The sequence below is a fragment of the Pan paniscus genome, chromosome X (assembly GCF_029289425.2).
Source record: "Pan paniscus chromosome X, NHGRI_mPanPan1-v2.0_pri, whole genome shotgun sequence".
Classification (NCBI taxonomy): domain Eukaryota; kingdom Metazoa; phylum Chordata; class Mammalia; order Primates; family Hominidae; genus Pan; species Pan paniscus.
In genome coordinates, this window is record NC_073272.2 from 159,006,315 (window position 1) to 159,150,493 (window position 144,179).

A 144,179-nucleotide genomic window follows, 5' to 3' on the forward strand; every position below is an offset into this window, starting at 1 on the left:
TTTCCATGTGTATATAGATGGCGGTGTAGGTATTTCCTTGTTTATACAGATAGCGGTGTAGATATTTTTATGTTTATAGAGGTAGCGGTGTAGATATTCCCAGGTTCATACAGATAGCGGTGTAGGTATTTCCATGTTTATAGACATAGAGGTGTAGATATTACCATGTTTATACAGATAGCGGTGTAGATATTTCCATGTATATACAGGTAGCGGTGTAGATATTTCCACGTTTATACAGATAGTGGTGTAGATATTTCCACGTTTATAGAGATAGCGGTGTAGATGTTTCCACATCTATACACATAGCGGTGTAGATATTTCCACATTTATACACATAGTGGTGTAGAAATTTCCTCGGATATAGAGATAGCGGTGTAGATATTTCAACGTTTGTTGACATAGCGGTGTAGATATTTCCACGTTTATACAGATAGCGGTTTAGATATTTCCATGTTTATAGAGACCGCGGTGTAGATATTTCCACGTTTATAGAGATAGCCGTGTAGATATTTCCATGTTTATGGAGGTAGCGTTGTAGATATTCCTATGTTCATACAAATAGCAGCGTATATGTATCCATGTTTATAGAGATAGCAGTGTAGATATTTCCATGTTTATAGAGACAGCGTTGTAGATATTTCCACGTTTATAGAGATAGTGGTTTAGGTATTTCCACATTTATACAGAAAGTGGTGTAGATATTTCCACGTTTACAGAGATAGCGGTGTAGGTATTTCCACGTTTATACAGATAGCGGTGCAGATTCTTCCACGTTTTTACAGATACCCGTGTAGATATTTCCACCTTTATAGAGATAGCAGTGTAGATATTTCCATGTTTATAGAGACAGCATTGTAGATATTTCCACATTTATACTGAAAGTGGTGTAGATATTTCCACGTTTATACAGACATCTGTGTAGATATTTCCACGTTCATAGAGATAGCGGTGTAGTTATTTCCATGCTTATAGAGACAGTGGTGTAGATATTTCCACGTTTACAGAGATAGCAGTGTAGATATTTCCATGTTTATAGAGACAGCGATGTAGTTATTTCCATGTTTATGCAGATTGCTTTGAAGATATTACCATGTTTATAGAAGCAGCGGTGTAGATATTTCCATGTTTATACGGATAGCGGTGTAGATATTTCAATGTTTATATAGATAGCGGTGTAGATATTTCCATGTTTATATAGGTCGCGGTGTAGTTATTTCCATGTTTATAGAGATGACTGTGTATATATTTCCAAGTTTACACAGATTACGGTGGAGATATTTCCATGTTTATACAGATGGCGGTGTAGATATTACCATGTTTATACAGATAGCGGTTTAGATTTTTCCAAGTTTTTACAGAGAGTGGTGTAGATGTTTCCATATTGATACAGATAGCGGTGTAGGTATTTCCATATTTATATAGATACCGGTGTAGACCTTTCCATGTTTATACAGTTAGCGGTGTAGATATTTCCATGTTTATAGAGATAGCATTGTAGTTATTTCCATATTTATACATACAGCGGTGTAGATATTTCCATGTTTATACAGAGAGCGGTGTAGATATTTCTATGTTTATACAGACAGTGGTGTAGGTATTTCCATGTTTATAGAGATAGCGGTGTAGATATTTCCATGTTTACAAAGATAGCGGTGTAGATATTTTCATGTGTATACAGTTGGCAGTGAAGATATTTCCATGTTTATACAGATGGAGGTGTAGATATTTCCATGTTTATACAGATGGAGGTGTAGTTATTTCCATGTTTATACAGATGACTGTGTAGGTATTTGCATGTTTTTACAGCTGGCGGTGTAGATCCTTCCATATTTATACATATAGAGGTGTAGATATTTCCATGTTTATACAGATAGCGGTGTAGATATTTCTATCTTTATACAGATAGTGGTGTAGGTATTTCCATATTTTAGAGATAGCGGTATAGATATTTCCATGTTTATACACATGGCTGTTTAAATATTTCCATGTGTATACGGATGGCAGTGAAGATATTTCCATGTTTATACAGATGGAGTTGTAGATATTTCCAAGTTTATACAGATGACTGTGTAGATATTTCCATGTTTATACAGATGGTGGTGTAGATATTTCCATGTTTATGCAGAGGTCGGTGTAGATATTTCCATGTTTATGCAGATGGCGGTGTAGATATTCCCAAGTTTACAGAGATGGCGGTGCAGATATTTACATGTTTATACAGATACCGGTGTAGGTACTTCCATGTTTATACAGATAACGGTGTTGATATTTCCATGTTTATCGGGATAGCGGTGTAATTATTTCCATGTTTATAGAGATAGCGGTGTAGATATTTCCATGTTTATACAGAAGGCTCTGTAAATATTTCCGTGTTTATACAGATGGTGGTGTAGATATTTCCATATTTATTCAGATGACTGTGTAGGTATTTCCATCTGTATACAGATGGCAGTGTAGATATTTCCATGTTTATAGAGATGGCGTTGTAGATATGTCCATGTTTATACAGATAGCAGTGTAGACATTTCCGTGTTTATAGAGATAGCAGTGCAGATATTTCCTTGTTTATACAGATAGCAGGTGTAGATATTTCGATGTTTACAGAGATATCGTTATAGTTATTTCAATGTTTATACAGATAACGGTGTAGGTATTTGCATGTTTACACAGATAGCGGTGTAGATATTTCCATGTGTATATAGATGGCGGTGTAGGTATTTCCTTGTTTATACAGATAGCGGTGTAGATATTTTTATGTTTATAGAGGTAGCGGTGTAGATATTCCCAGGTTCATACAGATAGCGGTGTAGGTATTTCCATGTTTATAGACATAGAGGTGTAGATATTACCATGTTTATACAGATAGCGGTGTAGATATTTCCATGTATATACAGGTAGCGGTGTAGATATTTCCACGTTTATACAGATAGTGGTGTAGATATTTCCACGTTTATAGAGATAGCGGTGTAGATGTTTCCACATCTATACACATAGCGGTGTAGATATTTCCACATTTATACACATAGTGGTGTAGAAATTTCCTCGGATATAGAGATAGCGGTGTAGATATTTCAACGTTTGTTGACATAGCGGTGTAGATATTTCCACGTTTATACAGATAGCGGTTTAGATATTTCCATGTTTATAGAGACCGCGGTGTAGATATTTCCACGTTTATAGAGATAGCCGTGTAGATATTTCCATGTTTATGGAGGTAGCGTTGTAGATATTCCTATGTTCATACAAATAGCAGCGTATATGTATCCATGTTTATAGAGATAGCAGTGTAGATATTTCCATGTTTATAGAGACAGCGTTGTAGATATTTCCACGTTTATAGAGATAGTGGTTTAGGTATTTCCACATTTATACAGAAAGTGGTGTAGATATTTCCACGTTTACAGAGATAGCGGTGTAGGTATTTCCACGTTTATACAGATAGCGGTGCAGATACTTCCACGTTTTTACAGATACCGGTGTAGATATTTCCACCTTTATAGAGATAGCAGTGTAGATATGTCCATGTTTATAGAGACAGCATTGTAGATATTTCCACATTTATACTGAAAGTGGTGTAGATATTTCCACGTTTATACAGACATCTGTGTAGATATTTCCACGTTCATAGAGATAGCGGTGTAGTTATTTCCATGTTTATAGAGAGAGTGGTGTAGATATTTCCACGTTTACAGAGATAGCGGTGTAGATATTTCCATGTTTATAGAGACAGCGATGTAGTTATTTCCATGTTTATGCAGATTGCTTTGAAGATATTACCATGTTTATAGAAGCAGCGGTGTAGATATTTCCATGTTTATACGGATAGCGGTGTAGATATTTCAATGTTTATATAGATAGCGGTGTAGATATTTCCATGTTTATATAGGTCGCGGTGTAGTTATTTCCATGTTTATAGAGATGACTGTGTATATATTTCCAAGTTTACACAGATTACGGTGGAGATATTTCCATGTTTATACAGATGGCGGTGTAGATATTACCATGTTTATACAGATAGCGGTTTAGATTTTTCCAAGTTTTTACAGAGAGTGGTGTAGATGTTTCCATATTGATACAGATAGCGGTGTAGGTATTTCCATATTTATATAGATACCGGTGTAGACCTTTCCGTGTTTACACAGTTAGCGGTGTAGATATTTCCATGTTTATAGAGATAGCATTGTAGTTATTTCCATATTTATACATACAGCGGTGTAGGTATTTCCATGTTTATGCAGATAGCGGTGTAGATATTTCTATGTTTATACAGACAGTGATGTAGGTATTTCCATGTTTATAGAGATAGCGGTGTAGATATTTCCATGTTTACAAAGATAGCGGTGTAGATATTTTCATGTGTATACAGTTGGCAGTGAAGATATTTCCATGTTTATACAGATGGAGGTGTAGATATTTCCATGTTTATACAGATGGAGGTGTAGTTATTTCCATGTTTATACAGATGACTGTGTAGGTATTTGCATGTTTTTACAGCTGGCGGTGTAGATCCTTCCATATTTATACATATAGAGGTGTAGATATTTCCATGTTTATACAGATAGCGGTGTAGATATTTCTATCTTTATACAGATAGTGGTGTAGGTATTTCCATATTTTAGAGATAGCGGTATAGATATTTCCATGTTTATACACATGGCTGTTTAAATATTTCCATGTGTATACGGATGGCAGTGAAGATATTTCCATGTTTATACAGATGGAGTTGTAGATATTTCCAAGTTTATACAGATGACTGTGTAGATATTTCCATGTTTATACAGATGGCGGTGTAGATATTTCCATGTTTATACAGATGGCAGTGTAGATATTTAAATGTTCATACAGATGGTGGTGTAGATATTTCAATGTTTATACGGATGGCGGTGTAGATATTTCCATGTTTATGCAGAGGTCGGTGTAGATATTTCCATGTTTATGCAGATGGCGGTGTAGATATTCCCAAGTTTACAGAGATGGCGGTGCAGATATTTACATGTTTATACAGATACCGGTGTAGGTACTTCCATGTTTATACAGATAACGGTGTTGATATTTCCATGTTTATCGGGATAGCGGTGTAATTATTTCCATGTTTATAGAGATAGCGGTGTAGATATTTCCATGTTTATACAGAAGGCTCTGTAAATATTTCCGTGTTTATACAGATGGTGGTGTAGATATTTCCATATTTATTCAGATGACTGTGTAGGTATTTCCATCTGTATACAGATGGCAGTGTAGATATTTCCATGTTTATAGAGATGGCGTTGTAGATATGTCCATGTTTATACAGATAGCAGTGTAGACATTTCCGTGTTTATAGAGATAGCAGTGCAGATATTTCCTTGTTTATACAGATAGCAGGTGTAGATATTTCGATGTTTACAGAGATATCGTTATAGTTATTTCAATGTTTATACAGATAACGGTGTAGGTATTTGCATGTTTACACAGATAGCGGTGTAGATATTTCCATGTGTATATAGATGGCGGTGTAGGTATTTCCTTGTTTATACAGATAGCGGTGTAGATATTTTTATGTTTATAGAGGTAGCGGTGTAGATATTCCCAGGTTCATACAGATAGCGGTGTAGGTATTTCCATGTTTATAGACATAGAGGTGTAGATATTACCATGTTTATACAGATAGCGGTGTAGATATTTCCATGTATATACAGGTAGCGGTGTAGATATTTCCACGTTTATACAGATAGTGGTGTAGATATTTCCACGTTTATAGAGATAGCGGTGTAGATGTTTCCACATCTATACACATAGCGGTGTAGATATTTCCACATTTATACACATAGTGGTGTAGAAATTTCCTCGGATATAGAGATAGCGGTGTAGATATTTCAACGTTTGTTGACATAGCGGTGTAGATATTTCCACGTTTATACAGATAGCGGTTTAGATATTTCCATGTTTATAGAGACCGCGGTGTAGATATTTCCACGTTTATAGAGATAGCCGTGTAGATATTTCCATGTTTATGGAGGTAGCGTTGTAGATATTCCTATGTTCATACAAATAGCAGCGTATATGTATCCATGTTTATAGAGATAGCAGTGTAGATATTTCCATGTTTATAGAGACAGCGTTGTAGATATTTCCACGTTTATAGAGATAGTGGTTTAGGTATTTCCACATTTATACAGAAAGTGGTGTAGATATTTCCACGTTTACAGAGATAGCGGTGTAGGTATTTCCACGTTTATACAGATAGCGGTGCAGATTCTTCCACGTTTTTACAGATACCCGTGTAGATATTTCCACCTTTATAGAGATAGCAGTGTAGATATTTCCATGTTTATAGAGACAGCATTGTAGATATTTCCACATTTATACTGAAAGTGGTGTAGATATTTCCACGTTTATACAGACATCTGTGTAGATATTTCCACGTTCATAGAGATAGCGGTGTAGTTATTTCCATGCTTATAGAGACAGTGGTGTAGATATTTCCACGTTTACAGAGATAGCAGTGTAGATATTTCCATGTTTATAGAGACAGCGATGTAGTTATTTCCATGTTTATGCAGATTGCTTTGAAGATATTACCATGTTTATAGAAGCAGCGGTGTAGATATTTCCATGTTTATACGGATAGCGGTGTAGATATTTCAATGTTTATATAGATAGCGGTGTAGATATTTCCATGTTTATATAGGTCGCGGTGTAGTTATTTCCATGTTTATAGAGATGACTGTGTATATATTTCCAAGTTTACACAGATTACGGTGGAGATATTTCCATGTTTATACAGATGGCGGTGTAGATATTACCATGTTTATACAGATAGCGGTTTAGATTTTTCCAAGTTTTTACAGAGAGTGGTGTAGATGTTTCCATATTGATACAGATAGCGGTGTAGGTATTTCCATATTTATATAGATACCGGTGTAGACCTTTCCATGTTTATACAGTTAGCGGTGTAGATATTTCCATGTTTATAGAGATAGCATTGTAGTTATTTCCATATTTATACATACAGCGGTGTAGATATTTCCATGTTTATACAGATAGCGGTGTAGATATTTCTATGTTTATACAGACAGTGGTGTAGGTATTTCCATGTTTATAGAGATAGCGGTGTAGATATTTCCATGTTTACAAAGATAGCGGTGTAGATATTTTCATGTGTATACAGTTGGCAGTGAAGATATTTCCATGTTTATACAGATGGAGGTGTAGATATTTCCATGTTTATACAGATGGAGGTGTAGTTATTTCCATGTTTATACAGATGACTGTGTAGGTATTTGCATGTTTTTACAGCTGGCGGTGTAGATCCTTCCATATTTATACATATAGAGGTGTAGATATTTCCATGTTTATACAGATAGCGGTGTAGATATTTCTATCTTTATACAGATAGTGGTGTAGGTATTTCCATATTTTAGAGATAGCGGTATAGATATTTCCATGTTTATACACATGGCTGTTTAAATATTTCCATGTGTATACGGATGGCAGTGAAGATATTTCCATGTTTATACAGATGGAGTTGTAGATATTTCCAAGTTTATACAGATGACTGTGTAGATATTTCCATGTTTATACAGATGGTGGTGTAGATATTTCCATGTTTATGCAGAGGTCGGTGTAGATATTTCCATGTTTATGCAGATGGCGGTGTAGATATTCCCAAGTTTACAGAGATGGCGGTGCAGATATTTACATGTTTATACAGATACCGGTGTAGGTACTTCCATGTTTATACAGATAACGGTGTTGATATTTCCATGTTTATCGGGATAGCGGTGTAATTATTTCCATGTTTATAGAGATAGCGGTGTAGATATTTCCATGTTTATACAGAAGGCTCTGTAAATATTTCCGTGTTTATACAGATGGTGGTGTAGATATTTCCATATTTATTCAGATGACTGTGTAGGTATTTCCATCTGTATACAGATGGCAGTGTAGATATTTCCATGTTTATAGAGATGGCGTTGTAGATATGTCCATGTTTATACAGATAGCAGTGTAGACATTTCCGTGTTTATAGAGATAGCAGTGCAGATATTTCCTTGTTTATACAGATAGCAGGTGTAGATATTTCGATGTTTACAGAGATATCGTTATAGTTATTTCAATGTTTATACAGATAACGGTGTAGGTATTTGCATGTTTACACAGATAGCGGTGTAGATATTTCCATGTGTATATAGATGGCGGTGTAGGTATTTCCTTGTTTATACAGATAGCGGTGTAGATATTTTTATGTTTATAGAGGTAGCGGTGTAGATATTCCCAGGTTCATACAGATAGCGGTGTAGGTATTTCCATGTTTATAGACATAGAGGTGTAGATATTACCATGTTTATACAGATAGCGGTGTAGATATTTCCATGTATATACAGGTAGCGGTGTAGATATTTCCACGTTTATACAGATAGTGGTGTAGATATTTCCACGTTTATAGAGATAGCGGTGTAGATGTTTCCACATCTATACACATAGCGGTGTAGATATTTCCACATTTATACACATAGTGGTGTAGAAATTTCCTCGGATATAGAGATAGCGGTGTAGATATTTCAACGTTTGTTGACATAGCGGTGTAGATATTTCCACGTTTATACAGATAGCGGTTTAGATATTTCCATGTTTATAGAGACCGCGGTGTAGATATTTCCACGTTTATAGAGATAGCCGTGTAGATATTTCCATGTTTATGGAGGTAGCGTTGTAGATATTCCTATGTTCATACAAATAGCAGCGTATATGTATCCATGTTTATAGAGATAGCAGTGTAGATATTTCCATGTTTATAGAGACAGCGTTGTAGATATTTCCACGTTTATAGAGATAGTGGTTTAGGTATTTCCACATTTATACAGAAAGTGGTGTAGATATTTCCACGTTTACAGAGATAGCGGTGTAGGTATTTCCACGTTTATACAGATAGCGGTGCAGATACTTCCACGTTTTTACAGATACCGGTGTAGATATTTCCACCTTTATAGAGATAGCAGTGTAGATATGTCCATGTTTATAGAGACAGCATTGTAGATATTTCCACATTTATACTGAAAGTGGTGTAGATATTTCCACGTTTATACAGACATCTGTGTAGATATTTCCACGTTCATAGAGATAGCGGTGTAGTTATTTCCATGTTTATAGAGAGAGTGGTGTAGATATTTCCACGTTTACAGAGATAGCGGTGTAGATATTTCCATGTTTATAGAGACAGCGATGTAGTTATTTCCATGTTTATGCAGATTGCTTTGAAGATATTACCATGTTTATAGAAGCAGCGGTGTAGATATTTCCATGTTTATACGGATAGCGGTGTAGATATTTCAATGTTTATATAGATAGCGGTGTAGATATTTCCATGTATATATAGGTCGCGGTGTAGTTATTTCCATGTTTATAGAGATGACTGTGTATATATTTCCAAGTTTACACAGATTACGGTGGAGATATTTCCATGTTTATACAGATGGCGGTGTAGATATTACCATGTTTATACAGATAGCGGTTTAGATTTTTCCAAGTTTTTACAGAGAGTGGTGTAGATGTTTCCATATTGATACAGATAGCGGTGTAGGTATTTCCATATTTATATAGATACCGGTGTAGACCTTTCCGTATTTACACAGTTAGCGGTGTAGATATTTCCATGTTTATAGAGATAGCATTGTAGTTATTTCCATATTTATACATACAGCGGTGTAGGTATTTCCATGTTTATGCAGATAGCGGTGTAGATATTTCTATGTTTATACAGACAGTGATGTAGGTATTTCCATGTTTATAGAGATAGCGGTGTAGATATTTCCATGTTTACAAAGATAGCGGTGTAGATATTTTCATGTGTATACAGTTGGCAGTGAAGATATTTCCATGTTTATACAGATGGAGGTGTAGATATTTCCATGTTTATACAGATGGAGGTGTAGTTATTTCCATGTTTATACAGATGACTGTGTAGGTATTTGCATGTTTTTACAGCTGGCGGTGTAGATCCTTCCATATTTATACATATAGAGGTGTAGATATTTCCATGTTTATACAGATAGCGGTGTAGATATTTCTATCTTTATACAGATAGTGGTGTAGGTATTTCCATATTTTAGAGATAGCGGTATAGATATTTCCATGTTTATACACATGGCTGTTTAAATATTTCCATGTGTATACGGATGGCAGTGAAGATATTTCCATGTTTATACAGATGGAGTTGTAGATATTTCCAAGTTTATACAGATGACTGTGTAGATATTTCCATGTTTATACAGATGGCGGTGTAGATATTTCCATGTTTATACAGATGGCAGTGTAGATATTTAAATGTTCATACAGATGGTGGTGTAGATATTTCAATGTTTATACGGATGGCGGTGTAGATATTTCCATGTTTATGCAGAGGTCGGTGTAGATATTTCCATGTTTATGCAGATGGCGGTGTAGATATTCCCAAGTTTACAGAGATGGCGGTGCAGATATTTACATGTTTATACAGATACCGGTGTAGGTACTTCCATGTTTATACAGATAACGGTGTTGATATTTCCATGTTTATCGGGATAGCGGTGTAATTATTTCCATGTTTATAGAGATAGCGGTGTAGATATTTCCATGTTTATACAGAAGGCTCTGTAAATATTTCCGTGTTTATACAGATGGTGGTGTAGATATTTCCATATTTATTCAGATGACTGTGTAGGTATTTCCATCTGTATACAGATGGCAGTGTAGATATTTCCATGTTTATAGAGATGGCGTTGTAGATATGTCCATGTTTATACAGATAGCAGTGTAGACATTTCCGTGTTTATAGAGATAGCAGTGCAGATATTTCCTTGTTTATACAGATAGCAGGTGTAGATATTTCGATGTTTACAGAGATATCGTTATAGTTATTTCAATGTTTATACAGATAACGGTGTAGGTATTTGCATGTTTACACAGATAGCGGTGTAGATATTTCCATGTGTATATAGATGGCGGTGTAGGTATTTCCTTGTTTATACAGATAGCGGTGTAGATATTTTTATGTTTATAGAGGTAGCGGTGTAGATATTCCCAGGTTCATACAGATAGCGGTGTAGGTATTTCCATGTTTATAGACATAGAGGTGTAGATATTACCATGTTTATACAGATAGCGGTGTAGATATTTCCATGTATATACAGGTAGCGGTGTAGATATTTCCACGTTTATACAGATAGTGGTGTAGATATTTCCACGTTTATAGAGATAGCGGTGTAGATGTTTCCACATCTATACACATAGCGGTGTAGATATTTCCACATTTATACACATAGTGGTGTAGAAATTTCCTCGGATATAGAGATAGCGGTGTAGATATTTCAACGTTTGTTGACATAGCGGTGTAGATATTTCCACGTTTATACAGATAGCGGTTTAGATATTTCCATGTTTATAGAGACCGCGGTGTAGATATTTCCACGTTTATAGAGATAGCCGTGTAGATATTTCCATGTTTATGGAGGTAGCGTTGTAGATATTCCTATGTTCATACAAATAGCAGCGTATATGTATCCATGTTTATAGAGATAGCAGTGTAGATATTTCCATGTTTATAGAGACAGCGTTGTAGATATTTCCACGTTTATAGAGATAGTGGTTTAGGTATTTCCACATTTATACAGAAAGTGGTGTAGATATTTCCACGTTTACAGAGATAGCGGTGTAGGTATTTCCACGTTTATACAGATAGCGGTGCAGATTCTTCCACGTTTTTACAGATACCCGTGTAGATATTTCCACCTTTATAGAGATAGCAGTGTAGATATTTCCATGTTTATAGAGACAGCATTGTAGATATTTCCACATTTATACTGAAAGTGGTGTAGATATTTCCACGTTTATACAGACATCTGTGTAGATATTTCCACGTTCATAGAGATAGCGGTGTAGTTATTTCCATGCTTATAGAGACAGTGGTGTAGATATTTCCACGTTTACAGAGATAGCAGTGTAGATATTTCCATGTTTATAGAGACAGCGATGTAGTTATTTCCATGTTTATGCAGATTGCTTTGAAGATATTACCATGTTTATAGAAGCAGCGGTGTAGATATTTCCATGTTTATACGGATAGCGGTGTAGATATTTCAATGTTTATATAGATAGCGGTGTAGATATTTCCATGTTTATATAGGTCGCGGTGTAGTTATTTCCATGTTTATAGAGATGACTGTGTATATATTTCCAAGTTTACACAGATTACGGTGGAGATATTTCCATGTTTATACAGATGGCGGTGTAGATATTACCATGTTTATACAGATAGCGGTTTAGATTTTTCCAAGTTTTTACAGAGAGTGGTGTAGATGTTTCCATATTGATACAGATAGCGGTGTAGGTATTTCCATATTTATATAGATACCGGTGTAGACCTTTCCATGTTTATACAGTTAGCGGTGTAGATATTTCCATGTTTATAGAGATAGCATTGTAGTTATTTCCATATTTATACATACAGCGGTGTAGATATTTCCATGTTTATACAGAGAGCGGTGTAGATATTTCTATGTTTATACAGACAGTGGTGTAGGTATTTCCATGTTTATAGAGATAGCGGTGTAGATATTTCCATGTTTACAAAGATAGCGGTGTAGATATTTTCATGTGTATACAGTTGGCAGTGAAGATATTTCCATGTTTATACAGATGGAGGTGTAGATATTTCCATGTTTATACAGATGGAGGTGTAGTTATTTCCATGTTTATACAGATGACTGTGTAGGTATTTGCATGTTTTTACAGCTGGCGGTGTAGATCCTTCCATATTTATACATATAGAGGTGTAGATATTTCCATGTTTATACAGATAGCGGTGTAGATATTTCTATCTTTATACAGATAGTGGTGTAGGTATTTCCATATTTTAGAGATAGCGGTATAGATATTTCCATGTTTATACACATGGCTGTTTAAATATTTCCATGTGTATACGGATGGCAGTGAAGATATTTCCATGTTTATACAGATGGAGTTGTAGATATTTCCAAGTTTATACAGATGACTGTGTAGATATTTCCATGTTTATACAGATGGTGGTGTAGATATTTCCATGTTTATGCAGAGGTCGGTGTAGATATTTCCATGTTTATGCAGATGGCGGTGTAGATATTCCCAAGTTTACAGAGATGGCGGTGCAGATATTTACATGTTTATACAGATACCGGTGTAGGTACTTCCATGTTTATACAGATAACGGTGTTGATATTTCCATGTTTATCGGGATAGCGGTGTAATTATTTCCATGTTTATAGAGATAGCGGTGTAGATATTTCCATGTTTATACAGAAGGCTCTGTAAATATTTCCGTGTTTATACAGATGGTGGTGTAGATATTTCCATATTTATTCAGATGACTGTGTAGGTATTTCCATCTGTATACAGATGGCAGTGTAGATATTTCCATGTTTATAGAGATGGCGTTGTAGATATGTCCATGTTTATACAGATAGCAGTGTAGACATTTCCGTGTTTATAGAGATAGCAGTGCAGATATTTCCTTGTTTATACAGATAGCAGGTGTAGATATTTCGATGTTTACAGAGATATCGTTATAGTTATTTCAATGTTTATACAGATAACGGTGTAGGTATTTGCATGTTTACACAGATAGCGGTGTAGATATTTCCATGTGTATATAGATGGCGGTGTAGGTATTTCCTTGTTTATACAGATAGCGGTGTAGATATTTTTATGTTTATAGAGGTAGCGGTGTAGATATTCCCAGGTTCATACAGATAGCGGTGTAGGTATTTCCATGTTTATAGACATAGAGGTGTAGATATTACCATGTTTATACAGATAGCGGTGTAGATATTTCCATGTATATACAGGTAGCGGTGTAGATATTTCCACGTTTATACAGATAGTGGTGTAGATATTTCCACGTTTATAGAGATAGCGGTGTAGATGTTTCCACATCTATACACATAGCGGTGTAGATATTTCCACATTTATACACATAGTGGTGTAGAAATTTCCTCGGATATAGAGATAGCGGTGTAGATATTTCAACGTTTGTTGACATAGCGGTGTAGATATTTCCACGTTTATACAGATAGCGGTTTAGATATTTCCATGTTTATAGAGACCGCGGTGTAGATATTTCCACGTTTATAGAGATAGCCGTGTAGATATTTCCATGTTTATGGAGGTAGCGTTGTAGATATTCCTATGTTCATACAAATAGCAGCGTATATGTATCCATGTTTATAGAGATAGCAGTGTAGATATTTCCATGTTTATAGAGACAGCGTTGTAGATATTTCCACGTTTATAGAGATAGTGGTTTAGGTATTTCCACATTTATACAGAAAGTGGTGTAGATATTTCCACGTTTACAGAGATAGCGGTGTAGGTATTTCCACGTTTATACAGATAGCGGTGCAGATACTTCCACGTTTTTACAGATACCGGTGTAGATATTTCCACCTTTATAGAGATAGCAGTGTAGATATGTCCATGTTTATAGAGACAGCATTGTAGATATTTCCACATTTATACTGAAAGTGGTGTAGATATTTCCACGTTTATACAGACATCTGTGTAGATATTTCCACGTTCATAGAGATAGCGGTGTAGTTATTTCCATGTTTATAGAGAGAGTGGTGTAGATATTTCCACGTTTACAGAGATAGCGGTGTAGATATTTCCATGTTTATAGAGACAGCGATGTAGTTATTTCCATGTTTATGCAGATTGCTTTGAAGATATTACCATGTTTATAGAAGCAGCGGTGTAGATATTTCCATGTTTATACGGATAGCGGTGTAGATATTTCAATGTTTATATAGATAGCGGTGTAGATATTTCCATGTATATATAGGTCGCGGTGTAGTTATTTCCATGTTTATAGAGATGACTGTGTATATATTTCCAAGTTTACACAGATTACGGTGGAGATATTTCCATGTTTATACAGATGGCGGTGTAGATATTACCATGTTTATACAGATAGCGGTTTAGATTTTTCCAAGTTTTTACAGAGAGTGGTGTAGATGTTTCCATATTGATACAGATAGCGGTGTAGGTATTTCCATATTTATATAGATACCGGTGTAGACCTTTCCGTGTTTACACAGTTAGCGGTGTAGATATTTCCATGTTTATAGAGATAGCATTGTAGTTATTTCCATATTTATACATACAGCGGTGTAGGTATTTCCATGTTTATGCAGATAGCGGTGTAGATATTTCTATGTTTATACAGACAGTGATGTAGGTATTTCCATGTTTATAGAGATAGCGGTGTAGATATTTCCATGTTTACAAAGATAGCGGTGTAGATATTTTCATGTGTATACAGTTGGCAGTGAAGATATTTCCATGTTTATACAGATGGAGGTGTAGATATTTCCATGTTTATACAGATGGAGGTGTAGTTATTTCCATGTTTATACAGATGACTGTGTAGGTATTTGCATGTTTTTACAGCTGGCGGTGTAGATCCTTCCATATTTATACATATAGAGGTGTAGATATTTCCATGTTTATACAGATAGCGGTGTAGATATTTCTATCTTTATACAGATAGTGGTGTAGGTATTTCCATATTTTAGAGATAGCGGTATAGATATTTCCATGTTTATACACATGGCTGTTTAAATATTTCCATGTGTATACGGATGGCAGTGAAGATATTTCCAGGTTTATACAGATGGAGTTGTAGATATTTCCAAGTTTATACAGATGACTGTGTAGATATTTCCATGTTTATACAGATGGCGGTGTAGATATTTCCATGTTTATACAGATGGCAGTGTAGATATTTAAATGTTCATACAGATGGTGGTGTAGATATTTCAATGTTTATACGGATGGCGGTGTAGATATTTCCATGTTTATGCAGAGGTCGGTGTAGATATTTCCATGTTTATGCAGATGGCGGTGTAGATATTCCCAAGTTTACAGAGATGGCGGTGCAGATATTTACATGTTTATACAGATACCGGTGTAGGTACTTCCATGTTTATACAGATAACGGTGTTGATATTTCCATGTTTATCGGGATAGCGGTGTAATTATTTCCATGTTTATAGAGATAGCGGTGTAGATATTTCCATGTTTATACAGAAGGCTCTGTAAATATTTCCGTGTTTATACAGATGGTGGTGTAGATATTTCCATATTTATTCAGATGACTGTGTAGGTATTTCCATCTGTATACAGATGGCAGTGTAGATATTTCCATGTTTATAGAGATGGCGTTGTAGATATGTCCATGTTTATACAGATAGCAGTGTAGACATTTCCGTGTTTATAGAGATAGCAGTGCAGATATTTCCTTGTTTATACAGATAGCAGGTGTAGATATTTCGATGTTTACAGAGATATCGTTATAGTTATTTCAATGTTTATACAGATAACGGTGTAGGTATTTGCATGTTTACACAGATAGCGGTGTAGATATTTCCATGTGTATATAGATGGCGGTGTAGGTATTTCCTTGTTTATACAGATAGCGGTGTAGATATTTTTATGTTTATAGAGGTAGCGGTGTAGATATTCCCAGGTTCATACAGATAGCGGTGTAGGTATTTCCATGTTTATAGACATAGAGGTGTAGATATTACCATGTTTATACAGATAGCGGTGTAGATATTTCCATGTATATACAGGTAGCGGTGTAGATATTTCCACGTTTATACAGATAGTGGTGTAGATATTTCCACGTTTATAGAGATAGCGGTGTAGATGTTTCCACATCTATACACATAGCGGTGTAGATATTTCCACATTTATACACATAGTGGTGTAGAAATTTCCTCGGATATAGAGATAGCGGTGTAGATATTTCAACGTTTGTTGACATAGCGGTGTAGATATTTCCACGTTTATACAGATAGCGGTTTAGATATTTCCATGTTTATAGAGACCGCGGTGTAGATATTTCCACGTTTATAGAGATAGCCGTGTAGATATTTCCATGTTTATGGAGGTAGCGTTGTAGATATTCCTATGTTCATACAAATAGCAGCGTATATGTATCCATGTTTATAGAGATAGCAGTGTAGATATTTCCATGTTTATAGAGACAGCGTTGTAGATATTTCCACGTTTATAGAGATAGTGGTTTAGGTATTTCCACATTTATACAGAAAGTGGTGTAGATATTTCCACGTTTACAGAGATAGCGGTGTAGGTATTTCCACGTTTATACAGATAGCGGTGCAGATTCTTCCACGTTTTTACAGATACCCGTGTAGATATTTCCACCTTTATAGAGATAGCAGTGTAGATATTTCCATGTTTATAGAGACAGCATTGTAGATATTTCCACATTTATACTGAAAGTGGTGTAGATATTTCCACGTTTATACAGACATCTGTGTAGATATTTCCACGTTCATAGAGATAGCGGTGTAGTTATTTCCATGCTTATAGAGACAGTGGTGTAGATATTTCCACGTTTACAGAGATAGCAGTGTAGATATTTCCATGTTTATAGAGACAGCGATGTAGTTATTTCCATGTTTATGCAGATTGCTTTGAAGATATTACCATGTTTATAGAAGCAGCGGTGTAGATATTTCCATGTTTATACGGATAGCGGTGTAGATATTTCAATGTTTATATAGATAGCGGTGTAGATATTTCCATGTTTATATAGGTCGCGGTGTAGTTATTTCCATGTTTATAGAGATGACTGTGTATATATTTCCAAGTTTACACAGATTACGGTGGAGATATTTCCATGTTTATACAGATGGCGGTGTAGATATTACCATGTTTATACAGATAGCGGTTTAGATTTTTCCAAGTTTTTACAGAGAGTGGTGTAGATGTTTCCATATTGATACAGATAGCGGTGTAGGTATTTCCATATTTATATAGATACCGGTGTAGACCTTTCCATGTTTATACAGTTAGCGGTGTAGATATTTCCATGTTTATAGAGATAGCATTGTAGTTATTTCCATATTTATACATACAGCGGTGTAGATATTTCCATGTTTATACAGAGAGCGGTGTAGATATTTCTATGTTTATACAGACAGTGGTGTAGGTATTTCCATGTTTATAGAGATAGCGGTGTAGATATTTCCATGTTTACAAAGATAGCGGTGTAGATATTTTCATGTGTATACAGTTGGCAGTGAAGATATTTCCATGTTTATACAGATGGAGGTGTAGATATTTCCATGTTTATACAGATGGAGGTGTAGTTATTTCCATGTTTATACAGATGACTGTGTAGGTATTTGCATGTTTTTACAGCTGGCGGTGTAGATCCTTCCATATTTATACATATAGAGGTGTAGATATTTCCATGTTTATACAGATAGCGGTGTAGATATTTCTATCTTTATACAGATAGTGGTGTAGGTATTTCCATATTTTAGAGATAGCGGTATAGATATTTCCATGTTTATACACATGGCTGTTTAAATATTTCCATGTGTATACGGATGGCAGTGAAGATATTTCCATGTTTATACAGATGGAGTTGTAGATATTTCCAAGTTTATACAGATGACTGTGTAGATATTTCCATGTTTATACAGATGGTGGTGTAGATATTTCCATGTTTATGCAGAGGTCGGTGTAGATATTTCCATGTTTATGCAGATGGCGGTGTAGATATTCCCAAGTTTACAGAGATGGCGGTGCAGATATTTACATGTTTATACAGATACCGGTGTAGGTACTTCCATGTTTATACAGATAACGGTGTTGATATTTCCATGTTTATCGGGATAGCGGTGTAATTATTTCCATGTTTATAGAGATAGCGGTGTAGATATTTCCATGTTTATACAGAAGGCTCTGTAAATATTTCCGTGTTTATACAGATGGTGGTGTAGATATTTCCATATTTATTCAGATGACTGTGTAGGTATTTCCATCTGTATACAGATGGCAGTGTAGATATTTCCATGTTTATAGAGATGGCGTTGTAGATATGTCCATGTTTATACAGATAGCAGTGTAGACATTTCCGTGTTTATAGAGATAGCAGTGCAGATATTTCCTTGTTTATACAGATAGCAGGTGTAGATATTTCGATGTTTACAGAGATATCGTTATAGTTATTTCAATGTTTATACAGATAACGGTGTAGGTATTTGCATGTTTACACAGATAGCGGTGTAGATATTTCCATGTGTATATAGATGGCGGTGTAGGTATTTCCTTGTTTATACAGATAGCGGTGTAGATATTTTTATGTTTATAGAGGTAGCGGTGTAGATATTCCCAGGTTCATACAGATAGCGGTGTAGGTATTTCCATGTTTATAGACATAGAGGTGTAGATATTACCATGTTTATACAGATAGCGGTGTAGATATTTCCATGTATATACAGGTAGCGGTGTAGATATTTCCACGTTTATACAGATAGTGGTGTAGATATTTCCACGTTTATAGAGATAGCGGTGTAGATGTTTCCACATCTATACACATAGCGGTGTAGATATTTCCACATTTATACACATAGTGGTGTAGAAATTTCCTCGGATATAGAGATAGCGGTGTAGATATTTCAACGTTTGTTGACATAGCGGTGTAGATATTTCCACGTTTATACAGATAGCGGTTTAGATATTTCCATGTTTATAGAGACCGCGGTGTAGATATTTCCACGTTTATAGAGATAGCCGTGTAGATATTTCCATGTTTATGGAGGTAGCGTTGTAGATATTCCTATGTTCATACAAATAGCAGCGTATATGTATCCATGTTTATAGAGATAGCAGTGTAGATATTTCCATGTTTATAGAGACAGCGTTGTAGATATTTCCACGTTTATAGAGATAGTGGTTTAGGTATTTCCACATTTATACAGAAAGTGGTGTAGATATTTCCACGTTTACAGAGATAGCGGTGTAGGTATTTCCACGTTTATACAGATAGCGGTGCAGATACTTCCACGTTTTTACAGATACCGGTGTAGATATTTCCACCTTTATAGAGATAGCAGTGTAGATATGTCCATGTTTATAGAGACAGCATTGTAGATATTTCCACATTTATACTGAAAGTGGTGTAGATATTTCCACGTTTATACAGACATCTGTGTAGATATTTCCACGTTCATAGAGATAGCGGTGTAGTTATTTCCATGTTTATAGAGAGAGTGGTGTAGATATTTCCACGTTTACAGAGATAGCGGTGTAGATATTTCCATGTTTATAGAGACAGCGATGTAGTTATTTCCATGTTTATGCAGATTGCTTTGAAGATATTACCATGTTTATAGAAGCAGCGGTGTAGATATTTCCATGTTTATACGGATAGCGGTGTAGATATTTCAATGTTTATATAGATAGCGGTGTAGATATTTCCATGTATATATAGGTCGCGGTGTAGTTATTTCCATGTTTATAGAGATGACTGTGTATATATTTCCAAGTTTACACAGATTACGGTGGAGATATTTCCATGTTTATACAGATGGCGGTGTAGATATTACCATGTTTATACAGATAGCGGTTTAGATTTTTCCAAGTTTTTACAGAGAGTGGTGTAGATGTTTCCATATTGATACAGATAGCGGTGTAGGTATTTCCATATTTATATAGATACCGGTGTAGACCTTTCCGTGTTTACACAGTTAGCGGTGTAGATATTTCCATGTTTATAGAGATAGCATTGTAGTTATTTCCATATTTATACATACAGCGGTGTAGGTATTTCCATGTTTATGCAGATAGCGGTGTAGATATTTCTATGTTTATACAGACAGTGATGTAGGTATTTCCATGTTTATAGAGATAGCGGTGTAGATATTTCCATGTTTACAAAGATAGCGGTGTAGATATTTTCATGTGTATACAGTTGGCAGTGAAGATATTTCCATGTTTATACAGATGGAGGTGTAGATATTTCCATGTTTATACAGATGGAGGTGTAGTTATTTCCATGTTTATACAGATGACTGTGTAGGTATTTGCATGTTTTTACAGCTGGCGGTGTAGATCCTTCCATATTTATACATATAGAGGTGTAGATATTTCCATGTTTATACAGATAGCGGTGTAGATATTTCTATCTTTATACAGATAGTGGTGTAGGTATTTCCATATTTTAGAGATAGCGGTATAGATATTTCCATGTTTATACACATGGCTGTTTAAATATTTCCATGTGTATACGGATGGCAGTGAAGATATTTCCATGTTTATACAGATGGAGTTGTAGATATTTCCAAGTTTATACAGATGACTGTGTAGATATTTCCATGTTTATACAGATGGCGGTGTAGATATTTCCATGTTTATACAGATGGCAGTGTAGATATTTAAATGTTCATACAGATGGTGGTGTAGATATTTCAATGTTTATACGGATGGCGGTGTAGATATTTCCATGTTTATGCAGAGGTCGGTGTAGATATTTCCATGTTTATGCAGATGGCGGTGTAGATATTCCCAAGTTTACAGAGATGGCGGTGCAGATATTTACATGTTTATACAGATACCGGTGTAGGTACTTCCATGTTTATACAGATAACGGTGTTGATATTTCCATGTTTATCGGGATAGCGGTGTAATTATTTCCATGTTTATAGAGATAGCGGTGTAGATATTTCCATGTTTATACAGAAGGCTCTGTAAATATTTCCGTGTTTATACAGATGGTGGTGTAGATATTTCCATATTTATTCAGATGACTGTGTAGGTATTTCCATCTGTATACAGATGGCAGTGTAGATATTTCCATGTTTATAGAGATGGCGTTGTAGATATGTCCATGTTTATACAGATAGCAGTGTAGACATTTCCGTGTTTATAGAGATAGCAGTGCAGATATTTCCTTGTTTATACAGATAGCAGGTGTAGATATTTCGATGTTTACAGAGATATCGTTATAGTTATTTCAATGTTTATACAGATAACGGTGTAGGTATTTGCATGTTTACACAGATAGCGGTGTAGATATTTCCATGTGTATATAGATGGCGGTGTAGGTATTTCCTTGTTTATACAGATAGCGGTGTAGATATTTTTATGTTTATAGAGGTAGCGGTGTAGATATTCCCAGGTTCATACAGATAGCGGTGTAGGTATTTCCATGTTTATAGACATAGAGGTGTAGATATTACCATGTTTATACAGATAGCGGTGTAGATATTTCCATGTATATACAGGTAGCGGTGTAGATATTTCCACGTTTATACAGATAGTGGTGTAGATATTTCCACGTTTATAGAGATAGCGGTGTAGATGTTTCCACATCTATACACATAGCGGTGTAGATATTTCCACATTTATACACATAGTGGTGTAGAAATTTCCTCGGATATAGAGATAGCGGTGTAGATATTTCAACGTTTGTTGACATAGCGGTGTAGATATTTCCACGTTTATACAGATAGCGGTTTAGATATTTCCATGTTTATAGAGACCGCGGTGTAGATATTTCCACGTTTATAGAGATAGCCGTGTAGATATTTCCATGTTTATGGAGGTAGCGTTGTAGATATTCCTATGTTCATACAAATAGCAGCGTATATGTATCCATGTTTATAGAGATAGCAGTGTAGATATTTCCATGTTTATAGAGACAGCGTTGTAGATATTTCCACGTTTATAGAGATAGTGGTTTAGGTATTTCCACATTTATACAGAAAGTGGTGTAGATATTTCCACGTTTACAGAGATAGCGGTGTAGGTATTTCCACGTTTATACAGATAGCGGTGCAGATTCTTCCACGTTTTTACAGATACCCGTGTAGATATTTCCACCTTTATAGAGATAGCAGTGTAGATATTTCCATGTTTATAGAGACAGCATTGTAGATATTTCCACATTTATACTGAAAGTGGTGTAGATATTTCCACGTTTATACAGACATCTGTGTAGATATTTCCACGTTCATAGAGATAGCGGTGTAGTTATTTCCATGCTTATAGAGACAGTGGTGTAGATATTTCCACGTTTACAGAGATAGCAGTGTAGATATTTCCATGTTTATAGAGACAGCGATGTAGTTATTTCCATGTTTATGCAGATTGCTTTGAAGATATTACCATGTTTATAGAAGCAGCGGTGTAGATATTTCCATGTTTATACGGATAGCGGTGTAGATATTTCAATGTTTATATAGATAGCGGTGTAGATATTTCCATGTTTATATAGGTCGCGGTGTAGTTATTTCCATGTTTATAGAGATGACTGTGTATATATTTCCAAGTTTACACAGATTACGGTGGAGATATTTCCATGTTTATACAGATGGCGGTGTAGATATTACCATGTTTATACAGATAGCGGTTTAGATTTTTCCAAGTTTTTACAGAGAGTGGTGTAGATGTTTCCATATTGATACAGATAGCGGTGTAGGTATTTCCATATTTATATAGATACCGGTGTAGACCTTTCCATGTTTATACAGTTAGCGGTGTAGATATTTCCATGTTTATAGAGATAGCATTGTAGTTATTTCCATATTTATACATACAGCGGTGTAGATATTTCCATGTTTATACAGAGAGCGGTGTAGATATTTCTATGTTTATACAGACAGTGGTGTAGGTATTTCCATGTTTATAGAGATAGCGGTGTAGATATTTCCATGTTTACAAAGATAGCGGTGTAGATATTTTCATGTGTATACAGTTGGCAGTGAAGATATTTCCATGTTTATACAGATGGAGGTGTAGATATTTCCATGTTTATACAGATGGAGGTGTAGTTATTTCCATGTTTATACAGATGACTGTGTAGGTATTTGCATGTTTTTACAGCTGGCGGTGTAGATCCTTCCATATTTATACATATAGAGGTGTAGATATTTCCATGTTTATACAGATAGCGGTGTAGATATTTCTATCTTTATACAGATAGTGGTGTAGGTATTTCCATATTTTAGAGATAGCGGTATAGATATTTCCATGTTTATACACATGGCTGTTTAAATATTTCCATGTGTATACGGATGGCAGTGAAGATATTTCCATGTTTATACAGATGGAGTTGTAGATATTTCCAAGTTTATACAGATGACTGTGTAGATATTTCCATGTTTATACAGATGGTGGTGTAGATATTTCCATGTTTATGCAGAGGTCGGTGTAGATATTTCCATGTTTATGCAGATGGCGGTGTAGATATTCCCAAGTTTACAGAGATGGCGGTGCAGATATTTACATGTTTATACAGATACCGGTGTAGGTACTTCCATGTTTATACAGATAACGGTGTTGATATTTCCATGTTTATCGGGATAGCGGTGTAATTATTTCCATGTTTATAGAGATAGCGGTGTAGATATTTCCATGTTTATACAGAAGGCTCTGTAAATATTTCCGTGTTTATACAGATGGTGGTGTAGATATTTCCATATTTATTCAGATGACTGTGTAGGTATTTCCATCTGTATACAGATGGCAGTGTAGATATTTCCATGTTTATAGAGATGGCGTTGTAGATATGTCCATGTTTATACAGATAGCAGTGTAGACATTTCCGTGTTTATAGAGATAGCAGTGCAGATATTTCCTTGTTTATACAGATAGCAGGTGTAGATATTTCGATGTTTACAGAGATATCGTTATAGTTATTTCAATGTTTATACAGATAACGGTGTAGGTATTTGCATGTTTACACAGATAGCGGTGTAGATATTTCCATGTGTATATAGATGGCGGTGTAGGTATTTCCTTGTTTATACAGATAGCGGTGTAGATATTTTTATGTTTATAGAGGTAGCGGTGTAGATATTCCCAGGTTCATACAGATAGCGGTGTAGGTATTTCCATGTTTATAGACATAGAGGTGTAGATATTACCATGTTTATACAGATAGCGGTGTAGATATTTCCATGTATATACAGGTAGCGGTGTAGATATTTCCACGTTTATACAGATAGTGGTGTAGATATTTCCACGTTTATAGAGATAGCGGTGTAGATGTTTCCACATCTATACACATAGCGGTGTAGATATTTCCACATTTATACACATAGTGGTGTAGAAATTTCCTCGGATATAGAGATAGCGGTGTAGATATTTCAACGTTTGTTGACATAGCGGTGTAGATATTTCCACGTTTATACAGATAGCGGTTTAGATATTTCCATGTTTATAGAGACCGCGGTGTAGATATTTCCACGTTTATAGAGATAGCCGTGTAGATATTTCCATGTTTATGGAGGTAGCGTTGTAGATATTCCTATGTTCATACAAATAGCAGCGTATATGTATCCATGTTTATAGAGATAGCAGTGTAGATATTTCCATGTTTATAGAGACAGCGTTGTAGATATTTCCACGTTTATAGAGATAGTGGTTTAGGTATTTCCACATTTATACAGAAAGTGGTGTAGATATTTCCACGTTTACAGAGATAGCGGTGTAGGTATTTCCACGTTTATACAGATAGCGGTGCAGATACTTCCACGTTTTTACAGATACCGGTGTAGATATTTCCACCTTTATAGAGATAGCAGTGTAGATATGTCCATGTTTATAGAGACAGCATTGTAGATATTTCCACATTTATACTGAAAGTGGTGTAGATATTTCCACGTTTATACAGACATCTGTGTAGATATTTCCACGTTCATAGAGATAGCGGTGTAGTTATTTCCATGTTTATAGAGAGAGTGGTGTAGATATTTCCACGTTTACAGAGATAGCGGTGTAGATATTTCCATGTTTATAGAGACAGCGATGTAGTTATTTCCATGTTTATGCAGATTGCTTTGAAGATATTACCATGTTTATAGAAGCAGCGGTGTAGATATTTCCATGTTTATACGGATAGCGGTGTAGATATTTCAATGTTTATATAGATAGCGGTGTAGATATTTCCATGTATATATAGGTCGCGGTGTAGTTATTTCCATGTTTATAGAGATGACTGTGTATATATTTCCAAGTTTACACAGATTACGGTGGAGATATTTCCATGTTTATACAGATGGCGGTGTAGATATTACCATGTTTATACAGATAGCGGTTTAGATTTTTCCAAGTTTTTACAGAGAGTGGTGTAGATGTTTCCATATTGATACAGATAGCGGTGTAGGTATTTCCATATTTATATAGATACCGGTGTAGACCTTTCCGTGTTTACACAGTTAGCGGTGTAGATATTTCCATGTTTATAGAGATAGCATTGTAGTTATTTCCATATTTATACATACAGCGGTGTAGGTATTTCCATGTTTATGCAGATAGCGGTGTAGATATTTCTATGTTTATACAGACAGTGATGTAGGTATTTCCATGTTTATAGAGATAGCGGTGTAGATATTTCCATGTTTACAAAGATAGCGGTGTAGATATTTTCATGTGTATACAGTTGGCAGTGAAGATATTTCCATGTTTATACAGATGGAGGTGTAGATATTTCCATGTTTATACAGATGGAGGTGTAGTTATTTCCATGTTTATACAGATGACTGTGTAGGTATTTGCATGTTTTTACAGCTGGCGGTGTAGATCCTTCCATATTTATACATATAGAGGTGTAGATATTTCCATGTTTATACAGATAGCGGTGTAGATATTTCTATCTTTATACAGATAGTGGTGTAGGTATTTCCATATTTTAGAGATAGCGGTATAGATATTTCCATGTTTATACACATGGCTGTTTAAATATTTCCATGTGTATACGGATGGCAGTGAAGATATTTCCATGTTTATACAGATGGAGTTGTAGATATTTCCAAGTTTATACAGATGACTGTGTAGATATTTCCATGTTTATACAGATGGCGGTGTAGATATTTCCATGTTTATACAGATGGCAGTGTAGATATTTAAATGTTCATACAGATGGTGGTGTAGATATTTCAATGTTTATACGGATGGCGGTGTAGATATTTCCATGTTTATGCAGAGGTCGGTGTAGATATTTCCATGTTTATGCAGATGGCGGTGTAGATATTCCCAAGTTTACAGAGATGGCGGTGCAGATATTTACATGTTTATACAGATACCGGTGTAGGTACTTCCATGTTTATACAGATAACGGTGTTGATATTTCCATGTTTATCGGGATAGCGGTGTAATTATTTCCATGTTTATAGAGATAGCGGTGTAGATATTTCCATGTTTATACAGAAGGCTCTGTAAATATTTCCGTGTTTATACAGATGGTGGTGTAGATATTTCCATATTTATTCAGATGACTGTGTAGGTATTTCCATCTGTATACAGATGGCAGTGTAGATATTTCCATGTTTATAGAGATGGCATTGTAGATATGTCCATGTTTATACAGATAGCAGTGTAGACATTTCCGTGTTTATAGAGATAGCAGTGCAGATATTTCCTTGTTTATACAGATAGCAGGTGTAGATATTTCGATGTTTACAGAGATATCGTTATAGTTATTTCAATGTTTATACAGATAACGGTGTAGGTATTTGCATGTTTACACAGATAGCGGTGTAGATATTTCCATGTGTATATAGATGGCGGTGTAGGTATTTCCTTGTTTATACAGATAGCGGTGTAGATATTTTTATGTTTATAGAGGTAGCGGTGTAGATATTCCCAGGTTCATACAGATAGCGGTGTAGGTATTTCCATGTTTATAGACATAGAGGTGTAGATATTACCATGTTTATACAGATAGCGGTGTAGATATTTCCATGTATATACAGGTAGCGGTGTAGATATTTCCACGTTTATACAGATAGTGGTGTAGATATTTCCACGTTTATAGAGATAGCGGTGTAGATGTTTCCACATCTATACACATAGCGGTGTAGATATTTCCACATTTATACACATAGTGGTGTAGAAATTTCCTCGGATATAGAGATAGCGGTGTAGATATTTCAACGTTTGTTGACATAGCGGTGTAGATATTTCCACGTTTATACAGATAGCGGTTTAGATATTTCCATGTTTATAGAGACCGCGGTGTAGATATTTCCACGTTTATAGAGATAGCCGTGTAGATATTTCCATGTTTATGGAGGTAGCGTTGTAGATATTCCTATGTTCATACAAATAGCAGCGTATATGTATCCATGTTTATAGAGATAGCAGTGTAGATATTTCCATGTTTATAGAGACAGCGTTGTAGATATTTCCACGTTTATAGAGATAGTGGTTTAGGTATTTCCACATTTATACAGAAAGTGGTGTAGATATTTCCACGTTTACAGAGATAGCGGTGTAGGTATTTCCACGTTTATACAGATAGCGGTGCAGATTCTTCCACGTTTTTACAGATACCCGTGTAGATATTTCCACCTTTATAGAGATAGCAGTGTAGATATTTCCATGTTTATAGAGACAGCATTGTAGATATTTCCACATTTATACTGAAAGTGGTGTAGATATTTCCACGTTTATACAGACATCTGTGTAGATATTTCCACGTTCATAGAGATAGCGGTGTAGTTATTTCCATGCTTATAGAGACAGTGGTGTAGATATTTCCACGTTTACAGAGATAGCAGTGTAGATATTTCCATGTTTATAGAGACAGCGATGTAGTTATTTCCATGTTTATGCAGATTGCTTTGAAGATATTACCATGTTTATAGAAGCAGCGGTGTAGATATTTCCATGTTTATACGGATAGCGGTGTAGATATTTCAATGTTTATATAGATAGCGGTGTAGATATTTCCATGTTTATATAGGTCGCGGTGTAGTTATTTCCATGTTTATAGAGATGACTGTGTATATATTTCCAAGTTTACACAGATTACGGTGGAGATATTTCCATGTTTATACAGATGGCGGTGTAGATATTACCATGTTTATACAGATAGCGGTTTAGATTTTTCCAAGTTTTTACAGAGAGTGGTGTAGATGTTTCCATATTGATACAGATAGCGGTGTAGGTATTTCCATATTTATATAGATACCGGTGTAGACCTTTCCATGTTTATACAGTTAGCGGTGTAGATATTTCCATGTTTATAGAGATAGCATTGTAGTTATTTCCATATTTATACATACAGCGGTGTAGATATTTCCATGTTTATACAGAGAGCGGTGTAGATATTTCTATGTTTATACAGACAGTGGTGTAGGTATTTCCATGTTTATAGAGATAGCGGTGTAGATATTTCCATGTTTACAAAGATAGCGGTGTAGATATTTTCATGTGTATACAGTTGGCAGTGAAGATATTTCCATGTTTATACAGATGGAGGTGTAGATATTTCCATGTTTATACAGATGGAGGTGTAGTTATTTCCATGTTTATACAGATGACTGTGTAGGTATTTGCATGTTTTTACAGCTGGCGGTGTAGATCCTTCCATATTTATACATATAGAGGTGTAGATATTTCCATGTTTATACAGATAGCGGTGTAGATATTTCTATCTTTATACAGATAGTGGTGTAGGTATTTCCATATTTTAGAGATAGCGGTATAGATATTTCCATGTTTATACACATGGCTGTTTAAATATTTCCATGTGTATACGGATGGCAGTGAAGATATTTCCATGTTTATACAGATGGAGTTGTAGATATTTCCAAGTTTATACAGATGACTGTGTAGATATTTCCATGTTTATACAGATGGCGGTGTAGATATTTCCATGTTTATACAGATGGCGGTGTAGATATTTAAATGTTCATACAGATGGTGGTGTAGATATTTCAATGTTTATACGGATGGCGGTGTAGATATTTCCATGTTTATGCAGAGGTCGGTGTAGATATTTCCATGTTTATGCAGATGGCGGTGTAGATATTCCCAAGTTTACAGAGATGGCGGTGCAGATATTTACATGTTTATACAGATACCGGTGTAGGTACTTCCATGTTTATACAGATAACGGTGTTGATATTTCCATGTTTATCGGGATAGCGGTGTAATTATTTCCATGTTTATAGAGATAGCGGTGTAGATATTTCCATGTTTATACAGAAGGCTCTGTAAATATTTCCGTGTTTATACAGATGGTGGTGTAGATATTTCCATATTTATTCAGATGACTGTGTAGGTATTTCCATCTGTATACAGATGGCAGTGTAGATATTTCCATGTTTATAGAGATGGCGTTGTAGATATGTCCATGTTTATACAGATAGCAGTGTAGACATTTCCGTGTTTATAGAGATAGCAGTGCAGATATTTCCTTGTTTATACAGATAGCAGGTGTAGATATTTCGATGTTTACAGAGATATCGTTATAGTTATTTCAATGTTTATACAGATAACGGTGTAGGTATTTGCATGTTTACACAGATAGCGGTGTAGATATTTCCATGTGTATATAGATGGCGGTGTAGGTATTTCCTTGTTTATACAGATAGCGGTGTAGATATTTTTATGTTTATAGAGGTAGCGGTGTAGATATTCCCAGGTTCATACAGATAGCGGTGTAGGTATTTCCATGTTTATAGACATAGAGGTGTAGATATTACCATGTTTATACAGATAGCGGTGCAGATATTTCCATGTATATACAGGTAGCGGTGTAGATATTTCCACGTTTATACAGATAGTGGTGTAGATATTTCCACGTTTATAGAGATAGCGGTGTAGATGTTTCCACATCTATACACATAGCGGTGTAGATATTTCCACATTTATACACATAGTGGTGTAGAAATTTCCTCGGATATAGAGATAGCGGTGTAGATATTTCAATGTTTGTTGACATAGCGGTGTAGATATTTCCACGTTTATACAGATAGCGGTTTAGATATTTCCATGTTTATAGAGACCGCGGTGTAGATATTTCCACGTTTATAGAGATAGCCGTGTAGATATTTCCATGTTTATGGAGGTAGCGTTGTAGATATTCCTATGTTCATACAAATAGCAGCGTATATGTATCCATGTTTATAGAGATAGCAGTGTAGATATTTCCATGTTTATAGAGACAGCGTTGTAGATATTTCCACGTTTATAGAGATAGTGGTTTAGGTATTTCCACATTTATACAGAAAGTGGTGTAGATATTTCCACGTTTACAGAGATAGCGGTGTAGGTATTTCCACGTTTATACAGATAGCGGTGCAGATACTTCCACGTTTTTACAGATACCGGTGTAGATATTTCCACCTTTATAGAGATAGCAGTGTAGATATGTCCATGTTTATAGAGACAGCATTGTAGATATTTCCACATTTATACTGAAAGTGGTGTAGATATTTCCACGTTTATACAGACATCTGTGTAGATATTTCCACGTTCATAGAGATAGCGGTGTAGTTATTTCCATGTTTATAGAGACAGTGGTGTAGATATTTCCACGTTTACAGAGATAGCGGTGTAGATATTTCCATGTTTATAGAGACAGCGATGTAGTTATTTCCATGTTTATGCAGATTGCTTTGAAGATATTACCATGTTTATAGAAGCAGCGGTGTAGATATTTCCATGTTTATACGGATAGCGGTGTAGATATTTCAATGTTTATATAGATAGCGGTGTAGATATTTCCATGTTTATATAGGTCGCGGTGTAGTTATTTCCATGTTTATAGAGATGACTGTGTATATATTTCCAAGTTTACACAGATTACGGTGGAGATATTTCCATGTTTATACAGATGGCGGTGTAGATATTACCATGTTTATACAGATAGCGGTTTAGATTTTTCCAAGTTTTTACAGAGAGTGGTGTAGATGTTTCCATATTGATACAGATAGCGGTGTAGGTATTTCCATATTTATATAGATACCGGTGTAGACCTTTCCATGTTTATACAGTTAGCGGTGTAGATATTTCCATGTTTATAGAGATAGCATTGTAGTTATTTCCATATTTATACATACAGCGGTGTAGGTATTTCCATGTTTATGCAGATAGCGGTGTAGATATTTCTATGTTTATACAGACAGTGGTGTAGGTATTTCCATGTTTACAGAGATAGCGGTGTAGATATTTCCATGTTTACAAAGATAGCGGTGTAGATATTTTCATGTGTATACAGTTGGCAGTGAAGATATTTCCATGTTTATACAGATGGAGGTGTAGATATTTCCATGTTTATACAGATGGAGGTGTAGTTATTTCCATGTTTATACAGATGACTGTGTAGGTATTTGCATGTTTTTACAGCTGGCGGTGTAGATCCTTCCATATTTATACATATAGAGGTGTAGATATTTCCATGTTTATACAGATAGCGGTGTAGATATTTCTATCTTTATACAGATAGTGGTGTAGGTATTTCCATATTTTAGAGATAGCGGTATAGATATTTCCATGTTTATACACATGGCTGTTTAAATATTTCCATGTGTATACGGATGGCAGTGAAGATATTTCCATGTTTATACAGATGGAGTTGTAGATATTTCCAAGTTTATACAGATGACTGTGTAGATATTTCCATGTTTATACAGATGGCGGTGTAGATATTTCCATGTTTATACAGATGGCGGTGTAGATATTTAAATGTTCATACAGATGGTGGTGTAGATATTTCAATGTTTATACGGATGGCGGTGTAGATATTTCCATGTTTATGCAGAGGTCGGTGTAGATATTTCCATGTTTATGCAGATGGCGGTGTAGATATTCCCAAGTTTACAGAGATGGCGGTGCAGATATTTACATGTTTATACAGATACCGGTGTAGGTACTTCCATGTTTATACAGATAACGGTGTTGATATTTCCATGTTTATCGGGATAGCGGTGTAATTATTTCCATGTTTATAGAGATAGCGGTGTAGATATTTCCATGTTTATACAGAAGGCTCTGTAAATATTTCCGTGTTTATACAGATGGTGGTGTAGATATTTCCATATTTATTCAGATGACTGTGTAGGTATTTCCATCTGTATACAGATGGCAGTGTAGATATTTCCATGTTTATAGAGATGGCGTTGTAGATATGTCCATGTTTATACAGATAGCAGTGTAGACATTTCCGTGTTTATAGAGATAGCAGTGCAGATATTTCCTTGTTTATACAGATAGCAGGTGTAGATATTTCGATGTTTACAGAGATATCGTTATAGTTATTTCAATGTTTATACAGATAACGGTGTAGGTATTTGCATGTTTACACAGATAGCGGTGTAGATATTTCCATGTGTATATAGATGGCGGTGTAGGTATTTCCTTGTTTATACAGATAGCGGTGTAGATATTTTTATGTTTATAGAGGTAGCGGTGTAGATATTCCCAGGTTCATACAGATAGCGGTGTAGGTATTTCCATGTTTATAGACATAGAGGTGTAGATATTACCATGTTTATACAGATAGCGGTGTAGATATTTCCATGTATATACAGGTAGCGGTGTAGATATTTCCACGTTTATACAGATAGTGGTGTAGATATTTCCACGTTTATAGAGATAGCGGTGTAGATGTTTCCACATCTATACACATAGCGGTGTAGATATTTCCACATTTATACACATAGTGGTGTAGAAATTTCCTCGGATATAGAGATAGCGGTGTAGATATTTCAATGTTTGTTGACATAGCGGTGTAGATATTTCCACGTTTATACAGATAGCGGTTTAGATATTTCCATGTTTATAGAGACCGCGGTGTAGATATTTCCACGTTTATAGAGATAGCCGTGTAGATATTTCCATGTTTATGGAGGTAGCGTTGTAGATATTCCTATGTTCATACAAATAGCAGCGTATATGTATCCATGTTTATAGAGATAGCAGTGTAGATATTTCCATGTTTATAGAGACAGCGTTGTAGATATTTCCACGTTTATAGAGATAGTGGTTTAGGTATTTCCACATTTATACAGAAAGTGGTGTAGATATTTCCACGTTTACAGAGATAGCGGTGTAGGTATTTCCACGTTTATACAGATAGCGGTGCAGATACTTCCACGTTTTTACAGATACCGGTGTAGATATTTCCACCTTTATAGAGATAGCAGTGTAGATATGTCCATGTTTATAGAGACAGCATTGTAGATATTTCCACATTTATACTGAAAGTGGTGTAGATATTTCCACGTTTATACAGACATCTGTGTAGATATTTCCACGTTCATAGAGATAGCGGTGTAGTTATTTCCATGTTTATAGAGACAGTGGTGTAGATATTTCCACGTTTACAGAGATAGCGGTGTAGATATTTCCATGTTTATAGAGACAGCGATGTAGTTATTTCCATGTTTATGCAGATTGCTTTGAAGATATTACCATGTTTATAGAAGCAGCGGTGTAGATATTTCCATGTTTATACGGATAGCGGTGTAGATATTTCAATGTTTATATAGATAGCGGTGTAGATATTTCCATGTTTATATAGGTCGCGGTGTAGTTATTTCCATGTTTATAGAGATGACTGTGTATATATTTCCAAGTTTACACAGATTACGGTGGAGATATTTCCATGTTTATACAGATGGCGGTGTAGATATTACCATGTTTATACAGATAGCGGTTTAGATTTTTCCAAGTTTTTACAGAGAGTGGTGTAGATGTTTCCATATTGATACAGATAGCGGTGTAGGTATTTCCATATTTATATAGATACCGGTGTAGACCTTTCCATGTTTATACAGTTAGCGGTGTAGATATTTCCATGTTTATAGAGATAGCATTGTAGTTATTTCCATATTTATACATACAGCGGTGTAGGTATTTCCATGTTTATGCAGATAGCGGTGTAGATATTTCTATGTTTATACAGACAGTGGTGTAGGTATTTCCATGTTTACAGAGATAGCGGTGTAGATATTTCCATGTTTACAAAGATAGCGGTGTAGATATTTTCATGTGTATACAGTTGGCAGTGAAGATATTTCCATGTTTATACAGATGGAGGTGTAGATATTTCCATGTTTATACAGATGGAGGTGTAGTTATTTCCATGTTTATACAGATGACTGTGTAGGTATTTGCATGTTTTTACAGCTGGCGGTGTAGATCCTTCCATATGTATACATATAGAGGTGTAGATATTTCCATGTTTATACAGATAGCGGTGTAGATATTTCTATCTTTATACAGATAGTGGTGTAGGTATTTCCATATTTTAGAGATAGCGGTATAGATATTTCCATGTTTATACACATGGCTGTTTAAATATTTCCATGTGTATACGGATGGCAGTGAAGATATTTCCATGTTTATACAGATGGAGTTGTAGATATTTCCAAGTTTATACAGATGACTGTGTAGATATTTCCATGTTTATACAGATGGCGGTGTAGATATTTCCATGTTTATACAGATGGCGGTGTAGATATTTAAATGTTCATACAGATGGTGGTGTAGATATTTCAATGTTTATACGGATGGCGGTGTAGATATTTCCATGTTTATGCAGAGGTCGGTGTAGATATTTCCATGTTTATGCAGATGGCGGTGTAGATATTCCCAAGTTTACAGAGATGGCGGTGCAGATATTTACATGTTTATACAGATACCGGTGTAGGTACTTCCATGTTTATACAGATAACGGTGTTGATATTTCCATGTTTATCGGGATAGCGGTGTAATTATTTCCATGTTTATAGAGATAGCGGTGTAGATATTTCCATGTTTATACAGAAGGCTCTGTAAATATTTCCGTGTTTATACAGATGGTGGTGTAGATATTTCCATATTTATTCAGATGACTGTGTAGGTATTTCCATCTGTATACAGATGGCAGTGTAGATATTTCCATGTTTATAGAGATGGCGTTGTAGATATGTCCATGTTTATACAGATAGCAGTGTAGACATTTCCGTGTTTATAGAGATAGCAGTGCAGATATTTCCTTGTTTATACAGATAGCAGGTGTAGATATTTCGATGTTTACAGAGATATCGTTATAGTTATTTCAATGTTTATACAGATAACGGTGTAGGTATTTGCATGTTTACACAGATAGCGGTGTAGATATTTCCATGTGTATATAGATGGCGGTGTAGGTATTTCCTTGTTTATACAGATAGCGGTGTAGATATTTTTATGTTTATAGAGGTAGCGGTGTAGATATTCCCAGGTTCATACAGATAGCGGTGTAGGTATTTCCATGTTTATAGACATAGAGGTGTAGATATTACCATGTTTATACAGATAGCGGTGTAGATATTTCCATGTATATACAGGTAGCGGTGTAGATATTTCCACGTTTATACAGATAGTGGTGTAGATATTTCCACGTTTATAGAGATAGCGGTGTAGATGTTTCCACATCTATACACATAGCGGTGTAGATATTTCCACATTTATACACATAGTGGTGTAGAAATTTCCTCGGATATAGAGATAGCGGTGTAGATATTTCAACGTTTGTTGACATAGCGGTGTAGATATTTCCACGTTTATACAGATAGCGGTTTAGATATTTCCATGTTTATAGAGACCGCGGTGTAGATATTTCCACGTTTATAGAGATAGCCGTGTAGATATTTCCATGTTTATGGAGGTAGCGTTGTAGATATTCCTATGTTCATACAAATAGCAGCGTATATGTATCCATGTTTATAGAGATAGCAGTGTAGATATTTCCATGTTTATAGAGACAGCGTTGTAGATATTTCCACGTTTATAGAGATAGTGGTTTAGGTATTTCCACATTTATACAGAAAGTGGTGTAGATATTTCCACGTTTACAGAGATAGCGGTGTAGGTATTTCCACGTTTATACAGATAGCGGTGCAGATACTTCCACGTTTTTACAGATACCGGTGTAGATATTTCCACCTTTATAGAGATAGCAGTGTAGATATGTCCATGTTTATAGAGACAGCATTGTAGATATTTCCACATTTATACTGAAAGTGGTGTAGATATTTCCACGTTTATACAGACATCTGTGTAGATATTTCCACGTTCATAGAGATAGCGGTGTAGTTATTTCCATGTTTATAGAGACAGTGGTGTAGATATTTCCACGTTTACAGAGATAGCGGTGTAGATATTTCCATGTTTATAGAGACAGCGATGTAGTTATTTCCATGTTTATGCAGATTGCTTTGAAGATATTACCATGTTTATAGAAGCAGCGGTGTAGATATTTCCATGTTTATACGGATAGCGGTGTAGATATTTCAATGTTTATATAGATAGCGGTGTAGATATTTCCATGTTTATATAGGTCGCGGTGTAGTTATTTCCATGTTTATAGAGATGACTGTGTATATATTTCCAAGTTTACACAGATTACGGTGGAGATATTTCCATGTTTATACAGATGGCGGTGTAGATATTACCATGTTTATACAGATAGCGGTTTAGATTTTTCCAAGTTTTTACAGAGAGTGGTGTAGATGTTTCCATATTGATACAGATAGCGGTGTAGGTATTTCCATATTTATATAGATACCGGTGTAGACCTTTCCATGTTTATACAGTTAGCGGTGTAGATATTTCCATGTTTATAGAGATAGCATTGTAGTTATTTCCATATTTATACATACAGCGGTGTAGGTATTTCCATGTTTATGCAGATAGCGGTGTAGATATTTCTATGTTTATACAGACAGTGGTGTAGGTATTTCCATGTTTACAGAGATAGCGGTGTAGATATTTCCATGTTTACAAAGATAGCGGTGTAGATATTTTCATGTGTATACAGTTGGCAGTGAAGATATTTCCATGTTTATACAGATGGAGGTGTAGATATTTCCATGTTTATACAGATGGAGGTGTAGTTATTTCCATGTTTATACAGATGACTGTGTAGGTATTTGCATGTTTTTACAGCTGGCGGTGTAGATCCTTCCATATTTATACATATAGAGGTGTAGATATTTCCATGTTTATACAGATAGCGGTGTAGATATTTCTATCTTTATACAGATAGTGGTGTAGGTATTTCCATATTTTAGAGATAGCGGTATAGATATTTCCATGTTTATACACATGGCTGTTTAAATATTTCCATGTGTATACGGATGGCAGTGAAGATATTTCCATGTTTATACAGATGGAGTTGTAGATATTTCCAAGTTTATACAGATGACTGTGTAGATATTTCCATGTTTATACAGATGGCGGTGTAGATATTTCCATGTTTATACAGATGGCGGTGTAGATATTTAAATGTTCATACAGATGGTGGTGTAGATATTTCAATGTTTATACGGATGGCGGTGTAGATATTTCCATGTTTATGCAGAGGTCGGTGTAGATATTTCCATGTTTATGCAGATGGCGGTGTAGATATTCCCAAGTTTACAGAGATGGCGGTGCAGATATTTACATGTTTATACAGATACCGGTGTAGGTACTTCCATGTTTATACAGATAACGGTGTTGATATTTCCATGTTTATCGGGATAGCGGTGTAATTATTTCCATGTTTATAGAGATAGCGGTGTAGATATTTCCATGTTTATACAGAAGGCTCTGTAAATATTTCCGTGTTTATACAGATGGTGGTGTAGATATTTCCATATTTATTCAGATGACTGTGTAGGTATTTCCATCTGTATACAGATGGCAGTGTAGATATTTCCATGTTTATAGAGATGGCGTTGTAGATATGTCCATGTTTATACAGATAGCAGTGTAGACATTTCCGTGTTTATAGAGATAGCAGTGCAGATATTTCCTTGTTTATACAGATAGCAGGTGTAGATATTTCGATGTTTACAGAGATATCGTTATAGTTATTTCAATGTTTATAGAGATAACGGTGTAGGTATTTGCATGTTTACACAGATAGCGGTGTAGATATTTCCATGTGTATATAGATGGCGGTGTAGGTATTTCCTTGTTTATACAGATAGCGGTGTAGATATTTTTATGTTTATAGAGGTAGCGGTGTAGATATTCCCAGGTTCATACAGATAGCGGTGTAGGTATTTCCATGTTTATAGACATAGAGGTGTAGATATTACCATGTTTATACAGATAGCGGTGTAGATATTTCCATGTATATACAGGTAGCGGTGTAGATATTTCCACGTTTATACAGATAGTGGTGTAGATATTTCCACGTTTATAGAGATAGCGGTGTAGATGTTTCCACATCTATACACATAGCGGTGTAGATATTTCCACATTTATACACATAGTGGTGTAGAAATTTCCTCGGATATAGAGATAGCGGTGTAGATATTTCAACGTTTGTTGACATAGCGGTGTAGATATTTCCACGTTTATACAGATAGCGGTTTAGATATTTCCATGTTTATAGAGACCGCGGTGTAGATATTTCCACGTTTATAGAGATAGCCGTGTAGATATTTCCATGTTTATGGAGGTAGCGTTGTAGATATTCCTATGTTCATACAAATAGCAGCGTATATGTATCCATGTTTATAGAGATAGCAGTGTAGATATTTCCATGTTTATAGAGACAGCGTTGTAGATATTTCCACGTTTATAGAGATAGTGGTTTAGGTATTTCCACATTTATACAGAAAGTGGTGTAGATATTTCCACGTTTACAGAGATAGCGGTGTAGGTATTTCCACGTTTATACAGATAGCGGTGCAGATACTTCCACGTTTTTACAGATACCGGTGTAGATATTTCCACCTTTATAGAGATAGCAGTGTAGATATGTCCATGTTTATAGAGACAGCATTGTAGATATTTCCACATTTATACTGAAAGTGGTGTAGATATTTCCACGTTTATACAGACATCTGTGTAGATATTTCCACGTTCATAGAGATAGCGGTGTAGTTATTTCCATGTTTATAGAGACAGTGGTGTAGATATTTCCACGTTTACAGAGATAGCGGTGTAGATATTTCCATGTTTATAGAGACAGCGATGTAGTTATTTCCATGTTTATGCAGATTGCTTTGAAGATATTACCATGTTTATAGAAGCAGCGGTGTAGATATTTCCATGTTTATACGGATAGCGGTGTAGATATTTCAATGTTTATATAGATAGCGGTGTAGATATCTCCATGTTTATATAGGTCGCGGTGTAGTTATTTCCATGTTTATAGAGATGACTGTGTATATATTTCCAAGTTTACACAGATTACGGTGGAGATATTTCCATGTTTATACAGATGGCGGTGTAGATATTACCATGTTTATACAGATAGCGGTTTAGATTTTTCCAAGTTTTTACAGAGAGTGGTGTAGATGTTTCCATATTGATACAGATAGCGGTGTAGGTATTTCCATATTTATATAGATACCGGTGTAGACCTTTCCATGTTTATACAGTTAGCGGTGTAGATATTTCCATGTTTATAGAGATAGCATTGTAGTTATTTCCATATTTATACATACAGCGGTGTAGATATTTCCATGTTTATACAGAGAGCGGTGTAGATATTTCTATGTTTATACAGACAGTGGTGTAGGTATTTCCATGTTTATAGAGATAGCGGTGTAGATATTTCCATGTTTACAAAGATAGCGGTGTAGCTATTTTCATGTGTATACAGTTGGCAGTGAAGATATTTCCATGTTTATACAGATGGAGGTGTAGATATTTCCATGTTTATACAGATGGAGGTGTAGTTATTTCCATGTTTATACAGATGACTGTGTAGGTATTTGCATGTTTTTACAGCTGGCGGTGTAGATCCTTCCATATTTATACATATAGAGGTGTAGATATTTCCATGTTTATACAGATAGCGGTGTAGATATTTCTATCTTTATACAGATAGTGGTGTAGGTATTTCCATATTTTAGAGATAGCGGTATAGATATTTCCATGTTTATACACATGGCTGTTTAAATATTTCCATGTGTATACGGATGGCAGTGAAGATATTTCCATGTTTATACAGATGGAGTTGTAGATATTTCCAAGTTTATACAGATGACTGTGTAGATATTTCCATGTTTATACAGATGGCGGTGTAGATATTTCCATGTTTATACAGATGGCGGTGTAGATATTTAAATGTTCATACAGATGGTGGTGTAGATATTTCAATGTTTATACGGATGGCGGTGTAGATATTTCCATGTTTATGCAGAGGTCGGTGTAGATATTTCCATGTTTATGCAGATGGCGGTGTAGATATTCCCAAGTTTACAGAGATGGCGGTGCAGATATTTACATGTTTATACAGATACCGGTGTAGGTACTTCCATGTTTATACAGATAACGGTGTTGATATTTCCATGTTTATCGGGATAGCGGTGTAATTATTTCCATGTTTATAGAGATAGCGGTGTAGATATTTCCATGTTTATACAGAAGGCTCTGTAAATATTTCCGTGTTTATACAGATGGTGGTGTAGATATTTCCATATTTATTCAGATGACTGTGTAGGTATTTCCATCTGTATACAGATGGCAGTGTAGATATTTCCATGTTTATAGAGATGGCGTTGTAGATATGTCCATGTTTATACAGATAGCAGTGTAGACATTTCCGTGTTTATAGAGATAGCAGTGCAGATATTTCCTTGTTTATACAGATAGCAGGTGTAGATATTTCGATGTTTACAGAGATATCGTTATAGTTATTTCAATGTTTATACAGATAACGGTGTAGGTATTTGCATGTTTACACAGATAGCGGTGTAGATATTTCCATGTGTATATAGATGGCGGTGTAGGTATTTCCTTGTTTATACAGATAGCGGTGTAGATATTTTTATGTTTATAGAGGTAGCGGTGTAGATATTCCCAGGTTCATACAGATAGCGGTGTAGGTATTTCCATGTTTATAGACATAGAGGTGTAGATATTACCATGTTTATACAGATAGCGGTGTAGATATTTCCATGTATATACAGGTAGCGGTGTAGATATTTCCACGTTTATACAGATAGTGGTGTAGATATTTCCACGTTTATAGAGATAGCGGTGTAGATGTTTCCACATCTATACACATAGCGGTGTAGATATTTCCACATTTATACACATAGTGGTGTAGAAATTTCCTCGGATATAGAGATAGCGGTGTAGATATTTCAACGTTTGTTGACATAGCGGTGTAGATATTTCCACGTTTATACAGATAGCGGTTTAGATATTTCCATGTTTATAGAGACCGCGGTGTAGATATTTCCACGTTTATAGAGATAGCCGTGTAGATATTTCCATGTTTATGGAGGTAGCGTTGTAGATATTCCTATGTTCATACAAATAGCAGCGTATATGTATCCATGTTTATAGAGATAGCAGTGTAGATATTTCCATGTTTATAGAGACAGCGTTGTAGATATTTCCACGTTTATAGAGATAGTGGTTTAGGTATTTCCACATTTATACAGAAAGTGGTGTAGATATTTCCACGTTTACAGAGATAGCGGTGTAGGTATTTCCACGTTTATACAGATAGCGGTGCAGATACTTCCACGTTTTTACAGATACCGGTGTAGATATTTCCACCTTTATAGAGATAGCAGTGTAGATATGTCCATGTTTATAGAGACAGCATTGTAGATATTTCCACATTTATACTGAAAGTGGTGTAGATATTTCCACGTTTATACAGACATCTGTGTAGATATTTCCACGTTCATAGAGATAGCGGTGTAGTTATTTCCATGTTTATAGAGACAGTGGTGTAGATATTTCCACGTTTACAGAGATAGCGGTGTAGATATTTCCATGTTTATAGAGACAGCGATGTAGTTATTTCCATGTTTATGCAGATTGCTTTGAAGATATTACCATGTTTATAGAAGCAGCGGTGTAGATATTTCCATGTTTATACGGATAGCGGTGTAGATATTTCAATGTTTATATAGATAGCGGTGTAGATATCTCCATGTTTATATAGGTCGCGGTGTAGTTATTTCCATGTTTATAGAGATGACTGTGTATATATTTCCAAGTTTACACAGATTACGGTGGAGATATTTCCATGTTTATACAGATGGCGGTGTAGATATTACCATGTTTATACAGATAGCGGTTTAGATTTTTCCAAGTTTTTACAGAGAGTGGTGTAGATGTTTCCATATTGATACAGATAGCGGTGTAGGTATTTCCATATTTATATAGATACCGGTGTAGACCTTTCCATGTTTATACAGTTAGTGGTGTAGATATTTCCATGTTTATAGAGATAGCATTGTAGTTATTTCCATATTTATACATACAGCGGTGTAGATATTTCCATGTTTATACAGAGAGCGGTGTAGATATTTCTATGTTTATACAGACAGTGGTGTAGGTATTTCCATGTTTATAGAGATAGCGGTGTAGATATTTCCATGTTTACAAAGATAGCGGTGTAGCTATTTTCATGTGTATACAGTTGGCAGTGAAGATATTTCCATGTTTATACAGATGGAGGTGTAGATATTTCCATGTTTATACAGATGGAGGTGTAGTTATTTCCATGTTTATACAGATGACTGTGTAGGTATTTGCATGTTTTTACAGCTGGCGGTGTAGATCCTTCCATATTTATACATATAGAGGTGTAGATATTTCCATGTTTATACAGATAGCGGTGTAGATATTTCTATCTTTATACAGATAGTGGTGTAGGTATTTCCATATTTTAGAGATAGCGGTATAGATATTTCCATGTTTATACACATGGCTGTTTAAATATTTCCATGTGTATACGGATGGCAGTGAAGATATTTCCATGTTTATACAGATGGAGTTGTAGATATTTCCAAGTTTATACAGATGACTGTGTAGATATTTCCATGTTTATACAGATGGCGGTGTAGATATTTCCATGTTTATACAGATGGCGGTGTAGATATTTAAATGTTCATACAGATGGTGGTGTAGATATTTCAATGTTTATACGGATGGCGGTGTAGATATTTCCATGTTTATGCAGAGGTCGGTGTAGATATTTCCATGTTTATGCAGATGGCGGTGTAGATATTCCCAAGTTTACAGAGATGGCGGTGCAGATATTTACATGTTTATACAGATACCGGTGTAGGTACTTCCATGTTTATACAGATAACGGTGTTGATATTTCCATGTTTATCGGGATAGCGGTGTAATTATTTCCATGTTTATAGAGATAGCGGTGTAGATATTTCCATGTTTATACAGAAGGCTCTGTAAATATTTCCGTGTTTATACAGATGGTGGTGTAGATATTTCCATATTTATTCAGATGACTGTGTAGGTATTTCCATCTGTATACAGATGGCAGTGTAGATATTTCCATGTTTATAGAGATGGCGTTGTAGATATGTCCATGTTTATACAGATAGCAGTGTAGACATTTCCGTGTTTATAGAGATAGCAGTGCAGATATTTCCTTGTTTATACAGATAGCAGGTGTAGATATTTCGATGTTTACAGAGATATCGTTATAGTTATTTCAATGTTTATACAGATAACGGTGTAGGTATTTGCATGTTTACACAGATAGCGGTGTAGATATTTCCATGTGTATATAGATGGCGGTGTAGGTATTTCCTTGTTTATACAGATAGCGGTGTAGATATTTTTATGTTTATAGAGGTAGCGGTGTAGATATTCCCAGGTTCATACAGATAGCGGTGTAGGTATTTCCATGTTTATAGACATAGAGGTGTAGATATTACCATGTTTATACAGATAGCGGTGTAGATATTTCCATGTATATACAGGTAGCGGTGTAGATATTTCCACGTTTATACAGATAGTGGTGTAGATATTTCCACGTTTATAGAGATAGCGGTGTAGATGTTTCCACATCTATACACATAGCGGTGTAGGTATTTCCACATTTATACACATAGTGGTGTAGAAATTTCCTCGGATATAGAGATAGCGGTGTAGATATTTCAACGTTTGTTGACATAGCGGTGTAGATATTTCCACGTTTATACAGATAGCGGTTTAGATATTTCCATGTTTATAGAGACCGCGGTGTAGATATTTCCACGTTTATAGAGATAGCCGTGTAGATATTTCCATGTTTATGGAGGTAGCGTTGTAGATATTCCTATGTTCATACAAATAGCAGCGTATATGTATCCATGTTTATAGAGATAGCAGTGTAGATATTTCCATGTTTATAGAGACAGCGTTGTAGATATTTCCACGTTTATAGAGATAGTGGTTTAGGTATTTCCACATTTATACAGAAAGTGGTGTAGATATTTCCACGTTTACAGAGATAGCGGTGTAGGTATTTCCACGTTTATACAGATAGCGGTGCAGATACTTCCACGTTTTTACAGATACCGGTGTAGATATTTCCACCTTTATAGAGATAGCAGTGTAGATATGTCCATGTTTATAGAGACAGCATTGTAGATATTTCCACATTTATACTGAAAGTGGTGTAGATATTTCCACGTTTATACAGACATCTGTGTAGATATTTCCACGTTCATAGAGATAGCGGTGTAGTTATTTCCATGTTTATAGAGACAGTGGTGTAGATATTTCCACGTTTACAGAGATAGCGGTGTAGATATTTCCATGTTTATAGAGACAGCGATGTAGTTATTTCCATGTTTATGCAGATTGCTTTGAAGATATTACCATGTTTATAGAAGCAGCGGTGTAGATATTTCCATGTTTATACGGATAGCGGTGTAGATATTTCAATGTTTATATAGATAGCGGTGTAGATATCTCCATGTTTATATAGGTCGCGGTGTAGTTATTTCCATGTTTATAGAGATGACTGTGTATATATTTCCAAGTTTACACAGATTACGGTGGAGATATTTCCATGTTTATACAGATGGCGGTGTAGATATTACCATGTTTATACAGATAGCGGTTTAGATTTTTCCAAGTTTTTACAGAGAGTGGTGTAGATGTTTCCATATTGATACAGATAGCGGTGTAGGTATTTCCATATTTATATAGATACCGGTGTAGACCTTTCCATGTTTATACAGTTAGCGGTGTAGATATTTCCATGTTTATAGAGATAGCATTGTAGTTATTTCCATATTTATACATACAGCGGTGTAGATATTTCCATGTTTATACAGAGAGCGGTGTAGATATTTCTATGTTTATACAGACAGTGGTGTAGGTATTTCCATGTTTATAGAGATAGCGGTGTAGATATTTCCATGTTTACAAAGATAGCGGTGTAGCTATTTTCATGTGTATACAGTTGGCAGTGAAGATATTTCCATGTTTATACAGATGGAGGTGTAGATATTTCCATGTTTATACAGATGGAGGTGTAGTTATTTCCATGTTTATACAGATGACTGTGTAGGTATTTGCATGTTTTTACAGCTGGCGGTGTAGATCCTTCCATATTTATACATATAGAGGTGTAGATATTTCCATGTTTATACAGATAGCGGTGTAGATATTTCTATCTTTATACAGATAGTGGTGTAGGTATTTCCATATTTTAGAGATAGCGGTATAGATATTTCCATGTTTATACACATGGCTGTTTAAATATTTCCATGTGTATACGGATGGCAGTGAAGATATTTCCATGTTTATACAGATGGAGTTGTAGATATTTCCAAGTTTATACAGATGACTGTGTAGATATTTCCATGTTTATACAGATGGCGGTGTAGATATTTCCATGTTTATACAGATGGCGGTGTAGATATTTAAATGTTCATACAGATGGTGGTGTAGATATTTCAATGTTTATACGGATGGCGGTGTAGATATTTCCATGTTTATGCAGAGGTCGGTGTAGATATTTCCATGTTTATGCAGATGGCGGTGTAGATATTCCCAAGTTTACAGAGATGGCGGTGCAGATATTTACATGTTTATACAGATACCGGTGTAGGTACTTCCATGTTTATACAGATAACGGTGTTGATATTTCCATGTTTATCGGGATAGCGGTGTAATTATTTCCATGTTTATAGAGATAGCGGTGTAGATATTTCCATGTTTATACAGAAGGCTCTGTAAATATTTCCGTGTTTATACAGATGGTGGTGTAGATATTTCCATATTTATTCAGATGACTGTGTAGGTATTTCCATCTGTATACAGATGGCAGTGTAGATATTTCCATGTTTATAGAGATGGCGTTGTAGATATGTCCATGTTTATACAGATAGCAGTGTAGACATTTCCGTGTTTATAGAGATAGCAGTGCAGATATTTCCTTGTTTATACAGATAGCAGGTGTAGATATTTCGATGTTTACAGAGATATCGTTATAGTTATTTCAATGTTTATACAGATAACGGTGTAGGTATTTGCATGTTTACACAGATAGCGGTGTAGATATTTCCATGTGTATATAGATGGCGGTGTAGGTATTTCCTTGTTTATACAGATAGCGGTGTAGATATTTTTATGTTTATAGAGGTAGCGGTGTAGATATTCCCAGGTTCATACAGATAGCGGTGTAGGTATTTCCATGTTTATAGACATAGAGGTGTAGATATTACCATGTTTATACAGATAGCGGTGTAGATATTTCCATGTATATACAGGTAGTGGTGTAGATATTTCCACGTTTATACAGATAGTGGTGTAGATATTTCCACGTTTATAGAGATAGCGGTGTAGATGTTTCCACATCTATACACATAGCGGTGTAGATATTTCCACATTTATACACATAGTGGTGTAGAAATTTCCTCGGATATAGAGATAGCGGTGTAGATATTTCAACGTTTGTTGACATAGCGGTGTAGATATTTCCACGTTTATACAGATAGCGGTTTAGATATTTCCATGTTTATAGAGACCGCGGTGTAGATATTTCCACGTTTATAGAGATAGCCGTGTAGATATTTCCATGTTTATGGAGGTAGCGTTGTAGATATTCCTATGTTCATACAAATAGCAGCGTATATGTATCCATGTTTATAGAGATAGCAGTGTAGATATTTCCATGTTTATAGAGACAGCGTTGTAGATATTTCCACGTTTATAGAGATAGTGGTTTAGGTATTTCCACATTTATACAGAAAGTGGTGTAGATATTTCCACGTTTACAGAGATAGCGGTGTAGGTATTTCCACGTTTATACAGATAGCGGTGCAGATACTTCCACGTTTTTACAGATACCGGTGTAGATATTTCCACCTTTATAGAGATAGCAGTGTAGATATGTCCATGTTTATAGAGACAGCATTGTAGATATTTCCACATTTATACTGAAAGTGGTGTAGATATTTCCACGTTTATACAGACATCTGTGTAGATATTTCCACGTTCATAGAGATAGCGGTGTAGTTATTTCCATGTTTATAGAGACAGTGGTGTAGATATTTCCACGTTTACAGAGATAGCGGTGTAGATATTTCCATGTTTATAGAGACAGCGATGTAGTTATTTCCATGTTTATGCAGATTGCTTTGAAGATATTACCATGTTTATAGAAGCAGCGGTGTAGATATTTCCATGTTTATACGGATAGCGGTGTAGATATTTCAATGTTTATATAGATAGCGGTGTAGATATCTCCATGTTTATATAGGTCGCGGTGTAGTTATTTCCATGTTTATAGAGATGACTGTGTATATATTTCCAAGTTTACACAGATTACGGTGGAGATATTTCCATGTTTATACAGATGGCGGTGTAGATATTACCATGTTTATACAGATAGCGGTTTAGATTTTTCCAAGTTTTTACAGAGAGTGGTGTAGATGTTTCCATATTGATACAGATAGCGGTGTAGGTATTTCCATATTTATATAGATACCGGTGTAGACCTTTCCATGTTTATACAGTTAGCGGTGTAGATATTTCCATGTTTATAGAGATAGCATTGTAGTTATTTCCATATTTATACATACAGCGGTGTAGATATTTCCATGTTTATACAGAGAGCGGTGTAGATATTTCTATGTTTATACAGACAGTGGTGTAGGTATTTCCATGTTTATAGAGATAGCGGTGTAGATATTTCCATGTTTACAAAGATAGCGGTGTAGCTATTTTCATGTGTATACAGTTGGCAGTGAAGATATTTCCATGTTTATACAGATGGAGGTGTAGATATTTCCATGTTTATACAGATGGAGGTGTAGTTATTTCCATGTTTATACAGATGACTGTGTAGGTATTTGCATGTTTTTACAGCTGGCGGTGTAGATCCTTCCATATTTATACATATAGAGGTGTAGATATTTCCATGTTTATACAGATAGCGGTGTAGATATTTCTATCTTTATACAGATAGTGGTGTAGGTATTTCCATATTTTAGAGATAGCGGTATAGATATTTCCATGTTTATACACATGGCTGTTTAAATATTTCCATGTGTATACGGATGGCAGTGAAGATATTTCCATGTTTATACAGATGGAGTTGTAGATATTTCCAAGTTTATACAGATGACTGTGTAGATATTTCCATGTTTATACAGATGGCGGTGTAGATATTTCCATGTTTATACAGATGGCGGTGTAGATATTTAAATGTTCATACAGATGGTGGTGTAGATATTTCAATGTTTATACGGATGGCGGTGTAGATATTTCCATGTTTATGCAGAGGTCGGTGTAGATATTTCCATGTTTATGCAGATGGCGGTGTAGATATTCCCAAGTTTACAGAGATGGCGGTGCAGATATTTACATGTTTATACAGATACCGGTGTAGGTACTTCCATGTTTATACAGATAACGGTGTTGATATTTCCATGTTTATCGGGATAGCGGTGTAATTATTTCCATGTTTATAGAGATAGCGGTGTAGATATTTCCATGTTTATACAGAAGGCTCTGTAAATATTTCCGTGTTTATACAGATGGTGGTGTAGATATTTCCATATTTATTCAGATGACTGTGTAGGTATTTCCATCTGTATACAGATGGCAGTGTAGATATTTCCATGTTTATAGAGATGGCGTTGTAGATATGTCCATGTTTATACAGATAGCAGTGTAGACATTTCCGTGTTTATAGAGATAGCAGTGCAGATATTTCCTTGTTTATACAGATAGCAGGTGTAGATATTTCGATGTTTACAGAGATATCGTTATAGTTATTTCAATGTTTATACAGATAACGGTGTAGGTATTTGCATGTTTACACAGATAGCGGTGTAGGTATTTCCATGTGTATATAGATGGCGGTGTAGGTATTTCCTTGTTTATACAGATAGCGGTGTAGATATTTTTATGTTTATAGAGGTAGCGGTGTAGATATTCCCAGGTTCATACAGATAGCGGTGTAGGTATTTCCATGTTTATAGACATAGAGGTGTAGATATTACCATGTTTATACAGATAGCGGTGTAGATATTTCCATGTATATACAGGTAGCGGTGTAGATATTTCCACGTTTATACAGATAGTGGTGTAGATATTTCCACGTTTATAGAGATAGCGGTGTAGATGTTTCCACATCTATACACATAGCGGTGTAGATATTTCCACATTTATACACATAGTGGTGTAGAAATTTCCTCGGATATAGAGATAGCGGTGTAGATATTTCAACGTTTGTTGACATAGCGGTGTAGATATTTCCACGTTTATACAGATAGCGGTTTAGATATTTCCATGTTTATAGAGACCGCGGTGTAGATATTTCCACGTTTATAGAGATAGCCGTGTAGATATTTCCATGTTTATGGAGGTAGCGTTGTAGATATTCCTATGTTCATACAAATAGCAGCGTATATGTATCCATGTTTATAGAGATAGCAGTGTAGATATTTCCATGTTTATAGAGACAGCGTTGTAGATATTTCCACGTTTATACAGATAGTGGTTTAGGTATTTCCACATTTATACAGAAAGTGGTGTAGATATTTCCACGTTTACAGAGATAGCGGTGTAGGTATTTCCACGTTTATACAGATAGCGGTGCAGATACTTCCACGTTTTTACAGATACCGGTGTAGATATTTCCACCTTTATAGAGATAGCAGTGTAGATATGTCCATGTTTATAGAGACAGCATTGTAGATATTTCCACATTTATACTGAAAGTGGTGTAGATATTTCCACGTTTATACAGACATCTGTGTAGATATTTCCACGTTCATAGAGATAGCGGTGTAGTTATTTCCATGTTTATAGAGACAGTGGTGTAGATATTTCCACGTTTACAGAGATAGCGGTGTAGATATTTCCATGTTTATAGAGACAGCGATGTAGTTATTTCCATGTTTATGCAGATTGCTTTGAAGATATTACCATGTTTATAGAAGCAGCGGTGTAGATATTTCCATGTTTATACGGATAGCGGTGTAGATATTTCAATGTTTATATAGATAGCGGTGTAGATATCTCCATGTTTACATAGGTCGCGGTGTAGTTATTTCCATGTTTATAGAGATGACTGTGTATATATTTCCAAGTTTACACAGATTACGGTGGAGATATTTCCATGTTTATACAGATGGCGGTGTAGATATTACCATGTTTATACAGATAGCGGTTTAGATTTTTCCAAGTTTTTACAGAGAGTGGTGTAGATGTTTCCATATTGATACAGATAGCGGTGTAGGTATTTCCATATTTATATAGATACCGGTGTAGACCTTTCCATGTTTATACAGTTAGCGGTGTAGATATTTCCATGTTTATAGAGATAGCATTGTAGTTATTTCCATATTTATACATACAGCGGTGTAGATATTTCCATGTTTATACAGAGAGCGGTGTAGATATTTCTATGTTTATACAGACAGTGGTGTAGGTATTTCCATGTTTATAGAGATAGCGGTGTAGATATTTCCATGTTTACAAAGATAGCGGTGTAGCTATTTTCATGTGTATACAGTTGGCAGTGAAGATATTTCCATGTTTATACAGATGGAGGTGTAGATATTTCCATGTTTATACAGATGGAGGTGTAGTTATTTCCATGTTTATACAGATGACTGTGTAGGTATTTGCATGTTTTTACAGCTTGCGGTGTAGATCCTTCCATATTTATACATATAGAGGTGTAGATATTTCCATGTTTATACAGATAGCGGTGTAGATATTTCTATCTTTATACAGATAGTGGTGTAGGTATTTCCATATTTTAGAGATAGCGGTATAGATATTTCCATGTTTATACACATGGCTGTTTAAATATTTCCATGTGTATACGGATGGCAGTGAAGATATTTCCATGTTTATACAGATGGAGTTGTAGATATTTCCAAGTTTATACAGATGACTGTGTAGATATTTCCATGTTTATACAGATGGCGGTGTAGATATTTCCATGTTTATACAGATGGCGGTGTAGATATTTAAATGTTCATACAGATGGTGGTGTAGATATTTCAATGTTTATACGGATGGCGGTGTAGATATTTCCATGTTTATGCAGAGGTCGGTGTAGATATTTCCATGTTTATGCAGATGGCGGTGTAGATATTCCCAAGTTTACAGAGATGGCGGTGCAGATATTTACATGTTTATACAGATACCGGTGTAGGTACTTCCATGTTTATACAGATAACGGTGTTGATATTTCCATGTTTATCGGGATAGCGGTGTAATTATTTCCATGTTTATAGAGATAGCGGTGTAGATATTTCCATGTTTATACAGAAGGCTCTGTAAATATTTCCGTGTTTATACAGATGGTGGTGTAGATATTTCCATATTTATTCAGATGACTGTGTAGGTATTTCCATCTGTATACAGATGGCAGTGTAGATATTTCCATGTTTATAGAGATGGCGTTGTAGATATGTCCATGTTTATACAGATAGCAGTGTAGACATTTCCGTGTTTATAGAGATAGCAGTGCAGATATTTCCTTGTTTATACAGATAGCAGGTGTAGATATTTCGATGTTTACAGAGATATCGTTATAGTTATTTCAATGTTTATACAGATAACGGTGTAGGTATTTGCATGTTTACACAGATAGCGGTGTAGATATTTCCATGTGTATATAGATGGCGGTGTAGGTATTTCCTTGTTTATACAGATAGCGGTGTAGATATTTTTATGTTTATAGAGGTAGCGGTGTAGATATTCCCAGGTTCATACAGATAGCGGTGTAGGTATTTCCATGTTTATAGACATAGAGGTGTAGATATTACCATGTTTATACAGATAGCGGTGTAGATATTTCCATGTATATACAGGTAGCGGTGTAGATATTTCCACGTTTATACAGATAGTGGTGTAGATATTTCCACGTTTATAGAGATAGCGGTGTAGATGTTTCCACATCTATACACATAGCGGTGTAGATATTTCCACATTTATACACATAGTGGTGTAGAAATTTCCTCGGATATAGAGATAGCGGTGTAGATATTTCAACGTTTGTTGACATAGCGGTGTAGATATTTCCACGTTTATACAGATAGCGGTTTAGATATTTCCATGTTTATAGAGACCGCGGTGTAGATATTTCCACGTTTATAGAGATAGCCGTGTAGATATTTCCATGTTTATGGAGGTAGCGTTGTAGATATTCCTATGTTCATACAAATAGCAGCGTATATGTATCCATGTTTATAGAGATAGCAGTGTAGATATTTCCATGTTTATAGAGACAGCGTTGTAGATATTTCCACGTTTATAGAGATAGTGGTTTAGGTATTTCCACATTTATACAGAAAGTGGTGTAGATATTTCCACGTTTACAGAGATAGCGGTGTAGGTATTTCCACGTTTATACAGATAGCGGTGCAGATACTTCCACGTTTTTACAGATACCGGTGTAGATATTTCCACCTTTATAGAGATAGCAGTGTAGATATGTCCATGTTTATAGAGACAGCATTGTAGATATTTCCACATTTATACTGAAAGTGGTGTAGATATTTCCACGTTTATACAGACATCTGTGTAGATATTTCCACGTTCATAGAGATAGCGGTGTAGTTATTTCCATGTTTATAGAGACAGTGGTGTAGATATTTCCACGTTTACAGAGATAGCGGTGTAGATATTTCCATGTTTATAGAGACAGCGATGTAGTTATTTCCATGTTTATGCAGATTGCTTTGAAGATATTACCATGTTTATAGAAGCAGCGGTGTAGATATTTCCATGTTTATACGGATAGCGGTGTAGATATTTCAATGTTTATATAGATAGCGGTGTAGATATCTCCATGTTTACATAGGTCGCGGTGTAGTTATTTCCATGTTTATAGAGATGACTGTGTATATATTTCCAAGTTTACACAGATTACGGTGGAGATATTTCCATGTTTATACAGATGGCGGTGTAGATATTACCATGTTTATACAGATAGCGGTTTAGATTTTTCCAAGTTTTTACAGAGAGTGGTGTAGATGTTTCCATATTGATACAGATAGCGGTGTAGGTATTTCCATATTTATATAGATACCGGTGTAGACCTTTCCATGTTTATACAGTTAGCGGTGTAGATATTTCCATGTTTATAGAGATAGCATTGTAGTTATTTCCATATTTATACATACAGCGGTGTAGATATTTCCATGTTTATACAGAGAGCGGTGTAGATATTTCTATGTTTATACAGACAGTGGTGTAGGTATTTCCATGTTTATAGAGATAGCGGTGTAGATATTTCCATGTTTACAAAGATAGCGGTGTAGCTATTTTCATGTGTATACAGTTGGCAGTGAAGATATTTCCATGTTTATACAGATGGAGGTGTAGATATTTCCATGTTTATACAGATGGAGGTGTAGTTATTTCCATGTTTATACAGATGACTGTGTAGGTATTTGCATGTTTTTACAGCTTGCGGTGTAGATCCTTCCATATTTATACATATAGAGGTGTAGATATTTCCATGTTTATACAGATAGCGGTGTAGATATTTCTATCTTTATACAGATAGTGGTGTAGGTATTTCCATATTTTAGAGATAGCGGTATAGATATTTCCATGTTTATACACATGGCTGTTTAAATATTTCCATGTGTATACGGATGGCAGTGAAGATATTTCCATGTTTATACAGATGGAGTTGTAGATATTTCCAAGTTTATACAGATGACTGTGTAGATATTTCCATGTTTATACAGATGGCGGTGTAGATATTTCCATGTTTATACAGATGGCGGTGTAGATATTTAAATGTTCATACAGATGGTGGTGTAGATATTTCAATGTTTATACGGATGGCGGTGTAGATATTTCCATGTTTATGCAGAGGTCGGTGTAGATATTTCCATGTTTATGCAGATGGCGGTGTAGATATTCCCAAGTTTACAGAGATGGCGGTGCAGATATTTACATGTTTATACAGATACCGGTGTAGGTACTTCCATGTTTATACAGATAACGGTGTTGATATTTCCATGTTTATCGGGATAGCGGTGTAATTATTTCCATGTTTATAGAGATAGCGGTGTAGATATTTCCATGTTTATACAGAAGGCTCTGTAAATATTTCCGTGTTTATACAGATGGTGGTGTAGATATTTCCATATTTATTCAGATGACTGTGTAGGTATTTCCATCTGTATACAGATGGCAGTGTAGATATTTCCATGTTTATAGAGATGGCGTTGTAGATATGTCCATGTTTATACAGATAGCAGTGTAGACATTTCCGTGTTTATAGAGATAGCAGTGCAGATATTTCCTTGTTTATACAGATAGCAGGTGTAGATATTTCGATGTTTACAGAGATATCGTTATAGTTATTTCAATGTTTATACAGATAACGGTGTAGGTATTTGCATGTTTACACAGATAGCGGTGTAGATATTTCCATGTGTATATAGATGGCGGTGTAGGTATTTCCTTGTTTATACAGATAGCGGTGTAGATATTTTTATGTTTATAGAGGTAGCGGTGTAGATATTCCCAGGTTCATACAGATAGCGGTGTAGGTATTTCCATGTTTATAGACATAGAGGTGTAGATATTACCATGTTTATACAGATAGCGGTGTAGATATTTCCATGTATATACAGGTAGCGGTGTAGATATTTCCACGTTTATACAGATAGTGGTGTAGATATTTCCACGTTTATAGAGATAGCGGTGTAGATGTTTCCACATCTATACACATAGCGGTGTAGATATTTCCACATTTATACACATAGTGGTGTAGAAATTTCCTCGGATATAGAGATAGCGGTGTAGATATTTCAACGTTTGTTGACATAGCGGTGTAGATATTTCCACGTTTATACAGATAGCGGTTTAGATATTTCCATGTTTATAGAGACCGCGGTGTAGATATTTCCACGTTTATAGAGATAGCCGTGTAGATATTTCCATGTTTATGGAGGTAGCGTTGTAGATATTCCTATGTTCATACAAATAGCAGCGTATATGTATCCATGTTTATAGAGATAGCAGTGTAGATATTTCCATGTTTATAGAGACAGCGTTGTAGATATTTCCACGTTTATAGAGATAGTGGTTTAGGTATTTCCACATTTATACAGAAAGTGGTGTAGATATTTCCACGTTTACAGAGATAGCGGTGTAGGTATTTCCACGTTTATACAGATAGCGGTGCAGATACTTCCACGTTTTTACAGATACCGGTGTAGATATTTCCACCTTTATAGAGATAGCAGTGTAGATATGTCCATGTTTATAGAGACAGCATTGTAGATATTTCCACATTTATACTGAAAGTGGTGTAGATATTTCCACGTTTATACAGACATCTGTGTAGATATTTCCACGTTCATAGAGATAGCGGTGTAGTTATTTCCATGTTTATAGAGACAGTGGTGTAGATATTTCCACGTTTACAGAGATAGCGGTGTAGATATTTCCATGTTTATAGAGACAGCGATGTAGTTATTTCCATGTTTATGCAGATTGCTTTGAAGATATTACCATGTTTATAGAAGCAGCGGTGTAGATATTTCCATGTTTATACGGATAGCGGTGTAGATATTTCAATGTTTATATAGATAGCGGTGTAGATATCTCCATGTTTACATAGGTCGCGGTGTAGTTATTTCCATGTTTATAGAGATGACTGTGTATATATTTCCAAGTTTACACAGATTACGGTGGAGATATTTCCATGTTTATACAGATGGCGGTGTAGATATTACCATGTTTATACAGATAGCGGTTTAGATTTTTCCAAGTTTTTACAGAGAGTGGTGTAGATGTTTCCATATTGATACAGATAGCGGTGTAGGTATTTCCATATTTATATAGATACCGGTGTAGACCTTTCCATGTTTATACAGTTAGCGGTGTAGATATTTCCATGTTTATAGAGATAGCATTGTAGTTATTTCCATATTTATACATACAGCGGTGTAGATATTTCCATGTTTATACAGAGAGCGGTGTAGATATTTCTATGTTTATACAGACAGTGGTGTAGGTATTTCCATGTTTATAGAGATAGCGGTGTAGATATTTCCATGTTTACAAAGATAGCGGTGTAGATATTTTCATGTGTATACAGTTGGCAGTGAAGATATTTCCATGTTTATACAGATGGAGGTGTAGATATTTCCATGTTTATGCAGATGGAGGTGTAGTTATTTCCATGTTTATACAGATGACTGTGTAGGTATTTGCATGTTTTTACAGCTGGCGGTGTAGATCCTTCCATATGTATACATATAGAGGTGTAGATATTTCCATGTTTATACAGATAGCGGTGTAGATATTTCTATCTTTATACAGATAGTGGTGTAGGTATTTCCATATTTTAGAGATAGCGGTATAGATATTTCCATGTTTATACACATGGCTGTTTAAATATTTCCATGTGTATACGGATGGCAGTGAAGATATTTCCATGTTTATACAGATGGAGTTGTAGATATTTCCAAGTTTATACAGATGACTGTGTAGATATTTCCATGTTTATACAGATGGCGGTGTAGATATTTCCATGTTTATACAGATGGCGGTGTAGATATTTAAATGTTCATACAGATGGTGGTGTAGATATTTCAATGTTTATACGGATGGCGGTGTAGATATTTCCATGTTTATGCAGAGGTCGGTGTAGATATTTCCATGTTTATGCAGATGGCGGTGTAGATATTCCCAAGTTTACAGAGATGGCGGTGCAGATATTTACATGTTTATACAGATACCGGTGTAGGTACTTCCATGTTTATACAGATAACGGTGTTGATATTTCCATGTTTATCGGGATAGCGGTGTAATTATTTCCATGTTTATAGAGATAGCGGTGTAGATATTTCCATGTTTATACAGAAGGCTCTGTAAATATTTCCGTGTTTATACAGATGGTGGTGTAGATATTTCCATATTTATTCAGATGACTGTGTAGGTATTTCCATCTGTATACAGATGGCAGTGTAGATATTTCCATGTTTATAGAGATGGCGTTGTAGATATGTCCATGTTTATACAGATAGCAGTGTAGACATTTCCGTGTTTATAGAGATAGCAGTGCAGATATTTCCTTGTTTATACAGATAGCAGGTGTAGATATTTCGATGTTTACAGAGATATCGTTATAGTTATTTCAATGTTTATACAGATAACGGTGTAGGTATTTGCATGTTTACACAGATAGCGGTGTAGATATTTCCATGTGTATATAGATGGCGGTGTAGGTATTTCCTTGTTTATACAGATAGCGGTGTAGATATTTTTATGTTTATAGAGGTAGCGGTGTAGATATTCCCAGGTTCATACAGATAGCGGTGTAGGTATTTCCATGTTTATAGACATAGAGGTGTAGATATTACCATGTTTATACAGATAGCGGTGTAGATATTTCCATGTATATACAGGTAGCGGTGTAGATATTTCCACGTTTATACAGATAGTGGTGTAGATATTTCCACGTTTATAGAGATAGCGGTGTAGATGTTTCCACATCTATACACATAGCGGTGTAGATATTTCCACATTTATACACATAGTGGTGTAGAAATTTCCTCGGATATAGAGATAGCGGTGTAGATATTTCAACGTTTGTTGACATAGCGGTGTAGATATTTCCACGTTTATACAGATAGCGGTTTAGATATTTCCATGTTTATAGAGACCGCGGTGTAGATATTTCCACGTTTATAGAGATAGCCGTGTAGATATTTCCATGTTTATGGAGGTAGCGTTGTAGATATTCCTATGTTCATACAAATAGCAGCGTATATGTATCCATGTTTATAGAGATAGCAGTGTAGATATTTCCATGTTTATAGAGACAGCGTTGTAGATATTTCCACGTTTATAGAGATAGTGGTTTAGGTATTTCCACATTTATACAGAAAGTGGTGTAGATATTTCCACGTTTACAGAGATAGCGGTGTAGGTATTTCCACGTTTATACAGATAGCGGTGCAGATACTTCCACGTTTTTACAGATACCGGTGTAGATATTTCCACCTTTATAGAGATAGCAGTGTAGATATGTCCATGTTTATAGAGACAGCATTGTAGATATTTCCACATTTATACTGAAAGTGGTGTAGATATTTCCACGTTTATACAGACATCTGTGTAGATATTTCCACGTTCATAGAGATAGCGGTGTAGTTATTTCCATGTTTATAGAGACAGTGGTGTAGATATTTCCACGTTTACAGAGATAGCGGTGTAGATATTTCCATGTTTATAGAGACAGCGATGTAGTTATTTCCATGTTTATGCAGATTGCTTTGAAGATATTACCATGTTTATAGAAGCAGCGGTGTAGATATTTCCATGTTTATACGGATAGCGGTGTAGATATTTCAATGTTTATATAGATAGCGGTGTAGATATCTCCATGTTTATATAGGTCGCGGTGTAGTTATTTCCATGTTTATAGAGATGACTGTGTATATATTTCCAAGTTTACACAGATTACGGTGGAGATATTTCCATGTTTATACAGATGGCGGTGTAGATATTACCATGTTTATACAGATAGCGGTTTAGATTTTTCCAAGTTTTTACAGAGAGTGGTGTAGATGTTTCCATATTGATACAGATAGCGGTGTAGGTATTTCCATATTTATATAGATACCGGTGTAGACCTTTCCATGTTTATACAGTTAGCGGTGTAGATATTTCCATGTTTATAGAGATAGCATTGTAGTTATTTCCATATTTATACATACAGCGGTGTAGATATTTCCATGTTTATACAGATAGCGGTGTAGATATTTCTATGTTTATACAGACAGTGGTGTAGGTATTTCCATGTTTATAGAGATAGCGGTGTAGATATTTCCATGTTTACAAAGATAGCGGTGTAGCTATTTTCATGTGTATACAGTTGGCAGTGAAGATATTTCCATGTTTATACAGATGGAGGTGTAGATATTTCCATGTTTATACAGATGGAGGTGTAGTTATTTCCATGTTTATACAGATGACTGTGTAGGTATTTGCATGTTTTTACAGCTGGCGGTGTAGATCCTTCCATATTTATACATATAGAGGTGTAGATATTTCCATGTTTATACAGATGGAGTTGTAGATATTTCCAAGTTTATACAGATGACTGTGTAGATATTTCCATGTTTATACAGATGGCGGTGTAGATATTTCCATGTTTATACAGATGGCGGTGTAGATATTTAAATGTTCATACAGATGGTGGTGTAGATATTTCAATGTTTATACGGATGGCGGTGTAGATATTTCCATGTTTATGCAGAGGTCGGTGTAGATATTTCCATGTTTATGCAGATGGCGGTGTAGATATTCCCAAGTTTAAAGAGATGGCGGTGCAGATATTTACATGTTTATACAGATACCGGTGTAGGTACTTCCATGTTTATACAGATAACGGTGTTGATATTTCCATGTTTATCGGGATAGCGGTGTAATTATTTCCATGTTTATAGAGATAGCGGTGTAGATATTTCCATGTTTATACAGAAGGCTCTGTAAATATTTCCGTGTTTATACAGATGGTGGTGTAGATATTTCCATATTTATTCAGATGACTGTGTAGGTATTTCCATCTGTATACAGATGGCAGTGTAGATATTTCCATGTTTATAGAGATGGCGTTGTAGATATGTCCATGTTTATACAGATAGCAGTGTAGACATTTCCGTGTTTATAGAGATAGCAGTGCAGATATTTCCTTGTTTATACAGATAGCAGGTGTAGATATTTCGATGTTTACAGAGATATCGTTATAGTTATTTCAATGTTTATACAGATAACGGTGTAGGTATTTGCATGTTTACACAGATAGCGGTGTAGATATTTCCACGTGTATATAGATGGCGGTGTAGGTATTTCCTTGTTTATACAGATAGCGGTGTAGATATTTTTATGTTTATAGAGGTAGCGGTGTAGATATTCCCAGGTTCATACAGATAGCGGTGTAGGTATTTCCATGTTTATAGACATAGAGGTGTAGATATTACCATGTTTATACAGATAGCGGTGTAGATATTTCCATGTATATACAGGTAGCGGTGTAGATATTTCCACGTTTATACAGATAGTGGTGTAGATATTTCCACGTTTATAGAGATAGCGGTGTAGATGTTTCCACATCTATACACATAGCGGTGTAGATATTTCCACATTTATACACATAGTGGTGTAGAAATTTCCTCGGATATAGAGATAGCGGTGTAGATATTTCAACGTTTGTTGACATAGCGGTGTAGATATTTCCACGTTTATACAGATAGCGGTTTAGATATTTCCATGTTTATAGAGACCGCGGTGTAGATATTTCCACGTTTATAGAGATAGCCGTGTAGATATTTCCATGTTTATGGAGGTAGCGTTGTAGATATTCCTATGTTCATACAAATAGCAGCGTATATGTATCCATGTTTATAGAGATAGCAGTGTAGATATTTCCATGTTTATAGAGACAGCGTTGTAGATATTTCCACGTTTATAGAGATAGTGGTTTAGGTATTTCCACATTTATACAGAAAGTGGTGTAGATATTTCCACGTTTACAGAGATAGCGGTGTAGGTATTTCCACGTTTATACAGATAGCGGTGCAGATACTTCCACGTTTTTACAGATACCGGTGTAGATATTTCCACCTTTATAGAGATAGCAGTGTAGATATGTCCATGTTTATAGAGACAGCATTGTAGATATTTCCACATTTATACTGAAAGTGGTGTAGATATTTCCACGTTTATACAGACATCTGTGTAGATATTTCCACGTTCATAGAGATAGCGGTGTAGTTATTTCCATGTTTATAGAGACAGTGGTGTAGATATTTCCACGTTTACAGAGATAGCGGTGTAGATATTTCCATGTTTATAGAGACAGCGATGTAGTTATTTCCATGTTTATGCAGATTGCTTTGAAGATATTACCATGTTTATAGAAGCAGCGGTGTAGATATTTCCATGTTTATACGGATAGCGGTGTAGATATTTCAATGTTTATATAGATAGCGGTGTAGATATCTCCATGTTTACATAGGTCGCGGTGTAGTTATTTCCATGTTTATAGAGATGACTGTGTATATATTTCCAAGTTTACACAGATTACGGTGGAGATATTTCCATGTTTATACAGATGGCGGTGTAGATATTACCATGTTTATACAGATAGCGGTTTAGATTTTTCCAAGTTTTTACAGAGAGTGGTGTAGATGTTTCCATATTGATACAGATAGCGGTGTAGGTATTTCCATATTTATATAGATACCGGTGTAGACCTTTCCATGTTTATACAGTTAGCGGTGTAGATATTTCCATGTTTATAGAGATAGCATTGTAGTTATTTCCATATTTATACATACAGCGGTGTAGATATTTCCATGTTTATACAGAGAGCGGTGTAGATATTTCTATGTTTATACAGACAGTGGTGTAGGTATTTCCATGTTTATAGAGATAGCGGTGTAGATATTTCCATGTTTACAAAGATAGCGGTGTAGATATTTTCATGTGTATACAGTTGGCAGTGAAGATATTTCCATGTTTATACAGATGGAGGTGTAGATATTTCCATGTTTATGCAGATGGAGGTGTAGTTATTTCCATGTTTATACAGATGACTGTGTAGGTATTTGCATGTTTTTACAGCTGGCGGTGTAGATCCTTCCATATGTATACATATAGAGGTGTAGATATTTCCATGTTTATACAGATAGCGGTGTAGATATTTCTATCTTTATACAGATAGTGGTGTAGGTATTTCCATATTTTAGAGATAGCGGTATAGATAGTTCCATGTTTATACACATGGCTGTTTAAATATTTCCATGTGTATACGGATGGCAGTGAAGATATTTCCATGTTTATACAGATGGAGTTGTAGATATTTCCAAGTTTATACAGATGACTGTGTAGATATTTCCATGTTTATACAGATGGCGGTGTAGATATTTCCATGTTTATACAGATGGCCGTGTAGATATTTCCATGTTTATACAGATGGCGGTGTAGATATTTAAATGTTCATACAGATGGTGGTGTAGATATTTCAATGTTTATACGGATGGCGGTGTAGATATTTCCATGTTTATGCAGAGGTCGGTGTAGATATTTCCATGTTTATGCAGATGGCGGTGTAGATATTCCCAAGTTTACAGAGATGGCGGTGCAGATATTTACATGTTTATACAGATACCGGTGTAGGTACTTCCATGTTTATACAGATAACGGTGTTGATATTTCCATGTTTATCGGGATAGCGGTGTAATTATTTCCATGTTTATAGAGATAGCGGTGTAGATATTTCCATGTTTATACAGAAGGCTCTGTAAATATTTCCGTGTTTATACAGATGGTGGTGTAGATATTTCCATATTTATTCAGATGACTGTGTAGGTATTTCCATCTGTATACAGATGGCAGTGTAGATATTTCCATGTTTATAGAGATGGCATTGTAGATATGTCCATGTTTATACAGATAGCAGTGTAGACATTTCCGTGTTTATAGAGATAGCAGTGCAGATATTTCCTTGTTTATACAGATAGCAGGTGTAGATATTTCGATGTTTACAGAGATATCGTTATAGTTATTTCAATGTTTATACAGATAACGGTGTAGGTATTTGCATGTTTACACAGATAGCGGTGTAGATATTTCCATGTGTATATAGATGGCGGTGTAGGTATTTCCTTGTTTATACAGATAGCGGTGTAGATATTTTTATGTTTATAGAGGTAGCGGTGTAGATATTCCCAGGTTCATACAGATAGCGGTGTAGGTATTTCCATGTTTATAGACATAGAGGTGTAGATATTACCATGTTTATACAGATAGCGGTGTAGATATTTCCATGTATATACAGGTAGCGGTGTAGATATTTCCACGTTTATACAGATAGTGGTGTAGATATTTCCACGTTTATAGAGATAGCGGTGTAGATGTTTCCACATCTATACACATAGCGGTGTAGATATTTCCACATTTATACACATAGTGGTGTAGAAATTTCCTCGGATATAGAGATAGCGGTGTAGATATTTCAACGTTTGTTGACATAGCGGTGTAGATATTTCCACGTTTATACAGATAGCGGTTTAGATATTTCCATGTTTATAGAGACCGCGGTGTAGATATTTCCACGTTTATAGAGATAGCCGTGTAGATATTTCCATGTTTATGGAGGTAGCGTTGTAGATATTCCTATGTTCATACAAATAGCAGCGTATATGTATCCATGTTTATAGAGATAGCAGTGTAGATATTTCCATGTTTATAGAGACAGCGTTGTAGATATTTCCACGTTTATAGAGATAGTGGTTTAGGTATTTCCACATTTATACAGAAAGTGGTGTAGATATTTCCACGTTTACAGAGATAGCGGTGTAGGTATTTCCACGTTTATACAGATAGCGGTGCAGATACTTCCACGTTTTTACAGATACCGGTGTAGATATTTCCACCTTTATAGAGATAGCAGTGTAGATATGTCCATGTTTATAGAGACAGCATTGTAGATATTTCCACATTTATACTGAAAGTGGTGTAGATATTTCCACGTTTATACAGACATCTGTGTAGATATTTCCACGTTCATAGAGATAGCGGTGTAGTTATTTCCATGTTTATAGAGACAGTGGTGTAGATATTTCCACGTTTACAGAGATAGCGGTGTAGATATTTCCATGTTTATAGAGACAGCGATGTAGTTATTTCCATGTTTATGCAGATTGCTTTGAAGATATTACCATGTTTATAGAAGCAGCGGTGTAGATATTTCCATGTTTATACGGATAGCGGTGTAGATATTTCAATGTTTATATAGATAGCGGTGTAGATATCTCCATGTTTACATAGGTCGCGGTGTAGTTATTTCCATGTTTATAGAGATGACTGTGTATATATTTCCAAGTTTACACAGATTACGGTGGAGATATTTCCATGTTTATACAGATGGCGGTGTAGATATTACCATGTTTATACAGATAGCGGTTTAGATTTTTCCAAGTTTTTACAGAGAGTGGTGTAGATGTTTCCATATTGATACAGATAGCGGTGTAGGTATTTCCATATTTATATAGATACCGGTGTAGACCTTTCCATGTTTATACAGTTAGCGGTGTAGATATTTCCATGTTTATAGAGATAGCATTGTAGTTATTTCCATATTTATACATACAGCGGTGTAGATATTTCCATGTTTATACAGAGAGCGGTGTAGATATTTCTATGTTTATACAGACAGTGGTGTAGGTATTTCCATGTTTATAGAGATAGCGGTGTAGATATTTCCATGTTTACAAAGATAGCGGTGTAGATATTTTCATGTGTATACAGTTGGCAGTGAAGATATTTCCATGTTTATACAGATGGAGGTGTAGATATTTCCATGTTTATACAGATGGAGGTGTAGTTATTTCCATGTTTATACAGATGACTGTGTAGGTATTTGCATGTTTTTACAGCTGGCGGTGTAGATCCTTCCATATTTATACATATAGAGGTGTAGATATTTCCATGTTTATACAGATAGCGGTGTAGATATTTCTATCTTTATACAGATAGTGGTGTAGGTATTTCCATATTTTAGAGATAGCGGTATAGATATTTCCATGTTTATACACATGGCTGTTTAAATATTTCCATGTGTATACGGATGGCAGTGAAGATATTTCCATGTTTATACAGATGGAGTTGTAGATATTTCCAAGTTTATACAGATGACTGTGTAGATATTTCCATGTTTATACAGATGGCGGTGTAGATATTTCCATGTTTATACAGATGGCGGTGTAGATATTTAAATGTTCATACAGATGGTGGTGTAGATATTTCAATGTTTATACGGATGGCGGTGTAGATATTTCCATGTTTATGCAGAGGTCGGTGTAGATATTTCCATGTTTATGCAGATGGCGGTGTAGATATTCCCAAGTTTACAGAGATGGCGGTGCAGATATTTACATGTTTATACAGATACCGGTGTAGGTACTTCCATGTTTATACAGATAACGGTGTTGATATGTCCATGTTTATCGGGATAGCGGTGTAATTATTTCCATGTTTATAGAGATAGCGGTGTAGATATTTCCATGTTTATACAGAAGGCTCTGTAAATATTTCCGTGTTTATACAGATGGTGGTGTAGATATTTCCATATTTATTCAGATGACTGTGTAGGTATTTCCATCTGTATACAGATGGCAGTGTAGATATTTCCATGTTTATAGAGATGGCGTTGTAGATATGTCCATGTTTATACAGATAGCAGTGTAGACATTTCCGTGTTTATAGAGATAGCAGTGCAGATATTTCCTTGTTTATACAGATAGCAGGTGTAGATATTTCGATGTTTACAGAGATATCGTTATAGTTATTTCAATGTTTATACAGATAACGGTGTAGGTATTTGCATGTTTACACAGATAGCGGTGTAGATATTTCCATGTGTATATAGATGGCGGTGTAGGTATTTCCTTGTTTATACAGATAGCGGTGTAGATATTTTTATGTTTATAGAGGTAGCGGTGTAGATATTCCCAGGTTCATACAGATAGCGGTGTAGGTATTTCCATGTTTATAGACATAGAGGTGTAGATATTACCATGTTTATACAGATAGCGGTGTAGATATTTCCATGTATATACAGGTAGCGGTGTAGATATTTCCACGTTTATACAGATAGTGGTGTAGATATTTCCACGTTTATAGAGATAGCGGTGTAGATGTTTCCACATCTATACACATAGCGGTGTAGATATTTCCACATTTATACACATAGTGGTGTAGAAATTTCCTCGGATATAGAGATAGCGGTGTAGATATTTCAACGTTTGTTGACATAGCGGTGTAGATATTTCCACGTTTATACAGATAGCGGTTTAGATATTTCCATGTTTATAGAGACCGCGGTGTAGATATTTCCACGTTTATAGAGATAGCCGTGTAGATATTTCCATGTTTATGGAGGTAGCGTTGTAGATATTCCTATGTTCATACAAATAGCAGCGTATATGTATCCATGTTTATAGAGATAGCAGTGTAGATATTTCCATGTTTATAGAGACAGCGTTGTAGATATTTCCACGTTTATAGAGATAGTGGTTTAGGTATTTCCACATTTATACAGAAAGTGGTGTAGATATTTCCACGTTTACAGAGATAGCGGTGTAGGTATTTCCACGTTTATACAGATAGCGGTGCAGATACTTCCACGTTTTTACAGATACCGGTGTAGATATTTCCACCTTTATAGAGATAGCAGTGTAGATATGTCCATGTTTATAGAGACAGCATTGTAGATATTTCCACATTTATACTGAAAGTGGTGTAGATATTTCCACGTTTATACAGACATCTGTGTAGATATTTCCACGTTCATAGAGATAGCGGTGTAGTTATTTCCATGTTTATAGAGACAGTGGTGTAGATATTTCCACGTTTACAGAGATAGCGGTGTAGATATTTCCATGTTTATAGAGACAGCGATGTAGTTATTTCCATGTTTATGCAGATTGCTTTGAAGATATTACCATGTTTATAGAAGCAGCGGTGTAGATATTTCCATGTTTATACGGATAGCGGTGTAGATATTTCAATGTTTATATAGATAGCGGTGTAGATATCTCCATGTTTACATAGGTCGCGGTGTAGTTATTTCCATGTTTATAGAGATGACTGTGTATATATTTCCAAGTTTACACAGATTACGGTGGAGATATTTCCATGTTTATACAGATGGCGGTGTAGATATTACCATGTTTATACAGATAGCGGTTTAGATTTTTCCAAGTTTTTACAGAGAGTGGTGTAGATGTTTCCATATTGATACAGATAGCGGTGTAGGTATTTCCATATTTATATAGATACCGGTGTAGACCTTTCCATGTTTATACAGTTAGCGGTGTAGATATTTCCATGTTTATAGAGATAGCATTGTAGTTATTTCCATATTTATACATACAGCGGTGTAGATATTTCCATGTTTATACAGAGAGCGGTGTAGATATTTCTATGTTTATACAGACAGTGGTGTAGGTATTTCCATGTTTATAGAGATAGCGGTGTAGATATTTCCATGTTTACAAAGATAGCGGTGTAGATATTTTCATGTGTATACAGTTGGCAGTGAAGATATTTCCATGTTTATACAGATGGAGGTGTAGATATTTCCATGTTTATACAGATGGAGGTGTAGTTATTTCCATGTTTATACAGATGACTGTGTAGGTATTTGCATGTTTTTACAGCTGGCGGTGTAGATCCTTCCATATGTATACATATAGAGGTGTAGATATTTCCATGTTTATACAGATAGCGGTGTAGATATTTCTATCTTTATACAGATAGTGGTGTAGGTATTTCCATATTTTAGAGATAGCGGTATAGATAGTTCCATGTTTATACACATGGCTGTTTAAATATTTCCATGTGTATACGGATGGCAGTGAAGATATTTCCATGTTTATACAGATGGAGTTGTAGATATTTCCAAGTTTATACAGATGACTGTGTAGATATTTCCATGTTTATACAGATGGCCGTGTAGATATTTCCATGTTTATACAGATGGCGGTGTAGATATTTAAATGTTCATACAGATGGTGGTGTAGATATTTCAATGTTTATACGGATGGCGGTGTAGATATTTCCATGTTTATGCAGAGGTCGGTGTAGATATTTCCATGTTTATGCAGATGGCGGTGTAGATATTCCCAAGTTTACAGAGATGGCGGTGCAGATATTTACATGTTTATACAGATACCGGTGTAGGTACTTCCATGTTTATACAGATAACGGTGTTGATATTTCCATGTTTATCGGGATAGCGGTGTAATTATTTCCATGTTTATAGAGATAGCGGTGTAGATATTTCCATGTTTATACAGAAGGCTCTGTAAATATTTCCGTGTTTATACAGATGGTGGTGTAGATATTTCCATATTTATTCAGATGACTGTGTAGGTATTTCCATCTGTATACAGATGGCAGTGTAGATATTTCCATGTTTATAGAGATGGCGTTGTAGATATGTCCATGTTTATACAGATAGCAGTGTAGACATTTCCGTGTTTATAGAGATAGCAGTGCAGATATTTCCTTGTTTATACAGATAGCAGGTGTAGATATTTCGATGTTTACAGAGATATCGTTATAGTTATTTCAATGTTTATACAGATAACGGTGTAGGTATTTGCATGTTTACACAGATAGCGGTGTAGATATTTCCATGTGTATATAGATGGCGGTGTAGGTATTTCCTTGTTTATACAGATAGCGGTGTAGATATTTTTATGTTTATAGAGGTAGCGGTGTAGATATTCCCAGGTTCATACAGATAGCGGTGTAGGTATTTCCATGTTTATAGACATAGAGGTGTAGATATTACCATGTTTATACAGATAGCGGTGTAGATATTTCCATGTATATACAGGTAGCGGTGTAGATATTTCCACGTTTATACAGATAGTGGTGTAGATATTTCCACGTTTATAGAGATAGCGGTGTAGATGTTTCCACATCTATACACATAGCGGTGTAGATATTTCCACATTTATACACATAGTGGTGTAGAAATTTCCTCGGATATAGAGATAGCGGTGTAGATATTTCAACGTTTGTTGACATAGCGGTGTAGATATTTCCACGTTTATACAGATAGCGGTTTAGATATTTCCATGTTTATAGAGACCGCGGTGTAGATATTTCCACGTTTATAGGGATAGCCGTGTAGATATTTCCATGTTTATGGAGGTAGCGTTGTAGATATTCCTATGTTCATACAAATAGCAGCGTATATGTATCCATGTTTATAGAGATAGCAGTGTAGATATTTCCATGTTTATAGAGACAGCGTTGTAGATATTTCCACGTTTATAGAGATAGTGGTTTAGGTATTTCCACATTTATACAGAAAGTGGTGTAGATATTTCCACGTTTACAGAGATAGCGGTGTAGGTATTTCCACGTTTATACAGATAGCGGTGCAGATACTTCCACGTTTTTACAGATACCGGTGTAGATATTTCCACCTTTATAGAGATAGCAGTGTAGATATGTCCATGTTTATAGAGACAGCATTGTAGATATTTCCACATTTATACTGAAAGTGGTGTAGATATTTCCACGTTTATACAGACATCTGTGTAGATATTTCCACGTTCATAGAGATAGCGGTGTAGTTATTTCCATGTTTATAGAGACAGTGGTGTAGATATTTCCACGTTTACAGAGATAGCGGTGTAGATATTTCCATGTTTATAGAGACAGCGATGTAGTTATTTCCATGTTTATGCAGATTGCTTTGAAGATATTACCATGTTTATAGAAGCAGCGGTGTAGATATTTCCATGTTTATACGGATAGCGGTGTAGATATTTCAATGTTTATATAGATAGCGGTGTAGATATTTCCATGTTTATATAGGTCGCGGTGTAGTTATTTCCATGTTTATAGAGATGACTGTGTATATATTTCCAAGTTTACACAGATTACGGTGGAGATATTTCCATGTTTATACAGATGGCGGTGTAGATATTACCATGTTTATACAGATAGCGGTTTAGATTTTTCCAAGTTTTTACAGAGAGTGGTGTAGATGTTTCCATATTGATACAGATAGCGGTGTAGGTATTTCCATATTTATATAGATACCGGTGTAGACCTTTCCATGTTTATACAGTTAGCGGTGTAGATATTTCCATGTTTATAGAGATAGCATTGTAGTTATTTCCATATTTATACATACAGCGGTGTAGGTATTTCCATGTTTATGCAGAGAGCGGTGTAGATATTTCTATGTTTATACAGACAGTGGTGTAGGTATTTCCATGTTTATAGAGATAGCGGTGTAGATATTTCCATGTTTACAAAGATAGCGGTGTAGATATTTTCATGTGTATACAGTTGGCAGTGAAGATATTTCCATGTTTATACAGATGGAGGTGTAGATATTTCCATGTTTATACAGATGGAGGTGTAGTTATTTCCATGTTTATACAGATGACTGTGTAGGTATTTGCATGTTTTTACAGCTGGCGGTGTAGATCCTTCCATATTTATACATATAGAGGTGTAGATATTTCCATGTTTATACAGATAGCGGTGTAGATATTTCTATCTTTATACAGATAGTGGTGTAGGTATTTCCATATTTTAGAGATAGCGGTATAGATAGTTCCATGTTTATACACATGGCTGTTTAAATATTTCCATGTGTATACGGATGGCAGTGAAGATATTTCCATGTTTATACAGATGGAGTTGTAGATATTTCCAAGTTTATACAGATGACTGTGTAGATATTTCCATGTTTATACAGATGGCCGTGTAGATATTTCCATTTTTATACAGATGGTGGTGTAGATATTTAAATGTTCATACAGATGGTGGTGTAGATATTTCAATGTTTATACGGATGGCGGTGTAGATATTTCCATGTTTATGCAGAGGTCGGTGTAGATATTTCCATGTTTATGCAGATGGCGGTGTAGATATTCCCAAGTTTACAGAGATGGCGGTGCAGATATTTACATGTTTATACAGATACCGGTGTAGGTACTTCCATGTTTATACAGATAACGGTGTTGATATGTCCATGTTTATCGGGATAGGGTTGTAATTATTTCCATGTTTATAGAGATAGCGGTGTAGATATTTCCATGTTTATACAGAAGGCTCTGTAATTATTTCCGTGTTTATACAGATGGTGGTGTAGATATTTCCATATTTATTCAGATGACTGTGTAGGTATTTCCATCTGTATACAGATGGCAGTGTAGATATTTCCATGTTTATAGAGATGGCGTTGTAGATATGTCCATGTTTATACAGATAGCAGTGTAGACATTTCCGTGTTTATAGAGATAGCAGTGCAGATATTTCCTTGTTTATACAGATAGCAGGTGTAGATATTTCGATGTTTACAGAGATATCGTTATAGTTATTTCAATGTTTATACAGATAACGGTGTAGGTATTTGCATGTTTACACAGATAGCGGTGTAGATATTTCCATGTGTATATAGATGGCGGTGTAGGTATTTCCTTGTTTATACAGATAGCGGTGTAGATATTTTTATGTTTATAGAGGTAGCGGTGTAGATATTCCCAGGTTCATACAGATAGCGGTGTAGGTATTTCCATGTTTATAGACATAGAGGTGTAGATATTACCATGTTTATACAGATAGCGGTGTAGATATTTCCATGTATATACAGGTAGCGGTGTAGATATTTCCACGTTTATACAGATAGTGGTGTAGATATTTCCACGTTTATAGAGATAGCGGTGTAGATGTTTCCACATCTATACACATAGCGGTGTAGATATTTCCACATTTATACACATAGTGGTGTAGAAATTTCCTCGGATATAGAGATAGCGGTGTAGATATTTCAACGTTTGTTGACATAGCGGTGTAGATATTTCCACGTTTATACAGATAGCGGTTTAGATATTTCCATGTTTATAGAGACCGCGGTGTAGATATTTCCACGTTTATAGAGATAGCCGTGTAGATATTTCCATGTTTATGGAGGTAGCGTTGTAGATATTCCTATGTTCATACAAATAGCAGCGTATATGTATCCATGTTTATAGAGATAGCAGTGTAGATATTTCCATGTTTATAGAGACAGCGTTGTAGATATTTCCACGTTTATAGAGATAGTGGTTTAGGTATTTCCACATTTATACAGAAAGTGGTGTAGATATTTCCACGTTTACAGAGATAGCGGTGTAGGTATTTCCACGTTTATACAGATAGCGGTGCAGATACTTCCACGTTTTTACAGATACCGGTGTAGATATTTCCACCTTTATAGAGATAGCAGTGTAGATATGTCCATGTTTATAGAGACAGCATTGTAGATATTTCCACATTTATACTGAAAGTGGTGTAGATATTTCCACGTTTATACAGACATCTGTGTAGATATTTCCACGTTCATAGAGATAGCGGTGTAGTTATTTCCATGTTTATAGAGACAGTGGTGTAGATATTTCCACGTTTACAGAGATAGCGGTGTAGATATTTCCATGTTTATAGAGACAGCGATGTAGTTATTTCCATGTTTATGCAGATTGCTTTGAAGATATTACCATGTTTATAGAAGCAGCGGTGTAGATATTTCCATGTTTATACGGATAGCGGTGTAGATATTTCAATGTTTATATAGATAGCGGTGTAGATATTTCCATGTTTATATAGGTCGCGGTGTAGTTATTTCCATGTTTATAGAGATGACTGTGTATATATTTCCAAGTTTACACAGATTACGGTGGAGATATTTCCATGTTTATACAGATGGCGGTGTAGATATTACCATGTTTATACAGATAGCGGTTTAGATTTTTCCAAGTTTTTACAGAGAGTGGTGTAGATGTTTCCATATTGATACAGATAGCGGTGTAGGTATTTCCATATTTATATAGATACCGGTGTAGACATTTCCATGTTTATACAGTTAGCGGTGTAGATATTTCCATGTTTATAGAGATAGCATTGTAGTTATTTCCATATTTATACATACAGCGGTGTAGGTATTTCCATGTTTATGCAGAGAGCGGTGTAGATATTTCTATGTTTATACAGACAGTGGTGTAGGTATTTCCATGTTTATAGAGATAGCGGTGTAGATATTTCCATGTTTACAAAGATAGCGGTGTAGATATTTTCATGTGTATACAGTTGGCAGTGAAGATATTTCCATGTTTATACAGATGGAGGTGTAGATATTTCCATGTTTATACAGATGGAGGTGTAGTTATTTCCATGTTTATACAGATGACTGTGTAGGTATTTGCATGTTTTTACAGCTGGCGGTGTAGATCCTTCCATATTTATACATATAGAGGTGTAGATATTTCCATGTTTATACAGATAGCGGTGTAGATATTTCTATCTTTATACAGATAGTGGTGTAGGTATTTCCATATTTTAGAGATAGCGGTATAGATAGTTCCATGTTTATACACATGGCTGTTTAAATATTTCCATGTGTATACGGATGGCAGTGAAGATATTTCCATGTTTATACAGATGGAGTTGTAGATATTTCCAAGTTTATACAGATGACTGTGTAGATATTTCCATGTTTATACAGATGGCCGTGTAGATATTTCCATGTTTATACAGATGGCGGTGTAGATATTTAAATGTTCATACAGATGGTGGTGTAGATATTTCAATGTTTATACGGATGGCGGTGTAGATATTTCCATGTTTATGCAGAGGTCGGTGTAGATATTTCCATGTTTATGCAGATGGCGGTGTAGATATTCCCAAGTTTACAGAGATGGCGGTGCAGATATTTACATGTTTATACAGATACCGGTGTAGGTACTTCCATGTTTATACAGATAACGGTGTTGATATTTCCATGTTTATCGGGATAGCGGTGTAATTATTTCCATGTTTATAGAGATAGCGGTGTAGATATTTCCATGTTTATACAGAAGGCTCTGTAAATATTTCCGTGTTTATACAGATGGTGGTGTAGATATTTCCATATTTATTCAGATGACTGTGTAGGTATTTCCATCTGTATACAGATGGCAGTGTAGATATTTCCATGTTTATAGAGATGGCGTTGTAGATATGTCCATGTTTATACAGATAGCAGTGTAGACATTTCCGTGTTTATAGAGATAGCAGTGCAGATATTTCCTTGTTTATACAGATAGCAGGTGTAGATATTTCGATGTTTACAGAGATATCGTTATAGTTATTTCAATGTTTATACAGATAACGGTGTAGGTATTTGCATGTTTACACAGATAGCGGTGTAGATATTTCCATGTGTATATAGATGGCGGTGTAGGTATTTCCTTGTTTATACAGATAGCGGTGTAGATATTTTTATGTTTATAGAGGTAGCGGTGTAGATATTCCCAGGTTCATACAGATAGCGGTGTAGGTATTTCCATGTTTATAGACATAGAGGTGTAGATATTACCATGTTTATACAGATAGCGGTGTAGATATTTCCATGTATATACAGGTAGCGGTGTAGATATTTCCACGTTTATACAGATAGTGGTGTAGATATTTCCACGTTTATAGAGATAGCGGTGTAGATGTTTCCACATCTATACACATAGCGGTGTAGATATTTCCACATTTATACACATAGTGGTGTAGAAATTTCCTCGGATATAGAGATAGCGGTGTAGATATTTCAACGTTTGTTGACATAGCGGTGTAGATATTTCCACGTTTATACAGATAGCGGTTTAGATATTTCCATGTTTATAGAGACCGCGGTGTAGATATTTCCACGTTTATAGAGATAGCCGTGTAGATATTTCCATGTTTATGGAGGTAGCGTTGTAGATATTCCTATGTTCATACAAATAGCAGCGTATATGTATCCATGTTTATAGAGATAGCAGTGTAGATATTTCCATGTTTATAGAGACAGCGTTGTAGATATTTCCACGTTTATAGAGATAGTGGTTTAGGTATTTCCACATTTATACAGAAAGTGGTGTAGATATTTCCACGTTTACAGAGATAGCGGTGTAGGTATTTCCACGTTTATACAGATAGCGGTGCAGATACTTCCACGTTTTTACAGATACCGGTGTAGATATTTCCACCTTTATAGAGATAGCAGTGTAGATATGTCCATGTTTATAGAGACAGCATTGTAGATATTTCCACATTTATACTGAAAGTGGTGTAGATATTTCCACGTTTATACAGACATCTGTGTAGATATTTCCACGTTCATAGAGATAGCGGTGTAGTTATTTCCATGTTTATAGAGACAGTGGTGTAGATATTTCCACGTTTACAGAGATAGCGGTGTAGATATTTCCATGTTTATAGAGACAGCGATGTAGTTATTTCCATGTTTATGCAGATTGCTTTGAAGATATTACCATGTTTATAGAAGCAGCGGTGTAGATATTTCCATGTTTATACGGATAGCGGTGTAGATATTTCAATGTTTATATAGATAGCGGTGTAGATATTTCCATGTTTATATAGGTCGCGGTGTAGTTATTTCCATGTTTATAGAGATGACTGTGTATATATTTCCAAGTTTACACAGATTACGGTGGAGATATTTCCATGTTTATACAGATGGCGGTGTAGATATTACCATGTTTATACAGATAGCGGTTTAGATTTTTCCAAGTTTTTACAGAGAGTGGTGTAGATGTTTCCATATTGATACAGATAGCGGTGTAGGTATTTCCATATTTATATAGATACCGGTGTAGACCTTTCCATGTTTATACAGTTAGCGGTGTAGATATTTCCATGTTTATAGAGATAGCATTGTAGTTATTTCCATATTTATACATACAGCGGTGTAGGTATTTCCATGTTTATGCAGATAGCGGTGTAGATATTTCTATGTTTATACAGACAGTGGTGTAGGTATTTCCATGTTTATAGAGATAGCGGTGTAGATATTTCCATGTTTACAAAGATAGCGGTGTAGATATTTTCATGTGTATACAGTTGGCAGTGAAGATATTTCCATGTTTATACAGATGGAGGTGTAGATATTTCCATGTTTATACAGATGGAGGTGTAGTTATTTCCATGTTTATACAGATGACTGTGTAGGTATTTGCATGTTTTTACAGCTGGCGGTGTAGATCCTTCCATATTTATACATATAGAGGTGTAGATATTTCCATGTTTATACAGATAGCGGTGTAGATATTTCTATCTTTATACAGATAGTGGTGTAGGTATTTCCATATTTTAGAGATAGCGGTATAGATAGTTCCATGTTTATACACATGGCTGTTTAAATATTTCCATGTGTATACGGATGGCAGTGAAGATATTTCCATGTTTATACAGATGGAGTTGTAGATATTTCCAAGTTTATACAGATGACTGTGTAGATATTTCCATGTTTATACAGATGGCCGTGTAGATATTTCCATGTTTATACAGATGGCGGTGTAGATATTTAAATGTTCATACAGATGGTGGTGTAGATATTTCAATGTTTATACGGATGGCGGTGTAGATATTTCCATGTTTATGCAGAGGTCGGTGTAGATATTTCCATGTTTATGCAGATGGTGGTGTAGATATTCCCAAGTTTACAGAGATGGCGGTGCAGATATTTACATGTTTATACAGATACCGGTGTAGGTACTTCCATGTTTATACAGATAACGGTGTTGATATTTCCATGTTTATCGGGATAGCGGTGTAATTATTTCCATGTTTATAGAGATAGCGGTGTAGATATTTCCATGTTTATACAGAAGGCTCTGTAAATATTTCCGTGTTTATACAGATGGTGGTGTAGATATTTCCATATTTATTCAGATGACTGTGTAGGTATTTCCATCTGTATACAGATGGCAGTGTAGATATTTCCATGTTTATAGAGATGGCGTTGTAGATATGTCCATGTTTATACAGATAGCAGTGTAGACATTTCCGTGTTTATAGAGATAGCAGTGCAGATATTTCCTTGTTTATACAGATAGCAGGTGTAGATATTTCGATGTTTACAGAGATATCGTTATAGTTATTTCAATGTTTATACAGATAACGGTGTAGGTATTTGCATGTTTACACAGATAGCGGTGTAGATATTTCCATGTGTATATAGATGGCGGTGTAGGTATTTCCTTGTTTATACAGATAGCAGTGTAGATATTTTTATGTTTATAGAGGTAGCGGTGTAGATATTCCCAGGTTCATACAGATAGCGGTGTAGGTATTTCCATGTTTATAGACATAGAGGTGTAGATATTACCATGTTTATACAGATAGCGGTGTAGATATTTCCATGTATATACAGGTAGCGGTGTAGATATTTCCACGTTTATACAGATAATGGTGTAGATATTTCCACGTTTATAGAGATAGCGGTGTAGATGTTTCCACATCTATACACATAGCGGTGTAGATATTTCCACATTTATACACATAGTGGTGTAGAAATTTCCTCGGATATAGAGATAGCGGTGTAGATATTTCAACGTTTGTTGACATAGCGGTGTAGATATTTCCACGTTTATACAGATAGCGGTTTAGATATTTCCATGTTTATAGAGACCGCGGTGTAGATATTTCCACGTTTATAGAGATAGCCGTGTAGATATTTCCATGTTTATGGAGGTAGCGTTGTAGATATTCCTATGTTCATACAAATAGCAGCGTATATGTATCCATGTTTATAGAGATAGCAGTGTAGATATTTCCATGTTTATAGAGACAGCGTTGTAGATATTTCCACGTTTATAGAGATAGTGGTTTAGGTATTTCCACATTTATACAGAAAGTGGTGTAGATATTTCCACGTTTACAGAGATAGCGGTGTAGGTATTTCCACGTTTATACAGATAGCGGTGCAGATACTTCCACGTTTTTACAGATACCGGTGTAGATATTTCCACCTTTATAGAGATAGCAGTGTAGATATGTCCATGTTTATAGAGACAGCATTGTAGGTATTTCCACATTTATACTGAAAGTGGTGTAGATATTTCCACGTTTATACAGACATCTGTGTAGATATTTCCACGTTCATAGAGATAGCGGTGTAGTTATTTCCATGTTTATAGAGACAGTGGTGTAGATATTTCCACGTTTACAGAGATAGCGGTGTAGATATTTCCATGTTTATAGAGACAGCGATGTAGTTATTTCCATGTTTATGCAGATTGCTTTGAAGATATTACCATGTTTATAGAAGCAGCGGTGTAGATATTTCCATGTTTATACGGATAGCGGTGTAGATATTTCAATGTTTATATAGATAGCGGTGTAGATATTTCCATGTTTATATAGGTCGCGGTGTAGTTATTTCCATGTTTATAGAGATGACTGTGTATATATTTCCAAGTTTACACAGATTACGGTGGAGATATTTCCATGTTTATACAGATGGCGGTGTAGATATTACCATGTTTATACAGATAGCGGTTTAGATTTTTCCAAGTTTTTACAGAGAGTGGTGTAGATGTTTCCATATTGATACAGATAGCGGTGTAGGTATTTCCATATTTATATAGATACCGGTGTAGACCTTTCCATGTTTATACAGTTAGCGGTGTAGATATTTCCATGTTTATAGAGATAGCATTGTAGTTATTTCCATATTTATACATACAGCGGTGTAGGTATTTCCATGTTTATGCAGATAGCGGTGTAGATATTTCTATGTTTATACAGACAGTGGTGTAGGTATTTCCATGTTTATAGAGATAGCGGTGTAGATATTTCCATGTTTACAAAGATAGCGGTGTAGCTATTTTCATGTGTATACAGTTGGCAGTGAAGATATTTCCATGTTTATACAGATGGAGGTGTAGATATTTCCATGTTTATACAGATGGAGGTGTAGTTATTTCCATGTTTATACAGATGACTGTGTAGGTATTTGCATGTTTTTACAGCTGGCGGTGTAGATCCTTCCATATTTATACATATAGAGGTGTAGATATTTCCATGTTTATACAGATAGCGGTGTAGATATTTCTATCTTTATACAGATAGTGGTGTAGGTATTTCCATATTTTAGAGATAGCGGTATAGATATTTCCATGTTTATACACATGGCTGTTTAAATATTTCCATGTGTATACGGATGGCAGTGAAGATATTTCCATGTTTATACAGATGGAGTTGTAGATATTTCCAAGTTTATACAGATGACTGTGTAGATATTTCCATGTTTATACAGATGGCGGTGTAGATATTTCCATGTTTATACAGATGGCGGTGTAGATATTTAAATGTTCATACAGATGGTGGTGTAGATATTTCAATGTTTATACGGATGGCGGTGTAGATATTTCCATGTTTATGCAGAGGTCGGTGTAGATATTTCCATGTTTATGCAGATGGCGGTGTAGATATTCCCAAGTTTACAGAGATGGCGGTGCAGATATTTACATGTTTATACAGATACCGGTGTAGGTACTTCCATGTTTATACAGATAACGGTGTTGATATTTCCATGTTTATCGGGATAGCGGTGTAATTATTTCCATGTTTATAGAGATAGCGGTGTAGATATTTCCATGTTTATACAGAAGGCTCTGTAAATATTTCCGTGTTTATACAGATGGTGGTGTAGATATTTCCATATTTATTCAGATGACTGTGTAGGTATTTCCATCTGTATACAGATGGCAGTGTAGATATTTCCATGTTTATAGAGATGGCGTTGTAGATATGTCCATGTTTATACAGATAGCAGTGTAGACATTTCCGTGTTTATAGAGATAGCAGTGCAGATATTTCCTTGTTTATACAGATAGCAGGTGTAGATATTTCGATGTTTACAGAGATATCGTTATAGTTATTTCAATGTTTATAGAGATAACGGTGTAGGTATTTGCATGTTTACACAGATAGCGGTGTAGATATTTCCATGTGTATATAGATGGCGGTGTAGGTATTTCCTTGTTTATACAGATAGCGGTGTAGATATTTTTATGTTTATAGAGGTAGCGGTGTAGATATTCCCAGGTTCATACAGATAGCGGTGTAGGTATTTCCATGTTTATAGACATAGAGGTGTAGATATTACCATGTTTATACAGATAGCGGTGTAGATATTTCCATGTATATACAGGTAGCGGTGTAGATATTTCCACGTTTATACAGATAGTGGTGTAGATATTTCCACGTTTATAGAGATAGCGGTGTAGATGTTTCCACATCTATACACATAGCGGTGTAGATATTTCCACATTTATACACATAGTGGTGTAGAAATTTCCTCGGATATAGAGATAGCGGTGTAGATATTTCAACGTTTGTTGACATAGCGGTGTAGATATTTCCACGTTTATACAGATAGCGGTTTAGATATTTCCATGTTTATAGAGACCGCGGTGTAGATATTTCCACGTTTATAGAGATAGCCGTGTAGATATTTCCATGTTTATGGAGGTAGCGTTGTAGATATTCCTATGTTCATACAAATAGCAGCGTATATGTATCCATGTTTATAGAGATAGCAGTGTAGATATTTCCATGTTTATAGAGACAGCGTTGTAGATATTTCCACGTTTATAGAGATAGTGGTTTAGGTATTTCCACATTTATACAGAAAGTGGTGTAGATATTTCCACGTTTACAGAGATAGCGGTGTAGGTATTTCCACGTTTATACAGATAGCGGTGCAGATACTTCCACGTTTTTACAGATACCGGTGTAGATATTTCCACCTTTATAGAGATAGCAGTGTAGATATGTCCATGTTTATAGAGACAGCATTGTAGATATTTCCACATTTATACTGAAAGTGGTGTAGATATTTCCACGTTTATACAGACATCTGTGTAGATATTTCCACGTTCATAGAGATAGCGGTGTAGTTATTTCCATGTTTATAGAGACAGTGGTGTAGATATTTCCACGTTTACAGAGATAGCGGTGTAGATATTTCCATGTTTATAGAGACAGCGATGTAGTTATTTCCATGTTTATGCAGATTGCTTTGAAGATATTACCATGTTTATAGAAGCAGCGGTGTAGATATTTCCATGTTTATACGGATAGCGGTGTAGATATTTCAATGTTTATATAGATAGCGGTGTAGATATTTCAATGTTTATATAGGTCACGGTGTAGTTATTTCCATGTTTATAGAGATGACTGTGTATATATTTCCAAGTTTACACAGATTACGGTGGAGATATTTCCATGTTTATACAGATGGCGGTGTAGATATTACCATGTTTATACAGATAGCGGTTTAGATTTTTCCAAGTTTTTACAGAGAGTGGTGTAGATGTTTCCATATTGATACAGATAGCGGTGTAGGTATTTCCATATTTATATAGATACCGGTGTAGACCTTTCCATGTTTATACAGTTAGCGGTGTAGATATTTCCATGTTTATAGAGATAGCATTGTAGTTATTTCCATATTTATACATACAGCGGTGTAGATATTTCCATGTTTATACAGAGAGCGGTGTAGATATTTCTATGTTTATACAGACAGTGGTGTAGGTATTTCCATGTTTATAGAGATAGCGGTGTAGATATTTCCATGTTTACAAAGATAGCGGTGTAGATATTTTCATGTGTATACAGTTGGCAGTGAAGATATTTCCATGTTTATACAGATGGAGGTGTAGATATTTCCATGTTTATACAGATGGAGGTGTAGTTATTTCCATGTTTATACAGATGACTGTGTAGGTATTTGCATGTTTTTACAGCTGGCGGTGTAGATCCTTCCATATTTATACATACAGAGGTGTAGATATTTCCATGTTTATACAGATAGCGGTGTAGATATTTCTATCTTTATACAGATAGTGGTGTAGGTATTTCCATATTTTAGAGATAGCGGTATAGATATTTCCATGTTTATACACATGGCTGTTTAAATATTTCCATGTGTATACGGATGGCAGTGAAGATATTTCCATGGTTATACAGATGGAGTTGTAGATATTTCCAAGTTTATACAGATGACTGTGTAGATATTTCCATGTTTATACAGATGGCGGTGTAGATATTTCCATGTTTATACAGATGGCGGTGTAGATATTTAAATGTTCATACAGATGGTGGTGTAGATATTTCAATGTTTATACGGATGGCGGTGTAGATATTTCCATGTTTATGCAGAGGTCGGTGTAGATATTTCCATGTTTATGCAGATGGCGGTGTAGATATTCCCAAGTTTACAGAGATGGCGGTGCAGATATTTACATGTTTATACAGATACCGGTGTAGGTACTTCCATGTTTATACAGATAACGGTGTTGATATTTCCATGTTTATCGGGATAGCGGTGTAAATATTTCCGTGTTTATACAGATGGTGGTGTAGATATTTCCATATTTATTCAGATGACTGTGTAGGTATTTCCATCTGTATACAGATGGCAGTGTAGATATTTCCATGTTTATAGAGATGGCGTTGTAGATATGTCCATGTTTATACAGATAGCAGTGTAGACATTTCCGTGTTTATAGAGATAGCAGTGCAGATATTTCCTTGTTTATACAGATAGCAGGTGTAGATATTTCGATGTTTACAGAGATATCGTTATAGTTATTTCAATGTTTATACAGATAACGGTGTAGGTATTTGCATGTTTACACAGATAGCGGTGTAGATATTTCCATGTGTATATAGATGGCGGTGTAGGTATTTCCTTGTTTATACAGATAGCGGTGTAGATATTTTTATGTTTATAGAGGTAGCGGTGTAGATATTCCCAGGTTCATACAGATAGCGGTGTAGGTATTTCCATGTTTATAGACATAGAGGTGTAGATATTACCATGTTTATACAGATAGCGGTGTAGATATTTCCATGTATATACAGGTAGCGGTGTAGATATTTCCACGTTTATACAGATAGTGGTGTAGATATTTCCACGTTTATAGAGATAGCGGTGTAGATGTTTCCACATCTATACACATAGCGGTGTAGATATTTCCACATTTATACACATAGTGGTGTAGAAATTTCCTCGGATATAGAGATAGCGGTGTAGATATTTCAACGTTTGTTGACATAGCGGTGTAGATATTTCCACGTTTATACAGATAGCGGTTTAGATATTTCCATGTTTATAGAGACCGCGGTGTAGATATTTCCACGTTTATAGAGATAGCCGTGTAGATATTTCCATGTTTATGGAGGTAGCGTTGTAGATATTCCTATGTTCATACAAATAGCAGCGTATATGTATCCATGTTTATAGAGATAGCAGTGTAGATATTTCCATGTTTATAGAGACAGCGTTGTAGATATTTCCACGTTTATAGAGATAGTGGTTTAGGTATTTCCACATTTATACAGAAAGTGGTGTAGATATTTCCACGTTTACAGAGATAGCGGTGTAGGTATTTCCACGTTTATACAGATAGCGGTGCAGATACTTCCACGTTTTTACAGATACCGGTGTAGATATTTCCACCTTTATAGAGATAGCAGTGTAGATATGTCCATGTTTATAGAGACAGCATTGTAGATATTTCCACATTTATACTGAAAGTGGTGTAGATATTTCCACGTTTATACAGACATCTGTGTAGATATTTCCACGTTCATAGAGATAGCGGTGTAGTTATTTCCATGTTTATAGAGACAGTGGTGTAGATATTTCCACGTTTACAGAGATAGCGGTGTAGATATTTCCATGTTTATAGAGACAGCGATGTAGTTATTTCCATGTTTATGCAGATTGCTTTGAAGATATTACCATGTTTATAGAAGCAGCGGTGTAGATATTTCCATGTTTATACGGATAGCGGTGTAGATATTTCAATGTTTATATAGATAGCGGTGTAGATATCTCCATGTTTATATAGGTCGCGGTGTAGTTATTTCCATGTTTATAGAGATGACTGTGTATATATTTCCAAGTTTACACAGATTACGGTGGAGATATTTCCATGTTTATACAGATGGCGGTGTAGATATTACCATGTTTATACAGATAGCGGTTTAGATTTTTCCAAGTTTTTACAGAGAGTGGTGTAGATGTTTCCATATTGATACAGATAGCGGTGTAGGTATTTCCATATTTATATAGATACCGGTGTAGACCTTTCCATGTTTATACAGTTAGCGGTGTAGATATTTCCATGTTTATAGAGATAGCATTGTAGTTATTTCCATATTTATACATACAGCGGTGTAGGTATTTCCATGTTTATGCAGAGAGCGGTGTAGATATTTCTATGTTTATACAGACAGTGGTGTAGGTATTTCCATGTTTATAGAGATAGCGGTGTAGATATTTCCATGTTTACAAAGATAGCGGTGTAGCTATTTTCATGTGTATACAGTTGGCAGTGAAGATATTTCCATGTTTATACAGATGGAGGTGTAGATATTTCCATGTTTATACAGATGGAGGTGTAGTTATTTCCATGTTTATACAGATGACTGTGTAGGTATTTGCATGTTTTTACAGCTGGCGGTGTAGATCCTTCCATATGTATACATATAGAGGTGTAGATATTTCCATGTTTATACAGATAGCGGTGTAGATATTTCTATCTTTATACAGATAGTGGTGTAGGTATTTCCATATTTTAGAGATAGCGGTATAGATAGTTCCATGTTTATACACATGGCTGTTTAAATATTTCCATGTGTATACGGATGGCAGTGAAGATATTTCCATGTTTATACAGATGGAGTTGTAGATATTTCCAAGTTTATACAGATGACTGTGTAGATATTTCCATGTTTATACAGATGGCGGTGTAGATATTTCCATGTTTATACAGATGGCGGTGTAGATATTTAAATGTTCATACAGATGGTGGTGTAGATATTTCAATGTTTATACGGATGGCGGTGTAGATATTTCCATGTTTATGCAGAGGTCGGTGTAGATATTTCCATGTTTATGCAGATGGCGGTGTAGATATTCCCAAGTTTACAGAGATGGCGGTGCAGATATTTACATGTTTATACAGATACCGGTGTAGGTACTTCCATGTTTATACAGATAACGGTGTTGATATTTCCATGTTTATCGGGATAGCGGTGTAATTATTTCCATGTTTATAGAGATAGCGGTGTAGATATTTCCATGTTTATACAGAAGGCTCTGTAAATATTTCCGTGTTTATACAGATGGTGGTGTAGATATTTCCATATTTATTCAGATGACTGTGTAGGTATTTCCATCTGTATACAGATGGCAGTGTAGATATTTCCATGTTTATAGAGATGGCGTTGTAGATATGTCCATGTTTATACAGATAGCAGTGTAGACATTTCCGTGTTTATAGAGATAGCAGTGCAGATATTTCCTTGTTTATACAGATAGCAGGTGTAGATATTTCGATGTTTACAGAGATATCGTTATAGTTATTTCAATGTTTATAGAGATAACGGTGTAGGTATTTGCATGTTTACACAGATAGCGGTGTAGATATTTCCATGTGTATATAGATGGCGGTGTAGGTATTTCCTTGTTTATACAGATAGCGGTGTAGATATTTTTATGTTTATAGAGGTAGCGGTGTAGATATTCCCAGGTTCATACAGATAGCGGTGTAGGTATTTCCATGTTTATAGACATAGAGGTGTAGATATTACCATGTTTATACAGATAGCGGTGTAGATATTTCCATGTATATACAGGTAGCGGTGTAGATATTTCCACGTTTATACAGATAGTGGTGTAGATATTTCCACGTTTATAGAGATAGCGGTGTAGATGTTTCCACATCTATACACATAGCGGTGTAGATATTTCCACATTTATACACATAGTGGTGTAGAAATTTCCTCGGATATAGAGATAGCGGTGTAGATATTTCAACGTTTGTTGACATAGCGGTGTAGATATTTCCACGTTTATACAGATAGCGGTTTAGATATTTCCATGTTTATAGAGACCGCGGTGTAGATATTTCCACGTTTATAGAGATAGCCGTGTAGATATTTCCATGTTTATGGAGGTAGCGTTGTAGATATTCCTATGTTCATACAAATAGCAGCGTATATGTATCCATGTTTATAGAGATAGCAGTGTAGATATTTCCATGTTTATAGAGACAGCGTTGTAGATATTTCCACGTTTATAGAGATAGTGGTTTAGGTATTTCCACATTTATACAGAAAGTGGTGTAGATATTTCCACGTTTACAGAGATAGCGGTGTAGGTATTTCCACGTTTATACAGATAGCGGTGCAGATACTTCCACGTTTTTACAGATACCGGTGTAGATATTTCCACCTTTATAGAGATAGCAGTGTAGATATGTCCATGTTTATAGAGACAGCATTGTAGATATTTCCACATTTATACTGAAAGTGGTGTAGATATTTCCACGTTTATACAGACATCTGTGTAGATATTTCCACGTTCATAGAGATAGCGGTGTAGTTATTTCCATGTTTATAGAGACAGTGGTGTAGATATTTCCACGTTTACAGAGATAGCGGTGTAGATATTTCCATGTTTATAGAGACAGCGATGTAGTTATTTCCATGTTTATGCAGATTGCTTTGAAGATATTACCATGTTTATAGAAGCAGCGGTGTAGATATTTCCATGTTTATACGGATAGCGGTGTAGATATTTCAATGTTTATATAGATAGCGGTGTAGATATTTCAATGTTTATATAGGTCACGGTGTAGTTATTTCCATGTTTATAGAGATGACTGTGTATATATTTCCAAGTTTACACAGATTACGGTGGAGATATTTCCATGTTTATACAGATGGCGGTGTAGATATTACCATGTTTATACAGATAGCGGTTTAGATTTTTCCAAGTTTTTACAGAGAGTGGTGTAGATGTTTCCATATTGATACAGATAGCGGTGTAGGTATTTCCATATTTATATAGATACCGGTGTAGACCTTTCCATGTTTATACAGTTAGCGGTGTAGATATTTCCATGTTTATAGAGATAGCATTGTAGTTATTTCCATATTTATACATACAGCGGTGTAGATATTTCCATGTTTATACAGAGAGCGGTGTAGATATTTCTATGTTTATACAGACAGTGGTGTAGGTATTTCCATGTTTATAGAGATAGCGGTGTAGATATTTCCATGTTTACAAAGATAGCGGTGTAGATATTTTCATGTGTATACAGTTGGCAGTGAAGATATTTCCATGTTTATACAGATGGAGGTGTAGATATTTCCATGTTTATACAGATGGAGGTGTAGTTATTTCCATGTTTATACAGATGACTGTGTAGGTATTTGCATGTTTTTACAGCTGGCGGTGTAGATCCTTCCATATTTATACATACAGAGGTGTAGATATTTCCATGTTTATACAGATAGCGGTGTAGATATTTCTATCTTTATACAGATAGTGGTGTAGGTATTTCCATATTTTAGAGATAGCGGTATAGATATTTCCATGTTTATACACATGGCTGTTTAAATATTTCCATGTGTATACGGATGGCAGTGAAGATATTTCCATGGTTATACAGATGGAGTTGTAGATATTTCCAAGTTTATACAGATGACTGTGTAGATATTTCCATGTTTATACAGATGGCGGTGTAGATATTTCCATGTTTATACAGATGGCGGTGTAGATATTTAAATGTTCATACAGATGGTGGTGTAGATATTTCAATGTTTATACGGATGGCGGTGTAGATATTTCCATGTTTATGCAGAGGTCGGTGTAGATATTTCCATGTTTATGCAGATGGCGGTGTAGATATTCCCAAGTTTACAGAGATGGCGGTGCAGATATTTACATGTTTATACAGATACCGGTGTAGGTACTTCCATGTTTATACAGATAACGGTGTTGATATTTCCATGTTTATCGGGATAGCGGTGTAAATATTTCCGTGTTTATACAGATGGTGGTGTAGATATTTCCATATTTATTCAGATGACTGTGTAGGTATTTCCATCTGTATACAGATGGCAGTGTAGATATTTCCATGTTTATAGAGATGGCGTTGTAGATATGTCCATGTTTATACAGATAGCAGTGTAGACATTTCCGTGTTTATAGAGATAGCAGTGCAGATATTTCCTTGTTTATACAGATAGCAGGTGTAGATATTTCGATGTTTACAGAGATATCGTTATAGTTATTTCAATGTTTATACAGATAACGGTGTAGGTATTTGCATGTTTACACAGATAGCGGTGTAGATATTTCCATGTGTATATAGATGGCGGTGTAGGTATTTCCTTGTTTATACAGATAGCGGTGTAGATATTTTTATGTTTATAGAGGTAGCGGTGTAGATATTCCCAGGTTCATACAGATAGCGGTGTAGGTATTTCCATGTTTATAGACATAGAGGTGTAGATATTACCATGTTTATACAGATAGCGGTGTAGATATTTCCATGTATATACAGGTAGCGGTGTAGATATTTCCACGTTTATACAGATAGTGGTGTAGATATTTCCACGTTTATAGAGATAGCGGTGTAGATGTTTCCACATCTATACACATAGCGGTGTAGATATTTCCACATTTATACACATAGTGGTGTAGAAATTTCCTCGGATATAGAGATAGCGGTGTAGATATTTCAACGTTTGTTGACATAGCGGTGTAGATATTTCCACGTTTATACAGATAGCGGTTTAGATATTTCCATGTTTATAGAGACCGCGGTGTAGATATTTCCACGTTTATAGAGATAGCCGTGTAGATATTTCCATGTTTATGGAGGTAGCGTTGTAGATATTCCTATGTTCATACAAATAGCAGCGTATATGTATCCATGTTTATAGAGATAGCAGTGTAGATATTTCCATGTTTATAGAGACAGCGTTGTAGATATTTCCACGTTTATAGAGATAGTGGTTTAGGTATTTCCACATTTATACAGAAAGTGGTGTAGATATTTCCACGTTTACAGAGATAGCGGTGTAGGTATTTCCACGTTTATACAGATAGCGGTGCAGATACTTCCACGTTTTTACAGATACCGGTGTAGATATTTCCACCTTTATAGAGATAGCAGTGTAGATATGTCCATGTTTATAGAGACAGCATTGTAGATATTTCCACATTTATACTGAAAGTGGTGTAGATATTTCCACGTTTATACAGACATCTGTGTAGATATTTCCACGTTCATAGAGATAGCGGTGTAGTTATTTCCATGTTTATAGAGACAGTGGTGTAGATATTTCCACGTTTACAGAGATAGCGGTGTAGATATTTCCATGTTTATAGAGACAGCGATGTAGTTATTTCCATGTTTATGCAGATTGCTTTGAAGATATTACCATGTTTATAGAAGCAGCGGTGTAGATATTTCCATGTTTATACGGATAGCGGTGTAGATATTTCAATGTTTATATAGATAGCGGTGTAGATATCTCCATGTTTATATAGGTCGCGGTGTAGTTATTTCCATGTTTATAGAGATGACTGTGTATATATTTCCAAGTTTACACAGATTACGGTGGAGATATTTCCATGTTTATACAGATGGCGGTGTAGATATTACCATGTTTATACAGATAGCGGTTTAGATTTTTCCAAGTTTTTACAGAGAGTGGTGTAGATGTTTCCATATTGATACAGATAGCGGTGTAGGTATTTCCATATTTATATAGATACCGGTGTAGACCTTTCCATGTTTATACAGTTAGCGGTGTAGATATTTCCATGTTTATAGAGATAGCATTGTAGTTATTTCCATATTTATACATACAGCGGTGTAGGTATTTCCATGTTTATGCAGAGAGCGGTGTAGATATTTCTATGTTTATACAGACAGTGGTGTAGGTATTTCCATGTTTATAGAGATAGCGGTGTAGATATTTCCATGTTTACAAAGATAGCGGTGTAGATATTTTCATGTGTATACAGTTGGCAGTGACGATATTTCCATGTTTATACAGATGGAGGTGTAGATATTTCCATGTTTATACAGATGGAGGTGTAGTTATTTCCATGTTTATACAGATGACTGTGTAGGTATTTGCATATTTTTACAGCTGGCGGTGTAGATCCATCCATATTTATACATATAGAGGTGTAGATATTTCCATGTTTATACAGATAGCGGTGTAGATATTTCTATCTTTATACAGATAGTGGTGTAGGTATTTCCATATTTTAGAGATAGCGGTATAGATATTTCCATGTTTATACACATGGCTGTTTAAATATTTCCATGTGTATACGGATGGCAGTGAAGATATTTCCATGTTTATACAGATGGAGTTGTAGATATTTCCAAGTTTATACAGACGACTGTGTAGATATTTCCATGTTTATACAGATGGCGGTGTAGATATTTCCATGTTTATACAGATGGCGGTGTAGATATTTAAATGTTCATACAGATGGTGGTGTAGATATTTCAATGTTTATACGGATGGCGGTGTAGATATTTCCATGTTTATGCAGAGGTCGGTGTAGATATTTCCATGTTTATGCAGATGGCGGTGTAGATATTCCCAAGTTTACAGAGATGGCGGTGCAGATATTTACATGTTTATACAGATACCGGTGTAGGTACTTCCATGTTTATACAGATAACGGTGTTGATATTTCCATGTTTATCGGGATAGCGGTGTAATTATTTCCATGTTTATAGAGATAGCGGTGTAGATATTTCCATGTTTATACAGAAGGCTCTGTAAATATTTCCGTGTTTATACAGATGGTGGTGTAGATATTTCCATATTTATTCAGATGACTGTGTAGGTATTTCCATCTGTATACAGATGGCAGTGTAGATATTTCCATGTTTATAGAGATGGCGTTGTAGATATGTCCATGTTTATACAGATAGCAGTGTAGACATTTCCGTGTTTATAGAGATAGCAGTGCAGATATTTCCTTGTTTATACAGATAGCAGGTGTAGATATTTCGATGTTTACAGAGATATCGTTATAGTTATTTCAATGTTTATACAGATAACGGTGTAGGTATTTGCATGTTTACACAGATAGCGGTGTAGATATTTCCATGTGTATATAGATGGCGGTGTAGGTATTTCCTTGTTTATACAGATAGCGGTGTAGATATTTTTATGTTTATAGAGGTAGCGGTGTAGATATTCCCAGGTTCATACAGATAGCGGTGTAGGTATTTCCATGTTTATAGACATAGAGGTGTAGATATTACCATGTTTATACAGATAGCGGTGTAGATATTTCCATGTATATACAGGTAGCGGTGTAGATATTTCCACGTTTATACAGATAGTGGTGTAGATATTTCCACGTTTATAGAGATAGCGGTGTAGATGTTTCCACATCTATACACATAGCGGTGTAGATATTTCCACATTTATACACATAGTGGTGTAGAAATTTCCTCGGATATAGAGATAGCGGTGTAGATATTTCAACGTTTGTTGACATAGCGGTGTAGATATTTCCACGTTTATACAGATAGCGGTTTAGATATTTCCATGTTTATAGAGACCGCGGTGTAGATATTTCCACGTTTATAGAGATAGCCGTGTAGATATTTCCATGTTTATGGAGGTAGCGTTGTAGATATTCCTATGTTCATACAAATAGCAGCGTATATGTATCCATGTTTATAGAGATAGCAGTGTAGATATTTCCATGTTTATAGAGACAGCGTTGTAGATATTTCCACGTTTATAGAGATAGTGGTTTAGGTATTTCCACATTTATACAGAAAGTGGTGTAGATATTTCCACGTTTACAGAGATAGCGGTGTAGGTATTTCCACGTTTATACAGATAGCGGTGCAGATACTTCCACGTTTTTACAGATACCGGTGTAGATATTTCCACCTTTATAGAGATAGCAGTGTAGATATGTCCATGTTTATAGAGACAGCATTGTAGATATTTCCACATTTATACTGAAAGTGGTGTAGATATTTCCACGTTTATACAGACATCTGTGTAGATATTTCCACGTTCATAGAGATAGCGGTGTAGTTATTTCCATGTTTATAGAGACAGTGGTGTAGATATTTCCACGTTTACAGAGATAGCGGTGTAGATATTTCCATGTTTATAGAGACAGCGATGTAGTTATTTCCATGTTTATGCAGATTGCTTTGAAGATATTACCATGTTTATAGAAGCAGCGGTGTAGATATTTCCATGTTTATACGGATAGCGGTGTAGATATTTCAATGTTTATATAGATAGCGGTGTAGATATCTCCATGTTTATATAGGTCGCGGTGTAGTTATTTCCATGTTTATAGAGATGACTGTGTATATATTTCCAAGTTTACACAGATTACGGTGGAGATATTTCCATGTTTATACAGATGGCGGTGTAGATATTACCATGTTTATACAGATAGCGGTTTAGATTTTTCCAAGTTTTTACAGAGAGTGGTGTAGATGTTTCCATATTGATACAGATAGCGGTGTAGGTATTTCCATATTTATATAGATACCGGTGTAGACCTTTCCATGTTTATACAGTTAGCGGTGTAGATATTTCCATGTTTATAGAGATAGCATTGTAGTTATTTCCATATTTATACATACAGCGGTGTAGGTATTTCCATGTTTATGCAGAGAGCGGTGTAGATATTTCTATGTTTATACAGACAGTGGTGTAGGTATTTCCATGTTTATAGAGATAGCGGTGTAGATATTTCCATGTTTACAAAGATAGCGGTGTAGCTATTTTCATGTGTATACAGTTGGCAGTGACGATATTTCCATGTTTATACAGATGGAGGTGTAGATATTTCCATGTTTATACAGATGGAGGTGTAGTTATTTCCATGTTTATACAGATGACTGTGTAGGTATTTGCATGTTTTTACAGCTGGCGGTGTAGATCCTTCCATATGTATACATATAGAGGTGTAGATATTTCCATGTTTATACAAATAGCGGTGTAGATATTTCTATCTTTATACAGATAGTGGTGTAGGTATTTCCATATTTTAGAGATAGCGGTATAGATATTTCCATGTTTATACACATGGCTGTTTAAATATTTCCATGTGTATACGGATGGCAGTGAAGATATTTCCATGTTTATACAGATGGAGTTGTAGATATTTCCAAGTTTATACAGACGACTGTGTAGATATTTCCATGTTTATACAGATGGCGGTGTAGATATTACCATGTTTATACAGATAGCGGTGTAGATATTTCCATGTATATACAGGTAGCGGTGTAGATATTTCCACGTTTATACAGATAGTGGTGTAGATATTTCCACGTTTATAGAGATAGCGGTGTAGATGTTTCCACATCTATACACATAGCGGTGTAGATATTTCCACATTTATACACATAGTGGTGTAGAAATTTCCTCGGATATAGAGATAGCGGTGTAGATATTTCAACGTTTGTTGACATAGCGGTGTAGATATTTCCACGTTTATACAGATAGCGGTTTAGATATTTCCATGTTTATAGAGACCGCGGTGTAGATATTTCCACGTTTATAGAGATAGCCGTGTAGATATTTCCATGTTTATGGAGGTAGCGTTGTAGATATTCCTATGTTCATACAAATAGCAGCGTATATGTATCCATGTTTATAGAGATAGCAGTGTAGATATTTCCATGTTTATAGAGACAGCGTTGTAGATATTTCCACGTTTATAGAGATAGTGGTTTAGGTATTTCCACATTTATACAGAAAGTGGTGTAGATATTTCCACGTTTACAGAGATAGCGGTGTAGGTATTTCCACGTTTATACAGATAGCGGTGCAGATACTTCCACGTTTTTACAGATACCGGTGTAGATATTTCCACCTTTATAGAGATAGCAGTGTAGATATGTCCATGTTTATAGAGACAGCATTGTAGATATTTCCACATTTATACTGAAAGTGGTGTAGATATTTCCACGTTTATACAGACATCTGTGTAGATATTTCCACGTTCATAGAGATAGCGGTGTAGTTATTTCCATGTTTATAGAGACAGTGGTGTAGATATTTCCACGTTTACAGAGATAGCGGTGTAGATATTTCCATGTTTATAGAGACAGCGATGTAGTTATTTCCATGTTTATGCAGATTGCTTTGAAGATATTACCATGTTTATAGAAGCAGCGGTGTAGATATTTCCATGTTTATACGGATAGCGGTGTAGATATTTCAATGTTTATATAGATAGCGGTGTAGATATCTCCATGTTTATATAGGTCGCGGTGTAGTTATTTCCATGTTTATAGAGATGACTGTGTATATATTTCCAAGTTTACACAGATTACGGTGGAGATATTTCCATGTTTATACAGATGGCGGTGTAGATATTACCATGTTTATACAGATAGCGGTTTAGATTTTTCCAAGTTTTTACAGAGAGTGGTGTAGATGTTTCCATATTGATACAGATAGCGGTGTAGGTATTTCCATATTTATATAGATACCGGTGTAGACCTTTCCATGTTTATACAGTTAGCGGTGTAGATATTTCCATGTTTATAGAGATAGCATTGTAGTTATTTCCATATTTATACATACAGCGGTGTAGGTATTTCCATGTTTATGCAGAGAGCGGTGTAGATATTTCTATGTTTATACAGACAGTGGTGTAGGTATTTCCATGTTTATAGAGATAGCGGTGTAGATATTTCCATGTTTACAAAGATAGCGGTGTAGATATTTTCATGTGTATACAGTTGGCAGTGAAGATATTTCCATGTTTATACAGATGGAGGTGTAGATATTTCCATGTTTATACAGATGGAGGTGTAGTTATTTCCATGTTTATACAGATGACTGTGTAGGTATTTGCATGTTTTTACAGCTGGCGGTGTAGATCCTTCCATATTTATACATATAGAGGTGTAGATATTTCCATGTTTATACAGATAGCGGTGTAGATATTTCTATCTTTATACAGATAGTGGTGTAGGTATTTCCATATTTTAGAGATAGCGGTATAGATAGTTCCATGTTTATACACATGGCTGTTTAAATATTTCCATGTGTATACGGATGGCAGTGAAGATATTTCCATGTTTATACAGATGGAGTTGTAGATATTTCCAAGTTTATACAGATGACTGTGTAGATATTTCCATGTTTATACAGATGGCCGTGTAGATATTTCCATTTTTATACAGATGGTGGTGTAGATATTTAAATGTTCATACAGATGGTGGTGTAGATATTTCAATGTTTATACGGATGGCGGTGTAGATATTTCCATGTTTATGCAGAGGTCGGTGTAGATATTTCCATGTTTATGCAGATGGCGGTGTAGATATTCCCAAGTTTACAGAGATGGCGGTGCAGATATTTACATGTTTATACAGATACCGGTGTAGGTACTTCCATGTTTATACAGATAACGGTGTTGATATGTCCATGTTTATCGGGATAGGGTTGTAATTATTTCCATGTTTATAGAGATAGCGGTGTAGATATTTCCATGTTTATACAGAAGGCTCTGTAATTATTTCCGTGTTTATACAGATGGTGGTGTAGATATTTCCATATTTATTCAGATGACTGTGTAGGTATTTCCATCTGTATACAGATGGCAGTGTAGATATTTCCATGTTTATAGAGATGGCGTTGTAGATATGTCCATGTTTATACAGATAGCAGTGTATACATTTCCGTGTTTATAGAGATAGCAGTGCAGATATTTCCTTGTTTATACAGATAGCAGGTGTATATATTTCGATGTTTACAGAGATATCGTTATAGTTATTTCAATGTTTATACAGATAACGGTGTAGGTATTTGCATGTTTACACAGATAGCGGTGTAGATATTTCCATGTGTATATAGATGGCGGTGTAGGTATTTCCTTGTTTATACAGATAGCGGTGTAGATATTTTTATGTTTATAGAGGTAGCGGTGTAGATATTCCCAGGTTCATACAGATAGCGGTGTAGGTATTTCCATGTTTATAGACATAGAGGTGTAGATATTACCATGTTTATACAGATAGCGGTGTAGATATTTCCATGTATATACAGGTAGCGGTGTAGATATTTCCACGTTTATACAGATAGTGGTGTAGATATTTCCACGTTTATAGAGATAGCGGTGTAGATGTTTCCACATCTATACACATAGCGGTGTAGATATTTCCACATTTATACACATAGTGGTGTAGAAATTTCCTCGGATATAGAGATAGCGGTGTAGATATTTCAACGTTTGTTGACATAGCGGTGTAGATATTTCCACGTTTATACAGATAGCGGTTTAGATATTTCCATGTTTATAGAGACCGCGGTGTAGATATTTCCACGTTTATAGAGATAGCCGTGTAGATATTTCCATGTTTATGGAGGTAGCGTTGTAGATATTCCTATGTTCATACAAATAGCAGCGTATATGTATCCATGTTTATAGAGATAGCAGTGTAGATATTTCCATGTTTATAGAGACAGCGTTGTAGATATTTCCACGTTTATAGAGATAGTGGTTTAGGTATTTCCACATTTATACAGAAAGTGGTGTAGATATTTCCACGTTTACAGAGATAGCGGTGTAGGTATTTCCACGTTTATACAGATAGCGGTGCAGATACTTCCACGTTTTTACAGATACCGGTGTAGATATTTCCACCTTTATAGAGATAGCAGTGTAGATATGTCCATGTTTATAGAGACAGCATTGTAGATATTTCCACATTTATACTGAAAGTGGTGTAGATATTTCCACGTTTATACAGACATCTGTGTAGATATTTCCACGTTCATAGAGATAGCGGTGTAGTTATTTCCATGTTTATAGAGACAGTGGTGTAGATATTTCCACGTTTACAGAGATAGCGGTGTAGATATTTCCATGTTTATAGAGACAGCGATGTAGTTATTTCCATGTTTATGCAGATTGCTTTGAAGATATTACCATGTTTATAGAAGCAGCGGTGTAGATATTTCCATGTTTATACGGATAGCGGTGTAGATATTTCAATGTTTATATAGATAGCGGTGTAGATATCTCCATGTTTATATAGGTCGCGGTGTAGTTATTTCCATGTTTATAGAGATGACTGTGTATATATTTCCAAGTTTACACAGATTACGGTGGAGATATTTCCATGTTTATACAGATGGCGGTGTAGATATTACCATGTTTATACAGATAGCGGTTTAGATTTTTCCAAGTTTTTACAGAGAGTGGTGTAGATGTTTCCATATTGATACAGATAGCGGTGTAGGTATTTCCATATTTATATAGATACCGGTGTAGACCTTTCCATGTTTATACAGTTAGCGGTGTAGATATTTCCATGTTTATAGAGATAGCATTGTAGTTATTTCCATATTTATACATACAGCGGTGTAGGTATTTCCATGTTTATGCAGAGAGCGGTGTAGATATTTCTATGTTTATACAGACAGTGGTGTAGGTATTTCCATGTTTATAGAGATAGCGGTGTAGATATTTCCATGTTTACAAAGATAGCGGTGTAGATATTTTCATGTGTATACAGTTGGCAGTGAAGATATTTCCATGTTTATACAGATGGAGGTGTAGATATTTCCATGTTTATACAGATGGAGGTGTAGTTATTTCCATGTTTATACAGATGACTGTGTAGGTATTTGCATGTTTTTACAGCTGGCGGTGTAGATCCTTCCATATTTATACATATAGAGGTGTAGATATTTCCATGTTTATACAGATAGCGGTGTAGATATTTCTATCTTTATACAGATAGTGGTGTAGGTATTTCCATATTTTAGAGATAGCGGTATAGATAGTTCCATGTTTATACACATGGCTGTTTAAATATTTCCATGTGTATACGGATGGCAGTGAAGATATTTCCATGTTTATACAGATGGAGTTGTAGATATTTCCAAGTTTATACAGATGACTGTGTAGATATTTCCATGTTTATACAGATGGCCGTGTAGATATTTCCATTTTTATACAGATGGTGGTGTAGATATTTAAATGTTCATACAGATGGTGGTGTAGATATTTCAATGTTTATACGGATGGCGGTGTAGATATTTCCATGTTTATGCAGAGGTCGGTGTAGATATTTCCATGTTTATGCAGATGGCGGTGTAGATATTCCCAAGTTTACAGAGATGGCGGTGCAGATATTTACATGTTTATACAGATACCGGTGTAGGTACTTCCATGTTTATACAGATAACGGTGTTGATATGTCCATGTTTATCGGGATAGGGTTGTAATTATTTCCATGTTTATAGAGATAGCGGTGTAGATATTTCCATGTTTATACAGAAGGCTCTGTAATTATTTCCGTGTTTATACAGATGGTGGTGTAGATATTTCCATATTTATTCAGATGACTGTGTAGGTATTTCCATCTGTATACAGATGGCAGTGTAGATATTTCCATGTTTATAGAGATGGCGTTGTAGATATGTCCATGTTTATACAGATAGCAGTGTATACATTTCCGTGTTTATAGAGATAGCAGTGCAGATATTTCCTTGTTTATACAGATAGCAGGTGTATATATTTCGATGTTTACAGAGATATCGTTATAGTTATTTCAATGTTTATACAGATAACGGTGTAGGTATTTGCATGTTTACACAGATAGCGGTGTAGATATTTCCATGTGTATATAGATGGCGGTGTAGGTATTTCCTTGTTTATACAGATAGCGGTGTAGATATTTTTATGTTTATAGAGGTAGCGGTGTAGATATTCCCAGGTTCATACAGATAGCGGTGTAGGTATTTCCATGTTTATAGACATAGAGGTGTAGATATTACCATGTTTATACAGATAGCGGTGTAGATATTTCCATGTATATACAGGTAGCGGTGTAGATATTTCCACGTTTATACAGATAGTGGTGTAGATATTTCCACGTTTATAGAGATAGCGGTGTAGATGTTTCCACATCTATACACATAGCGGTGTAGATATTTCCACATTTATACACATAGTGGTGTAGAAATTTCCTCGGATATAGAGATAGCGGTGTAGATATTTCAACGTTTGTTGACATAGCGGTGTAGATATTTCCACGTTTATACAGATAGCGGTTTAGATATTTCCATGTTTATAGAGACCGCGGTGTAGATATTTCCACGTTTATAGAGATAGCCGTGTAGATATTTCCATGTTTATGGAGGTAGCGTTGTAGATATTCCTATGTTCATACAAATAGCAGCGTATATGTATCCATGTTTATAGAGATAGCAGTGTAGATATTTCCATGTTTATAGAGACAGCGTTGTAGATATTTCCACGTTTATAGAGATAGTGGTTTAGGTATTTCCACATTTATACAGAAAGTGGTGTAGATATTTCCACGTTTACAGAGATAGCGGTGTAGGTATTTCCACGTTTATACAGATAGCGGTGCAGATACTTCCACGTTTTTACAGATACCGGTGTAGATATTTCCACCTTTATAGAGATAGCAGTGTAGATATGTCCATGTTTATAGAGACAGCATTGTAGATATTTCCACATTTATACTGAAAGTGGTGTAGATATTTCCACGTTTATACAGACATCTGTGTAGATATTTCCACGTTCATAGAGATAGCGGTGTAGTTATTTCCATGTTTATAGAGACAGTGGTGTAGATATTTCCACGTCTACAGAGATAGCGGTGTAGATATTTCCATGTTTATAGAGACAGCGATGTAGTTATTTCCATGTTTATGCAGATTGCTTTGAAGATATTACCATGTTTATAGAAGCAGCGGTGTAGATATTTCCATGTTTATACGGATAGCGGTGTAGATATTTCAATGTTTATATAGATAGCGGTGTAGATATTTCCATGTTTATATAGGTCGCGGTGTAGTTATTTCCATGTTTATAGAGATGACTGTGTATATATTTCCAAGTTTACACAGATTACGGTGGAGATATTTCCATGTTTATACAGATGGCGGTGTAGATATTACCATGTTTATACAGATAGCGGTTTAGATTTTTCCAAGTTTTTACAGAGAGTGGTGTAGATGTTTCCATATTGATACAGATAGCGGTGTAGGTATTTCCATATTTATATAGATACCGGTGTAGACATTTCCATGTTTATACAGTTAGCGGTGTAGATATTTCCATGTTTATAGAGATAGCATTGTAGTTATTTCCATATTTATACATACAGCGGTGTAGGTATTTCCATGTTTATGCAGAGAGCGGTGTAGATATTTCTATGTTTATACAGACAGTGGTGTAGGTATTTCCATGTTTATAGAGATAGCGGTGTAGATATTTCCATGTTTACAAAGATAGCGGTGTAGATATTTTCATGTGTATACAGTTGGCAGTGAAGATATTTCCATGTTTATACAGATGGAGGTGTAGATATTTCCATGTTTATACAGATGGAGGTGTAGTTATTTCCATGTTTATACAGATGACTGTGTAGGTATTTGCATGTTTTTACAGCTGGCGGTGTAGATCCTTCCATATTTATACATATAGAGGTGTAGATATTTCCATGTTTATACAGATAGCGGTGTAGATATTTCTATCTTTATACAGATAGTGGTGTAGGTATTTCCATATTTTAGAGATAGCGGTATAGATAGTTCCATGTTTATACACATGGCTGTTTAAATATTTCCATGTGTATACGGATGGCAGTGAAGATATTTCCATGTTTATACAGATGGAGTTGTAGATATTTCCAAGTTTATACAGATGACTGTGTAGATATTTCCATGTTTATACAGATGGCCGTGTAGATATTTCCATGTTTATACAGATGGCGGTGTAGATATTTAAATGTTCATACAGATGGTGGTGTAGATATTTCAATGTTTATACGGATGGCGGTGTAGATATTTCCATGTTTATGCAGAGGTCGGTGTAGATATTTCCATGTTTATGCAGATGGCGGTGTAGATATTCCCAAGTTTACAGAGATGGCGGTGCAGATATTTACATGTTTATACAGATACCGGTGTAGGTACTTCCATGTTTATACAGATAACGGTGTTGATATTTCCATGTTTATCGGGATAGCGGTGTAATTATTTCCATGTTTATAGAGATAGCGGTGTAGATATTTCCATGTTTATACAGAAGGCTCTGTAAATATTTCCGTGTTTATACAGATGGTGGTGTAGATATTTCCATATTTATTCAGATGACTGTGTAGGTATTTCCATCTGTATACAGATGGCAGTGTAGATATTTCCATGTTTATAGAGATGGCGTTGTAGATATGTCCATGTTTATACAGATAGCAGTGTAGACATTTCCGTGTTTATAGAGATAGCAGTGCAGATATTTCCTTGTTTATACAGATAGCAGGTGTAGATATTTCGATGTTTACAGAGATATCGTTATAGTTATTTCAATGTTTATAGAGATAACGGTGTAGGTATTTGCATGTTTACACAGATAGCGGTGTAGATATTTCCATGTGTATATAGATGGCGGTGTAGGTATTTCCTTGTTTATACAGATAGCGGTGTAGATATTTTTATGTTTATAGAGGTAGCGGTGTAGATATTCCCAGGTTCATACAGATAGCGGTGTAGGTATTTCCATGTTTATAGACATAGAGGTGTAGATATTACCATGTTTATACAGATAGCGGTGTAGATATTTCCATGTATATACAGGTAGCGGTGTAGATATTTCCACGTTTATACAGATAGTGGTGTAGATATTTCCACGTTTATAGAGATAGCGGTGTAGATGTTTCCACATCTATACACATAGCGGTGTAGATATTTCCACATTTATACACATAGTGGTGTAGAAATTTCCTCGGATATAGAGATAGCGGTGTAGATATTTCAACGTTTGTTGACATAGCGGTGTAGATATTTCCACGTTTATACAGATAGCGGTTTAGATATTTCCATGTTTATAGAGACCGCGGTGTAGATATTTCCACGTTTATAGAGATAGCCGTGTAGATATTTCCATGTTTATGGAGGTAGCGTTGTAGATATTCCTATGTTCATACAAATAGCAGCGTATATGTATCCATGTTTATAGAGATAGCAGTGTAGATATTTCCATGTTTATAGAGACAGCGTTGTAGATATTTCCACGTTTATAGAGATAGTGGTTTAGGTATTTCCACATTTATACAGAAAGTGGTGTAGATATTTCCACGTTTACAGAGATAGCGGTGTAGGTATTTCCACGTTTATACAGATAGCGGTGCAGATACTTCCACGTTTTTACAGATACCGGTGTAGATATTTCCACCTTTATAGAGATAGCAGTGTAGATATGTCCATGTTTATAGAGACAGCATTGTAGATATTTCCACATTTATACTGAAAGTGGTGTAGATATTTCCACGTTTATACAGACATCTGTGTAGATATTTCCACGTTCATAGAGATAGCGGTGTAGTTATTTCCATGTTTATAGAGACAGTGGTGTAGATATTTCCACGTTTACAGAGATAGCGGTGTAGATATTTCCATGTTTATAGAGACAGCGATGTAGTTATTTCCATGTTTATGCAGATTGCTTTGAAGATATTACCATGTTTATAGAAGCAGCGGTGTAGATATTTCCATGTTTATACGGATAGCGGTGTAGATATTTCAATGTTTATATAGATAGCGGTGTAGATATTTCCATGTTTATATAGGTCGCGGTGTAGTTATTTCCATGTTTATAGAGATGACTGTGTATATATTTCCAAGTTTACACAGATTACGGTGGAGATATTTCCATGTTTATACAGATGGCGGTGTAGATATTACCATGTTTATACAGATAGCGGTTTAGATTTTTCCAAGTTTTTACAGAGAGTGGTGTAGATGTTTCCATATTGATACAGATAGCGGTGTAGGTATTTCCATATTTATATAGATACCGGTGTAGACATTTCCATGTTTATACAGTTAGCGGTGTAGATATTTCCATGTTTATAGAGATAGCATTGTAGTTATTTCCATATTTATACATACAGCGGTGTAGGTATTTCCATGTTTATGCAGATAGCGGTGTAGATATTTCTATGTTTATACAGACAGTGGTGTAGGTATTTCCATGTTTATAGAGATAGCGGTGTAGATATTTCCATGTTTACAAAGATAGCGGTGTAGATATTTTCATGTGTATACAGTTGGCAGTGAAGATATTTCCATGTTTATACAGATGGAGGTGTAGATATTTCCATGTTTATACAGATGGAGGTGTAGTTATTTCCATGTTTATACAGATGACTGTGTAGGTATTTGCATGTTTTTACAGCTGGCGGTGTAGATCCTTCCATATTTATACATATAGAGGTGTAGATATTTCCATGTTTATACAGATAGCGGTGTAGATATTTCTATCTTTATACAGATAGTGGTGTAGGTATTTCCATATTTTAGAGATAGCGGTATAGATAGTTCCATGTTTATACACATGGCTGTTTAAATATTTCCATGTGTATACGGATGGCAGTGAAGATATTTCCATGTTTATACAGATGGAGTTGTAGATATTTCCAAGTTTATACAGATGACTGTGTAGATATTTCCATGTTTATACAGATGGCCGTGTAGATATTTCCATGTTTATACAGATGGCGGTGTAGATATTTAAATGTTCATACAGATGGTGGTGTAGATATTTCAATGTTTATACGGATGGCGGTGTAGATATTTCCATGTTTATGCAGAGGTCGGTGTAGATATTTCCATGTTTATGCAGATGGCGGTGTAGATATTCCCAAGTTTACAGAGATGGCGGTGCAGATATTTACATGTTTATACAGATACCGGTGTAGGTACTTCCATGTTTATACAGATAACGGTGTTGATATTTCCATGTTTATCGGGATAGCGGTGTAATTATTTCCATGTTTATAGAGATAGCGGTGTAGATATTTCCATGTTTATACAGAAGGCTCTGTAAATATTTCCGTGTTTATACAGATGGTGGTGTAGATATTTCCATATTTATTCAGATGACTGTGTAGGTATTTCCATCTGTATACAGATGGCAGTGTAGATATTTCCATGTTTATAGAGATGGCGTTGTAGATATGTCCATGTTTATACAGATAGCAGTGTAGACATTTCCGTGTTTATAGAGATAGCAGTGCAGATATTTCCTTGTTTATACAGATAGCAGGTGTAGATATTTCGATGTTTACAGAGATATCGTTATAGTTATTTCAATGTTTATACAGATAACGGTGTAGGTATTTGCATGTTTACACAGATAGCGGTGTAGATATTTCCATGTGTATATAGATGGCGGTGTAGGTATTTCCTTGTTTATACAGATAGCAGTGTAGATATTTTTATGTTTATAGAGGTAGCGGTGTAGATATTCCCAGGTTCATACAGATAGCGGTGTAGGTATTTCCATGTTTATAGACATAGAGGTGTAGATATTACCATGTTTATACAGATAGCGGTGTAGATATTTCCATGTATATACAGGTAGCGGTGTAGATATTTCCACGTTTATACAGATAATGGTGTAGATATTTCCACGTTTATAGAGATAGCGGTGTAGATGTTTCCACATCTATACACATAGCGGTGTAGATATTTCCACATTTATACACATAGTGGTGTAGAAATTTCCTCGGATATAGAGATAGCGGTGTAGATATTTCAACGTTTGTTGACATAGCGGTGTAGATATTTCCACGTTTATACAGATAGCGGTTTAGATATTTCCATGTTTATAGAGACCGCGGTGTAGATATTTCCACGTTTATAGAGATAGCCGTGTAGATATTTCCATGTTTATGGAGGTAGCGTTGTAGATATTCCTATGTTCATACAAATAGCAGCGTATATGTATCCATGTTTATAGAGATAGCAGTGTAGATATTTCCATGTTTATAGAGACAGCGTTGTAGATATTTCCACGTTTATAGAGATAGTGGTTTAGGTATTTCCACATTTATACAGAAAGTGGTGTAGATATTTCCACGTTTACAGAGATAGCGGTGTAGGTATTTCCACGTTTATACAGATAGCGGTGCAGATACTTCCACGTTTTTACAGATACCGGTGTAGATATTTCCACCTTTATAGAGATAGCAGTGTAGATATGTCCATGTTTATAGAGACAGCATTGTAGGTATTTCCACATTTATACTGAAAGTGGTGTAGATATTTCCACGTTTATACAGACATCTGTGTAGATATTTCCACGTTCATAGAGATAGCGGTGTAGTTATTTCCATGTTTATAGAGACAGTGGTGTAGATATTTCCACGTTTACAGAGATAGCGGTGTAGATATTTCCATGTTTATAGAGACAGCGATGTAGTTATTTCCATGTTTATGCAGATTGCTTTGAAGATATTACCATGTTTATAGAAGCAGCGGTGTAGATATTTCCATGTTTATACGGATAGCGGTGTAGATATTTCAATGTTTATATAGATAGCGGTGTAGATATTTCCATGTTTATATAGGTCGCGGTGTAGTTATTTCCATGTTTATAGAGATGACTGTGTATATATTTCCAAGTTTACACAGATTACGGTGGAGATATTTCCATGTTTATACAGATGGCGGTGTAGATATTACCATGTTTATACAGATAGCGGTTTAGATTTTTCCAAGTTTTTACAGAGAGTGGTGTAGATGTTTCCATATTGATACAGATAGCGGTGTAGGTATTTCCATATTTATATAGATACCGGTGTAGACCTTTCCATGTTTATACAGTTAGCGGTGTAGATATTTCCATGTTTATAGAGATAGCATTGTAGTTATTTCCATATTTATACATACAGCGGTGTAGGTATTTCCATGTTTATGCAGATAGCGGTGTAGATATTTCTATGTTTATACAGACAGTGGTGTAGGTATTTCCATGTTTATAGAGATAGCGGTGTAGATATTTCCATGTTTACAAAGATAGCGGTGTAGCTATTTTCATGTGTATACAGTTGGCAGTGAAGATATTTCCATGTTTATACAGATGGAGGTGTAGATATTTCCATGTTTATACAGATGGAGGTGTAGTTATTTCCATGTTTATACAGATGACTGTGTAGGTATTTGCATGTTTTTACAGCTGGCGGTGTAGATCCTTCCATATTTATACATATAGAGGTGTAGATATTTCCATGTTTATACAGATAGCGGTGTAGATATTTCTATCTTTATACAGATAGTGGTGTAGGTATTTCCATATTTTAGAGATAGCGGTATAGATATTTCCATGTTTATACACATGGCTGTTTAAATATTTCCATGTGTATACGGATGGCAGTGAAGATATTTCCATGTTTATACAGATGGAGTTGTAGATATTTCCAAGTTTATACAGATGACTGTGTAGATATTTCCATGTTTATACAGATGGCGGTGTAGATATTTCCATGTTTATACAGATGGCGGTGTAGATATTTAAATGTTCATACAGATGGTGGTGTAGATATTTCAATGTTTATACGGATGGCGGTGTAGATATTTCCATGTTTATGCAGAGGTCGGTGTAGATATTTCCATGTTTATGCAGATGGCGGTGTAGATATTCCCAAGTTTACAGAGATGGCGGTGCAGATATTTACATGTTTATACAGATACCGGTGTAGGTACTTCCATGTTTATACAGATAACGGTGTTGATATTTCCATGTTTATCGGGATAGCGGTGTAATTATTTCCATGTTTATAGAGATAGCGGTGTAGATATTTCCATGTTTATACAGAAGGCTCTGTAAATATTTCCGTGTTTATACAGATGGTGGTGTAGATATTTCCATATTTATTCAGATGACTGTGTAGGTATTTCCATCTGTATACAGATGGCAGTGTAGATATTTCCATGTTTATAGAGATGGCGTTGTAGATATGTCCATGTTTATACAGATAGCAGTGTAGACATTTCCGTGTTTATAGAGATAGCAGTGCAGATATTTCCTTGTTTATACAGATAGCAGGTGTAGATATTTCGATGTTTACAGAGATATCGTTATAGTTATTTCAATGTTTATACAGATAACGGTGTAGGTATTTGCATGTTTACACAGATAGCGGTGTAGATATTTCCATGTGTATATAGATGGCGGTGTAGGTATTTCCTTGTTTATACAGATAGCGGTGTAGATATTTTTATGTTTATAGAGGTAGCGGTGTAGATATTCCCAGGTTCATACAGATAGCGGTGTAGGTATTTCCATGTTTATAGACATAGAGGTGTAGATATTACCATGTTTATACAGATAGCGGTGTAGATATTTCCATGTATATACAGGTAGCGGTGTAGATATGTCCACGTTTATACAGATAGTGGTGTAGATATTTCCACGTTTATAGAGATAGCGGTGTAGATGTTTCCACATCTATACACATAGCGGTGTAGATATTTCCACATTTATACACATAGTGGTGTAGAAATTTCCTCGGATATAGAGATAGCGGTGTAGATATTTCAACGTTTGTTGACATAGCGGTGTAGATATTTCCACGTTTATACAGATAGCGGTTTAGATATTTCCATGTTTATAGAGACCGCGGTGTAGATATTTCCACGTTTATAGAGATAGCCGTGTAGATATTTCCATGTTTATGGAGGTAGCGTTGTAGATATTCCTATGTTCATACAAATAGCAGCGTATATGTATCCATGTTTATAGAGATAGCAGTGTAGATATTTCCATGTTTATAGAGACAGCGTTGTAGATATTTCCACGTTTATAGAGATAGTGGTTTAGGTATTTCCACATTTATACAGAAAGTGGTGTAGATATTTCCACGTTTACAGAGATAGCGGTGTAGGTATTTCCACGTTTATACAGATAGCGGTGCAGATACTTCCACGTTTTTACAGATACCGGTGTAGATATTTCCACCTTTATAGAGATAGCAGTGTAGATATGTCCATGTTTATAGAGACAGCATTGTAGATATTTCCACATTTATACTGAAAGTGGTGTAGATATTTCCACGTTTATACAGACATCTGTGTAGATATTTCCACGTTCATAGAGATAGCGGTGTAGTTATTTCCATGTTTATAGAGACAGTGGTGTAGATATTTCCACGTTTACAGAGATAGCGGTGTAGATATTTCCATGTTTATAGAGACAGCGATGTAGTTATTTCCATGTTTATGCAGATTGCTTTGAAGATATTACCATGTTTATAGAAGCAGCGGTGTAGATATTTCCATGTTTATACGGATAGCGGTGTAGATATTTCAATGTTTATATAGATAGCGGTGTAGATATTTCAATGTTTATATAGGTCACGGTGTAGTTATTTCCATGTTTATAGAGATGACTGTGTATATATTTCCAAGTTTACACAGATTACGGTGGAGATATTTCCATGTTTATACAGATGGCGGTGTAGATATTACCATGTTTATACAGATAGCGGTTTAGATTTTTCCAAGTTTTTACAGAGAGTGGTGTAGATGTTTCCATATTGATACAGATAGCGGTGTAGGTATTTCCATATTTATATAGATACCGGTGTAGACCTTTCCATGTTTATACAGTTAGCGGTGTAGATATTTCCATGTTTATAGAGATAGCATTGTAGTTATTTCCATATTTATACATACAGCGGTGTAGATATTTCCATGTTTATACAGAGAGCGGTGTAGATATTTCTATGTTTATACAGACAGTGGTGTAGGTATTTCCATGTTTATAGAGATAGCGGTGTAGATATTTCCATGTTTACAAAGATAGCGGTGTAGATATTTTCATGTGTATACAGTTGGCAGTGAAGATATTTCCATGTTTATACAGATGGAGGTGTAGATATTTCCATGTTTATACAGATGGAGGTGTAGTTATTTCCATGTTTATACAGATGACTGTGTAGGTATTTGCATGTTTTTACAGCTGGCGGTGTAGATCCTTCCATATTTATACATATAGAGGTGTAGATATTTCCATGTTTATACAGATAGCGGTGTAGATATTTCTATCTTTATACAGATAGTGGTGTAGGTATTTCCATATTTTAGAGATAGCGGTATAGATATTTCCATGTTTATACACATGGCTGTTTAAATATTTCCATGTGTATACGGATGGCAGTGAAGATATTTCCATGGTTATACAGATGGAGTTGTAGATATTTCCAAGTTTATACAGATGACTGTGTAGATATTTCCATGTTTATACAGATGGCGGTGTAGATATTTCCATGTTTATACAGATGGCGGTGTAGATATTTAAATGTTCATACAGATGGTGGTGTAGATATTTCAATGTTTATACGGATGGCGGTGTAGATATTTCCATGTTTATGCAGAGGTCGGTGTAGATATTTCCATGTTTATGCAGATGGCGGTGTAGATATTCCCAAGTTTACAGAGATGGCGGTGCAGATATTTACATGTTTATACAGATACCGGTGTAGGTACTTCCATGTTTATACAGATAACGGTGTTGATATTTCCATGTTTATCGGGATAGCGGTGTAAATATTTCCGTGTTTATACAGATGGTGGTGTAGATATTTCCATATTTATTCAGATGACTGTGTAGGTATTTCCATCTGTATACAGATGGCAGTGTAGATATTTCCATGTTTATAGAGATGGCGTTGTAGATATGTCCATGTTTATACAGATAGCAGTGTAGACATTTCCGTGTTTATAGAGATAGCAGTGCAGATATTTCCTTGTTTATACAGATAGCAGGTGTAGATATTTCGATGTTTACAGAGATATCGTTATAGTTATTTCAATGTTTATACAGATAACGGTGTAGGTATTTGCATGTTTACACAGATAGCGGTGTAGATATTTCCATGTGTATATAGATGGCGGTGTAGGTATTTCCTTGTTTATACAGATAGCGGTGTAGATATTTTTATGTTTATAGAGGTAGCGGTGTAGATATTCCCAGGTTCATACAGATAGCGGTGTAGGTATTTCCATGTTTATAGACATAGAGGTGTAGATATTACCATGTTTATACAGATAGCGGTGTAGATATTTCCATGTATATACAGGTAGCGGTGTAGATATTTCCACGTTTATACAGATAGTGGTGTAGATATTTCCACGTTTATAGAGATAGCGGTGTAGATGTTTCCACATCTATACACATAGCGGTGTAGATATTTCCACATTTATACACATAGTGGTGTAGAAATTTCCTCGGATATAGAGATAGCGGTGTAGATATTTCAACGTTTGTTGACATAGCGGTGTAGATATTTCCACGTTTATACAGATAGCGGTTTAGATATTTCCATGTTTATAGAGACCGCGGTGTAGATATTTCCACGTTTATAGAGATAGCCGTGTAGATATTTCCATGTTTATGGAGGTAGCGTTGTAGATATTCCTATGTTCATACAAATAGCAGCGTATATGTATCCATGTTTATAGAGATAGCAGTGTAGATATTTCCATGTTTATAGAGACAGCGTTGTAGATATTTCCACGTTTATAGAGATAGTGGTTTAGGTATTTCCACATTTATACAGAAAGTGGTGTAGATATTTCCACGTTTACAGAGATAGCGGTGTAGGTATTTCCACGTTTATACAGATAGCGGTGCAGATACTTCCACGTTTTTACAGATACCGGTGTAGATATTTCCACCTTTATAGAGATAGCAGTGTAGATATGTCCATGTTTATAGAGACAGCATTGTAGATATTTCCACATTTATACTGAAAGTGGTGTAGATATTTCCACGTTTATACAGACATCTGTGTAGATATTTCCACGTTCATAGAGATAGCGGTGTAGTTATTTCCATGTTTATAGAGACAGTGGTGTAGATATTTCCACGTTTACAGAGATAGCGGTGTAGATATTTCCATGTTTATAGAGACAGCGATGTAGTTATTTCCATGTTTATGCAGATTGCTTTGAAGATATTACCATGTTTATAGAAGCAGCGGTGTAGATATTTCCATGTTTATACGGATAGCGGTGTAGATATTTCAATGTTTATATAGATAGCGGTGTAGATATCTCCATGTTTATATAGGTCGCGGTGTAGTTATTTCCATGTTTATAGAGATGACTGTGTATATATTTCCAAGTTTACACAGATTACGGTGGAGATATTTCCATGTTTATACAGATGGCGGTGTAGATATTACCATGTTTATACAGATAGCGGTTTAGATTTTTCCAAGTTTTTACAGAGAGTGGTGTAGATGTTTCCATATTGATACAGATAGCGGTGTAGGTATTTCCATATTTATATAGATACCGGTGTAGACCTTTCCATGTTTATACAGTTAGCGGTGTAGATATTTCCATGTTTATAGAGATAGCATTGTAGTTATTTCCATATTTATACATACAGCGGTGTAGGTATTTCCATGTTTATGCAGAGAGCGGTGTAGATATTTCTATGTTTATACAGACAGTGGTGTAGGTATTTCCATGTTTATAGAGATAGCGGTGTAGATATTTCCATGTTTACAAAGATAGCGGTGTAGATATTTTCATGTGTATACAGTTGGCAGTGACGATATTTCCATGTTTATACAGATGGAGGTGTAGATATTTCCATGTTTATACAGATGGAGGTGTAGTTATTTCCATGTTTATACAGATGACTGTGTAGGTATTTGCATGTTTTTACAGCTGGCGGTGTAGATCCATCCATATTTATACATATAGAGGTGTAGATATTTCCATGTTTATACAGATAGCGGTGTAGATATTTCTATCTTTATACAGATAGTGGTGTAGGTATTTCCATATTTTAGAGATAGCGGTATAGATATTTCCATGTTTATACACATGGCTGTTTAAATATTTCCATGTGTATACGGATGGCAGTGAAGATATTTCCATGTTTATACAGATGGAGTTGTAGATATTTCCAAGTTTATACAGACGACTGTGTAGATATTTCCATGTTTATACAGATGGCGGTGTAGATATTTCCATGTTTATACAGATGGCGGTGTAGATATTTAAATGTTCATACAGATGGTGGTGTAGATATTTCAATGTTTATACGGATGGCGGTGTAGATATTTCCATGTTTATGCAGAGGTCGGTGTAGATATTTCCATGTTTATGCAGATGGCGGTGTAGATATTCCCAAGTTTACAGAGATGGCGGTGCAGATATTTACATGTTTATACAGATACCGGTGTAGGTACTTCCATGTTTATACAGATAACGGTGTTGATATTTCCATGTTTATCGGGATAGCGGTGTAATTATTTCCATGTTTATAGAGATAGCGGTGTAGATATTTCCATGTTTATACAGAAGGCTCTGTAAATATTTCCGTGTTTATACAGATGGTGGTGTAGATATTTCCATATTTATTCAGATGACTGTGTAGGTATTTCCATCTGTATACAGATGGCAGTGTAGATATTTCCATGTTTATAGAGATGGCGTTGTAGATATGTCCATGTTTATACAGATAGCAGTGTAGACATTTCCGTGTTTATAGAGATAGCAGTGCAGATATTTCCTTGTTTATACAGATAGCAGGTGTAGATATTTCGATGTTTACAGAGATATCGTTATAGTTATTTCAATGTTTATACAGATAACGGTGTAGGTATTTGCATGTTTACACAGATAGCGGTGTAGATATTTCCATGTGTATATAGATGGCGGTGTAGGTATTTCCTTGTTTATACAGATAGCGGTGTAGATATTTTTATGTTTATAGAGATAGCGGTGTAGATATTCCCAGGTTCATACAGATAGCGGTGTAGGTATTTCCATGTTTATAGACATAGAGGTGTAGATATTACCATGTTTATACAGATAGCGGTGTAGATATTTCCATGTATATACAGGTAGCGGTGTAGATATTTCCACGTTTATACAGATAGTGGTGTAGATATTTCCACGTTTATAGAGATAGCGGTGTAGATGTTTCCACATCTATACACATAGCGGTGTAGATATTTCCACATTTATACACATAGTGGTGTAGAAATTTCCTCGGATATAGAGATAGCGGTGTAGATATTTCAACGTTTGTTGACATAGCGGTGTAGATATTTCCACGTTTATACAGATAGCGGTTTAGATATTTCCATGTTTATAGAGACCGCGGTGTAGATATTTCCACGTTTATAGAGATAGCCGTGTAGATATTTCCATGTTTATGGAGGTAGCGTTGTAGATATTCCTATGTTCATACAAATAGCAGCGTATATGTATCCATGTTTATAGAGATAGCAGTGTAGATATTTCCATGTTTATAGAGACAGCGTTGTAGATATTTCCACGTTTATAGAGATAGTGGTTTAGGTATTTCCACATTTATACAGAAAGTGGTGTAGATATTTCCACGTTTACAGAGATAGCGGTGTAGGTATTTCCACGTTTATACAGATAGCGGTGCAGATACTTCCACGTTTTTACAGATACCGGTGTAGATATTTCCACCTTTATAGAGATAGCAGTGTAGATATGTCCATGTTTATAGAGACAGCATTGTAGATATTTCCACATTTATACTGAAAGTGGTGTAGATATTTCCACGTTTATACAGACATCTGTGTAGATATTTCCACGTTCATAGAGATAGCGGTGTAGTTATTTCCATGTTTATAGAGACAGTGGTGTAGATATTTCCACGTTTACAGAGATAGCGGTGTAGATATTTCCATGTTTATAGAGACAGCGATGTAGTTATTTCCATGTTTATGCAGATTGCTTTGAAGATATTACCATGTTTATAGAAGCAGCGGTGTAGATATTTCCATGTTTATACGGATAGCGGTGTAGATATTTCAATGTTTATATAGATAGCGGTGTAGATATCTCCATGTTTATATAGGTCGCGGTGTAGTTATTTCCATGTTTATAGAGATGACTGTGTATATATTTCCAAGTTTACACAGATTACGGTGGAGATATTTCCATGTTTATACAGATGGCGGTGTAGATATTACCATGTTTATACAGATAGCGGTTTAGATTTTTCCAAGTTTTTACAGAGAGTGGTGTAGATGTTTCCATATTGATACAGATAGCGGTGTAGGTATTTCCATATTTATATAGATACCGGTGTAGACCTTTCCATGTTTATACAGTTAGCGGTGTAGATATTTCCATGTTTATAGAGATAGCATTGTAGTTATTTCCATATTTATACATACAGCGGTGTAGGTATTTCCATGTTTATGCAGAGAGCGGTGTAGATATTTCTATGTTTATACAGACAGTGGTGTAGGTATTTCCATGTTTATAGAGATAGCGGTGTAGATATTTCCATGTTTACAAAGATAGCGGTGTAGATATTTTCATGTGTATACAGTTGGCAGTGACGATATTTCCATGTTTATACAGATGGAGGTGTAGATATTTCCATGTTTATACAGATGGAGGTGTAGTTATTTCCATGTTTATACAGATGACTGTGTAGGTATTTGCATGTTTTTACAGCTGGCGGTGTAGATCCTTCCATATTTATACATATAGAGGTGTAGATATTTCCATGTTTATACAGATAGCGGTGTAGATATTTCTATCTTTATACAGATAGTGGTGTAGGTATTTCCATATTTTAGAGATAGCGGTATAGATATTTCCATGTTTATACACATGGCTGTTTAAATATTTCCATGTGTATACGGATGGCAGTGAAGATATTTCCATGTTTATACAGATGGAGTTGTAGATATTTCCAAGTTTATACAGACGACTGTGTAGATATTTCCATGTTTATACAGATGGCGGTGTAGATATTACCATGTTTATACAGATAGCGGTGTAGATATTTCCATGTATATACAGGTAGCGGTGTAGATATTTCCACGTTTATACAGATAGTGGTGTAGATATTTCCACGTTTATAGAGATAGCGGTGTAGATGTTTCCACATCTATACACATAGCGGTGTAGATATTTCCACATTTATACACATAGTGGTGTAGAAATTTCCTCGGATATAGAGATAGCGGTGTAGATATTTCAACGTTTGTTGACATAGCGGTGTAGATATTTCCACGTTTATACAGATAGCGGTTTAGATATTTCCATGTTTATAGAGACCGCGGTGTAGATATTTCCACGTTTATAGAGATAGCCGTGTAGATATTTCCATGTTTATGGAGGTAGCGTTGTAGATATTCCTATGTTCATACAAATAGCAGCGTATATGTATCCATGTTTATAGAGATAGCAGTGTAGATATTTCCATGTTTATAGAGACAGCGTTGTAGATATTTCCACGTTTATAGAGATAGTGGTTTAGGTATTTCCACATTTATACAGAAAGTGGTGTAGATATTTCCACGTTTACAGAGATAGCGGTGTAGGTATTTCCACGTTTATACAGATAGCGGTGCAGATACTTCCACGTTTTTACAGATACCGGTGTAGATATTTCCACCTTTATAGAGATAGCAGTGTAGATATGTCCATGTTTATAGAGACAGCATTGTAGATATTTCCACATTTATACTGAAAGTGGTGTAGATATTTCCACGTTTATACAGACATCTGTGTAGATATTTCCACGTTCATAGAGATAGCGGTGTAGTTATTTCCATGTTTATAGAGACAGTGGTGTAGATATTTCCACGTTTACAGAGATAGCGGTGTAGATATTTCCATGTTTATAGAGACAGCGATGTAGTTATTTCCATGTTTATGCAGATTGCTTTGAAGATATTACCATGTTTATAGAAGCAGCGGTGTAGATATTTCCATGTTTATACGGATAGCGGTGTAGATATTTCAATGTTTATATAGATAGCGGTGTAGATATCTCCATGTTTATATAGGTCGCGGTGTAGTTATTTCCATGTTTATAGAGATGACTGTGTATATATTTCCAAGTTTACACAGATTACGGTGGAGATATTTCCATGTTTATACAGATGGCGGTGTAGATATTACCATGTTTATACAGATAGCGGTTTAGATTTTTCCAAGTTTTTACAGAGAGTGGTGTAGATGTTTCCATATTGATACAGATAGCGGTGTAGGTATTTCCATATTTATATAGATACCGGTGTAGACATTTCCATGTTTATACAGTTAGCGGTGTAGATATTTCCATGTTTATAGAGATAGCATTGTAGTTATTTCCATATTTATACATACAGCGGTGTAGGTATTTCCATGTTTATGCAGAGAGCGGTGTAGATATTTCTATGTTTATACAGACAGTGGTGTAGGTATTTCCATGTTTATAGAGATAGCGGTGTAGATATTTCCATGTTTACAAAGATAGCGGTGTAGATATTTTCATGTGTATACAGTTGGCAGTGACGATATTTCCATGTTTATACAGATGGAGGTGTAGATATTTCCATGTTTATACAGATGGAGGTGTAGTTATTTCCATGTTTATACAGATGACTGTGTAGGTATTTGCATGTTTTTACAGCTGGCGGTGTAGATCCTTCCATATTTATACATATAGAGGTGTAGATATTTCCATGTTTATACAGATAGCGGTGTAGATATTTCTATCTTTATACAGATAGTGGTGTAGGTATTTCCATATTTTAGAGATAGCGGTATAGATATTTCCATGTTTATACACATGGCTGTTTAAATATTTCCATGTGTATACGGATGGCAGTGAAGATATTTCCATGTTTATACAGATGGAGTTGTAGATATTTCCAAGTTTATACAGACGACTGTGTAGATATTTCCATGTTTATACAGATGGCGGTGTAGATATTTCCATGTTTATACAGATGGCGGTGTAGATATTTAAATGTTCATACAGATGGTGGTGTAGATATTTCAATGTTTATACGGATGGCGGTGTAGATATTTCCATGTTTATGCAGAGGTCGGTGTAGATATTTCCATGTTTATGCAGATGGCGGTGTAGATATTCCCAAGTTTACAGAGATGGCGGTGCAGATATTTACATGTTTATACAGATACCGGTGTAGGTACTTCCATGTTTATACAGATAACGGTGTTGATATTTCCATGTTTATCGGGATAGCGGTGTAATTATTTCCATGTTTATAGAGATAGCGGTGTAGATATTTCCATGTTTATACAGAAGGCTCTGTAAATATTTCCGTGTTTATACAGATGGTGGTGTAGATATTTCCATATTTATTCAGATGACTGTGTAGGTATTTCCATCTGTATACAGATGGCAGTGTAGATATTTCCATGTTTATAGAGATGGCGTTGTAGATATGTCCATGTTTATACAGATAGCAGTGTAGACATTTCCGTGTTTATAGAGATAGCAGTGCAGATATTTCCTTGTTTATACAGATAGCAGGTGTAGATATTTCGATGTTTACAGAGATATCGTTATAGTTATTTCAATGTTTATACAGATAACGGTGTAGGTATTTGCATGTTTACACAGATAGCGGTGTAGATATTTCCATGTGTATATAGATGGCGGTGTAGGTATTTCCTTGTTTATACAGATAGCGGTGTAGATATTTTTATGTTTATAGAGGTAGCGGTGTAGATATTCCCAGGTTCATACAGATAGCGGTGTAGGTATTTCCATGTTTATAGACATAGAGGTGTAGATATTACCATGTTTATACAGATAGCGGTGTAGATATTTCCATGTATATACAGGTAGCGGTGTAGATATTTCCACGTTTATACAGATAGTGGTGTAGATATTTCCACGTTTATAGAGATAGCGGTGTAGATGTTTCCACATCTATACACATAGCGGTGTAGATATTTCCACATTTATACACATAGTGGTGTAGAAATTTCCTCGGATATAGAGATAGCGGTGTAGATATTTCAACGTTTGTTGACATAGCGGTGTAGATATTTCCACGTTTATACAGATAGCGGTTTAGATATTTCCATGTTTATAGAGACCGCGGTGTAGATATTTCCACGTTTATAGAGATAGCCGTGTAGATATTTCCATGTTTATGGAGGTAGCGTTGTAGATATTCCTATGTTCATACAAATAGCAGCGTATATGTATCCATGTTTATAGAGATAGCAGTGTAGATATTTCCATGTTTATAGAGACAGCGTTGTAGATATTTCCACGTTTATAGAGATAGTGGTTTAGGTATTTCCACATTTATACAGAAAGTGGTGTAGATATTTCCACGTTTACAGAGATAGCGGTGTAGGTATTTCCACGTTTATACAGATAGCGGTGCAGATACTTCCACGTTTTTACAGATACCGGTGTAGATATTTCCACCTTTATAGAGATAGCAGTGTAGATATGTCCATGTTTATAGAGACAGCATTGTAGATATTTCCACATTTATACTGAAAGTGGTGTAGATATTTCCACGTTTATACAGACATCTGTGTAGATATTTCCACGTTCATAGAGATAGCGGTGTAGTTATTTCCATGTTTATAGAGACAGTGGTGTAGATATTTCCACGTTTACAGAGATAGCGGTGTAGATATTTCCATGTTTATAGAGACAGCGATGTAGTTATTTCCATGTTTATGCAGATTGCTTTGAAGATATTACCATGTTTATAGAAGCAGCGGTGTAGATATTTCCATGTTTATACGGATAGCGGTGTAGATATTTCAATGTTTATATAGATAGCGGTGTAGATATCTCCATGTTTATATAGGTCGCGGTGTAGTTATTTCCATGTTTATAGAGATGACTGTGTATATATTTCCAAGTTTACACAGATTACGGTGGAGATATTTCCATGTTTATACAGATGGCGGTGTAGATATTACCATGTTTATACAGATAGCGGTTTAGATTTTTCCAAGTTTTTACAGAGAGTGGTGTAGATGTTTCCATATTGATACAGATAGCGGTGTAGGTATTTCCATATTTATATAGATACCGGTGTAGACCTTTCCATGTTTATACAGTTAGCGGTGTAGATATTTCCATGTTTATAGAGATAGCATTGTAGTTATTTCCATATTTATACATACAGCGGTGTAGGTATTTCCATGTTTATGCAGAGAGCGGTGTAGATATTTCTATGTTTATACAGACAGTGGTGTAGGTATTTCCATGTTTATAGAGATAGCGGTGTAGATATTTCCATGTTTACAAAGATAGCGGTGTAGATATTTTCATGTGTATACAGTTGGCAGTGACGATATTTCCATGTTTATACAGATGGAGGTGTAGATATTTCCATGTTTATACAGATGGAGGTGTAGTTATTTCCATGTTTATACAGATGACTGTGTAGGTATTTGCATGTTTTTACAGCTGGCGGTGTAGATCCATCCATATTTATACATATAGAGGTGTAGATATTTCCATGTTTATACAGATAGCGGTGTAGATATTTCTATCTTTATACAGATAGTGGTGTAGGTATTTCCATATTTTAGAGATAGCGGTATAGATATTTCCATGTTTATACACATGGCTGTTTAAATATTTCCATGTGTATACGGATGGCAGTGAAGATATTTCCATGTTTATACAGATGGAGTTGTAGATATTTCCAAGTTTATACAGACGACTGTGTAGATATTTCCATGTTTATACAGATGGCGGTGTAGATATTTCCATGTTTATACAGATGGCGGTGTAGATATTTAAATGTTCATACAGATGGTGGTGTAGATATTTCAATGTTTATACGGATGGCGGTGTAGATATTTCCATGTTTATGCAGAGGTCGGTGTAGATATTTCCATGTTTATGCAGATGGCGGTGTAGATATTCCCAAGTTTACAGAGATGGCGGTGCAGATATTTACATGTTTATACAGATACCGGTGTAGGTACTTCCATGTTTATACAGATAACGGTGTTGATATTTCCATGTTTATCGGGATAGCGGTGTAATTATTTCCATGTTTATAGAGATAGCGGTGTAGATATTTCCATGTTTATACAGAAGGCTCTGTAAATATTTCCGTGTTTATACAGATGGTGGTGTAGATATTTCCATATTTATTCAGATGACTGTGTAGGTATTTCCATCTGTATACAGATGGCAGTGTAGATATTTCCATGTTTATAGAGATGGCGTTGTAGATATGTCCATGTTTATACAGATAGCAGTGTAGACATTTCCGTGTTTATAGAGATAGCAGTGCAGATATTTCCTTGTTTATACAGATAGCAGGTGTAGATATTTCGATGTTTACAGAGATATCGTTATAGTTATTTCAATGTTTATACAGATAACGGTGTAGGTATTTGCATGTTTACACAGATAGCGGTGTAGATATTTCCATGTGTATATAGATGGCGGTGTAGGTATTTCCTTGTTTATACAGATAGCGGTGTAGATATTTTTATGTTTATAGAGGTAGCGGTGTAGATATTCCCAGGTTCATACAGATAGCGGTGTAGGTATTTCCATGTTTATAGACATAGAGGTGTAGATATTACCATGTTTATACAGATAGCGGTGTAGATATTTCCATGTATATACAGGTAGCGGTGTAGATATTTCCACGTTTATACAGATAGTGGTGTAGATATTTCCACGTTTATAGAGATAGCGGTGTAGATGTTTCCACATCTATACACATAGCGTTGTAGATATTTCCACATTTATACACATAGTGGTGTAGAAATTTCCTCGGATATAGAGATAGCGGTGTAGATATTTCAACGTTTGTTGATATAGCGGTGTAGATATTTCCACGTTTATACAGATAGCGGTTTAGATATTTCCATGTTTATAGAGACCGCGGTGTAGATATTTCCACGTTTATAGAGATAGCCGTGTAGATATTTCCATGTTTATGGAGGTAGCGTTGTAGATATTCCTATGTTCATACAAATAGCAGCGTATATGTATCCATGTTTATAGAGATAGCAGTGTAGATATTTCCATGTTTATAGAGACAGCGTTGTAGATATTTCCACGTTTATAGAGATAGTGGTTTAGGTATTTCCACATTTATACAGAAAGTGGTGTAGATATTTCCACGTTTACAGAGATAGCGGTGTAGGTATTTCCACGTTTATACAGATAGCGGTGCAGATACTTCCACGTTTTTACAGATACCGGTGTAGATATTTCCACCTTTATAGAGATAGCAGTGTAGATATGTCCATGTTTATAGAGACAGCATTGTAGATATTTCCACATTTATACTGAAAGTGGTGTAGATATTTCCACGTTTATACAGACATCTGTGTAGATATTTCCACGTTCATAGAGATAGCGGTGTAGTTATTTCCATGTTTATAGAGACAGTGGTGTAGATATTTCCACGTTTACAGAGATAGCGGTGTAGATATTTCCATGTTTATAGAGACAGCGATGTAGTTATTTCCATGTTTATGCAGATTGCTTTGAAGATATTACCATGTTTATAGAAGCAGCGGTGTAGATATTTCCATGTTTATACGGATAGTGGTGTAGATATTTCAATGTTTATATAGATAGCGGTGTAGATATTTCCATGTTTATATAGGTCGCGGTGTAGTTATTTCCATGTTTATAGAGATGACTGTGTATATATTTCCAAGTTTACACAGATTACGGTGGAGATATTTCCATGTTTATACAGATGGCGGTGTAGATATTACCATGTTTATACAGATAGCGGTTTAGATTTTTCCAAGTTTTTACAGAGAGTGGTGTAGATGTTTCCATATTGATACAGATAGCGGTGTAGGTATTTCCATATTTATATAGATACCGGTGTAGACCTTTCCATGTTTATACAGTTAGCGGTGTAGATATTTCCATGTTTATAGAGATAGCATTGTAGTTATTTCCATATTTATACATACAGCGGTGTAGGTATTTCCATGTTTATGCAGAGAGCGGTGTAGATATTTCTATGTTTATACAGACAGTGGTGTAGGTATTTCCATGTTTATAGAGATAGCGGTGTAGATATTTCCATGTTTACAAAGATAGCGGTGTAGATATTTTCATGTGTATACAGTTGGCAGTGAAGATATTTCCATGTTTATACAGATGGAGGTGTAGATATTTCCATGTTTATACAGATGGAGGTGTAGTTATTTCCATGTTTATACAGATGACTGTGTAGGTATTTGCATGTTTTTACAGCTGGCGGTGTAGATCCTTCCATATTTATACATATAGAGGTGTAGATATTTCCATGTTTATACAGATAGCGGTGTAGATATTTCTATCTTTATACAGATAGTGGTGTAGGTATTTCCATATTTTAGAGATAGCGGTATAGATATTTCCATGTTTATACACATGGCTGTTTAAATATTTCCATGTGTATACGGATGGCAGTGAAGATATTTCCATGTTTATACAGATGGAGTTGTAGATATTTCCAAGTTTATACAGATGACTGTGTAGATATTTCCATGTTTATACAGATGGCGGTGTAGATATTTAAATGTTCATACAGATGGTGGTGTAGATATTTCAATGTTTATACGGATGGCGGTGTAGATATTTCCATGTTTATGCAGAGGTCGGTGTAGATATTTCCATGTTTATGCAGATGGCGGTGTAGATATTCCCAAGTTTACAGAGATGGCGGTGCAGATATTTACATGTTTATACAGATACCGGTGTAGGTACTTCCATGTTTATACAGATAACGGTGTTGATATTTCCATGTTTATCGGGATAGCGGTGTAATTATTTCCATGTTTATAGAGATAGCGGTGTAGATATTTCCATGTTTATACAGAAGGCTCTGTAAATATTTCCGTGTTTATACAGATGGTGGTGTAGATATTTCCATATTTATTCAGATGACTGTGTAGGTATTTCCATCTGTATACAGATGGCAGTGTAGATATTTCCATGTTTATAGAGATGGCGTTGTAGATATGTCCATGTTTATACAGATAGCAGTGTAGACATTTCCGTGTTTATAGAGATAGCAGTGCAGATATTTCCTTGTTTATACAGATAGCAGGTGTAGATATTTCGATGTTTACAGAGATATCGTTATAGTTATTTCAATGTTTATACAGATAACGGTGTAGGTATTTGCATGTTTACACAGATAGCGGTGTAGATATTTCCATGTGTATATAGATGGCGGTGTAGGTATTTCCTTGTTTATACAGATAGCGGTGTAGATATTTTTATGTTTATAGAGGTAGCGGTGTAGATATTCCCAGGTTCATACAGATAGCGGTGTAGGTATTTCCATGTTTATAGACATAGAGGTGTAGATATTACCATGTTTATACAGATAGCGGTGTAGATATTTCCATGTATATACAGGTAGCGGTGTAGATATTTCCACGTTTATACAGATAGTGGTGTAGATATTTCCACGTTTATAGAGATAGCGGTGTAGATGTTTCCACATCTATACACATAGCGGTGTAGATATTTCCACATTTATACACATAGTGGTGTAGAAATTTCCTCGGATATAGAGATAGCGGTGTAGATATTTCAACGTTTGTTGACATAGCGGTGTAGATATTTCCACGTTTATACAGATAGCGGTTTAGATATTTCCATGTTTATAGAGACCGCGGTGTAGATATTTCCACGTTTATAGAGATAGCCGTGTAGATATTTCCATGTTTATGGAGGTAGCGTTGTAGATATTCCTATGTTCATACAAATAGCAGCGTATATGTATCCATGTTTATAGAGATAGCAGTGTAGATATTTCCATGTTTATAGAGACAGCGTTGTAGATATTTCCACGTTTATACAGATAGTGGTTTAGGTATTTCCACATTTATACAGAAAGTGGTGTAGATATTTCCACGTTTACAGAGATAGCGGTGTAGGTATTTCCACGTTTATACAGATAGCGGTGCAGATACTTCCACGTTTTTACAGATACCGGTGTAGATATTTCCACCTTTATAGAGATAGCAGTGTAGATATGTCCATGTTTATAGAGACAGCATTGTAGATATTTCCACATTTATACTGAAAGTGGTGTAGATATTTCCACGTTTATACAGACATCTGTGTAGATATTTCCACGTTCATAGAGATAGCGGTGTAGTTATTTCCATGTTTATAGAGACAGTGGTGTAGATATTTCCACGTTTACAGAGATAGCGGTGTAGATATTTCCATGTTTATAGAGACAGCGATGTAGTTATTTCCATGTTTATGCAGATTGCTTTGAAGATATTACCATGTTTATAGAAGCAGCGGTGTAGATATTTCCATGTTTATACGGATAGCGGTGTAGATATTTCAATGTTTATATAGATAGCGGTGTAGATATCTCCATGTTTATATAGGTCGCGGTGTAGTTATTTCCATGTTTATAGAGATGACTGTGTATATATTTCCAAGTTTACACAGATTACGGTGGAGATATTTCCATGTTTATACAGATGGCGGTGTAGATATTACCATGTTTATACAGATAGCGGTTTAGATTTTTCCAAGTTTTTACAGAGAGTGGTGTAGATGTTTCCATATTGATACAGATAGCGGTGTAGGTATTTCCATATTTATATAGATACCGGTGTAGACCTTTCCATGTTTATACAGTTAGCGGTGTAGATATTTCCATGTTTATAGAGATAGCATTGTAGTTATTTCCATATTTATACATACAGCGGTGTAGATATTTCCATGTTTATGCAGATAGCGGTGTAGATATTTCTATGTTTATACAGACAGTGGTGTAGGTATTTCCATGTTTATAGAGATAGTGGTGTAGATATTTCCATGTTTACAAAGATAGCGGTGTAGATATTTTCATGTGTATACAGTTGGCAGTGAAGATATTTCCATGTTTATACAGATGGAGGTGTAGATATTTCCATGTTTATACAGATGGAGGTGTAGTTATTTCCATGTTTATACAGATGACTGTGTAGGTATTTGCATGTTTTTACAGCTGGCGGTGTAGATCCTTCCATATTTATACATATAGAGGTGTAGATATTTCCATGTTTATACAGATAGCGGTGTAGATATTTCTATCTTTATACAGATAGTGGTGTAGGTATTTCCATATTTTAGAGATAGCGGTATAGATATTTCCATGTTTATACACATGGCTGTTTAAATATTTCCATGTGTATACGGATGGCAGTGAAGATATTTCCATGTTTATACAGATGGAGTTGTAGATATTTCCAAGTTTATACAGATGACTGTGTAGATATTTCCATGTTTATACAGATGGCGGTGTAGATATTTCCATGTTTATACAGATGGCGGTGTAGATATTTAAATGTTCATACAGATGGTGGTGTAGATATTTCAATGTTTATACGGATGGCGGTGTAGATATTTCCATGTTTATGCAGAGGTCGGTGTAGATATTTCCATGTTTATGCAGATGGCGGTGTAGATATTCCCAAGTTTACAGAGATGGCGGTGCAGATATTTACATGTTTATACAGATACCGGTGTAGGTACTTCCATGTTTATACAGATAACGGTGTTGATATTTCCATGTTTATCGGGATAGCGGTGTAATTATTTCCATGTTTATAGAGATAGCGGTGTAGATATTTCCATGTTTATACAGAAGGCTCTGTAAATATTTCCGTGTTTATACAGATGGTGGTGTAGATATTTCCATATTTATTCAGATGACTGTGTAGGTATTTCCATCTGTATACAGATGGCAGTGTAGATATTTCCATGTTTATAGAGATGGCGTTGTAGATATGTCCATGTTTATACAGATAGCAGTGTAGACATTTCCGTGTTTATAGAGATAGCAGTGCAGATATTTCCTTGTTTATACAGATAGCAGGTGTAGATATTTCGATGTTTACAGAGATATCGTTATAGTTATTTCAATGTTTATACAGATAACGGTGTAGGTATTTGCATGTTTACACAGATAGCGGTGTAGATATTTCCATGTGTATATAGATGGCGGTGTAGGTATTTCCTTGTTTATACAGATAGCGGTGTAGATATTTTTATGTTTATAGAGGTAGCGGTGTAGATATTCCCAGGTTCATACAGATAGCGGTGTAGGTATTTCCATGTTTATAGACATAGAGGTGTAGATATTACCATGTTTATACAGATAGCGGTGTAGATATTTCCATGTATATACAGGTAGCGGTGTAGATATTTCCACGTTTATACAGATAGTGGTGTAGATATTTCCACGTTTATAGAGATAGCGGTGTAGATGTTTCCACATCTATACACATAGCGGTGTAGATATTTCCACATTTATACACATAGTGGTGTAGAAATTTCCTCGGATATAGAGATAGCGGTGTAGATATTTCAACGTTTGTTGACATAGCGGTGTAGATATTTCCACGTTTATACAGATAGCGGTTTAGATATTTCCATGTTTATAGAGACCGCGGTGTAGATATTTCCACGTTTACAGAGATAGCCGTGTAGATATTTCCATGTTTATGGAGGTAGCGTTGTAGATATTCCTATGTTCATACAAATAGCAGCGTATATGTATCCATGTTTATAGAGATAGCAGTGTAGATATTTCCATGTTTATAGAGACAGCGTTGTAGATATTTCCACGTTTATAGAGATAGTGGTTTAGGTATTTCCACATTTATACAGAAAGTGGTGTAGATATTTCCACGTTTACAGAGATAGCGGTGTAGGTATTTCCACGTTTATACAGATAGCGGTGCAGATACTTCCACGTTTTTACAGATACCGGTGTAGATATTTCCACCTTTATAGAGATAGCAGTGTAGATATGTCCATCTTTATAGAGACAGCATTGTAGATATTTCCACATTTATACTGAAAGTGGTGTAGATATTTCCACGTTTATACAGACATCTGTGTAGATATTTCCACGTTCATAGAGATAGCGGTGTAGTTATTTCCATGTTTATAGAGACAGTGGTGTAGATATTTCCACGTTTACAGAGATAGCGGTGTAGATATTTCCATGTTTATAGAGACAGCGATGTAGTTATTTCCATGTTTATGCAGATTGCTTTGAAGATATTACCATGTTTATAGAAGCAGCGGTGTAGATATTTCCATGTTTATACGGATAGCGGTGTAGATATTTCAATGTTTATATAGATAGCGGTGTAGATATTTCCATGTTTATATAGGTCGCGGTGTAGTTATTTCCATGTTTATAGAGATGACTGTGTATATATTTCCAAGTTTACACAGATTACGGTGGAGATATTTCCATGTTTATACAGATGGCGGTGTAGATATTACCATGTTTATACAGATAGCGGTTTAGATTTTTCCAAGTTTTTACAGAGAGTGGTGTAGATGTTTCCATATTGATACAGATAGCGGTGTAGGTATTTCCATATTTATATAGATACCGGTGTAGACCTTTCCATGTTTATACAGTTAGCGGTGTAGATATTTCCATGTTTATAGAGATAGCAATGTAGTTATTTCCATATTTATACATACAGCGGTGTAGATATTTCCATGTTTATGCAGATAGCGGTGTAGATATTTCTATGTTTATACAGACAGTGGTGTAGGTATTTCCATGTTTATAGAGATAGCGGTGTAGATATTTCCATGTTTACAAAGATAGCGGTGTAGATATTTTCATGTGTATACAGTTGGCAGTGAAGATATTTCCATGTTTATACAGATGGAGGTGTAGATATTTCCATGTTTATACAGATGGAGGTGTAGTTATTTCCATGTTTATACAGATGACTGTGTAGGTATTTGCATGTTTTTACAGCTGGCGGTGTAGATCCTTCCATATTTATACATATAGAGGTGTAGATATTTCCATGTTTATACAGATAGCGGTGTAGATATTTCTATCTTTATACAGATAGTGGTGTAGGTATTTCCATATTTTAGAGATAGCGGTATAGATATTTCCATGTTTATACACATGGCTGTTTAAATATTTCCATGTGTATACGGATGGCAGTGAAGATATTTCCATGTTTATACAGATGGAGTTGTAGATATTTCCAAGTTTATACAGATGACTGTGTAGATATTTCCATGTTTATACAGATGGCGGTGTAGATATTTCCATGTTTATACAGATGGCGGTGTAGATATTTAAATGTTCATACAGATGGTGGTGTAGATATTTCAATGTTTATACGGATGGCGGTGTAGATATTTCCATGTTTATGCAGAGGTCGGTGTAGATATTTCCATGTTTATGCAGATGGCGGTGTAGATATTCCCAAGTTTACAGAGATGGCGGTGCAGATATTTACATGTTTATACAGATACCGGTGTAGGTACTTCCATGTTTATACAGATAACGGTGTTGATATTTCCATGTTTATCGGGATAGCGGTGTAATTATTTCCATGTTTATAGAGATAGCGGTGTAGATATTTCCATGTTTATACAGAAGGCTCTGTAAATATTTCCGTGTTTATACAGATGGTGGTGTAGATATTTCCATATTTATTCAGATGACTGTGTAGGTATTTCCATCTGTATACAGATGGCAGTGTAGATATTTCCATGTTTATAGAGATGGCGTTGTAGATATGTCCATGTTTATACAGATAGCAGTGTAGACATTTCCGTGTTTATAGAGATAGCAGTGCAGATATTTCCTTGTTTATACAGATAGCAGGTGTAGATATTTCGATGTTTACAGAGATATCGTTATAGTTATTTCAATGTTTATACAGATAACGGTGTAGGTATTTGCATGTTTACACAGATAGCGGTGTAGATATTTCCATGTGTATATAGATGGCGGTGTAGGTATTTCCTTGTTTATACAGATAGCGGTGTAGATATTTTTATGTTTATAGAGGTAGCGGTGTAGATATTCCCAGGTTCATACAGATAGCGGTGTAGGTATTTCCATGTTTATAGACATAGAGGTGTAGATATTACCATGTTTATACAGATAGCGGTGTAGATATTTCCATGTATATACAGGTAGCGGTGTAGATATTTCCACGTTTATACAGATAGTGGTGTAGATATTTCCACGTTTATAGAGATAGCGGTGTAGATGTTTCCACATCTATACACATAGCGGTGTAGATATTTCCACATTTATACACATAGTGGTGTAGAAATTTCCTCGGATATAGAGATAGCGGTGTAGATATTTCAACGTTTGTTGACATAGCGGTGTAGATATTTCCACGTTTATACAGATAGCGGTTTAGATATTTCCATGTTTATAGAGACCGCGGTGTAGATATTTCCACGTTTATAGAGATAGCCGTGTAGATATTTCCATGTTTATGGAGGTAGCGTTGTAGATATTCCTATGTTCATACAAATAGCAGCGTATATGTATCCATGTTTATAGAGATAGCAGTGTAGATATTTCCATGCTTATAGAGACAGCGTTGTAGATATTTCCACGTTTATAGAGATAGTGGTTTAGGTATTTCCACATTTATACAGAAAGTGGTGTAGATATTTCCACGTTTACAGAGATAGCGGTGTAGGTATTTCCACGTTTATACAGATAGCGGTGCAGATACTTCCACGTTTTTACAGATACCGGTGTAGATATTTCCACCTTTATAGAGATAGCAGTGTAGATATGTCCATGTTTATAGAGACAGCATTGTAGATATTTCCACATTTATACTGAAAGTGGTGTAGATATTTCCACGTTTATACAGACATCTGTGTAGATATTTCCACGTTCATAGAGATAGCGGTGTAGTTATTTCCATGTTTATAGAGACAGTGGTGTAGATATTTCCACGTTTACAGAGATAGCGGTGTAGATATTTCCATGTTTATAGAGACAGCGATGTAGTTATTTCCATGTTTATGCAGATTGCTTTGAAGATATTACCATGTTTATAGAAGCAGCGGTGTAGATATTTCCATGTTTATACGGATAGCGGTGTAGATATTTCAATGTTTATATAGATAGCGGTGTAGATATCTCCATGTTTATATAGGTCGCGGTGTAGTTATTTCCATGTTTATAGAGATGACTGTGTATATATTTCCAAGTTTACACAGATTACGGTGGAGATATTTCCATGTTTATACAGATGGCGGTGTAGATATTACCATGTTTATACAGATAGCGGTTTAGATTTTTCCAAGTTTTTACAGAGAGTGGTGTAGATGTTTCCATATTGATACAGATAGCGGTGTAGGTATTTCCATATTTATATAGATACCGGTGTAGACCTTTCCATGTTTATACAGTTAGCGGTGTAGATATTTCCATGTTTATAGAGATAGCATTGTAGTTATTTCCATATTTATACATACAGCGGTGTAGGTATTTCCATGTTTATGCAGATAGCGGTGTAGATATTTCTATGTTTATACAGACAGTGGTGTAGGTATTTCCATGTTTATAGAGATAGCGGTGTAGATATTTCCATGTTTACAAAGATAGCGGTGTAGATATTTTCATGTGTATACAGTTGGCAGTGAAGATATTTCCATGTTTATACAGATGGAGGTGTAGATATTTCCATGTTTATACGGATGGAGGTGTAGTTATTTCCATGTTTATACAGATGACTGTGTAGGTATTTGCATGTTTTTACAGCTGGCGGTGTAGATCCTTCCATATTTATACATATAGAGGTGTAGATATTTCCATGTTTATACAGATAGCGGTGTAGATATTTCTATCTTTATACAGATAGTGGTGTAGGTATTTCCATATTTTAGAGATAGCGGTATAGATATTTCCATGTTTATACACATGGCTGTTTAAATATTTCCATGTGTATACGGATGGCAGTGAAGATATTTCCATGTTTATACAGATGGAGTTGTAGATATTTCCAAGTTTATACAGATGACTGTGTAGATATTTCCATGTTTATACAGATGGCGGTGTAGATATTTTCATGTTTATACAGATGGCGGTGTAGATATTTAAATGTTCATACAGATGGTGGTGTAGATATTTCAATGTTTATACGGATGGCGGTGTAGATATTTCCATGTTTATGCAGAGGTCGGTGTAGATATTTCCATGTTTATGCAGATGGCGGTGTAGATATTCCCAAGTTTACAGAGATGGCGGTGCAGATATTTACATGTTTATACAGATACCGGTGTAGGTACTTCCATGTTTATACAGATAACGGTGTTGATATTTCCATGTTTATCGGGATAGCGGTGTAATTATTTCCATGTTTATAGAGATAGCGGTGTAGATATTTCCATGTTTATACAGAAGGCTCTGTAAATATTTCCGTGTTTATACAGATGGTGGTGTAGATATTTCCATATTTATTCAGATGACTGTGTAGGTATTTCCATCTGTATACAGATGGCAGTGTAGATATTTCCATGTTTATAGAGATGGCGTTGTAGATATGTCCATGTTTATACAGATAGCAGTGTAGACATTTCCGTGTTTATAGAGATAGCAGTGCAGATATTTCCTTGTTTATACAGATAGCAGGTGTAGATATTTCGATGTTTACAGAGATATCGTTATAGTTATTTCAATGTTTATACAGATAACGGTGTAGGTATTTGCATGTTTACACAGATAGCGGTGTAGATATTTCCATGTGTATATAGATGGCGGTGTAGGTATTTCCTTGTTTATACAGATAGCGGTGTAGATATTTTTATGTTTATAGAGGTAGCGGTGTAGATATTCCCAGGTTCATACAGATAGCGGTGTAGGTATTTCCATGTTTATAGACATAGAGGTGTAGATATTACCATGTTTATACAGATAGCGGTGTAGATATTTCCATGTATATACAGGTAGCGGTGTAGATATTTCCACGTTTATACAGATAGTGGTGTAGATATTTCCACGTTTATAGAGATAGCGGTGTAGATGTTTCCACATCTATACACATAGCGGTGTAGATATTTCCACATTTATACACATAGTGGTGTAGAAATTTCCTCGGATATAGAGATAGCGGTGTAGATATTTCAACGTTTGTTGACATAGCGGTGTAGATATTTCCACGTTTATACAGATAGCGGTTTAGATATTTCCATGTTTATAGAGACCGCGGTGTAGATATTTCCACGTTTATAGAGATAGCCGTGTAGATATTTCCATGTTTATGGAGGTAGCGTTGTAGATATTCCTATGTTCATACAAATAGCAGCGTATATGTATCCATGTTTATAGAGATAGCAGTGTAGATATTTCCATGTTTATAGAGACAGCGTTGTAGATATTTCCACGTTTATACAGATAGTGGTTTAGGTATTTCCACATTTATACAGAAAGTGGTGTAGATATTTCCACGTTTACAGAGATAGCGGTGTAGGTATTTCCACGTTTATACAGATAGCGGTGCAGATACTTCCACGTTTTTACAGATACCGGTGTAGATATTTCCACCTTTATAGAGATAGCAGTGTAGATATGTCCATGTTTATAGAGACAGCATTGTAGATATTTCCACATTTATACTGAAAGTGGTGTAGATATTTCCACGTTTATACAGACATCTGTGTAGATATTTCCACGTTCATAGAGATAGCGGTGTAGTTATTTCCATGTTTATAGAGACAGTGGTGTAGATATTTCCACGTTTACAGAGATAGCGGTGTAGATATTTCCATGTTTATAGAGACAGCGATGTAGTTATTTCCATGTTTATGCAGATTGCTTTGAAGATATTACCATGTTTATAGAAGCAGCGGTGTAGATATTTCCATGTTTATACGGATAGCGGTGTAGATATTTCAATGTTTATATAGATAGCGGTGTAGATATCTCCATGTTTATATAGGTCGCGGTGTAGTTATTTCCATGTTTATAGAGATGACTGTGTATATATTTCCAAGTTTACACAGATTACGGTGGAGATATTTCCATGTTTATACAGATGGCGGTGTAGATATTACCATGTTTATACAGATAGCGGTTTAGATTTTTCCAAGTTTTTACAGAGAGTGGTGTAGATGTTTCCATATTGATACAGATAGCGGTGTAGGTATTTCCATATTTATATAGATACCGGTGTAGACCTTTCCATGTTTATACAGTTAGCGGTGTAGATATTTCCATGTTTATAGAGATAGCATTGTAGTTATTTCCATATTTATACATACAGCGGTGTAGGTATTTCCATGTTTATGCAGATAGCGGTGTAGATATTTCTATGTTTATACAGACAGTGGTGTAGGTATTTCCATGTTTATAGAGATAGCGGTGTAGATATTTCCATGTTTACAAAGATAGCGGTGTAGATATTTTCATGTGTATACAGTTGGCAGTGAAGATATTTCCATGTTTATACAGATGGAGGTGTAGATATTTCCATGTTTATACGGATGGAGGTGTAGTTATTTCCATGTTTATACAGATGACTGTGTAGGTATTTGCATGTTTTTACAGCTGGCGGTGTAGATCCTTCCATATTTATACATATAGAGGTGTAGATATTTCCATGTTTATACAGATAGCGGTGTAGATATTTCTATCTTTATACAGATAGTGGTGTAGGTATTTCCATATTTTAGAGATAGCGGTATAGATATTTCCATGTTTATACACATGGCTGTTTAAATATTTCCATGTGTATACGGATGGCAGTGAAGATATTTCCATGTTTATACAGATGGAGTTGTAGATATTTCCAAGTTTATACAGATGACTGTGTAGATATTTCCATGTTTATACAGATGGCGGTGTAGATATTTTCATGTTTATACAGATGGCGGTGTAGATATTTAAATGTTCATACAGATGGTGGTGTAGATATTTCAATGTTTATACGGATGGCGGTGTAGATATTTCCATGTTTATGCAGAGGTCGGTGTAGATATTTCCATGTTTATACAGATGGCGGTGTAGATATTCCCAAGTTTACAGAGATGGCGGTGCAGATATTTACATGTTTATACAGATACCGGTGTAGGTACTTCCATGTTTATACAGATAACGGTGTTGATATTTCCATGTTTATCGGGATAGCGGTGTAATTATTTCCATGTTTATAGAGATAGCGGTGTAGATATTTCCATGTTTATACAGAAGGCTCTGTAAATATTTCCGTGTTTATACAGATGGTGGTGTAGATATTTCCATATTTATTCAGATGACTGTGTAGGTATTTCCATCTGTATACAGATGGCAGTGTAGATATTTCCATGTTTATAGAGATGGCGTTGTAGATATGTCCATGTTTATACAGATAGCAGTGTAGACATTTCCGTGTTTATAGAGATAGCAGTGCAGATATTTCCTTGTTTATACAGATAGCAGGTGTAGATATTTCGATGTTTACAGAGATATCGTTATAGTTATTTCAATGTTTATACAGATAACGGTGTAGGTATTTGCATGTTTACACAGATAGCGGTGTAGATATTTCCATGTGTATATAGATGGCGGTGTAGGTATTTCCTTGTTTATACAGATAGCGGTGTAGATATTTTTATGTTTATAGAGGTAGCGGTGTAGATATTCCCAGGTTCATACAGATAGCGGTGTAGGTATTTCCATGTTTATAGACATAGAGGTGTAGATATTACCATGTTTATACAGATAGCGGTGTAGATATTTCCATGTATATACAGGTAGCGGTGTAGATATTTCCACGTTTATACAGATAGTGGTGTAGATATTTCCACGTTTATAGAGATAGCGGTGTAGATGTTTCCACATCTATACACATAGCGGTGTAGATATTTCCACATTTATACACATAGTGGTGTAGAAATTTCCTCGGATATAGAGATAGCGGTGTAGATATTTCAACGTTTGTTGACATAGCGGTGTAGATATTTCCACGTTTATACAGATAGCGGTTTAGATATTTCCATGTTTATAGAGACCGCGGTGTAGATATTTCCACGTTTATAGAGATAGCCGTGTAGATATTTCCATGTTTATGGAGGTAGCGTTGTAGATATTCCTATGTTCATACAAATAGCAGCGTATATGTATCCATGTTTATAGAGATAGCAGTGTAGATATTTCCATGTTTATAGAGACAGCGTTGTAGATATTTCCACGTTTATACAGATAGTGGTTTAGGTATTTCCACATTTATACAGAAAGTGGTGTAGATATTTCCACGTTTACAGAGATAGCGGTGTAGGTATTTCCACGTTTATACAGATAGCGGTGCAGATACTTCCACGTTTTTACAGATACCGGTGTAGATATTTCCACCTTTATAGAGATAGCAGTGTAGATATGTCCATGTTTATAGAGACAGCATTGTAGATATTTCCACATTTATACTGAAAGTGGTGTAGATATTTCCACGTTTATACAGACATCTGTGTAGATATTTCCACGTTCATAGAGATAGCGGTGTAGTTATTTCCATGTTTATAGAGACAGTGGTGTAGATATTTCCACGTTTACAGAGATAGCGGTGTAGATATTTCCATGTTTATAGAGACAGCGATGTAGTTATTTCCATGTTTATGCAGATTGCTTTGAAGATATTACCATGTTTATAGAAGCAGCGGTGTAGATATTTCCATGTTTATACGGATAGCGGTGTAGATATTTCAATGTTTATATAGATAGCGGTGTAGATATCTCCATGTTTATATAGGTCGCGGTGTAGTTATTTCCATGTTTATAGAGATGACTGTGTATATATTTCCAAGTTTACACAGATTACGGTGGAGATATTTCCATGTTTATACAGATGGCGGTGTAGATATTACCATGTTTATACAGATAGCGGTTTAGATTTTTCCAAGTTTTTACAGAGAGTGGTGTAGATGTTTCCATATTGATACAGATAGCGGTGTAGGTATTTCCATATTTATATAGATACCGGTGTAGACCTTTCCATGTTTATACAGTTAGCGGTGTAGATATTTCCATGTTTATAGAGATAGCATTGTAGTTATTTCCATATTTATACATACAGCGGTGTAGATATTTCCATGTTTATGCAGATAGCGGTGTAGATATTTCTATGTTTATACAGACAGTGGTGTAGGTATTTCCATGTTTATAGAGATAGCGGTGTAGATATTTCCATGTTTACAAAGATAGCGGTGTAGATATTTTCATGTGTATACAGTTGGCAGTGAAGATATTTCCATGTTTATACAGATGGAGGTGTAGATATTTCCATGTTTATACAGATGGAGGTGTAGTTATTTCCATGTTTATACAGATGACTGTGTAGGTATTTGCATGTTTTTACAGCTGGCGGTGTAGATCCTTCCATATTTATACATATAGAGGTGTAGATATTTCCATGTTTATACAGATAGCGGTGTAGATATTTCTATCTTTATACAGATAGTGGTGTAGGTATTTCCATATTTTAGAGATAGCGGTATAGATATTTCCATGTTTATACACATGGCTGTTTAAATATTTCCATGTGTATACGGATGGCAGTGAAGATATTTCCATGTTTATACAGATGGAGTTGTAGATATTTCCAAGTTTATACAGATGACTGTGTAGATATTTCCATGTTTATACAGATGGCCGTGTAGATATTTCCATGTTTATACAGATGGCGGTGTAGATATTTAAATGTTCATACAGATGGTGGTGTAGATATTTCAATGTTTATACGGATGGCGGTGTAGATATTTCCATGTTTATGCAGAGGTCGGTGTAGATATTTCCATGTTTATGCAGATGGCGGTGTAGATATTCCCAAGTTTACAGAGATGGCGGTGCAGATATTTACATGTTTATACAGATACCGGTGTAGGTACTTCCATGTTTATACAGATAACGGTGTTGATATTTCCATGTTTATCGGGATAGCGGTGTAATTATTTCCATGTTTATAGAGATAGCGGTGTAGATATTTCCATGTTTATACAGAAGGCTCTGTAAATATTTCCGTGTTTATACAGATGGTGGTGTAGATATTTCCATATTTATTCAGATGACTGTGTAGGTATTTCCATCTGTATACAGATGGCAGTGTAGATATTTCCATGTTTATAGAGATGGCGTTGTAGATATGTCCATGTTTATACAGATAGCAGTGTAGACATTTCCGTGTTTATAGAGATAGCAGTGCAGATATTTCCTTGTTTATACAGATAGCAGGTGTAGATATTTCGATGTTTACAGAGATATCGTTATAGTTATTTCAATGTTTATACAGATAACGGTGTAGGTATTTGCATGTTTACACAGATAGCGGTGTAGATATTTCCATGTGTATATAGATGGCGGTGTAGGTATTTCCTTGTTTATACAGATAGCGGTGTAGATATTTTTATGTTTATAGAGGTAGCGGTGTAGATATTCCCAGGTTCATACAGATAGCGGTGTAGGTATTTCCATGTTTATAGACATAGAGGTGTAGATATTACCATGTTTATACAGATAGCGGTGTAGATATTTCCATGTATATACAGGTAGCGGTGTAGATATTTCCACGTTTATACAGATAGTGGTGTAGATATTTCCACGTTTATAGAGATAGCGGTGTAGATGTTTCCACATCTATACACATAGCGGTGTAGATATTTCCACATTTATACACATAGTGGTGTAGAAATTTCCTCGGATATAGAGATAGCGGTGTAGATATTTCAACGTTTGTTGACATAGCGGTGTAGATATTTCCACGTTTATACAGATAGCGGTTTAGATATTTCCATGTTTATAGAGACCGCGGTGTAGATATTTCCACGTTTATAGAGATAGCCGTGTAGATATTTCCATGTTTATGGAGGTAGCGTTGTAGATATTCCTATGTTCATACAAATAGCAGCGTATATGTATCCATGTTTATAGAGATAGCAGTGTAGATATTTCCATGTTTATAGAGACAGCGTTGTAGATATTTCCACGTTTATAGAGATAGTGGTTTAGGTATTTCCACATTTATACAGAAAGTGGTGTAGATATTTCCACGTTTACAGAGATAGCGGTGTAGGTATTTCCACGTTTATACAGATAGCGGTGCAGATACTTCCACGTTTTTACAGATACCGGTGTAGATATTTCCACCTTTATAGAGATAGCAGTGTAGATATGTCCATGTTTATAGAGACAGCATTGTAGATATTTCCACATTTATACTGAAAGTGGTGTAGATATTTCCACGTTTATACAGACATCTGTGTAGATATTTCCACGTTCATAGAGATAGCGGTGTAGTTATTTCCATGTTTATAGAGACAGTGGTGTAGATATTTCCACGTTTACAGAGATAGCGGTGTAGATATTTCCATGTTTATAGAGACAGCGATGTAGTTATTTCCATGTTTATGCAGATTGCTTTGAAGATATTACCATGTTTATAGAAGCAGCGGTGTAGATATTTCCATGTTTATACGGATAGCGGTGTAGATATTTCAATGTTTATATAGATAGCGGTGTAGATATCTCCATGTTTATATAGGTCGCGGTGTAGTTATTTCCATGTTTATAGAGATGACTGTGTATATATTTCCAAGTTTACACAGATTACGGTGGAGATATTTCCATGTTTATACAGATGGCGGTGTAGATATTACCATGTTTATACAGATAGCGGTTTAGATTTTTCCAAGTTTTTACAGAGAGTGGTGTAGATGTTTCCATATTGATACAGATAGCGGTGTAGGTATTTCCATATTTATATAGATACCGGTGTAGACCTTTCCATGTTTATACAGTTAGCGGTGTAGATATTTCCATGTTTATAGAGATAGCATTGTAGTTATTTCCATATTTATACATACAGCGGTGTAGATATTTCCATGTTTATGCAGAGAGCGGTGTAGATATTTCTATGTTTATACAGACAGTGGTGTAGGTATTTCCATGTTTATAGAGATAGCGGTGTAGATATTTCCATGTTTACAAAGATAGCGGTGTAGATATTTTCATGTGTATACAGTTGGCAGTGAAGATATTTCCATGTTTATACAGATGGAGGTGTAGATATTTCCATGTTTATACAGATGGAGGTGTAGTTATTTCCATGTTTATACAGATGACTGTGTAGGTATTTGCATGTTTTTACAGCTGGCGGTGTAGATCCTTCCATATGTATACATATAGAGGTGTAGATATTTCCATGTTTATACAGATAGCGGTGTAGATATTTCTATCTTTATACAGATAGTGGTGTAGGTATTTCCATATTTTAGAGATAGCGGTATAGATATTTCCATGTTTATACACATGGCTGTTTAAATATTTCCATGTGTATACGGATGGCAGTGAAGATATTTCCATGTTTATACAGATGGAGTTGTAGATATTTCCAAGTTTATACAGATGACTGTGTAGATATTTCCATGTTTATACAGATGGCGGTGTAGATATTTCCATGTTTATACAGATGGCGGTGTAGATATTTAAATGTTCATACAGATGGTGGTGTAGATATTTCAATGTTTATACGGATGGCGGTGTAGATATTTCCATGTTTATGCAGAGGTCGGTGTAGATATTTCCATGTTTATGCAGATGGCGGTGTAGATATTCCCAAGTTTACAGAGATGGCGGTGCAGATATTTACATGTTTATACAGATACCGGTGTAGGTACTTCCATGTTTATACAGATAACGGTGTTGATATTTCCATGTTTATCGGGATAGCGGTGTAATTATTTCCATGTTTATAGAGATAGCGGTGTAGATATTTCCATGTTTATACAGAAGGCTCTGTAAATATTTCCGTGTTTATACAGATGGTGGTGTAGATATTTCCATATTTATTCAGATGACTGTGTAGGTATTTCCATCTGTATACAGATGGCAGTGTAGATATTTCCATGTTTATAGAGATGGCGTTGTAGATATGTCCATGTTTATACAGATAGCAGTGTAGACATTTCCGTGTTTATAGAGATAGCAGTGCAGATATTTCCTTGTTTATACAGATAGCAGGTGTAGATATTTCGATGTTTACAGAGATATCGTTATAGTTATTTCAATGTTTATACAGATAACGGTGTAGGTATTTGCATGTTTACACAGATAGCGGTGTAGATATTTCCATGTGTATATAGATGGCGGTGTAGGTATTTCCTTGTTTATACAGATAGCGGTGTAGATATTTTTATGTTTATAGAGGTAGCGGTGTAGATATTCCCAGGTTCATACAGATAGCGGTGTAGGTATTTCCATGTTTATAGACATAGAGGTGTAGATATTACCATGTTTATACAGATAGCGGTGTAGATATTTCCATGTATATACAGGTAGCGGTGTAGATATTTCCACGTTTATACAGATAGTGGTGTAGATATTTCCACGTTTATAGAGATAGCGGTGTAGATGTTTCCACATCTATACACATAGCGGTGTAGATATTTCCACATTTATACACATAGTGGTGTAGAAATTTCCTCGGATATAGAGATAGCGGTGTAGATATTTCAACGTTTGTTGACATAGCGGTGTAGATATTTCCACGTTTATACAGATAGCGGTTTAGATATTTCCATGTTTATAGAGACCGCGGTGTAGATATTTCCACGTTTATAGAGATAGCCGTGTAGATATTTCCATGTTTATGGAGGTAGCGTTGTAGATATTCCTATGTTCATACAAATAGCAGCGTATATGTATCCATGTTTATAGAGATAGCAGTGTAGATATTTCCATGCTTATAGAGACAGCGTTGTAGATATTTCCACGTTTATAGAGATAGTGGTTTAGGTATTTCCACATTTATACAGAAAGTGGTGTAGATATTTCCACGTTTACAGAGATAGCGGTGTAGGTATTTCCACGTTTATACAGATAGCGGTGCAGATACTTCCACGTTTTTACAGATACCGGTGTAGATATTTCCACCTTTATAGAGATAGCAGTGTAGATATGTCCATGTTTATAGAGACAGCATTGTAGATATTTCCACATTTATACTGAAAGTGGTGTAGATATTTCCACGTTTATACAGACATCTGTGTAGATATTTCCACGTTCATAGAGATAGCGGTGTAGTTATTTCCATGTTTATAGAGACAGTGGTGTAGATATTTCCACGTTTACAGAGATAGCGGTGTAGATATTTCCATGTTTATAGAGACAGCGATGTAGTTATTTCCATGTTTATGCAGATTGCTTTGAAGATATTACCATGTTTATAGAAGCAGCGGTGTAGATATTTCCATGTTTATACGGATAGCGGTGTAGATATTTCAATGTTTATATAGATAGCGGTGTAGATATCTCCATGTTTATATAGGTCGCGGTGTAGTTATTTCCATGTTTATAGAGATGACTGTGTATATATTTCCAAGTTTACACAGATTACGGTGGAGATATTTCCATGTTTATACAGATGGCGGTGTAGATATTACCATGTTTATACAGATAGCGGTTTAGATTTTTCCAAGTTTTTACAGAGAGTGGTGTAGATGTTTCCATATTGATACAGATAGCGGTGTAGGTATTTCCATATTTATATAGATACCGGTGTAGACCTTTCCATGTTTATACAGTTAGCGGTGTAGATATTTCCATGTTTATAGAGATAGCATTGTAGTTATTTCCATATTTATACATACAGCGGTGTAGGTATTTCCATGTTTATGCAGATAGCGGTGTAGATATTTCTATGTTTATACAGACAGTGGTGTAGGTATTTCCATGTTTATAGAGATAGCGGTGTAGATATTTCCATGTTTACAAAGATAGCGGTGTAGATATTTTCATGTGTATACAGTTGGCAGTGAAGATATTTCCATGTTTATACAGATGGAGGTGTAGATATTTCCATGTTTATACGGATGGAGGTGTAGTTATTTCCATGTTTATACAGATGACTGTGTAGGTATTTGCATGTTTTTACAGCTGGCGGTGTAGATCCTTCCATATTTATACATATAGAGGTGTAGATATTTCCATGTTTATACAGATAGCGGTGTAGATATTTCTATCTTTATACAGATAGTGGTGTAGGTATTTCCATATTTTAGAGATAGCGGTATAGATAGTTCCATGTTTATACACATGGCTGTTTAAATATTTCCATGTGTATACGGATGGCAGTGAAGATATTTCCATGTTTATACAGATGGAGTTGTAGATATTTCCAAGTTTATACAGATGACTGTGTAGATATTTCCATGTTTATACAGATGGCCGTGTAGATATTTCCATGTTTATACAGATGGCGGTGTAGATATTTAAATGTTCATACAGATGGTGGTGTAGATATTTCAATGTTTATATGGATGGCGGTGTAGATATTTCCATGTTTATGCAGAGGTCGGTGTAGATATTTCCATGTTTATGCAGATGGCGGTGTAGATATTCCCAAGTTTACAGAGATGGCGGTGCAGATATTTACATGTTTATACAGATACCGGTGTAGGTACTTCCATGTTTATACAGATAACGGTGTTGATATTTCCATGTTTATCGGGATAGCGGTGTAATTATTTCCATGTTTATAGAGATAGCGGTGTAGATATTTCCATGTTTATACAGAAGGCTCTGTAAATATTTCCGTGTTTATACAGATGGTGGTGTAGATATTTCCATATTTATTCAGATGACTGTGTAGGTATTTCCATCTGTATACAGATGGCAGTGTAGATATTTCCATGTTTATAGAGATGGCGTTGTAGATATGTCCATGTTTATACAGATAGCAGTGTAGACATTTCCGTGTTTATAGAGATAGCAGTGCAGATATTTCCTTGTTTATACAGATAGCAGGTGTAGATATTTCGATGTTTACAGAGATATCGTTATAGTTATTTCAATGTTTATACAGATAACGGTGTAGGTATTTGCATGTTTACACAGATAGCGGTGTAGATATTTCCATGTGTATATAGATGGCGGTGTAGGTATTTCCTTGTTTATACAGATAGCGGTGTAGATATTTTTATGTTTATAGAGGTAGCGGTGTAGATATTCCCAGGTTCATACAGATAGCGGTGTAGGTATTTCCATGTTTATAGACATAGAGGTGTAGATATTACCATGTTTATACAGATAGCGGTGTAGATATTTCCATGTATATACAGGTAGCGGTGTAGATATTTCCACGTTTATACAGATAGTGGTGTAGATATTTCCACGTTTATAGAGATAGCGGTGTAGATGTTTCCACATCTATACACATAGCGGTGTAGATATTTCCACATTTATACACATAGTGGTGTAGAAATTTCCTCGGATATAGAGATAGCGGTGTAGATATTTCAACGTTTGTTGACATAGCGGTGTAGATATTTCCACGTTTATACAGATAGCGGTTTAGATATTTCCATGTTTATAGAGACCGCGGTGTAGATATTTCCACGTTTATAGAGATAGCCGTGTAGATATTTCCATGTTTATGGAGGTAGCGTTGTAGATATTCCTATGTTCATACAAATAGCAGCGTATATGTATCCATGTTTATAGAGATAGCAGTGTAGATATTTCCATGTTTATAGAGACAGCGTTGTAGATATTTCCACGTTTATACAGATAGTGGTTTAGGTATTTCCACATTTATACAGAAAGTGGTGTAGATATTTCCACGTTTACAGAAATAGCGGTGTAGGTATTTCCACGTTTATACAGATAGCGGTGCAGATACTTCCACGTTTTTACAGATACCGGTGTAGATATTTCCACCTTTATAGAGATAGCAGTGTAGATATGTCCATGTTTATAGAGACAGCATTGTAGGTATTTCCACATTTATACTGAAAGTGGTGTAGATATTTCCACGTTTATACAGACATCTGTGTAGATATTTCCACGTTCATAGAGATAGCGGTGTAGTTATTTCCATGTTTATAGAGACAGTGGTGTAGATATTTCCACGTTTACAGAGATAGCGGTGTAGATATTTCCATGTTTATAGAGACAGCGATGTAGTTATTTCCATGTTTATGCAGATTGCTTTGAAGATATTACCATGTTTATAGAAGCAGCGGTGTAGATATTTCCATGTTTATACGGATAGCGGTGTAGATATTTCAATGTTTATATAGATAGCGGTGTAGATATTTCCATGTTTATATAGGTCGCGGTGTAGTTATTTCCATGTTTATAGAGATGACTGTGTATATATTTCCAAGTTTACACAGATTACGGTGGAGATATTTCCATGTTTATACAGATGGCGGTGTAGATATTACCATGTTTATACAGATAGCGGTTTAGATTTTTCCAAGTTTTTACAGAGAGTGGTGTAGATGTTTCCATATTGATACAGATAGCGGTGTAGGTATTTCCATATTTATATAGATACCGGTGTAGACCTTTCCATGTTTATACAGTTAGCGGTGTAGATATTTCCATGTTTATAGAGATAGCATTGTAGTTATTTCCATATTTATACATACAGCGGTGTAGGTATTTCCATGTTTATGCAGAGAGCGGTGTAGATATTTCTATGTTTATACAGACAGTGGTGTAGGTATTTCCATGTTTATAGAGATAGCGGTGTAGATATTTCCATGTTTACAAAGATAGCGGTGTAGATATTTTCATGTGTATACAGTTGGCAGTGAAGATATTTCCATGTTTATACAGATGGAGGTGTAGATATTTCCATGTTTATACAGATGGAGGTGTAGTTATTTCCATGTTTATACAGATGACTGTGTAGGTATTTGCATGTTTTTACAGCTGGCGGTGTAGATCCTTCCATATGTATACATATAGAGGTGTAGATATTTCCATGTTTATACAGATAGCGGTGTAGATATTTCTATCTTTATACAGATA